This window comes from Lygodium microphyllum, chromosome 12, assembly GCF_053477565.2.
Source record: "Lygodium microphyllum isolate KBCC chromosome 12, Lygodium_microphyllum_v1.1.10, whole genome shotgun sequence".
NCBI classification, from domain to species: Eukaryota; Viridiplantae; Streptophyta; class Polypodiopsida; order Schizaeales; family Lygodiaceae; genus Lygodium; species Lygodium microphyllum.
Window position 1 is genome coordinate 143,427,521 of NC_141146.1, and position 139,399 is coordinate 143,566,919.

The 139,399-nt window shown below is 40.8% G+C and overlaps 1 protein-coding gene across 3 annotated transcripts; it reads right to left on the reverse strand.

The window, feature by feature from the left end:
* Positions 1-11,540: 11,540 nt before the first annotated feature.
* On the reverse strand, positions 11,541-69,856 carry LOC148028378 (P-loop containing nucleoside triphosphate hydrolases superfamily protein). Of its 3 annotated transcripts, none has more exons than XM_087690200.1 (8): positions 68,042-69,856; positions 30,180-30,320; positions 15,117-16,782; positions 14,682-14,854; positions 13,586-14,565; positions 12,467-13,380; positions 12,050-12,343; positions 11,542-11,920 (listed from the first exon to the last, which is right to left on the reverse strand). In XM_087690200.1, the coding sequence occupies exons 1-6, from the start codon at positions 69,602-69,604 to the stop codon at positions 12,582-12,584; spliced, it is 5,322 nt and encodes a 1,773-aa protein (XP_087546326.1). In that variant the 5' UTR covers positions 69,605-69,856; the 3' UTR covers positions 11,542-11,920; positions 12,050-12,343; positions 12,467-12,581. The 3 variants fall into 3 exon arrangements, with proteins under 3 accessions (XP_087546323.1, XP_087546326.1, XP_087546325.1); XM_087690199.1 differs by having other exon boundaries at positions 11,542-11,935; XM_087690197.1 differs by having other exon boundaries at positions 11,541-12,343.
* Between the last annotated feature and the right edge of the window lie 69,543 nt (positions 69,857-139,399).

The following is a 139,399-nucleotide window of genomic DNA, read 5'->3' on the forward strand; positions in this document are numbered from 1 at the left end:
TGATTTTGGTACTCTATGTGGATGATATAGATGTGTATTTATATACAAAGAAGGCCCATGATGGTAGCCTTATGATTTTGGTACTCTATGTGGATGATATGTTGATTGTTGGAAGTACTCATGTGATGAGATCGATACCTTAAAAGTTCAATTAAAGAAGAGCATTGCTAGAAGGTCCTTGAGCAATTTTATATGCAAGATGTTAAGCCTATTGGCTATCCTTTACATTCTCATATGAAGGTTAGTTACGTGAATTGTCCACATTCTAATGAGTAGAAGGCTGAGATGGCCAAGATCCCTTATACGTCCAAAGTGGGCAATTTGATGTGTGCCATGATAGCCACTCATCTTGACATAGCATTTGCAATGGGAATTGTGGGTGTGCTATATGGCTACACCTGGTAAACAGCATGGGATACCCTCAAGAGTGTCATTAGATACCTTAAGGTCACTACAAATATATCCATATGTTATGGTGGCAAGCATACAAGAGTCGTGAGGTACACTAACTTTGATTCTATAGGGCATGCAGACACTAGGAAGTTTGCCACTTTTGGCTGTGTCTTCACCTTTGTTGGAGGTGCTATTTTCTAGATGTCTAATGTGTAGAAATGCACTGCCCTTTCCACTGGAGAGGTAGAATATATTGCAACCACTAAGGCTTGCAACAAGGAGGCTCTTTGGTTAGGCCATCTGGTCATAGACCTTAGTTTTTTTTAATGTGGTCCCTACCCTATATTCAGATTCTATGAGTGCTATTTAGTTGGCCAAGAATTCAGTCTTCCATACAAAGACAAAGCACATTGAGGTGCTTTATCACTTTATTTGAGAGGTTTTTGGGGAAAGTCCATTAAGCTTATCAAGATCTCAACTGACCAAAATCCTACAAAACTTCTCACCAAAAGTCTCTCAATGAAGCATTTTGCCTTCCTTAGGAAGTTGATGGGCATTGGAAAAGATGACATATTTCTTCATCTTGTTTTATTTTATATATGTTTGTTCTCTCCTCGCTAGGGGCACATTCACATTTAAGTGGGAGGTTGTTGGCGATAAAGGTGCATGTACCTAGCTATCCATGTATCCATTACACTGACATTATTTATGCGTCTATATATTGCAAGTAAGCGAGTGTCCATCAGTGTCCCTTTATTCTTTATTCTTTCAGTGACATTTGAATAAGTGAAGGTCAATCACACATTTTGATCGTAGGAGCTCCCACATCCTATGTCTCTTGCTCTTACTCTCTTGCTCCTTCACTATAGCTCTTGCTTTTACTTATAGGCTTCCACTCAAGGCTTCATCCCTTCATATGCTTACCATAAAGACAATGATCACATGAATCAAAATGCGAGTAATCAAAAGACAAAAGATATTGCCAATGAGTAAGTACTTTCATTCCTTTCAAAGACATGTGCCCAAGGCAACGATGCCATAAAGATACATGTGGTAAATCTGTCACAACCAATACATGGCATACAAAATCAAATCAACCCACAAATGGAAGCATATAAAAGAGCATATACACAAATCAAGAGTCCCATTGTCTCAAAAAACAAAGCTATATCAAGTACAAGCATCTCCCACTGGAAGCAAATCTGGAATGCAAGGTTGAGCAAGAAAAGCTCAAAACATATACATCAAAGCATCTGAGAAGCCCAAATATATTACAAATAAATCTGGGAGCATAAGTGTCAAATTAAGCTTTAATACTTGTTAAGAACATGAGCTTTAGACTACTTACCAAAGCCCAATTACATCAAATGCAACTTAAATTTAAGTGCAAAATCATGTCATAACCATATATGGGCTCATACATCAATGCTAGAGATTATCATAAACATGTAGCTTATCCAAAATACCATATAGACACAATAGGCATTCAAAGCATAAAGCTCACTGTTGTAATTGTTGTATGATTTCTGCCCAAACTATTACTATAGCAATAAACGCTTCATTGACTGAGTTAATCAAGCTCCAGTCTTCCCAAAAGCCTTTTTGAGCATCAATGCATCATCCAGTATTGCAAAAACATTCCCCATTAGCATCAATAGAGCATAAAGCAATCAAACGTTTGTTATCCAAACCAAAAATTTTCCATTTTGTATAAAATAGAGAACTCAAATTGTACATAATCAGCTCTATAAGTGCTCAAATTAGTAGCTCTCATCATGCTCTTCATTTCTAGCTATAGAACACCTAAATCCAACATCATATATAAAAGTTATAGGCCAAAATATGAAAGTGCTATGAAGTTGTGATAGCTATCCCCACAACTTTTGTAGCACTCAACTCAAAAAGCACTCAACAAGTCTCATCTAAGCCTTGAGAAATTCCTTGACAAGCTAGAACAAGTTGGGATAAGGGAAGACTTGATGCATACCTCAGGAGAAAGAAACAATGGCTACCATGGAACCTTGAGCTAAAGCTTATTCACAAGATAAAGCAAAATGCTCATTGAAGCTCCTCGAGTCCAAGCTCTGATACTAGTTGAAAGGTAGAGCCCGAGTGGAAGTGCACAAGTGGAAGCAAGAGCAAGGCAAGAGCTACATTGAATGGATAAGAGAGAGAGAGAGAGAGAGAGAGAGAGAGAGAGAGAGAGAGTATGTGGGAATGCCAACAGTCACAATGTATGATCTACCTTCCCTTATCCAATAGTCACTAAAGGAATAAAGAATAAAGTGATAGTGATGGGCCCTTGCCACCTACAATGTAAGTGTGCAAGTAGAGTGTATGGTGAGTAAATGTGGGTAGTTAGGCATAGGTGCATTTAAACCCCCCCCCCCAATGTTTAGAAACAAATTTTAGAAAATCTAGGTTCTCGACCATTTAAGTGAAATGTTAAAATTTATTATGAGAAAAATTATAATAACATGTGAATGAGCGTAAGCTCCGTAGCCTAAACACGGTCGGTGCTAAATTATTAAATATAATAAAAAATACTAGAGAGATCGCATGCTTTGCAAGATCTAGGGAAGAATTATAACAAAACTATAAGTAGGGAACAAATTATAGAAAACAACATGTTGTTATTTCCACACATATGCTATCAAAATTTTCTAAAAAAATTTATCGATGTAAACTATGGAAATTTTGAATAAGTCAATATGTAATGTTGAAAAGGATGATGCTAGGCAAAGTCTCTTGAGAATGAAAGTAACGAGAAAAGGGTAGAGCACAGAAGTGAATCTAGCATCGCAAGTCATCATTAGATAGAAAGACCCCATAGAAAGAAAGAAATACTCATTGTTAGTGTATAGCAAGTGACAATTAGGTATTATGTGTAAGTCCCAAGTCAAAAGGGGACAGATTGAAAGTGTGAAACAAGTTGATTTCTCAATTAGTAGCTAGTGGCAATACAGTTGTAATCTAGACAAGAGACCAAACACTCTTAAGTGCACATAAAGTGATGGCTTATGAAAGATATGAATACCAAGATATTGGAGTGATTCATAAAGCAAAGAATAAGATACTTGTACAGTATCAAGTGCCTATATCAAAAGGATCCAAGGGCAATCATATACTAGACCAGTCAAAGAAAGAAGGCTTGCAATCAACAACAAGGATATACCAAGATGCTTCCATTGCAATGAACCCAACCACTTCAAAAGACAATGCCCAAAGTTAGGTCAATCAATTTGCCAAGGACAATTTCATGGCTAGAATCAAATAGTTTCAACCACAAAAGGGAAAATAGCTGGGTAACTTTTAAGGAAAGGGACAAAGGAATAGATGAAGGTGAAGACCCCACCTTAGGAATGAACATGGAAAGAGCAATGGTACATGTTTCTCTCAATAAGAAGGGATGCAATCACCAATTCTTAGTGATCCAAACTCCAACAACCTACCAAGGTAAAACCTTTAAGATTTTGATTGATTGTGAAAGCATCTACTCATTTATCTCATTGAACTGAGCAAAAAGACTAGGAATAAATACTAAACTTACATCTAATTTTTTAGTAGAATTGGCCAATGGGAAAGAGACAATTTTTGCTCACTCTCAACAACAAAGTAGAAGAGTAGAATTTAACTTAGGAAGAAATCTTTCCCGTATGGGGTTCAAAGTCTAGTAAAAGGAATTAGAAGACACAAGAATGTCTTGGGATCACACATTGTGCTTGCAATCAATGACTAAATGGGAATATTAGGGATCGTTAATGGTATCAAGTTGTAGACATGAGGAGAATTTTGGGATGGGTGGAAGTGTCTCAACAACCTTGGACTTGAGACTAGTTATCTTTATTGTTTCATAGCATTGAGAAATATTATCTTCCTGGTTCTTGTGTACATGACTTAAAGGCATTTAATGAGCATTGGGTAACAAGACAATTAATCAAGTTGTCTTTATATGCCTCATAGTGTGGTAGGATCTAATTAAATAATTAAGCATATCAAAGTGTGAGCATGGAAAGCTGGTGGATGAACGTCACGGCAACATTGTCCCATGAATGGGTGAACCTAGTTAGTGAATGTGCTTTCAAGCTGAGGAATTTAGGAATAGAACTGAATGATGACTTCCTAGGGTTGGTGTTGTAGATCCCAACTAAATGCCATTTTAGAGGGCCGGTGCTGAGATTATGCCTTATGGGCAGAGGGGTCAAGCCTAGCTCCCCCTCATCTCTCATTCTCTTTAAACCAACTATGGAAATTAGTTTTTTTTCATCCTTGACTGATTAACATGAACTTATTAGTTGTGCGCAAGAATGCTAATAGAGACTATTAGGTCTTAGGTTCCTTAGCTTGATCCTATTGGTTCAAGGTTGAACATGCTGCTACGTGCTAGCCTCAAAAATTGTTTGACTAGCTAGGTCCTTGAATCTTAAGGGGTCTAGGTGGTGCTTTTGAGGAAAAGGCATATGGTATATTGTACCAAAAGAAAAAATTACTATTGTAACATATTAGAAAGAACAAATACAATGTGACTAGTCAATTTTACAATTTTTTTGGAAAGAAGCACTACTTGAAGCAAGCAAAGGAATAGGTAATTTTCTTATTTTTCCTACTTCATAATATAAGTTGCAAGCAAGTGCATGATTCTTAGTGTTGAAAATTGCATGGATAGAATAGCTTAAGAAAAAACATATAGGAGGATTCTTCTTTGACTCATAAAACATCTCAACCACATATTATACAGCAACAAACACAGCAGTTCAATCCTAGAAGTTACATGAATAGCATACCTTAGGCATGAAACACAATCGCTTGCTTATTAATGCCAACGAATGATATGAACAATGTAGTGTAATGTACAAACTACACCAATTCATTTGCTAATAATGAAGGTGTGAAGTAAAGCTAACAATGCATGGATGGATATTGATTGGATTGTATGTTAGAGTAGATATCATAGCAATAAGAACAAGAATGGATTCATACTAGAATGGCAAATATGATTATGAATAGCATGACAACAGGTAAGAGGAAAAAAAGTGCTTTCAATATTAGTGACCATTGGAAGTCACAATCCTCTGTCTGTCTATGTGCGTGTGTGTGTGTGTGTGTGTGCGTGTGCGTGCGCGTGCGCGTGCGCGTGCGTGTGCGCGTGCGTGTGCGTGTGCGTGTGGGTGTGTGTGTGTGTGTGTGTGTGTGTGTGTGTGTGTGTGTGTGTGTGTGTGTGTGTGTGTGTGTGAAATATGTGTGTGTGTGTGTGTGTGTGTGTGTGTGTGTGTGTGTGTGTGTGTGTGTGTGTGTGTGTGTGAAATATATATAGAGAGAGAGTAGAAAGAGTTAGAAAAAGGAAGAGAAATATCAAACACAAAAAGAATTAAGACACTAATTGTGTGTCATGAAGGAGGCAATGCATATAAAAAGAGCCCATGCTTTGAAGAAAGTAAGAATAGAGACCCAAATCTAATATCACATATATGAGTCCACTTTTTGTATAAATACAATTTTTTAAATTAATTAAATGTTTGAAACATGATTTTCACAATTCTATGGATATCCAAGGTGGTTGTAGATCCAATCTCCTACATAAGACATCATACTCTAGAGTCAAATGCTAGTGTTAAAAAAAGTAATTTCAGACATTGTAGATACAAAGGATGAATACTACATATCATATCCAACATGAAAAACGTTTGTTCTTTCTTTATATTGCAAAGATTCACTTTAGCACTTGCACACCTTAGATATTCATGGAGATAGAATTCTAAAGCCAAGATCTTTATGTTGATCTAACAAAGGAGATTTCTATATGTCTCCACTTTTTTATTTACATTACTCACACATTATTGACATTCCTTATGTATTTTGTATATTGACGATTACTTGGTTACCATATTAATGATAATAGATTTCACCAAGCATGCACTTACGGAGTTCAAAATAATTTCAAGCATTACTTAGATTTTAGACGTGTTTTTGGTTTTTTTCATGTTAAGAAAAACTTCATTGTGCTCTACTAACTTCAACTTTATTATGATAGCATGCATGTACTTCTAAGGTTATAAAAAATAGGCAGTCACAATAATCAAAGCAAAAGAATATTGGACAATAACAAAAAAACCTTTCAAACTCTTTTCAATAAGAATACCCAATATCTTCTAAGTCCATTTCTATAGAATTTTAGCTTTAGAAAAAGTAAGCAATGGAAGCAAACATGCTTATAGAAAACTATAAACAAGATACCTTTAGACTACACATACAGATCATTGAATCGTAGAGTTTATGGATCTACCTAGCATACATGTATAAAGTGGGAAATCCATATGAATTGTTACAAGAAATTGCATCACACATGGTTGAACAATTACATAACTCAATTTGCCATATTCTCATACATTTGCATTTTATTAATTGATAATGATTGATTGAAGAGTAGTTCCAACAAATTGGAATTTATCTGCCACCATGTATAACCTTGTTACAAATTTATTTATTTATTGTAGCCATGTATTGCATGAATTGTGATGCAAACACCGAGTACTAGTAATTTAGAATCATGATCAACCAAGCAAGCAAGATAATCACTACGCACCACGTTAAGCTGTTGACTCGACGACAATGAGAAATACCCTTTCGATGCATCAAACAACCAAAGAAGAAGACATGAAGAGTGCCAAGCCAACTTATAGCGTGTTGAGGCAAAAAGTTGATGAATAAGAAATGATCTCTTGTTTTCCATATTCCCAGGTGAGAATTCTCTTATGGTCTTCTCCAAACTTCAAAGTCTTGACACTACCCAAGAGCTCAAAACATGGCTCAAGGTCAAATCTTTACAACAACTCTAGAATACCATTTGCAAATTCATTTGATCATTTATATAGTATATTTGATATTTGGGGAGAATAGCATGAACCCCTTTAGTACTTTCTATTGCAAGTGCCTCTATAAAAGAGATACATAAGGACTCTCCTTGGCCAAACATGGGGAAAGGTATACAATGATGGACAGAGATTATATGTTCAACGTCTTGATTTGAGTGGATGTACTTCAAGAGTGCCATTCCATCACCACAAGAACAAAGAACCATCCTCACTCCATGTGTACAAGCTTTCATGGAAAAATAAAGCTCCAATTGGCGTTGGCACGAATTGAGGCTAAACATAACTTCCTTTAGAAGGATTGGTAAACTTATGCAATGAAATTAACATTTTTACGAGAAATCTAGAAAGTGTACGAATATGAAAAGATGTCTAAAATATAACATTTGAAATGCATCATTGTCAATTGTATTCATTTTAGCATATGTCTAACAAAGAGCACATCAAGAGAATTCATAATGCATGTAATGAACCCACAGTTCACTCCTCATCCATTTATATAAGTAATGAAAGATGAAGCAATCCACATCTCAAAAAGACAAACTAGAAATTTTCATACAAACCGAAGGAGAAGCTTCTTTCTTGATAGCTTGCTTAGCACTTGGATATTCAATAGTATCAAAATAATCTCCCACTACCAAGTGCATTTGCATTACGCTAGGCATTTTAATTTTAGAGGATGCAACTAAATCTTAGAGAAATGTGCCTTAATAATCATAAGGTGATAAAGTCAAATGCTTGTACTAGCATAATATCCCAAAGTTGGCATGACATGTTACAAACACTTAACCAATATTATGGTACCCCTAATTTACGTGTGGCTCTAAGACTTGATTAAGGCTCGACATTATCCATCATAAGAAATCAAAAAAGTGAGCAAGATGTCATGTTCAATTTATCTAGAAAGATTGCATTGAAAAAGTAAGCATTTGTACCCATGTCACCATACTCAACCGAAACTTGCATGTGCAACTCATTTTGATGCAAGGATGTTGATAGGAAGTCAAAGGACAAGTTGGATGCATCATCATAAAATAACTTTGAGCACATCCTTCAAGGAGACATGCCAAGGCTTTCTACCAAAATTTCTAGAGGTAGTGTCACCATGTATTGTCCCTAACAAAATTGTCGCTTTGATTATGAAGTAGGACCAAAATACCCATGGTTTAGAGATTTAGAGACCAAAATAACCCATTTATTCTAGGCACATATGGATTGAGCTACTTGTGTTATAGGTCAGAAGGTTGCATCATGTCATACATCAAATTCTCTTCGGGTAGTATTAGACCCAAAGTCTTTAATATACTTTCAAAGTAAAGATAACCCTTCTTTTAGTGAGCAAGCAGGCTAAAAAACGTCACTCTATGTTCACATTACTTTTTAGGACTCCCACAAAGTCTGCTCTGAGCAAGGTGTAAGACAAATCTTAATCTTTTTGTTAAATAATGAGGAGTTACTTTATGAAAGATAAATATGAGGCATTAAGGAAGGCCAATAAAGGCAAAAAATACAAGTGCCAAAAAGGTTTAGGCATTAGACATGATTGCTAATAATAAGGAAAGAGGAATAAAATTCCCAACTTGCATGGGTAAATAAACTAAAGCTACAAGTACATGTTGTCAAGGTTCCTTGGCCATGCACAAGCTAGCATGTATTGGTAAGGGCATCAAATTAAGTCTATACAAGAGAGTTTTCCAAGAGACCCATGAGTTGGAGAGGGAAAGCACGTTGCATCTCTACACTCCTATCCACAAATGCCACATATCAAAGACCTTTGGAAGTTGGAGTAACCTCAAAAATTTCAACTCTAAAAAGTTACATAACTACCACCAATCATAAATGCAAGCCCTTAGTCTAGTTAAAATATATGGACATGCCTGTATAAACTTCTACTATGTGGCTTTGGACATGTCAACATACCTAGAAGCGTCACAGCTCTAAAAAATGAAGAGACTATGGAGAAGCAACTTGCAATAGTGCCAAGTATTGAATACACTTGAGAGTTTCGCAATTGTGTGCATGAATATGTAGATCTCTAAAAGAAACCTTGTTGCAATGTGCACATTTAGTTTTGTTGCTCCTACCAATGCCACTTCTAATTAACTTCAAGTTTTGCTAATGTATTTGTAAAAGTGGTTCTCTTTATGCTCTCAATCTACAACATATTCCGACCAAATATTTACCCTTAGTATAAGACAGCTATGGTGCTAGAGTTTGTTAACATTTGAGTTGGCTTTCATAGAGTGATCAACTCATCAATACCTACAAGATAGGCGTCAAACATCACCATTACTAATAGCAAACAATGGTTATGAAGTGCATAAGTCAAGTCCAACAAAGCTATTTTGTAACTTCTAGCCAAATTGCAATATAAAATCACAACATCACTACTATCAAAATGAAAATCTTTAGCTTTTCATATTTCAAGACCTTTACAAAAAGAGACAAATATGTACTATCCTTGGCCAAATTTTAGGAAAGGTGTATAATGATTAAAATAATAATTAAGAGGGAGCACATGTTGAATATTTTGATTTGTGCATATGCAGTTCAAGCATGCCTCTCCATAGCCACAAGAACAAAGTACCCTCCCCCTTTAAAGCTCCACTCAATGTGTACAACCTTTCATGAAAAAATGGAACTCCACTCTAGTGTGTTTATGGCGTACAAGAGGGATCAAAGCTTGGTCCTCCAATACATGGGAGATTGTTTTGGTGGGGGGGACAAAGAGCATACTTGTATGCAATATGGACCAACACTTTGTACTCTGAAACTTCCAAGGAAAACGTCCAAGTGCCCAAAAGCCCAATCCAACAACCATGGGGATAAAGGTTGAAATGTAGGCAAAGGGGAATGCTAAATTAAAACAAGTGTTATCTGAAGAACTGTAACCCCACCCCCCCATGATCTTGCTTAGGGTGGATATTTGATAGCATCAAAATATTATCCCACCACCAATGAGTCAAGTTAGCATTAGACGTATGGGCATTTAAAGTTCAGAGGATGCAACAAGCCAATCTTAGAGGATTGTGCCATATCAACCAAAATATGATAAAGCCAAATGCTTAAATTAGTGCATTACACTAAAGTTGGCATTCCACATTTCACATATTTGGCCAATACTATGGTACCTAGCATTTATTTGTGGCTTTGAGACATGATTAAGATCTTCCACATTATCCATCACAAGAAACTCAAAATAGAGCATGCAATCATGTTCTGGCTTGTCTAGAAAGACCACATTAACAATAATGTTCATCTTGTCTAGAAAGAATGCATTAACAAAATAAAGATTAGTACTTGTGTTACCAGTCAACCAAAACTTGCATGTGGCATTGTAAAATCAAGTTTGCAGCTCATTTTGATGCAAAGATGTTGATAGGACATCAAAGTACAAGTAAAATATACAGTCATAAAGTAAGGCCCATTGTGCCTTGATCAAAGCCTCCTAGTCTCCCTTCAAGGAGATGCCCAAGGCAAGGCTTCCTAACCTCACCAATTCTACCATCCTCTTGAAATAGTCAAACATCTTCGTGGATACTTCAAGGTGCATGTACATTGTACGATAATTTTTAGGATCACAGCAACAAGACCACATCAAAGAATGCAACAAAATTTTGCACAATGCAGGACACTCTTGCCTAGGTTTGAGCAAAGCCCCTCAACCAAGGTCCAGAATTGAGTGGTTCCTTCTCATTCCTGGCAACTTCGGATTGGGATCGCTTTGTATATGTTACGACCTTTGTGCATTTTAAGCATATATTCCAAGGTATCCTCAGTTAAACCTTCCACCAATGCAGAACATCAGTGGGTTTGCTAAAGCGTAAAACAAACATTATGGAGTTAGACCTAACCCACGAACTCTATGACCAGCTGCATTGCATGGGACAAATGGATGCAAGTATACTATCCTAACCCATTAATGCCTTGCATCCTCCATCATTAGTGAGATGCGATAAATCTACACACATCCCATGGACACATGGAACAACTGTGTACCCCTTAATGCCTTGCATCCTCCATCATCAGCAAGAAACTAAGCCCCCTGCAATGACTGTGTACGATTATCCAACAATGTTAACACCTTGCTTGGATCTTCAATCAGGAGACATCTGTAAAATCTCTGCTAAGATTATTACAAAGCTCGAAAGATAAAAAGTGGCTACTTGAGAATTTCTAGAACAATGCGAGATTTGTGTATAAGTTCAACATCTTGCATTCTCCATCATCAGTGAGAAACTATGAATCTACAGACACATCCCATGCACCCCCAATGACTCTGTACGATTATCCAACAATGTTAACATCTTGCTTGAATTTTCAATCAGGAGATATCTATAAAATCTCTGCTAAGATTATTACAAAGCCTGAAAAAAGATGCAAAATGGTTACTTGACAATTTCTAGAGCAATGCGAGATTCATGCATAAGTTCAACATCTTGCATTAGGAAATCTTACACTGTTTTCGACTGGTACATTGTGCAAGGCTCCCATAGCTCAAGAATGGTGATTGCTCTCATGGTTCATTTTGTGTCAAGAATGGTGATCGCTCTCATAGCTTATTTGAAATTGCATGCCCATGGCAGCATTTAAAAATCCCCCCATAGCAGAACTCCTAGGCATGGATATTCTCCCCATATATGAGCTAGTTCCACCCCCTGTAAAGGGCATCACTAGCACATACATTCAACAGTGATTAAATGAAATCAACAGTGACTAAATGAAAAAAATTCAGTCAAAATGCAGCAAGTGTCAGATATGAGGGTAAGAGAATTAAAATCGTACACCTTGTATAATTGAAAAAATGCATGGGCAAAATACACCCCCCGTTTACTTGGTAAATTCTACCAGCTCCTGGAGAACCTCTTTACACTGTACACGAGCAGTTTTGCCGCTCTAAGTTATGCCGCTTTGATAAATTTCACTTTTTGCTGAATGTATCTGTAAAATTGGTTGCTTTTGTTTTCAATCTACAACATATCCCAACCAAGGGTATGCCCTTATTCCAGGGAATCTATGGTGCTAGATTCTGCACGCATTTGAACTGGCAATATAATTTTTCAGAGGGCTGAAGTGAGAGCCTGCAAGACAGGAATCATAAGTCAGCACTATTACTAGCAAAGAGTGGTTATGAAGCAAACAGGTAAGTCAAACAAAGCTGCTCCACACATTTATAGTCAAAATGCAAGATAAGACCACCATACCACAGCTATCATTGACATTATTGAACCGATCTGCATTATAAATTCGCCAGTCAGACATTTGTTCTCCTTGGCTGCTTTGTGTGGATCTGCCGAGCCATCGCATGCCCATTCACCTTCAGGGTAAGCTGGAAACAGCTTGAAGAACAAGACAAAGGCATGTGAAATTCGGTGTGTCAGAATCCTTCATGTTTGAACTATTAGGCACCAAGTTACTGACAGGCTTCCACTCTTTGCTGGCAATGAACCTAGCCATAGAATTGGCAACATATGTGCCTACTTCATGCCTGCTTCTACATTCACAAGTGCTCTGATTTTGGAAGCCTGAACATGGAAAACTCCCCTCTGCTCTGCAATTTTCCAGAATATCATTAAAGACTACTGAAACTGCAGCTGAGCAAGCACCGATAACATCATCCACTACATTTAGTGAGTCAGGTGACCCCCTTTGTCTCCATGCTTTAGCATATAGCTTCTTCATGGCGATCTTAACAAGATGCAAACATTCAGGGCAATGTTTCCATGATGCAGAGCTGTTGACATTAGATGACTCAGCTTGGCTGTTAACAACAACCTCTTCTTGGGGAAGTTTTGCTTCCTGCACCTTATAATCACCAGAAACCTCTGCAGCCACTGAGTTGCAATGCAACTGATGTTGCTCATTTGAAACTGTTATCAATGGCTTAATCAGATCTTCACAGTTGTGTGGGACAGATGGATCAACTGCATCAACAGCTGGCCTGTCACATGTAGATTCAGTCAAGCTATCTGGAGGAGTATCCTGGAAGGGAAAATTTTGTGCTTCCACCAATGGTACAGTTGCATCAGCAGGTTCAACTTGATCATCTCCATTATTGTATCTGCTAGATGAATCATCTTTGCAAGTGCATTCAGACACATTTGAGATCCTCTCGAACCTGCAGCCCAGATAGTTCCAGTGTCACTTGCAGCAAATTTGAAACTTTTTGACATATACACAACGTGGAAAAACTCATGTTTGAAAGACAATGACAGATCATTGGACCAAAGCACAAACAGCACAACCATCACAAGAGCAAAAACAGAGACACGTGTGCACACACACCCACCCACAGCAGGGGGAAGAAGAGAAAGAGAGAGAACCTTTGCATCTCATGGGCCCAAGCAAACACTTTATCCTCTAAAGAAGCTGCCTGTTGCAGAAGACGAGAAAACTGCTCTGGATCCTTCCCTAGGTTAACTTTGGAATCAATACAGCTCATTAGGAGTTCCAAAACCTTACGCACCCCCTCAGCCACTTCCCTTGGTCTGACATACATCCCAGTGTATGCTAGTAGACCTATTGCAGCAAGTCCTTTTAAGGTTACTGATTCAACTTGATCAGTTTGGCTGGTGCTGGCATCTGTGGATCGACTTTTGCTAGATGGTTTTGCAAGAAAAGAAGGACCTGTCTTTAGTTTGGAGGTTGCATGGCGCAGTTCTCTGAGTTGTGGATGATACAACAACTGATATCCAAGCACAGATATTGCAGAAAGTAAGTACTTTTGCTCAGGGATCCATTGTTTACCAGAGCCTTGTTTAAGTAGAGTCAATAAGTTCTTCCTGTCCGCCAACTCGGATTCTAAGACTCGTGAAGTTTTGCTGGTCAAAGCATGTGATTCAATGTCATTACCATTTACATTGTGGGAAAAAACATTACCAGAAACCTTTTCTTCACAACCTTCTTGGCCATTGTTATCTTTTGACACATTGACTCCACGTGCCAACTGCTGCTGATCTTCAGAGGCTATCTCAATTACCAAACAACTGGATGTCTTGGACACTGAGAATTCTTCTTGGGAGTTGAGAAAATCCAATATTCGTTCAGCAAACCAGACGGCATAATGATCAGCTGCTCTGCTGAACATAACCTTCGGATCACAAACAAGTGACAAATCCACCCAAGAACCTGGCACTGATCTAGAGGATGAGAGCACCTGCTCTATATTCATTCGGGCATCAGCCAGAGCCTCTTGAACATGACAAGTTGATTTTGAGGCACATTTAGTTGGCTTTAGTGGAGCCCCGGCAAAAAAGCTGTTAATTTCAAGTGGGATCTCATCCTTGAGAAGCTCACAAGAAGCCTTCAGATGTACAAAAAACATAGGATCAAAATTTTCTCACATAGAAGAGCTCCAGAATGCAGCACAGCCTAGTTCTTTTAAACAAAGAAGGGACAAGTTCATCAGATGCAACCTACCACAAAAGCAATATGGAGATGTACTGGCATTGAGTTGATTTGCTGCATAAAAATGCTCCAACATTCAGAGACTCGAAACCGCTCTTCTAGCGGCAGCCCCTCCCTGCTTTCAAATGCCCAGGTCTCGATTTGGGGCATATAAATGACACATGGGCATTTACTTCGAACATTTCCTAAGACAACAAAACAACTAGCATGAGAACGATGGAGAAAATTTTGAAGCAAAATGGACGTCATCATGTGCAATGTGCTCTGCAGCACTTTGCCTTCTAGTAAACACTGTTGATTTTTCAACAGACGACATGATGAGTACATCTTTCAATAGGTTGCAAACAAATTACATATGAACGGGCATGCATAGACAAGTCATTTACTATGTGTCATCTGTGGATGCAACCTAGATTTCCTTTCTAATGTTGTAATGTAACTTCTTACCCAGAATTTGTACAAGACCCTGAACTGCATCTCCACCCCCCTCTTGCAACATTGTGGCTAAGCTGAGGTTGAACATTTCAAGAAATCCTTCAAAGCCATGTAATATCCAAGCTGCTAGCTGACACTGCCCATTCATTGGAGTCCCGGAGATCATTACACGGAACTTGCTGCCTTCGAATGGAAGCTGTGTCATATCCTGTTTTGCTTTATGCCCAGCCACCATACCAGCTACAGAGAGTATGTTTTCTATATCACCCTCCAATTGCTGATGCTGCTGTTCATAACCTGTGCAATTCCAGAATGTCCTAGGCAAAGGATGCCCTAAGTTGGATTCTAATGTAGCTTTCAAAGATACGGCCATCTGTTCCAACATTGGAGGTAACTTAACTCGAGCATCAGAATGGAGACTTAGAATGATTTTGACCATCGACCACAACAATGCTGGTAAAAGATGTGCAGAAACTGGCCAAGTGGTAACTCTATTCATCAAAGTCTTCCCTGATCTCCAGGAGCAAGGTGGAGACACTTGCACCAAAGCAGTAGCCCAATCAATAACGTTCACTCTCAGCTCAGGAAGAGGGGGAAGCACATCACTGGCTTGATTTTCCATTTTGATCAGCAAGCCATTGATCGGAATGGCTCTCTTGAGTGAATTCATCGCGGCTTGTGCACAAAGAGCCTGCAAATCTGCTCCTGCAAAACCTGTAGTGTGACCAGCTAGCATGGCTACAATGTCATTGCTTGGAGGGTTCTGCCATTTTTTTGTTAGAAGAGCTAGAATGGCAGCTCTATCTGTGATTGATGGTAAAGGAAAGTAAATTTCTCTATCAAAGCGCCCAGGTCGCCGAAGAGCAGGATCTAATGTATCAGGTCGATTAGTAGCCCCTATAACAATCACAGATCCCCTGGATTTTATGCCATCTATTAGAGCTAATAAAGTTGAGACCACAGACTTCTGAGTCTGATCTTGATGCTGGGAGCGGGCTGGTGCAAGGCCATCTATCTCATCAAAAAATATAATTGATGGTTGATGTTTTTCTGCAAGATAAAAGAGCAACCTAAGTTGCCTTTCAGCATCACCAACATACTTACCCAAGCAATCTGCACCTTTTCGGGCAAAATAAGCCACTTGTTTATGCCCTTTTGCACAGGCTCCAACAAGTGCCCGGACCGCAAGAGTCTTTCCAGTACCAGGATGACCGTGCAAAAGCACCCCACGTGGTGGTGACACACCAAGGCTTTTAAAGGCTTCAGGATAAAGTAGAGGTAACATCACCATTTCCTTTAGGCATTTCACAACATTCTCTAGACCTGCAATACTCTCCCAGCCTTCTTCATTTTGCTTTCCACTATCTCCACCAATCATGATAGGTGCGACTCGGGCAAGGTCCCTTTGCAGTCGTCTTCTTTCACGCTTTAGAAATTCTTCATCCACACCAGCCTTCTCTTGCCACTTCTCTTCTGCTTCTAAATCAAGCTGTGCAGCTCTCTGAGCCATCTTCTTCCACTCTCCGACCTTCCTCTTTAACCGTATCCGCTCCAGGTTTAGGCTGTTTCTTCGACGCCGATGTCCAGGTAGACGAGGAAGGAACAGATGCAAATGCTCATCACAAGCCATCAGGAACTTCTTGTGATCAAAAAAACACCCTTCAAAGCGAGCACAAGGCTGCAATCAAGATCAAGCCAGTCAAATGGAAGTCACTGAAATTTCCATGATTTGAACATTTCAAAAGTACATATTTCAAAAGCTAAAAAACATGTAGTGCTAATCAACAATCACCCTGATTATCAAAACCATTTGACATGCAGAATGGGTGGGTTTGGGAAGTTCCACGATATGCCTGAACAGTGTTATCCTTATACTGCACAAAGACTATATGATGCGCTTCCTTTAGTTGTGTACAAACCATAAATCAGATTTTTTGTTTCGTTTGAAATAATGCTATTCATTACCCATGAACTTTAAGACACACTAAAAACACTTAATTTATTACACCTTGGCAAATGTTAGTGCCTCACATCTTTTTCAATGTATGCCACTTTATTGAAGCAAGTTAATACCATAGCTATATACGTTACCCATGAACTTTAAGATACGCTGAAAAGCTTCTTGAGGCAAGTTAATGCCACAGCTATATATGATATACTCACACACGATAGAAGAAACTCAGGATGTGCACCATCTCAAAAGGACAGCACCTTTATTCTTAGAGAGAGGTAAAGTAGCTCTAAAGGTCAAAATGTGCATCGTCATTCTTTACATACAAGAAGGCATACAGCACACGGCCCACCCCATGCAAGCACACCCCATGTAATGCAGCCAGGAAAAATTGGCTTGTTGCTTGATGGCACATGCATCCATACGTCAAGGCATAGAAACTTGATATAGCCCATGCATGACACCATGTGCATTGGCTCAAGGCATCCACAAAACACAAGCAATCAGTATTTGGACCCCCGATATACAATACTATCTGCACAAAGAGCACGTAACGTGTCTAGCAGAGAAGAGAAAGACGCTGCTAAAGATGGACAATGATTAAATGATCAAGAAAATCTTGGAAACCAATATGCAGCAATCAGTCTGCCAGTAAGGAAAGTACGGAAACTAGGGAGCCCTCCAGAGAAGTAATACACAAGACCCTTGGTTGAAATTGTAAATAAAAGGCTCAGCCTGACTGGTAGCAGCTAAGTCAGGACCTCCCTGAACACTAAAACATCTCAAATAATAACTATTAACAGCACACATGAAACATAGTTGCTAGGAATTAACTCATAACCTCCCTGAGCTCCTTGACATGTGCAACGAAGGGCAGACAAACCACAATTTCTAGACACTAAACTTCATATTATAAACAAAGGCCCGTTATTTAAGCCACTCTCTATAAAGAGCTTTGGCCAAGCAATCATCAACAGTCTTACATCATGATAATCCTACATAGACATACTTATTTAGAGTCTTCTGAGTCTTCTTTCAAACAAGGCAATCTGCAGTGTCCAAGCTTGAATATTTCTGACCATTCCCACAGTCCTCCTATTAAAGAACTTAAGGTTAACAACAAAGTTCTTGATGGAGCATCCATTAGAAATCTGTTTGTCAAGACTTAACCAATCCTTAGAACAAAGGTAAACACTCAAAGTCATATAATGTGCCAGTGAGTTCCAAAGTTAAGAATTCCTTATCCCTGATCACGCATTTATCATCATCAAACATGACTTGCATTCCACATTTTGCTAAAGTAGAAATGGACATCAAATTCTTCTTTATCCCTACATCTTGCAACCGAAGTGTAGAACCATCAATGGCTTTCAAAACAATCTCTTCAACACATCTAACAAGATAAGATGCATTGTTGGCACATTGCACTAATTTACTAATAGGAGCTGCAACAATAAAGGTAAACAAATCCTTGCCGAATGTAATGTGCTTAGAGGCACCACTCTCAAAGAACCAAGTGCCAACATCCTCTATAGAGTTGAATGCTCTATCTAACCAAGAAAAATCATAACTGCAAGTATAAAAACAATAGTCACGATCAATGACGAACAACGCGAACTCTGTAGCAGTAATAGTAAGAGGTGCATCTAAAACTCATATCCCAAACTCCTTTTTCTCCTTGGCAATACATTTCTTGCATTTTCTAGTATAACGACCTAGCTTTTTATAGTAATGGCACTTGCCCCTTCTTGGCTTGTGTGCCCCTTGCTTCTTGTTGTTTTGTAAAGTTCCAAAACTTCCAGAACTCTGCGAAGCATTCCTGGACTAATTTCCCTTGCCCTTCTGTCTTGCCATAAAAGCCTATTCAGAAGCTACAACACCCACTCCAATATTCTTCCTTGTTTGCTCTTCTTCTAGCAATAAGCTAACCAACTAAGGAAAAGTGGTTGCGTAGAAATCCGCATTGTAAAATTTAATGTCGAATGAAAGGCCAAATAAGAAGATGGCAAAGAGTTCAAAGTCATAGAAATCATCTGAGTATCAAAATAATACTCATCTGCATTCATCAACCGCTCACACAAGCCTTGAATTTTATAAGGTGATCTTGCATAGCATCACCTTCTTCCATCTTCACATTTTCAAGCTCTTTTTTTTTTTAAATGCGAGTATCATTTTTTCTAGCAAACATATGCTCAAGCGTAAGCCATGCTACTCACGAAGTAGCAGCAGACCGAATATGCGGGATTATAGACCGCTGAACTGCAAATGTAATAAGTGACAATGCTTGGGCATCCGTAGTGTCCCAAGTCTTCTATGCAGTTGTTCTTTGGGGTGGTGGTTGAACGGGAGTTTACCTTTGATCATGAGTTGCAGGAGCCATATCAATGGGATGGACTTCTTCCCCACTAACATAATCCCAAAGATTTTTTGCAACAAGCACATTCTTCATCATGAAGGACCACAAAGAATAGTCGTTGCCATGCAATCTATCCTCTTTTGATAAATAAGTGAAGACATTACCCTATCCCTGATTTTCCATGATATTAATTTGCTTCAATGAGTTCAAGGCATCAGTAACCCTGCTAGCAATCAACATGTCTTCAACATACAAAACCAAGATAATCAAGCTACCATCTATTGCCTTCTTGGTGTACAAGCAGTGATCCACTTGACTTCTATGAAAGCCTTGAGACTGCATGAATGTATCAAACTTATGATACCATTCTCTTGGTACTTGTTTCAGCCCATACAAACTCCTTTGATTTTTTCTTTCCCTTTTTCAACAAACCATTCAAGTTGCTGCATATATATGTCTTCATGCAGATCACCATGTAAAAATGCAGTATTTACATCCATCTGTATGAGTTCCATATCCTCAACTGCAACCAAGCCCAAAAAGGTTCTCAATGTAGTCATCTTGACTATAGAAAAGAAAATCTCATCAAAGTCAATTCATTGCTCCTGCTTGTATCCCTTTGCAACCAATCTTGCTTTGTACTTTGGTGAGGAACCAGAAGTGACCACCATCTTGTAAACCTATTTGCATGGAAGTATTTTCTGCCTTTTAGGCAACTGCACCAAGTCCCAAGTGCCATTTTTCTCAAGAGATTCCATCTCTGACAACATGGCCTTATACCATTTCTTGTTGTCCTATCTGTCCATTGCTTCCTTGAAGCAAGACGGTTCACCACAGTCTGTCAACATGACATAATCAGCCACATAATTTACACCAAGAACAAATCTGTTAGGTTGTCTAGTAGCCCTAGACAATCTGTCACCACAGTCTGTCAACATGACATAATCAGCCACATAATTTACACCAATAACAAATCTGTTAGGTTATCTAGTAGCCCTAGACAATCTCCTAACCCAATGATCATTGTTTGCTAGCTGTTCTTGCAAATTTCCATTTTCAGCATGTTGTCCTAGCATTTCAGCCTGCAAATCAGTATTAACAGCTTGTTGTCCTTGCTATTCTTGCACATGTAGTGGCTCATTATCATGGGCAATAGCTGGCTGATCATTTCCAGCATCATTTTCTGCATTTATAGGTTCATTTACAGCAAGTATTTGCTGCTGTACAGTGGGCACATTTTACTGTCCAAAAGGTATTTCTTCCCTGAATACAACCCTACAGACCTCAGTCTTTTCGGGCTGTTTATGCATGCGATCTTCCTGGAAGATAACATCATTGCTGCGTACTACTTTCCTTTTCTCGAGATCCCATAATCTATATCCCATTTCACCCTCGTCACTATATCACAAGAAAATGCATTTACAGGACTTTAGCTCAAGTTTGCTACGTTTTTCTTTACGAATGAGCACAAAAGCCTCACAACCAAACACTTTCAGGTGAGCATATGAAGGTGGCTTGCTCAACCACACTTCTTGGGAAACTCCCCTCCCGAAAGACCTGTTTGGTGACCGATTAATTAAGTGGACGGCTGTCATAACAGCCTCTACCCAAAAACCATGGGATAATGCAATATGAGACAGCATCGTACGGACCTTATCCTGTATGGTCCAATTCATACGCTCTGCAACTCCATTTTGGGGTGGATTATGAGGGACAGTGAGCTCCCTCTTTATCCCTTTACTGTCACAAAATGCCTGAAAGGCCTTGGACACATATTTCCCACCATTGTCAAAGCGAAGACACTTGAGTGTCTTATCTGTCTGATTTTCAACCAATGCCAAGAATTTTTTAAACTTGTCAAGCACTTCATCCTTGCTACGAATAGGATAGATCCATACCTTTCATGTAGCATCATCGACAAAGTGAGCTCCCTCTTTATCCCTTTACTGTCACAAAATGCCTGAAAGGCCTTGGACACATATTTCCCACCATTGTCAAAGCGAAGACACTTCAGTGTCTTATCTGTCTGATTTTCAACCAATGCCAAGAATTTTTTAAACTTGTCAAGCACTTCATCCTTGCTACAAATAGGATAGACCCATACCTTTCATGTAGCATCATCGACAAAGGTGACAATATTTCTTTCCCCCTAAAGATAATCCTGGCATCTGACATACATCTGAGTGTACTAACTCTAGAGAAGAAGATTGAAACAAAAGAGACTTTTTATGAGATATCTGTGCATGTTTGCTATAAATACAATGATCACAATGCTCAAAATCAGCATAACGAAGACAAGGCAAGTAACCCAAATGAAAAAGTACTTATTCCTGTTTGACTCATGTGTCCCAACCGGCCATGCCACAAAGAAACACTTGGCTACTCGGTCACGGCAACCACATGGTCACGCACACTAGATACATGAAGTAGATACAAAGTATCACTCTTGCAACCTCTGTCAATAAACTCACATCCCTAATAACAGATCTTCCATTTTCCATCGCCAAAGGTGGTATGAAAACCATCATCATCTAGCTGCCCTGTCCTAATCAAGCTCTTCTTGAGCTGAGATACATGCCGTACATATTGAAGGGTGAAGATAGAGCCATGCTGAAATAGGAATTGCACACTGCCAATACCTGCAATGTTACATGCATAGTTGTCCCCAAGATGGACAACACCACGTCGACCCCCTGTATAGTCGGAGAATCACTCATGATCAGGGGTGACATGAAAGGAAGCACCTGAATCGAGAATCCAGGTATGCATGTCATCATCTGTATCTGCGAGTAAAGCATGTGCACCAAAGTGTCAAGAGACAAAGTGTACGTTACTCCCACTATTACTGTCATGAGTGACTACATTCACCTCTTTGGCACTGCTTTTCTTAGGCTGACTGTCTTTCTTCTCTTCCTTGCTATCATCTGTCTTCTTGTCCTTTCCTTTCTCTTTCTTCCATTTGTAGCAATCACGTTTAAAGTGACCCTTCTTACCACAATGGTGGCATTCAACATCTTTGCCACGTGATTTACTGCGTCCCTTGCTATCAGATTTGCCTTTCTGTTATGATCTGCCCCTAGTATGCAAAGCACTGGAAGACTTACTAGATGCATTGCTCTGCTCATTCATTTCTTCCATGAGTAGAGCACTCTCTACATCAGCATACAAAAGGATCACATTAGAATTGCTCATAGCAGTCCTGAATATATCCCAGCTCTCTTGAGGAGTGCAAAGCAAAAACATAGCCTTAAATTCTTCATCGATCAAGAACTTCAAGGCAACCAGCTAGCTGAAAATAGAGTTAAACTCACTCAAGTGAGTAGACATTCCTGTACCCTCTTTCATATGCAAATCCATAAGCTTTTTCAGCCAATACACTTTGCTTGCAGTACTTTTCTGTGCATACAATTCTTCCAGTCGAGTCCATATAGCATATGTAGAATCCAAACCTTCAATGTTGAACAACAAGGCATCAGAAATCGATAGCTCGATGGTTAAGTGTGCAAGCTCATTTAATTCATCCCAATCTTCATGTTCCATGTCCGCGGGCTTTGCCCCTTTGGTTTTAATCGGCTTTGCCTGCTTCTTTTGTAACAGGATATTGTAGCACTGTTTTTGCCAAACTGCAAAGTTATGTGCTCCTTCAAGCTTCTTTATGTGTATCAGATTACTGCTGTCATTGCTGCCAGCCATGATTTTCAGCCGAAATGTGACCAAAAAAACAGCAAATGCAGGCCCAAAACTGTCACCCAAGTGACCAAGGTACAAACAAGTACCAACCAGCAATAAATAACCACGTAGAAGCACAGATTTCAGATCTGTAATTAAATTTTCAGAAGCACCAAACCATGTGCTACAGCATTCAAACTGATTACAATTGTTCCAAGGGCATATGCATCACATTACATGAGAAATCCCAAAATTTTAGCTGCAATTTCCGTTGTACATGTACCCACGGGCATAAAATTTGACACACACAATCAAAAGCCCCAAAATTTTTGTGCTCAAAGCATCAACCACACATCTGCATTTTCTCTGTCATGCATAGAACATGCCAGTTTTGCCAAAATAGAGCAATTTCAGCAAAACCCCCAAATTTTACCAAGTGATGATGTCCAAATTGTGTGGAATTCAACCTGCATGTACATAAAATGACCAAATGCTGCACAGATTTTGCCCAAACTACAAAAACCCCAAATTGCACGGGGTCCAATGTGCATCAATGTCGAGAAATTGGGTAAATTTCATACAACCCTTAGACTTTAGGGTTATGTAAGTGGCTTAAAGTGCATTCACACACAAATGTGTGTAATGTATAGTAAGTAACCAAACTATGTAACAAAAATATACAAATAAAGAATAATATGAGTGGGGGAAAAAACCTCTCTTATGGAGAGTAAAAAGTCCCCCAGTGTCCAACGTGCAGATCACTAACACTCCTCTATGAGAGTAGACGTGAGTAAAACCCAACATCAATGGCTTTGGTCCCTTTGATGAAGGACTAGTGACCCCTCTCCATCATTTTATATTTCACTAATACCTACCATGGGTGAGTCTCTCCCATCAAACTTGCAAATTTGAGGCTTTACATCAACATAGGCCATGATAGGAAGGTCTTACCAATTGCACAGGGCAATGGCAATGTCTAATTCTTTACAAGGCAGTCAATAGACACGGAAGCAAATGAAATGACATTTTAAACCAAGTAAATAGCAGGCTGAAAGTAATTGATGTGTAGTCAAATAAATAAGATTAGATGAAGAGATAAAAATGGTCTATGTGTTTATATCTGACACATAGCCTTGCAATAGTCAAGTAAGATGATTATAGTTTAATCACTTAATGAATATGCTTAGGGTCTCAAAACCTTCAGATTGCTGAGATTAACCAACAAGCAACGATCAGTATTTTGATTGGTAGCGTTAAAAAACACTAGTATCCAAGCTTAGTGAAGTGCTTATGTTGGAGTCCACTTGAAAGTCGGCTTGAGAGTTACCTTCGAGGCAAGAAGCTCTAAGTTTTGACCTTCCATATTTGCAATGAACTTGAATCTTGCTCAATCAGTGATTAGAATCATTGTTCATGACTTGAGTAAGAAGAAAACTGAAGAATGCCAAGCTTCAAGTTTAATGGCTATAGGTGCTAGACAGGATAATAGTTCGGGTTTTGCTCTGTGTGAGTAGCAACAAAAAGGGAATTAGTCCAAAATCTTTTAGGGTTAGATAGCCCACTTGGGGGGCTTTCAAAGCCTCATGGAGCCTGCCAACATTGCACCATCCACAACACACACCACCACGCTGGATGTTACACTGCCAAAATTGTGTTTGTTTCTGCGATTTCTTCAATGCTGGCCTCCTAGCTGCCCAATGTCGTCGGGCTCTAAAGCACCAATATGTTGTGCCCTAAGCTAAAGAAGAAGTCTCTAGAAGAGCTTGTGGGCTGAAATGACCTCCTTTGCCCTCACTAGGTCCTTCATTGAGTGTTGGTCCAGTTTTGGCTATGGAGGTTGAAAGGTTCAACTAAGAAACCACACACTCATGTGCGCTTAGCCTCAAGATGGAGTTAGAGGAAGCTCAGTGGATCAGAGATGGCTCTAATACCATGTTGAAATATCAAAGTGGGAGCATGAAAATGTGTGCACAAGAGGGTAAAGAGAGCTCAAGTACAAGAACAAGATCTTGCTTATTAAGTTGCTCAAGTACAACTAAGGTACACTCTCATCTACTGAGAGTGAACTTTGGCCATGTTTATATAGCCTCACTCTAGGCTAGGGTTAGGGTTTCCCTTGCCCTTTAGTCCATTCACACCTCACCTTCCTTCATGCACCCTTGTTTACATAGGGTTCCCATGCTATGCTCCTAGCATGGCCTCTGACTCCATTGAAGTTTCGCCTAGGAAGGGGATCATGCTCCTTAGCTAGCATTCTTGACCATCAAACTTCATCAGTTGTGGCACTCTTCTTGCCATGCTCAAATCCATTTTCTCTCTTTAGCCTCCCATAGTATCCAAGCTCTTTGAGAGGGTGTTAGCACATGTGTGCTTTGTATGGTCATCCACTACTTGTGAGCCTCAATTTGAGTCAAACGAGGACATTAGGAGCTCTAAAACAACCTTTGTCAGTTTCTCTTTCTAAGGCACTTAGGTGAAGGTCCTTACATATGCCAATGGGCAACCCGATTTCCTTTGTTCTAGGCACGCGGCATTCCCATGTGGTGGGAAAGACATTATCCCATATGTGGGCAGCATTTGCAAGAACATTTCTGGCCAGGCGACTGTTCACACTAGTCTGAATTGTATTAAATGCAGGTCGGTCCGCCGACTAGGTTGGCCAATTTCTCAACTTGGGGCTGTTAATTGCTGACTCCCCACTACAATGTCAGTACGATCAAATCATCACCAGCCCTCCTCATCATTCTCATGCCTCCATCTAGCCCCCTCACCAACACTTCATGCTACATGTAGGGGCTGACAATTGCAGCCTTGTATCATTCAATTTCTGTCAAATTTGTTCCTTCAGTTGCATTGTGTTCATCTTGCCTCCATCTTCCCTTCTCACTCCATGTTATTGTACTTTTTGATTGCACACTCACTCCAAGCCCTAAGATGCCAAGAAATGCCACATCAAAATTGACCAAATAGCAAAGTTAGACCCATGAAACAAGTCTTATCACTAAAAGCATTCTTGGCCAATGCAGATGTATGGAAGGTTTTGTGAGGAGTCGGATAAGTGGGTGGAAAAAACTAGTGGGTAACTAGGTACCACATCGGCACCAAAGCGCAATTGAGCCACTAATTTTAGGATTTGCACTTCATCCTAATTATCGTGCATTAACCTTAATTTAGTTTCCTTAAAACAGCCACAACAAGCCATTAATGCTCTTTAATTATTGAATGGCTTATTTTTGGTAATAGGTCAAGTGCACCCAAATCCTCTATAAATAGGAGTCCATGTAAATGTATTCCCCAATTCCATTTATTCATGCCAGCTATAATTCAGATCTCTCATCGCCCACTAGTTGTCACACCCCTTCCCAAAAGACGTCTCAGCTCATAGAGCTTCTTCAAGTGCTGCCCTCTAGTGTCCACACACCCATTGTGGGAGGACATCTCAGCTCATGTAGCTTCTTTGAGTGCTGCCCCTACTGTCCATGCAGTGTTCGCAGCCAAGTGTCCTGATTTTGAGACCTTCATCAGAATCGACATCATTGTTACCATCTCACTGACTGCCTGGCGAGCCACCCTATTGGTCAACCATCCTCTGCAGAGAGGAGAGATGCATTCAAGGGTTGGTGGGCATACATTAGAGCTTATCCTAGGATCACTCCTATTCCTTCAGCATCCCATCTAGATTATCCCATATCCAATCCAGGTGAAGGTGCACAAAAATCATGATGCTGACAAGGAACCAAAACTCTTGGCGGGGGAGGATACAATGGCTTGGGATACCTACCGTATTCAGTTCCTCCATACCCATCAGAATCAATGAAAGGTAAACAAGTCCTATTCTCTCTGGTCCTTTACTTACTTCAGTTTATGTGCAGGATATGGATACGAGTATTAATAATAACCTTCACCCATCCTAATATGTGAATGTTAATGGAGGTGGCTCAAGAAGAAAAAGATCAAATAACAGCTCTCATTCATTTGCAGATTCAGGATATATTTGTTTTGGTGCATCACAGACATTCCATCCCATTGTGCAATGTTGTAGTAAAGTTGGGCTTCACTCTGGGGGGAAAAAGAAACCTCACATTTTTTTATGAATTCAATTCCAGAACAATGTCCAAGAGCCTTGGGCCTGCCAGCACATCCAACGGATGGGGGACCATACAATACTCAAGGCTGAGGTCATACCACCATTTGTTTCTCGTATCCAATGCAATCCTCTTAGACGAACGGTGCAAATCAGCAAAATGCAACTTAGCTACATATCTAACCTGCAAAATTTAGGATTAAAATATAATTGCATAAGTGTATACTCTACACACAAAACCCAAATAGTCGAAGCCGCAACAAACAGATCCAGGTCTATGCATCATTCATGATTAGAATTTTTCTTGGTTATCTCTGGAAATCGTAAGCAAGAAAAGTCCGTCCAATGCAAGTATCTCCAACATAGCCTATGATGTCAAGCATGTGTGATATGATTGCATATGCATGAATTCAGAATATCTCAGCATTATAGTTATACATCCAATACAAGTCCCTAGACATAACTTTACTGAAGGCATATTTCCTTAAATACCTGATCCCCTCCTATTCTAATATGTCATTCCAGCCCATTCCCTAAACCAATCTAAAGATTTTACCCTAATCCCCTAGGTCATATCAAGGTCCATCCATGCTTTGACAAGCAAGCACATGGCCTTTTCACATACCATCAAAGCCCTAACAAAGATGTATCCAAGTCCAAAGATAATGCATGAATGTCAGGTGGCAATGTCAAAAATCCCATGCACTTGGTTCCTCTCGCAAAGTTCATCTGATTCTTGATATGCATTAGATGCTTGCCAGTTGTTGTGTTATGATGACCAAGAATCATGCACACCAGTTTCTCAACTATGATGCTCGGTGTCAGATGATGGATGGAATACATGTAGCTCATAGGTTTCCCCAAAAGCCTGCCTCTGGAGGCTGGATCACCCTCTCCAAAGAGGGGCACTAGGAGATGAAGGGGGGAAGTATACTGTACATCTAATGCAGTAGCACGTTACTTACACTCGTAATAATCTGATTGGCCCAGTCATTTCATTTTTCAGTCCCTGCCAAACTTCAGGCTTGTACTTCAATTCTCACATTCAGCACAATGAATCTGAGCAAAGGAGAAAATCCTGTCAGGAATGGACTAAGCATAGAAGAACAGGATTTGTGTCGTCCAAGACCTCCGGTAAACTAAGAGAGAGAACTGTTGTTCAAAACACATATCTGACTGTCCCAATGGATCAAATGCAAAACTCAATCTCAATGAAGAAGAAATCCTTTACACTGATGGCAATGCTGCAACTTGGATGAACAGCAGTACAGCCACCTCCTCTAAAGCTGAAAATGCAGCTGTGGGAGAGACTTACACAGTCAGAATTACTGTTGCACTGTAGCAGTGCAGAACTCCATATTTCATAAAGTTACAACTTCGAGTATGGCAACAATGTCCCTAATGATTGGGAGCAGTTTGGAGGCTGTCACACACTATAAATGGGCTGGAAACTGGCAAAGCAAAGCAGAAAAAAGCAGAATACATAGTGGATAGGCGTGTGGCAGCCACGGCAATCAATGACATCACAACAGAACAGCAAACAACATAATGAATGAATGCAGGTGATCTGGAAGTATATGAGATTGAAGATAAGTGAATGTGAAATGATGCTGTATATACTAAATTAACTAATTAGGATAACTGCAGCAGGTCCACTGACATGGTTGCAAACTTTTCATCTTCTAGCCCATGTGGCTATTCCTCTGAACAAACCCATGTTCCCAAGTCTTCTTTTCACTGGGATGCAAAGGTAGATTTAGCATTCCGTCAGCTCCAGCCAATGTTGTCTAAAGCACGAATCTTGATACCCCCAGGGCCCAGACTGGACCAAGGAATTCCACGTGTTTGTGGATGCTTCAGATAGTGCAGTTGGGAGTGTCCTGATGCAGGAGGATGCTAAGAGCTGGTTCCGCCTCATTTATTATGCTAGTCAGCAGTTGTCTCCAGCTAAGAAGAATTATTACGTAACTGGACAGAAGTGTTTAAGCATGGTGTACTCCTGGAAGAAATTTCAGTACTACCTTTTGTGTTTGGTGTTGATCATTCCACTTTGGTGCATTTGGTCAAGCCACAAAATGTGACAAGCCACCTAGCACGCTGGATCTTTCTGTTGCAAGAGTTTGAGTTCTGGGTGGTTTACAGGCCTGGAGTTTAATGTGGTAGCTGATTTCCTTTCTCGGCTAGGGAATACTGGAAAACTCCTAAAATAGCATCTATCACTTGCCAGTGATCATCAGGGTGTGCATTGTAGTAGAATGGGCAAGTGGTATTGATTTCTTGTGTGTGTAAAGGAAGAGCGAGATCAGTATTGTGCAAGGTTTTTGATGTTTTCCAACTGATATTCATTGCTTTTTTCATGGGGTATTCAAGATGCATCATGAGCTATGTGATGGACTATAACTAATACACTAGATAGCTGGAAAAGGTAGTTATCGCTTGCATCAGTTGGAGCAGTGTGTGGAGTGAATCATCAGTGAAAAATTTGTTGAAAATCATTATTAAGTTGCAGGTTTTGCTCAGAAATGTTCAGAACACATGAAGGTGCACCAAAATTTAGGCACAGAATTGAAACAAACTAGTACATAGCGGGAAGCAAATGGCCCATGACCAAAAGACCTGCCCAAAAAAATTATTCTTTTTAAAAACCAGCTCCTAGCTTCCCACACTGACTCGATGATGGGGTTCACAAGAAGAAGATCACTGCTAGCAGAAAAACATGGAAGTATTATCAAAAACAGGCTTCAACATCCACACCATCACCTATTCTGCACCAGACCCCTTCTAAATCCTCCTGCACATCCAAAAAAGCAAAGGAAAGCTAATGTTGTATGTTTCATTAGCTTCTGAATGCCTACATGTAATCTCCTGCCTTAGCCACTTCACTAATTCACAGTTTAAAAGAAGTAACAAACAGATTTGTATAACAGACGTAAAGGTGTTTTGCAAACAGAAAACAAAAGTCGTGTCATGAGTATTTATTTGATGTACAATTAGGTACAAAAGAGAAGTAAGAACCAGATGATAGGTGCGCGGACACCGTTCTATTCGACAACCAATGGTAGCACCAGGCTTTGAACACCGGCTGCACTTCAATAGCCTTCCTCTACGAAGAGCTGCTCTCAAATTCTTGATATGACCAATACCAGCAAAATACACCTGCTTGTATCCAAAACCAGTTAGAAAAGGACCAGCTATTTCAGTATTCAGTTTACCCTATGCTACTAAAGTTCATGCTTATATTCACGATCAGTAAGAGAACCACCAGCTTTTTCAGTTTATTTATCCATGCTACTAAATCCATACCGCCTAAAGCCTTCTTTACAGTGCAAACAGCCCAATCTAACTTAGAAGTGCTAAACAGGATTTGCAAGCTTCTATTTGGAGCAAGCAAATTCAGATGCCAGCACATACGTGGAAAGAGAGATTCATATTTTGAAGAAAGATCTGGAGATGATCAAGAAAGATGAAAAGAGGGAGGACATATGAGACCACAAGGATTTCTTTATACAAACATAAGTAGGACATCACATAAGAGGACCCAAAATGAAAGTGGGCCAGGGACTTAAGGATGGGGAACCAATCCATTGAACTAAGAAAGGCTATGTTGGACCCTCAACTTGCCCACCATGATCATATCCGTCAATGGAGGGCTCATAATGCTACAGCCAATATCGCATTCATGCAAAGTTACTTCCAAAGTTCCAATCATAGCTTCAATACTTTCCCTAGCATCCGATCATTGGGGTCATCTTATCGGCCAATATATGCCAAGAGACTAAACCCAACATGTTAATCTCAATCATGAGCTAAAGAGTTCTTCATTATGAAAGGGGTAATCTAAAAGTCATTTGTTCATGCCTATTTAGGCATCCTTGCTAATGGGAGCTTATAAGACCTGCCAAAACAAGATTTTGCTATATTTTTGTAGTTTTGTGCATATATGTGAGTTACAAATTGGATTATGTGTCTTATCCTTATTACGAATTGCAATCATGATTTACAACTTACAACTGTATCATATGCCATATTCCCTTAATAAACACATGGTTAATCTTGTGAGAAGAAGACAGGATCGAAGCTCAGCATAGAAAACAGTAGACAGTCTAAGACTGAAGCACGACACCCAATGCAATAGACTGGTGTAGGATACAAGTAAAAGTACAACCCTTAAACCTTGGGGTTGTAGGGGGTGTTCACACCCAAACACGGTAAGTGCCCATAAGTCTATGTCGTAAGCACATACGAAATAATACCATTAGTCTGGGAGGAAAAACCTCTCTTACTGAGAGTAAAAAGTGCCTCGGTGTCCTACTGATCACCGACACTCCTATGTGAGCATAGGCGCGAGGCATGACTGAAATACCCAACAAATCCCCCTGGAGTGAAAAGTGATCAAGAGTACAAGGATCATCCGCCACCAAAGCACATCAAATTTAAAGCATCGCGAAATGCTTTAAATTTGTCACGAGGAAGAGCTTTGGTGAAGATGTCTACCACATTACTAGTGGTAGGACAATAGACAAGGCTAATATCACCTGCATGTAGCCTCTCTCTAACAAAGTGATAATGTATCTCAATGTGTTTCATGTGTGCATGAAACAATGGGTTCCGTGCCACTGCAATGGCACTCTGACTCTCAATGAACAAAGGAGTAGGCTACGTAACAAATACATCCAGATCACCTAGCAAGCGTCTTATCCATACGCATTCAACTGTGGTAGTAAAGGCTGCCTTGTATTCAGCTTCACATGACGATGTGGCAACAGTGGATTGTTTCTTACTAAGCCAAGATATGCAACACGAGCCAAGAATGAAACAATTGCCTATAGTGGACTGACGTGAATCATAATCACCAACCTAATCAGAATCACTCTTAAGCATGTACATGCAATGGTCCCCCCTTGGCATAAAGACAACCAAGACATCTAGTACCCTACAAGAAACAGAAGACACACTTAGCAGCTTGCCAATGTGATATGCCTGGCTGATGCATATATCTGCTCAGGGCTGAAACTGCAAACTGTATGTCCGGCCTAGTGTTGCATAGGTAAATAAGACATCCAACTGCTGGAGCATATGTGTGTATATCAAAAAAATCATTGTCATCATGTAATGACAAATTTAGTCCAGGTTCCATTGGTGTACAGACTGGCTTGCAATCCTATAAGTCAAACTTCTCAAGAAGTTTATCAATGTATCTTGACTGTGATAACCCAATACCTCTAGCATCATGTGTGAGTTGAATGCCCAAGTAATAATGCAAAGACCCCAAGTCTGACATGTCAAAAGTTTGCTGCAAATTTTCTTTAAATGTTGAAATCTAATTAGCATGTGTCCCTGTAAGCAAGAGATCATCAACATAAAGACAAATGATCAGCATGGATCCCCCCTCTTTACATACGTAAAGGGTAGACTCGGATGAGCTGTTTATGAACCCTTGGCTAAGCAAGAAAGCATCTATCTTTGCATATCAAGCTCTAGGAGCTTGTTTCAAACCTTATAAAGCTTTTTTCAGCTTGCAAACCAGGTGTTCCAAGCCCTCAACTGCAAAACCAATGGGCTGCTGTACATATACTTCCTCATGAAGTTCACCATGTAAAAATGTAGTTTTTAATATCCAACTTACGCACAGTCCATCCATAATGAGCAGCCAAAGCAACCATAGACCTGACGATCGTCATGCGGGAAGTAGGAGCAAATGTCTCCTCATAGTCAATGCCTTTCTTCTGTGCATAGCCTTTAGCTACAAGCCTTACCTTGTATTTCTCAATGGATCCATCTGCATTCCGTTTCAGCTTCTAGACCCATTTTGTTCCAATGGTTTTCTTCCCAAATGGCAAAGACACTAAATCCCATGTTTGATTCTTAGTGATAGAATCCAATTCAGCTTTCATTGCTGCCATCCAATGGACACTTTGTTGTGCATCCTCAAAACATTCAAGCTCCTGATCATCAAGTGTGCTTGTTGCCATAGCGAACTCCATGGTATGTGCAGTATCATCCATACGAGCTTGCGTTGTAGTACGACCAGCCATGGGTGCATCCAGATGACTTTCATAGTCAATAAATACCATCTAGGCATTTGTCTTACCTCCTGACTGTGCATAAGCTCTTGCTGAATTTCAATTTCAGCACTTTGCTGAATATTCAGATCAGCCAATGGCTCATTTTCAGCATTTTCCAATGGAGCAGCTAGCTGAACATTGAGTTCACTTGCTGAAGGGCAGCAACCCTTCAAATACATCATGGGCAGCCTGATATGTATCTAAACTAGCAAGGGACAATTTTGATTTTCCATCAAATAATACATCCCTACTAACAAACACCTTTTTAGAGACAGGATCATAGAGTCTGTAGCCTTTGATCTCAGTACTATATCCCACAAAAATGCATTTGACAGCCTTGACATCCACCTTTTTTCTGAGTACCTTTGGAATATGTGCATATGCAAGGCACCCAAAGGTATGAAAGTGTCCAACAGAAGGTTTCCGGCTGTTCCAAGCCTCAAAAGGTGTAATTTTCTTCAATGCTTTGGTGGGGCATCTAATCAGAACATGGCAAGCACACATGACGACTTCCATCCAAAAACAATGTGGCAAGCTCTTTGCTTTCAGCATGTATCTCGCCATCTCCATGAGTGACCAATTCTTCGTCTCTGCAACCCCATCCTGTTGTGGAGTATAAGCGGTAGTGTACTAATGGACAATGCCCTTCAACTTTAAAAAAGAATTCAGCATAGAGGACATATATTCCCCTCCTCGGTCCGAACGGAGAGTCTTTATTTTACAACCAAATTGGTTCTTAACAAGTGCAACAAAAGCCAAGAATGCATTATACACTTTTAGGTCTTGACCAAAGAGTAGACCCAACAAAATCGAGTAAAGTCATTAATAAAAGTCACAAATAGTAACATCCTCCCAACGACTTTGTCTGCATAGACCCACATACATCTGAATACACTAACTGCAACCTCGCTATTGCTCTAAAAGCAACATCACGAAGAAACGAAAAACGATGCATTTTTCCCAAAATACATCATTCGCACAAGTGCTCAAGAGGTATCTCCAGTAGAGGTAATCCATCTAGCATCTGCGTACGATGCAAGAGCATAAAGCTACCAAAGTTCATATGCCCCATCCTAGCATGCCATAACTCTGCCTGTATCATAGCAAGAGTAAGAGTGGATGCCAAGTACGATGACTGATCAACTGAAAGAGCATCCAACTCGTATAACCCATGACATAAAGTGCCTGTCAAGACCAAAGTCATGTGTTCCTTGTCTCTCACCATGCATTTGTCATCATCAAGTGTGACCTGCAATCCACAACGTGCCAAAGAAGAAATAGAGAGCAGATTCTTCTTTATGTCTGGCACGAACAAAGCATCTTATAGGCAGAGAATAGAGCCATCAATGGCTGTGAGCACAATCTCCCTACTAGCTCTAAGAGGGTATGATGCATTGTTGGCACACTGTACAGACTTGCCAACTAAAGCTGCACCAACAGAAGCAAATAAATCTCTGGGAGATGTAATATGCCTCGAAGCACCACTATCAAAAAACCAAGTGCCTACATCCTCAGTAGAGCTAAATGCTCGATCAGCCCAAGAAGTGTCATAACTGCATGTGTAAAAGCAATAGTCCGTGTCTGCAACAAAGGACATAAACTCAGTAGCAGTGAAAGGAGTATCAATAACAGACATTCATGACTCCTCCTCCTTGGCAATGCGCTTTCTGCACTCAGTAATGTAGTGGCCTGGCTTCTTGCAATAATGGCATTTGCCCTTTTTGGCTTGCATGTCCCCTTGTTTTCTACTTGCATGTGATGTGCCAGAAGTCCCAGAACTCTACAGAGCATTCTTCACTTGGCTGCCTTTGCCCCTCTGTCTCGCCATAAAGCCTGCTCAGAGGTTATGGCATCCACATCACTATTTCTTCTTGTTTGCTCTTGTTCCAGAAGCAAATTGACTAATTGAAGAAAAGTAATCGACTGTGCGACAATCCTCATGGTGAGGTTTAAGACCGTATGAAAAGCCAAGTATGAAGGAGGTAATGAGTTCAATGTAGTAAATATGATCTGTGCATCTGAATAGTACTCATCAACATTCATGAGTTGCTCACGCAAGTCCTGAATTTTGTTTAAGTGTGCACATCCTCCTGGAGGAGGAGTAGCTAGAGCCACAACTCCAAGCCTAACTTCTTCTCCACTGACATAATCCCAAAGATTTTTTGCTACAAGCACATTCTTCATTATGAAGGACCAAAGTGAGTAGTTGTTTCCATCCAATCTATCCTCCTTGGATACATAGATAAAGACATCTCCTCCCTGATTTGCCATGATAATCAATTACCAAAAGAAGCAAAAGAGCAATGTCCAAGCGGAACCAAACTGAAAATCTCAAAATTTCCAAAAATTACAGCAGATAACTTGCAGCAACTAGTACACTCAAGTGCACTTTGTCAAAATTGTCTTTAATGCACGCAGTCCAAGGTGCATTCAGTGTTCAGCAACAATGTATGGGCAAAATCACCAAAATTTCTTGCCCCAAATTTGTCCCAAACAGTCTATCAGTGACTGAGATTGCAATACATGTGCCAATGTCTTCAAAAAACACAAATGCCCCAAAATTTCTGATAAATTTGCCCAGAAATTTGCATCAACCGTGTTTGGGATACGTATTCACAGTTCTGTGTCTGCCCAAGCTGAAGCCCCTTTATCCAGAAATGAATTTTGGAATAAAAATGTAAAATTTTATATTTTAAAAATACCTCAAAAACATGTCGAGCTGGTGGCAGCAGGTTCAGGCCGCAGGAACTCAGATGGGGGTGAAGGAGAGCAGCACTGGCGGCGTGGACCAGGGGCGTCGCAGGCAAAAGCTGTGCTGAAGACAGGAGTGTCGCAGGCAGGTACATGCAGGCTGGATGTCGCACGCAATGTCAGAGGCATCTCCATCTTCTTCTGGGCCTCAGCCCATCTCAACATGATCTTGGCCCTTGTGGCCTTTCGAGAAAAAGTTGAGGCAGCATGTTCGCTGGTCACGGGCGGCGCAGCAGTAGATGAACCAGGATCAGGCGCAGGCGGCGCTGGAGGGGCTGAAGGCAGCGCACCCAAGGCGTGGTGGCTCACGCACAGGCTGCAGGGCATCGCAGCTCCAAGTGTCGCAGCTAGCAGAGCTGTCGTTGCAGATGGCAGAGCTGCACAAAGCGCTAACAAGGGGTACTGTGCAGGGCACTGGGGCAAGGCGTCTCCTGCTGGAGTGGCAGCTTCTGATGCACCTGTCGGCTGGTATTGCTAACGAGCAGCTAACAGGTTCAGGCCTGAGCACAGTGAGAAGTCTGAGCTGAACACAGAGAGCAGACTGAGCGGGAACTCCCGAAGGTTGAGCAGAGCTGAACTAAGCAGAGCCTCAGCTCTGATACCAAATGTGAGATGGAGACAGGATCGAATCTCAACACAGAAATCAGTAGACAGTGTGAGAGTGAAGCACGACACCCAATGCAATAGATTGAAAGAGTATAAACTAAAAGTACAAGGTACAGCCCTTAAACCTTAGGGTTGTAGAGGGTGTTCACACCCGAACACGATAAGTGCCCATAAATGTGTGACATAAGCACATACGAAATAAGACCATAAGTCTAGGGGGAAAAACCTCTCATATTGAGAGTAAAACGAGCCCCAGTGTCCTACTGATCACCGACACTCCTATGTGAGCGTAGGCGTAAGTGAGGCGTAAGTGAAATACCCAACATAGACAATCTCTGATATCACCACTAACATTGGTGGGCAATAAATTAATTGAGACCCAAATCCGACACTAGGAACTTCTAGTTCCTATCAAGCATAACTTATTGCAACTTCTACATTTGGCATCAATTGATATCTCAAGGTCTTGGGTTCCACACTGTGAAATAATTAACTTGCACCTCACATGTGTAAGTTGCATTAGCACATTTGATTAACTTTTAATCAAATGCTAAGCAAAGCAATAAAATTTCGTGCCCTCAAGATAACCTATCTAAGCATCAAAGAGAATGAGATGGAACCCATGGGAGAAGTTAATATGGCATGCAAAGGCCATGAATGTTTGTTATGTTGCTCGTTGGGAAGCTTCGCTTACACATTCAGAGATATGTGGACAACGAAGAGTTTTCTATTGTGCCGCTTAAGGGTTGTGATGTCTTGCTTGGTATACCTTGGTCTCATCGTGTATATGCAAAGATTGATATGCTAAAGTGATAGCTATTCAGTGTAAGGGCAAGGCCCATACCTTGGATGTCAAATTGAAAGGGGCATTTGTCCCTCTTATATCAGCTACTACTATTTGTAAAGTAATGAAAAATCACCTTTCAACATACTTGGTTTTCACTAAGAATAAGATTGATAATGAAAATACAAGAAACATACCTAAGTTAAAAAACATTCGCATGTCATTTTTAAAAATGCATGATACCAAAAGATCATGCATAGATCTTATCCCTTGGAGTAGCCCTCCTAATAAGCCATCCTATAGGGTAAGTGCACCTAGCTCATCTCCCTTTTGTCCTCTAATGCTTTTGGTTCAAAAAAGGATAGATCATGGTATATGTGCATTGACTATCATGCTTTGAATAAAATCATGATAAAGAGTCGGTTTCGAATCCCTTGGATCGATGATGTTATGGAAAGATTATAAGGAACAACCAGATTTAGCTGTATTGATTTAAAAAGCAGGTGTCATCAAATTCACATTATACCAAAAGACATGCATAAAATAGCTTTCGCGACATCTTCTGGGTTGTATGAGTTTCTTGTCGTGCATTTGGACTTACGAATGCTCCTACCGCATTTTATTAAATAATGGATGACATTTTCGAGCCATATAGGAGATTCATTGGTACCTTCTTTAATGACATGATTGTCTATTCAAAGAATAAGGCAAAGCATACACAACATGAAACCAACATTCCTCCTCGAAGAGAATGGTAAATAACCTAATTTAACACTAATTACAACAAGTATAAAATTCACATAAACTGAAAGTGTACACTTTATGTAAGCGCGGGGAAAAAATGTGAGAATAACAATACTTTGAACCTAACCAACTCGATCAATTATCACCATGAAAATTAGGAGAAAGAGAGAAAGAGAGAGAGAAAGGAGTCAATACCACGCTGAGAGGGGGACCAATCTCTCCCCCTTTACAAGAATTTATTAAAACAAAACCACGGGCACCAAGTGTCTGACCTATATACAAAAGACTGATTTGCTACAATTCTGAAAAGTAGGGATTTGAAACCCTAATTTCTATAAACTCGAGCAACAAGTTGATTTTCTTCTTTTAGTACTTGGATTAGATCAAACTAAGTAAAAAGTACTTCTTGGATGAGAGATAGATAGCAGAGGACAATGCATATGGCTGATATTTCAGCATGAGACGTTATTCCAAATGAAGAAAGAGATCTCTAATATATAGATGCAAGTCTTGGGTGCTCAAAAGTGAAAAGTAGATGCTATAAATGACAAGTGATTTGTTACAATTTTGAAAATTAGAGATTTGAAACCCTAATTTTTGCAAATTTGAACAACAAGCTGATTTTCTTCTTTAGTGATTGGATCAGATCAAACTAAGTAAAAAGTGCTTCTTGGATGAGAGATAGATAGGAAAGTACAAGGCATATGGTTGAAATTTCAGTATGCAAGATTATTCCAAATGAATAGAGAGATCTCCAATATATAGATGTGGAGCTTGGATGTAATGTGAAAAGTAGAGATTATAAATGACAAGTGTTTCTTAAAAATGACGAGTATAAAAACACTTATCTCTTTAAAATGACACATGTCTCCTTTTAAATACCACAAGTTAATTTTCTAGAGAAAAAAGCTTCCAAACCTTTTACTCCAAAAATTTCTGAAATGGTTAAGAATTTAAGTATTCCTTGCGAAATTCGAGAGCCTTTGACGCAAACAAAATTTCCATTTGAGCAACTTTCAAAAATAATAACCTCCTAAATTTTAGAAGTCGCCCAATTTAGCTTCTAGAAAACTTCATTATATAGGTTCACCGGTTCATGGTTTGTTTCTTTGATCATAAGCATTTAGTTTCACTTTTTAAAACCGCTCATTATATCATATTCTAGTCAATGTGACTATCTAAGTATAAAAGTCTTAGTCATCTAAGCTTTGTGGTCAATCTAACCGCTCAACTAAACTTTTAATTTCTCTTAGGCATCTTGTCAATGATGATCCGAATATAATTATAGAATGTTTTTGCCACCCTTAAATAAAAAAATGAACATTTAATCATATTTTGAAACACTTAAATAATACAAATCGTCTTTCAAAATACATGAGCATCAAATTAATTTGAAATCATTAAGCCAATATGTCTTAGAAACAATTCATATACAAAAGGTTTGTTACACTTTACCTCCCTCTTGAAATCTGTCTTGATCTCAAAACGTTGCTAGAAGTATTTCTGATTCTACACATTCTCCATAAGCTACTAGTATTTTTTAATAGTCTTTAAAATACTCTTCTAGCATCCATTAGAATCTAAATGTGTGTAATTTTTAAATTTTACATCCTCTATTATTTGTTCCAATGGTGGAGACACTTCATAAAGCTTCAAAAGATGGATATAAAAAGCATTGTGAATTCTCCAATGCTCTAAACATCATTAATCTTTTCAATGACTTGAAATGGCCCATAATTTCTTGCTAGGAGCTTAATGACTTGGGATAAAGATGTATTAGATCTTCTTAGACGAGCTTTGTCAAATTTCAACCACACTCAATCACCTTCTTATAAACTCAATTGTCTTCAATGCTTATTTATTGATTTCTTTTGTTTTTCTTAAGATCTTTGGATAACTCGTCTAACTTGAACGAAAGTTGTATCCATATCACATATGAACTCATCGGCATGAAATATCTCCTCCTCGGTTTTGAGAATAGGTAATAAGAGTGGTTTTTCATATATAATCTCAAATGGTGCTTTATCTATAGAGGTATAAATTGTATTGTTATAGGTATATTTTACCAAACATAAATACTTTTTCCATTGTTGGTTGGATTTATGACAATAGCACTTCAACATATTCAATATTGTGAGATTGACTATCTCACTTTAATCTGTTTTAGGATGATAAGAAGAAGAAAATGTAAGCTTTACATCCAAATTTTCAAAAAGAGCTCACCAAAAGAGACTAGCGGTTCATGGATCTCTATCACCCACGATGGATTGTAATGACCCATTATACTTAAAGATTTGTTGAATAAATATTCTAGCCATATATTGAGACTTGAGAATCTTCTTGACTAGAATAAAATGAGCATATTTGCTAAGCTTGTCAATAATAGTCCATATGCAATAATTACTAATTACTAATTTTAGCAAGCCAAAAATAAAATCCATAGCAATACTTTTCTAAGATTGACTCCTTTGGCGATCAAACTTAATCTTTTAACACACAGGACATTCTTTGATAAATTGTTCAATGTCTCATTGAAGACTCAGCCAAAAGAAATACATTTCAAGTGCCTTGGTTACGACCAAAATACCACGATGAGCCATGTAAGGAGCCACAAGACATTCTTCCATTACTTTAGACCTGAAATCTTTAGTAAAAATATAACTTATTCTCCATTAAAAGCAATCCATCTTTGATAACATAAAAGTTTACCCTTTTACCAAGTTGTAAACTCTCCCAGATGATTTTAAAATCTTCATCAGAAGCATACTGTCAGAAGTGGAGCAGCAGTGGAAGCATAAACATGTGCTGAAATAAACTGCTGAAACACAAGACAAAAAGAGAAAAGAAAAGAACACGATACAGATGAGAACTCAGATGTATGCACGGAAAATGGAATCCATATATCTGAACACGAGACAGTCGCATACAACAGTGAGTCACTGGCTGCGTGGGCACTGGCACTGGCTCCTCTCTCCACAGAGTCTGCAGATGGTGAAGATGAAGTGACTGACTGAGGAGGAGCCACTGAGTATAAATAGGCTGAAAAAGTGGGGAGCAATAATGCTGGTCGGACAGCATTTAATGTTGGCCGACTGGTGCATAAAATGCTCCACTGGCATAAAATGCCACACCAAAAAAATACCTAAAATACCTAATAAAAATGCCCAGCCTAGATCAAGCTCAGACTCACACATGAGCTGACAAATACTCTGCTAACACCCTCTCTCAGATCATGAGTGATCTGATACAATACAATAGTACAATGAATAGGGATCAGAAACTATATAACATAGAACCACCAAGTAGAACCATGGATACCCAAGCAATGGGTGATCAAGCCACCACCAAGGTGCCTCGGAGAGAACCTAATGTCGATGTCGATCGTACCAAACACCTGAAAATAGAGAAGATCATAGCATGTCTCTGTGTCCATCACCAATGTCTCGCAGGAGCATACAAGACCATCCTGTCAAAAATGCCTCTGAACATAGGTGACCATGAATTCCCGCCTTTGGCCAGACCGCCAAAGTGTCCCCTCATGTGAGCTCCAGACGAAAGCCTCCCGCTCTCTGTCAGATAACCAGCTCATCATGAACCTGGATGTCAATCCCAGCTCCAGGATTTGATTCCGCCAGACTGAAGTCGATGCGTCAGGGACGTCCCTCTCTGGAACCTGTGCACCTGTATAAAAATATAGATGAGGCGCGGCTGCCCCATCTGAACACCCGCTCACACTCCCTCTCTGGCACGAGAGTCGTGAGGGATGACCTCATCACCATCACTAGAAAGCAACCGAGGAAGGGGCCACCAAGCCCTTCCCGCGATCCGAAGAAGAGGAGCCCTTCCGCACCTTGGACTTCACCTTGGTCGGAGGAGCGGAGTCGGAGTCTGATGAAGGAGAGGACTCATCGGTAGAGTCAGCATCCCGCTTCGTCTTCTGCTCCTTCCTGGAAGCCGCTAACTTCTTGCAGTCCTTCCGCAAATGTCCCTTCTTGCCACAATGGTAACACTGGGCCTTCGACTTCTTCTTCCCGTCACCCCTCTCTGAAGCTACATAAGCCTCACCTCCATAATGTGCCGGAAGCCGCTCCTGTAATCTCAAGGATGTCTCATGCAACTTATCATCAGGGGAAGTGCACGGAGGAGCCATATGGAGAGGAGAAGAAGAGAAGTAGAGAAGAGATGGAATTTAGAGAGGAAACACAGCCAAAACACAAGCACAGACTACAGAAAAAGAGAGTTCACATGCAATATAACCCAAAAGCTGATCAATAGAAGACAAAATCTGCTGCAGAAAGTCAAAAAATCAGTCAAAAACTGCCAAAAACAGCAAAAACGGCCTGAAGGAACAGTCACCCAGCCACGAGAGATGCTGAATCAGCAAAATGCAGGCTGTAAACTGGAGAAAAACAGGTGGAAAACTGTCGCCAGCAGTTGCAGATGAAAAACGCAGGCAGCAGAGGGTGCGTAGGCAGCAGAGGGTGCGGAGGCAGCAGGCGATGGCAAAACTGCAAAAAACGCAGGCTGAAAACAGCCCCAAAACAGGTCGCCTGGCTGCGACAGCAGTCGTCTGATCAGCAGGGGTACAAACCAGTCCTGAAATCAGCAAGAAAACACAGCAGAAACACAAATCCTGAAAACTGATACCATGTCAGAAGTGGAGCAGCAGTGGAAGCATAAACATGTGCTGAAATAAACTGCTGAAACACAAGACAAAAAGAGAAAAGAAAAGAACACGATACAGATGAGAACTCAGATGTATGCACGGGAAATGGAATCCATATATCTGAACACGAGACAGTCGCATACAACAGTGAGTCACTGGCTGCGTGGGCACTGGCACTGGCTCCTCTCTCCACAGAGTCTGCAGATGGTGAAGATGAAGTGACTGACTGAGGAGGAGCCACTGAGTATAAATAGGCTGAAAAAGTGGGGAGCAATAATGCTGGTCGGACAGCATTTAATGTTGGCCGACTGGTGCATAAAATGCTCCACTGGCATAAAATGCCACACCAAAAAAATACCTAAAATACCTAATAAAAATGCCCAGCCCAGATCAAGCTCAGACTCACACATGAGCTGACAAATACTCTGCTAACACATACATGTCCCTCATACTAATGAAAATTGTGAGATAAATCATGGACACTAGATGAATCTAAGGTCTTCTTGACAGAACATCAAACTACCTTGTTTTGCTTTCCATGAATATGCAGTACTTGAAAGTAAAATTTAGCAAATATGCTTTTCAAAAATCTTTGGTTAATTGAGAAAATGACTCAAACTGTCACGGTCTGTCTTGATGAGAAATTCTCCACCTAAAAGATAGTGTCTCCAATCATTTAAAGCTTAAATAATGGCCCATTGACTCCATTTCATAAACAATAATACTTTTTTTACATTTTGCAATTTTCTACTTGTATAAGCAATTACATGTCCTTCCTAATTTAAGACTACACTAATGCAGACTCTTGAAGCAGCACATTCCATAGAGAAAGATTTTTTATAAATTAGATATAATCAAAAAAAGTCATTTGCTGATATAGAACTCTAGAGCTTCAAAAGCCTCCTTCTCTAATTTGGTCCATCAGAATGCCCCTCCTTTCTTGGTTAAATCATGCAACAGTCCAACAACCATTGCAAATCATTTAATGAGTCCTCTATAATAAAAGCATAATCCCAAGAAACTTCAAACTTCATGAACACTAGTCAATTCTGGCCATTCTACAATAGCCTTGACTTTTTTTTATCCATTCAAATCCCATCTTTAGATACAATATGGACAAAGCGATGAATCTCTTCTAGGAAAAATTCACTCTTTTTCCCATTCACATAAAGTGTACAGAGTTCTTAAAACACTATTTTCAAGTGTTGCTCATGCTCATCTTCGTCTTTTGAATGAATCAAAATATCATCAAAGAAAGTACATGTAAACTTTCGATATACTCTAAAGATTTTTTCCATCTTTCTATTAAAGATTGTAAGAGCATTCATGATACCGAATTGTAAAACAAAAACTCATGCAAACCAAAAGTTATCATGAATGTTGTTTTATAAATATCTTAAGAAGCAATATTTATCTGATGATAGCCACTCTTCAAGTCAATCCGGCTGAATACTTTGGATCCATCCAAGATATCATCAATTCTTGAAATAAGAAACCAATTCCAAATTGTAATTTTGTTAAGGACCCTGTAGTCAATACACATGCATCAGATCCATCTTTCTTCTACACTAAGAGGACTGGAGAGCAAAAAGATGAGAAATTGGGTCTTATTGGACCCTTCACCAAGAGCTCATTCACTTGCTTCATAATCTCCTCTTATTGTATTGGACTCACAAAATACGATGGCCTAGTTGGAGATGAGCCCCCAAAAATGAGATCAATGTGATGATCTTCTAGCCTCACTGGTAGTAACTCATCAAGTAAAGTGTCTGCAAAAAAATATTTATACTCCTTTAAGAAACTCATTCCGTCCTCCTTCATATCTGAGATGGACTCTTCAATTCTAGACTCTTTGTTAGAATCTTTAACGAAAATCAAGTATGAGAAAATAGACTTTTTCATTGATTTATAAATATGTACATGGGATAAGATGGGACTAGAGTTTTCTTCCACTCCCACATGAAAAGATATATTTTTACCCTTGAAAGGGAATCTAAACTTATTTTGATTCCAATCAATGGCTGGATCTACTTTTTTATACCAAGGTATTTTCTAATACAACATCACAATGACCAAGCTCCCCCATGATAAAACTCTCATAATTTACATAATCTCCTATCTCAATTCTAAATCTATCCTTTGATAGATGTAGAGCTTCAACAATCCAAGGATAGATATAATGATATGTAGCCATTCAACATTGTCTCCATGGCTTTGCTTGAGCTCATCTCATTCTTCTTGCACATCGGGTTCAAAGGATGAAGACAAAAACTTCTTATTGAACATCTCCTTAAACTCTTTTCAAGACTTGGGTTGCTTTTCGTCTTGAACAACTTTGAGCCACCAATTTAAAGTAGCATCCTTCAAATGCATTTTAACCATCCTAATTTTTTTTTATGTATAATCTTCACCACCAAAGGCAAAATGAAATTATCTGATAAAAGACACAACTTTCTGAGAATCTCTCTTATCATAGAAAACGTCAAACTTAACGCTCTTCTCTCCAAGCTTCAAGTATCTTTTAACATCGTTTTCCTTTGCTAAAAGCATATTTGGAGATTCAGCTACCAAGGAAATAGCTGGCTCTTTGACTTTCTTCTTATCCTTCTCCATGGAGGGATTCTTGGAACAAGAAGAGACAACTTCTGTATGATGAGACTTTGAAGTCACTGCTTGGATGGATTCTCAAATGATAGGTCATATATTACCTTTCATAGACTTAGTTGCATTAATAACATTGATACATTTCACGCTGAGATAGGCCTTCACGACCGTAATACCATCTATCTCAAGAACCTTCTCGAAAAGAAAATCTTCAAAGACCTTTGCTTCAACCCGTGCTTTAGCCCCTCTCTCCATCAAAGCTTGAATTTCTAAATCGGCTTCCAACTCCTTGTATATTTATATCTTCTCATAATCAGAGAAGTATACAAATACAGAGTGTCAGGAGTCTTTTGATTATCCATCAAAATTCTCCTTTTAACCTCTTAACATGGCGAGAAAGTTGGGTCCAAAGATCTTGTCACCTAGAAAAGTTCTTGCAAAAAAAAAAGTCCTTGCTCTCATACCAATATAAATACGCAAAAAAAAAAACGTGAGAATGACAATACTTTGAACTTAGCCAACTCAATTACATATCATAATGAAAATTAGAGGAAAGAGAGAGAGAGAAAGAGAGAGAGAGAGAGAGAGAGAGAAGAGTCAACACCATGTTGAGAGGAAAACTGACCCCTCCCTCTTTACAGGAGTTTATTGAAACAAAACCGCACGCACCAAGTACTTTAACCATATATAGAAGTCTAATTTGCTGCAATTCTAAAAATTAGGATTTAAGAACCCTAATTTTTGCAAACTTAGGCAGCAAGTTGATTTTCTTCTATAGTGCTTGGATAACTGCTTCTTGGATGAGAGACAGATAAGAGAATACAATGCATGTGGCTGAAATTTCAGCATAATAGCTTATTCCAAATAAAAAGAGAGATCTTCAATATATAGGTATAGGGCTTGGGTGCTCAAAAATGAAAAGTAAAGGCTACAAATGATAAGTATTTGCTAAAAATAACAAGTGTAGGAACATTTGTCTCTTCAAAATGGCACATGTCCTCTTCTAGATTATGCATGTCAATTTTCTAAAGAAAGAAGCTTCCAAACCTTCTACTCTAAAAATCTCTCAAATGGTTAAGAATTTAAGATAGTTGCTGAACACAAAATTATTGCTTGCGAAATTTGAGAGCCTTTAACGCGAACCAAATTTTCCATTTGAGCAACATTCAAAAATAGTGATCTCCTAAATTTTAGAAGTCATCAAATTTAGCTTTTGAATAGCTTTATTATATAGATTCACGAATCCATGGTTTGTTTCTTCAATCATAAGCATCTAGTTTCACTTTCTAAAACTACTCATTATATAAGCTTCTAGTCAATGTAACTGTCTGAGTATAAAAGTCCTAGTCATTTGAGCTTTTTGGTCAATCTCACCGCTTGACTAAACTTTTAATTTCTCTTCAGCATCTCGTAAACAATGACCCAAATATAATTATAAGATGTTCTCACCATTGGCCACTCTTAAATAGAAAGATGAACATTTAATCATATTTTAAAAAACTTAAATAATACAATTGCCTTTCAAAGTACATGAGCATCAAATTAATTTGAAATCATTGAGTCAATATATCTTGATAACAATTGATATACAAGAGGTTTGTTACACTTTACCCCTTTAATCTTGGACTATGAACAACCTTTTCCCAAATCTGACAATCTTTGCTGAATTTCTTTAGCTTTTATTGCAAAATTAAATGGAGTACAACTGAGATTCTCTAATCTCACCCACTAATCCAAGTGTCTCTTGCTATCAAAATTGACTAGTAAGCCTTCAAACCAATTCACGCCTTGGTTTGCTTGGAGATTGACCTTCACCCTGCTCCTTGAAAGACAAACTAAGCCCCAAATCTAATATGGACTAGCCAATCTCTTAAATCTCCTTGAAATTCTTTAATTTCAGCTACTAGAATTCAAGTCCTAAGCTCTCAATGCCGAGCATGCATCCTGAGGTAGCTGTCAAACCCTAATTTCTACTATAAATTAGGATTTACATCAAAGATTTTCCGATATCTCCACCTCTTAGGACTCAAATGGCTAGATTTTACTCAGATAACTTGAGAGATGGCTATAGGATGAGAGAGAATTGTGAAATAATTAATTTGCATCTCACACGTGCAAGTCACATTAGCATATTTGATTAACCTTTAATCAAATGCTAAACAAAGCAATAAAATTTCATATCCTCAACATAGAGCACCCCCTTGAAATCCTTAAAATCATCCTTAATTGCACTGTAATGTGCCAAAGTATCCGATGCCACTACTGGAAATACACGCTGGCACTATAGTCAAACAACATGTACACCTATTGCTTAACCATGCTCATGCTCTCTACATATGAAATTCAAATCACTTAAACCGGTTAAAATCCACACACATGAAATATAACCACTGTCAAAACCACAAGGAATGCATCTACATACCAAAATCCAACATTGTTATAATTACTAAGGCATTGTGATGTATAAACCAAGTATAAATTACACCTCATAGCAATGATGTATCACACAATAGTCATGTAAAGCATACATTGGCTGTAAACCACATATAGCTTACGCAATTGTATTTCTTTTGCATGACCTAGAAATGTATACATTCCATGTATTCCATACATGTCTTACAAATGTACATCACTTTCAAATGTATACTCAATATACTCTATACATACTAGCAACCTTATAAATGTATAGTTTCAAAGCCCATCTGCAAACCATGCATATCTACATATCAACTCACAGTGACTAGTGTATTGAATAGTAATCCTAGTAGAGCAAAAATAATGTTAATATACAGTACCCTAGATACAAACCAAGTACATTCCAGATCCACTACATAGCCAAGCTATCAATCATTCGAGGAGTGTAGATGCAACCTTCTTCTTGAGCATTAAGCAATACTCTGATTTTCTATACTCTACTAAGCCTAAAAATACCCAATCCAAAGTCGGCTCTAACTAAAGCGCATCAAGGTAAAGTGTATCACTAAGAGTGATGTGCCAAGTCACCCTCCTCCATTCAATTACATTCTTTCATAGGTGAAACAATATTGAAGCTTTACCAAGAAGCACATGAAAATTTTACCTCTAACTTTATGTGCCTCAAAACATCGACTAGGTTTTAGGCCTTTGTCCCTTTGGAGTGCAAAGATCCTTACAACTTTCCCATTGCTACAATTCTATATTAACCAACATGAAACCTCACATCCAGTTAACTAGCCCCTCATGTATACCTGACATGCTAGAAGCACCAAATGCATTAGGAAACATTTTTGTTTATATACCTTGGACTGTTGCAATGTGAATGTGCATGGAAATTTGCATACTACCAACCATACCAATATACTTTTTTCCATACATTGCATGCATTATTAGCTGCACTTCTCTTATGCACGCAATACTAGTTGCATTTTTCCTCATGACCAATACTATATGGAGCAATTGCATAACCACCATTAATACCACAAGTCTCAAACACAGTGATCTACATATATCCAATGCCAAACTTGTCACTTTGTGCCCTAGCATCGTGCCAACATTACTACACATGGGGTTGTACTTATCACCAACCATACCCAAATCATTGGGCTTTGCACACCCCCATGCATTGGTTGTTGATTCCATAAGGAGTTGTGCCATACATCCTTATATATAATCCTTAACCCACCATAATATGGAGACTAGTGCCACCATCAAAGTACCTTAGCTACTCCATAATTGTATGCATGCCTAACTATCCAAAAAGCATTGGATTGGCGCTTCCAAGTTGGCCTTGCATTTACATCAATTACCCCACTAGCATCTTTTGCTTATGCTCACTATCTACATTTGAAACATCATGCCACTATATTGGCTCTTTCTTTAGTATATCTTGCTATTCCGAAGCTCTTAAAGACAATTTCCTCTTCTTGCCTTTGTTGCCCTCCTTCAAGGGGTTCAAAAAGCGCATGAATTGAGGATCATTTGCCAATTGCAAAAACATTTCAGCTGCCGTCCTCAGCTGATCTTTAAACTGGTCATCAATTTCCTCTTTCTCTTGCAAAACATCAACTTCTAAAGGCCTAGAAGGATCCACATTTTGGTCTAAACCGACATTATTAACTTGTTGTCCATGTTGTATGCCTCGTCCAAGATTAAGCATTGTATTTCTCCCAAAACACTGTGAATTCTTCAAATTGAGAGGCATTGTTCCTACTTGATTCCATCTCACTATCTCAATATATTCTTGTTGTAATGCTTAGCTAAATACAATTTCAGTACTAGAGGAAAGCTTCTGACCTTCGATCAGGTGTCTTGGGTCCACTAAGTCGAGGGATTTGATAGTATCCCAGCAATGGAACCATAAAACCAACCTTTCTCCTCAGAGAGAGTGATAAATAACTTGATTTAACACTAATTACAGCAAGCATAAAGTTCACATAAACTGAAAATGCACTTTACTATTTTAATCTTAGACTATGGACAGTAGTGCCCCTTGCAGTATTTTTTTAGCTTTTATTACAAATGAATGGAGTTACAAGTACAAGTAAGATTCTCTAATCTCCCTCGCTAATCCAAGTGTCTCTTGCTATCAAAACTAAGCAGCAAGCCTTCAAACCAATTTACCCCTTGGTTTATTTGGGGATTGGCCTTTCCTCTTGCTCCTCGAATGACAAATTAAGCCCCAAATCTGATATGGGCTAGCTGGCCTTTTGAATCTCCCTAAATTTTTTTAATTTCGGCTGTTATAATTAAATTCCTAGGCCCTCACTTTTGAGCACGTATCCTGAGATAGCTACTAAACCCTAATTTCTACTCTAAATTGGGATTTACAGCAGAGATTTTTCAATATCTCTACCTCTCGTGAATCTAATGACTGAATTTTGTTGACATAACTTCAAAGATGGCTGTGGCATGAGAGGGAATGTTGTAGAGAGAGAAATTTCGAAGTTTCATCATAAGAAAGGTTGAACAACTGCTTCTTCCCTACTCAAATAGCCATGGAAGTTATCACCTACAGCTTTCGACCACTAGAAAGGTTGTTGGCCCCTCTTGTATAATATCATCTACACCAAAAGAACCTTGGGTTGTTGTAATCTACACCTGAAGAGCTCCAAACTACTATGACCTACTGTAGAACTAGTCCTTGGTAGCTGTAAATCATATGAGCAACATCTCCTCTCTAACAGCCTCATTCTCTCTCACAATGGTTGGAATAGACTTCCACCATCCCTTAAAAATGTTTTTTCCATTTGCATAGGTAAGTTTTGCCAAGTGGTAGCCTTTTAATCCCATTTTTCTAACATTATCAAACTTATTATATTAATTTTAAATATTAATATAACAATTATTTTAGTGTCTAGAAAAATAATTCCACGAGCCAATAATTAGATTGGCTATGCCAATTTATCTTCCAAGTATTCTTGAGCAAATATTATCCCTTGAACCAGTATTAATTAATTAATTAATGCCTAGTCTTTAATGTCACCATGAACATTCGTGACCAATAAATTAGTCTAGGCCAAAATCTAACACTAAGCTTATCAAGCATAACGTATTACAACTTTTGCATTTGACACCAACAAATATTTTGGGATCCTAGGTTCCACACTATGAAATAATTAACTTGCACCTCACATGTACAAGTCACATTAGCACATTTGATTAAGTTTTAATCAAATGTTAAGCAAAGCAATAAAATTTCACATCCTCATGACATAGCATTTCAATATTTCATTCAATGAGTTACATAAGCACATGCTAATTATAAATGACAAAAAGAGTGAGTTTTTATTGCATGAGATCCACTCTTTGGGCATATTGTATCAGCTGATGACATTTGCATGGATCCTACAAAGGTTGAGACAATACGCTCATGGCCACCTTTGAAAACCATGTGCAAGATCCACAATTTCTTCGATCTTTATTCCTATTATAAAAAGTATGTGTGTAGCTTTGTTGAAATTGCATCTCCAACACATACTTTGCAAAAGAAGGGTATACCTTTTAAGTAGGTAACGGTGGAAATTTCAGCATTTGAGAAGTTGAAGGAAAATATGACTTCAAATCTTATAGTGTTGCCTTATCTAAGGAAGTTATTTGTAGTTTAGAGTGATGCAAGTGGAAATAACATACTACATAGGGACTGTTTTAATGGAGGATGGTTGAGTTGTGGCTTAAGAGAGTTGTGTTCTCCACGGTGCAAAAGAAAATTTGCAAGTTTATGAGAAAGAGTTGCTTGCTATAATTCATGCACTTTCAACATGAAAACAATCTCTCTTAGGGACTAGTTTCACAATGCAAATGGGACATTAGACATTGCGCTACTTTTTGACTCAGTCTAAGTTGTCTAATATGCACATGAGATGGACCAACTCCTTATCTATGTTTCACTTTCACTTGTGATAGCTGATGCATTGTCACGTAAGTCTCAAATTTTGATTGTCATTATGATATATCACACTGAAATTGGATGCCATGAAAGATCAATATGTTGTGGATTCGTATTTTGCGAATGTATATGATTAGCTTTGTGATGACTAGAGACATGAGCACTACATGCTTAGAGATGGTTTTCTAATGATGCATAGATTATTGTGTGTCACAAAGCACTTGAGGCCTAAGGTGATCGCTGAGAGTCGTGCTCCTATTTATGCAAGGCATAGAGGTATTGATGCCACAATTTAAAAAATGGAGCATTTTTTTTAATTGGCCTTCTTTGAGACATGATGCTTGTTAGGACAAGCATCATATATCAAAAAGTAAAGTATGATAGGCAAAAGATGTCGGGTTTATTACAACACTTATGGATCAATATTTGTAGGTTCAGTAATAAGCAAGCCCATTTCATTCAAGTAAGAAAGAAGATAAAGGTTAATCATATCGCCTACTTAGTTTTACAGCATGTATTTAACTATCATGGTATGCCAAAGTTGATCATAAGTGATTGAGACCCTCGGATGACCAGTTTGTTCTGGAAGGGGTTGTTTGAAAATACGAATACCACACTAAAATTTTCTTCGTCTTTCCATCCTCAAACAAACGGTCAAACAAAATATGCAAATTCTACATTGATTGCTCTCTTGAGATGCTATGTTTCTAAGTATAAGTCACAATGGCAGCAATATTTGCCTTTGTTAAGAGTTTGCACACAATAACACTGTGCATAGTTCTGCTCGCAAAGCTCCACTTGAGGTTGTGAAAGACGACAGGAAAGTGGCCCCTCTTTTCCACACAAAAGATGAGATCTTTGAGACCGATCAAGATGTGGAAAACATGGATGTAGCCTATCCACAGGTTAAGTGTGCTCTTCAAAGGTCTCCAGAGAAGCAAAGAAGGCAATTGATCGCCATAGACGTGCTTCGTAGTTTGTAGAGGGTGATTACGTGGTGCCGTGTTTTGAAAAGGCGAGACTAAAAAAGATGAAAGGTAAATAGAGGTTGTATCCAAAGCTGAGTATGAGAGATTACGGGCCATTCCAGGTGTTGGAGAGGATTAGCAATGTTGCTTATAGGCTGAAATTGCTGCCACACAAGCAGATACACAATGCCTTTCATGTAAGCTTGTTGTGGCATGGTGTTGTACTTGAGGATGTATTGTCAGCAATGTGGAAGCAAATGACCAAGACAGAGTGAACAAAGAGAGAGAGAGAGAGAGAGAGAGAGAGAGAGAGAGATTTACGAAAAAAAACAAGAGAGAGACAGTGAAACACAAAAAATCTGCAATGAAGAATGCTATATAAGGATGCAAAAATATACACGTAACACGGGTGCAAAGAGAACGTCTATGTATGTCTCCGCCTCCAAGATCTTAGTCTCCATCAGCCCCAAGGGCAATCTCCGCGGTCCACAGCCTAAAAACTGGGAGCATAACTAAGGGAGACTGCAAAAACTGGGGCCAATAAATAGGCCAGTAGGAAAATGTCACAAATACTAGGTCTGTGCATTAAATGTAGCTGACTGGACAGCAAATTTGGCCGACCAGCTGTCCGCCTGCAATCTGCCATTTGCCAGACACATTAGCTGCCACATGGCACTCCTGCTGCACCTGTCACTTGTTGTACCTGCTGCTCCTGCCTGTCCAAGGAATGACCAGCTCTAACATGTATCTGCTGAACTTATGAAAGCAAGCATCCCTCCAAGAAAAAACCCATGCATTTGTTGAGAAACCACTTCCTCTGTGTATCCATCTCAGTTAGAGTTCAACAGTAAAAACCCCAAAAAGGGCTGGCGCCCTCATTCTAGGCACTTTATCAATGGTGCGCCACTCTAGACAGTTGAGGCCTATAAATAGGCCACCTCTCCACTCATTTACACATCACCATACATACTCTTCGCAATTCTTCTTCCATCATCAAACAGCCTTCCTTCCTCTCTTCGAACCTTCCATTGCCCTCACACGCCTTTTGACGGACATTGCAATTCATGGCTCATGGCTCTTCTTCATCACCATCTTCTCCCTCAACTTCAAGTGCCATCACCCTTTGCGTTTGGATCATCTTCCACCTGGCGTCACCATCCTTGTACTTGCCACCTTCACCTATGTTTTTCAGTTTGGAGGGCTTCCCCCTACCTAGTGTCATCATCCCCAGTTTGGCATCAGCATTCTCCACCTTGGCACTAGCCTTCTAGCACTTGGAGTCAAGTTTGCAACCCCTGTCACTTGCGTTTTGCAGTCAGGAGGCTCCTCCACCTTGCGTTTGCAACTCCCACGCCTCTGGCATCCGAGGATTGCGCTTCACTCCCTTGATAGTTGGTGATCATCTTCTTCCTCCCTGATGGCGTCTGAGAATTCTAGTTCGCACCCTTGATAGCTATCCTTCATCTTCAAGTTACTTCGATAGCCCACTACTCGAATAACTACGTTTTGCTTCCTTTACTATGCAAATTCCCCAGAAGTACTACCACCTAATTCAGACAGGACAGCGCAGTCATCTTCTAAGCTTTGGCTCTGCTATATCAACTTTTCTTCACATAGCATGATTCAATGCTTCATCATCTTGTTCTCGTGTTTCTAAGTTTCTCTCCTCCCTCAATGTTTGCTGTACACTATGTTTCTCCTCACAAATCCAACTCTCTCTCTAGTTCATCGCATATTCTGACATGATATTAGGACATACCTATTATTCTGACATGGTATCAAAGCACAAGAGCTCAAAGAGCTAAAGATCTTGTTCACCAAATAACAAGTTGTAGGTTCGATATCATCTACTAGTTTTTCCATAGTTACCAGGAACAGGGAACTGGAATGCAAGGAACGGCATCTCTCTCTCTCTCTCTCTCTCTCTCTCTCTCTCTCTCTCTCTCTCTCTCTCTCTCTCTCCATATATATATATAGGGAGGGGGAGTCGGGCCAAGCAAGCAGGAGCAAGCGAGAGCAGTAGGCGAGACAGGCGGGAGGGGCGAGAGTCAAGCAAGAGAATGCGTGTCGTCGGGCCAACGAATCGCGAACCTAAACGGGCGCAAGCAAACGATTTTTTTTTTTAGTTGTCCGTTGCTGGAATGGTTGTTCCAAATAGCGAACGGCCCTCGAACAACCAGGGAACGGCCCGGAACAGGAGGAAACAAGACATGGAATGGGCTGGAACGTTCCACCAGCATTTCCCGGGCTTGAACCTCCCAGAACGCATTAACCCATTCCTATGTGCCGGAACGGGCGTTCCCTATCTCTATGAATTTTTCCTTCATTTTTGTTGCATCACCGGGAAACAAAGATACCCTTCTCTTCTTCTCCCTCCCATCCTCCCTTTTACACGTTGATACTCCAATGCTATGATTTCTCCATACGCAAATGGACGGACCACTGGGTGCTTTCTTCTATCATCATCAAACGCCCCACCGATACTTGCCGACATGGACCTTTGCTCCGTAAATTGCTGAAGTAAATGTGTCTACCCCTAGGCACTCATTCTGCCACCTCCCCCTTCTAGGCCACAAGTTTATTATGCACCAACTTTCAAATTTTTATGCTCCAGGCAATAAGATGCTTCCGATGAATACTTAGACCTTTTGAATCAAAGGAGCATAATTCGGTACCTCGACCTCCTTGAGACCACTGCAACGCGCTATAGAGGTTGTTTCTACTTCTTTTAAGGTTTCAAGATGCCACCTCAACAACCCGCGGTTTCACGGCCCGCCGATCCACCGAGAGACATTAATTGTTGGCTACAGTCCACTCCTTCAAGAGACAATGGCTATTTAACTCCTTCCATCACTTTGGCTCCGCAATCCACTCCATTGAGAGACACCAACTATAGCCCCACCCTTGGCTCAGCACAAGCCCATTCCCCACCCTGGACTCCTTAGGTCCAAGATACCATCGTCCCCTCAATAGTCCACTCCTTCAAGAGACAATGGCTATTAACTCCTTCCATTACTTTGGCTCCGCAATCCACTCCATTGAGAGACACCGACTATAGCACCCTTGGCTCAACACGAGCCCATTTCCCACCCTCGACTCCTTAGGTCCAAGAGGCCACCTTTGGGAGTTCTTCACCATCTTTGACACCCCAAATACCTTCTTTGGCGTGACTAGTAGCACTTCCTTCGTCATTAGATGATTCAAAGTCTATGATTCATGAGTTTTTATATTCTCCCTCTCTCACACGTGGGGATTCAAAGGGGGATGTCCTTTGGCCTCCTGGAGGGCTCCTACTTCTTCAGCTTCAAAAGGGGCCCCTGCATCTCCACCCTCAGAGGGGACGCCTCCTTCAAGTACCACCTAGATCTGGGCCTTGGAGATTCAACCACGTCTTGGTAGCAAGGCCTTCGAATTCTTTCCAACATGGAGTTACAGAGTTAGTGGCTTCTCTCCCAAGTTGGAGTTCGGTTCTACAATTCATCCTATCTACTATTCCTTACTACAAGTTACCATTCAAATGGAAATCTTGGATCTCAAGGATCCTCTAAATCTTCTCTTTACCTCTCTTCACTCCTCTTTCTTCATCCCTTTTTGGGCCTGATAGGGAATATTGAGAAACTACTTCTTCCGTGTATACACCTCAGTTAGGGTTCCACACTAACAGCCCCAAAAAGGGCTAGCACCCTCATTCTAGGCACTTTATCAATGGGCTTCACCTAGCATCACCATCCTTTGCTTGGTATTAGCATCCCTTTCCTTTGAGCTCCACCTTCACCTACGATTTTCAATCTCGAGGGCTTCCCCCTCCACATTTGGGCACACATTACTTCGAGAATACTTGTGTGTAGGTCAACTTCAATGTGGATGTAGAATCTCTATCTAAACTGCTATAAATACTTTATTTACAGCAGCCCCTATGATCTTTGTGCTTCTATTTAATGGGCATGCACTTCAAGGTGGCTGATAGATCCTATTTTCTATTGTAAATTAAAGTTTTGACAACATAAACATTGCTGTCCACCTTCAAATAGCTGAGCAAAACTCAGAATGCCTTGAGATTCTCAAAGAACTAAAACAAGGGAATGGAACAAGGAGGGCAGGGAAACCAACACGAATGGAGCATGAAGCCTGAAAATGGCCATTCCCTATCATTATGCCATAAACCGTATTCTACGACAATAAATCATTTTAATCTCCAAACCCTGTGACACCAAAAGTCATTTTTAAGGAAAAATTCAATGTCCTTGACCCGAAGGTGTATCCTAGATACCCCACTGGGCCACTGGCACTTGTCCACAACTTTTGCTACTAATGTTCCCCACTGCCAAAGCTAGGATAATTTATCTTTTTTTTGCTACACTTTTGGCTCATTTAAACAGCCCCAAAAAGGCATTCTAACCATGTTTACAACACTCTAGACAATTGTACCACACCCTAGACTTCTTTTGGCTCCATCTAGCTCTATGAAAGGAACTCAGTGTGTGCACACCATTCTTCATCCCTTTACCGTCTCAGTTGTCACCATCATTTTCTAACCCCATCCACACCATCTGGAGGTGCTAACTTTCCTGCAGCCAACCAGCTACAAACAGCATTTGGCTGCTGTCAACCTATTCACGAACACTCTCCTTGTTGTTGCCACCAACTTGAGCGGCCTTCATCTGCTACATGTGACTACTACTAGGTTCCACAACTTGCACCCCACAAGATTCAATGATTGTTGGACATCTCTACTCCTTGAACATCTCATCAACATCATCTTTTTTGCTCATTCATCCATCAAATTTTACTCTTCTCTCCTTTTAGTATTTTTATATTTTCATTTAAGCTATTGCATTCTAGTTGTGCTCGTGCATTCAATATTTTCTCTATGGAAACCCTAGTGTACCTTTACATAGACCTTTTGGATGACCCTGTTAGCCTGCTCTTATTTAGTCTCAGTCTGTCATCTCCTGGTTGTGAGCTCCTGTCAGAGTCTGACAGGAGACAGAGGAGCTCTGTCAGTGTGTTTTCAGGCTGCTCTAGTCAGCATGCAGCCCTGGGCATTTTACAGCCCAGATCTGGGCTGTTTTTTGGGGTGACTGCCCATTATTTTGGGCAGTCGGACCAGTTCTGGCCAGTCGGACCAGAACTGGCCAGTCGGACCAGATCTGGCCATAGTCGGCCAGATCTGGCCAGGTCGGCCAGTTTAGCTGGTCGGCCAGTTTTCTGGCTGGGGGCTATTTATAGCTGCCCCCCCAGTCAGTCCAGATTTCATTCATGCTCTGCAGGTTCAGCACTGCTCCCTCCGTCTCCGTCTCCGGCATTGGTGCTGCCTCTGCTTCCAGTCTGTCCTGGTTCCCTCACTGACGCTCCGGGCTGCGTGCAGGGACTGTTCTGTCCATTCCAGTGTATTCAGCATTCATCTCAGTCAGTGCAGATTTTCTTCCTTCATTCTCTGCTTCCTCTCTCCTCTCCTCTGTGTTCGTGTTCTTCTTTCGCTGCGCACTCTCACATGGTATCATCGCCTGATTGAGAGCACGGAGGACGAGAGAAATACCTTACTGCTGCTGTCCACAGTTCCACAACAGCCAGGCGATTCCTTCAGGAGGCTGCCAACAGGTCTATTCCAGCCAGGCGACTGCATCAGAAGGCTGTACAGCCTGCGTTTGCTGTACACAGGGGCTGCCACGTCATCCAGTGACGCAGCAACCCTGCGTTTGCTGCCAGGCAACCTCCTCTGCTGCAGGGCGACCCTCCTACAGCTTGCGTTTTGCTGTTTTGCAGGTCGCTTCTACCCTGGCTGCTTCTATCCTGCAGGCGACCTCTGTCTGGGCAAGTTCCCGGTGCTGGTGGTCTCGATTCTGGTGTTCGCCATCAGATCTATTTGCGTTTTGCAGATCCAGGTGGCTGTAGGCACTCTCTGCCTGCATCTTGGTGGTTGGTGACCACACTCTTGGTCCTATTTCGTCAGCGGCACAACTTTCTTTGGTATTTTGCAGATTGGAAGATGTCTTACCAGTTTTCAGGCTTTGAAGACTCAGAGGATGAGCTTCTTTCTCATCATTCCTCTGAGCGGAGGCGGGACTATCGTGAAGTTCGACAACGGGATGACCCTCCTCGCACTCGTCCTTCTTCAGTCCATGCATCTCAGAGGGTTCCATCTACTGCGAAGGTTTCTTCAGTGAAGACTGCATCAACTGTGCGGATGCCTTCCTTGATTCCCTCTATCCAGGTGCCGATTCTCCCTTCCTTTCCGAAGGAAGACAAGTTGGATGGTTCCAACTATTCCCTATGGTCATGCAAGGTGGCTTGCATCCTTGATACCTTTGATCTATGGGATCTTGTTTCTTCGCCCATCGACCGACCCCCCGTGGATTCGTCCGATGGCACCTCTATGGACCGTGCAGCCTTATGGGATAGGCTCAACTCTCGAGCCCGTTCCTTTCTTTTTATGAGTCTTCATGATTCTGTTCTTGTACATGTTCACAGGTTAAAGACCGCGGCGGAAGTATGGACAAAGCTTGCGTCTTTGTATCAGCACAAGACATTTGCCCACAAGATTTCCCTGGAGAAGAAGTTGCGGATGCTCAGTCTTGATGGTTCTTCTTCCATGAAGGAGCACATCACGAAGATGGAGGATATGCGAGGCGAGCTAGCCTCTCTTGGTCGTCTGATATCGTCTGAGGATATGGCGATGATTCTGTTGACTCAGCTGCCATCACCCCGATATGATGTCTTCTACACCAGCCTCATCACTATGAGAACCTGTGAGACTCTCCTATGGGAGGAGCTTTCCCCGCTTGTCTTGGAGCATGACGAGCGACTCAAAGAGGTGGGAGCCAGTGGCTCCACCAAGGCATTTACGGCTGCCACAGGTGGTGGCAAGAAGAAGAAACAAAAGAAGGAGAAGTCCAAGGACAAGAAGGAGGAAGATAAGAAGGATGCGAAGGAGAAGAAGCCCAAGTGTCCCCATTGTGGGAAGGGCACTCATCCCGAGGAGAAGTGTTGGCAGAAGTATCCCCATTTGAAGCCTAAGGAGAAGGACTCGAAGGCGGCCCCAGCCACAACAGAATCTGCGTTTGTGCATCTCTTTGTTGAGGAAGACACTGCCCTAGCTTCTACCACTCAGGAGAAGCCTTGGCTCGTCGACAGTGGAGCATCTTCACATATGACCTTCCGTCAGGATTGGCTTCAGGATCTTCGTTCCAGAGGGGGTACAGTCACCATTGGTGACAATTCTACAGTTCCTGTTCATGGAGTGGGGACTTTACCTATGTTTTCTGACAGGCGGTCTTCCTCCGCCAAAGTTCTCTATGTGCCTGATTTGGGTTTTAACCTATTATCTGTGCATGGTCTTACTCAGTTAGGTACCCGCGTCATTTTTACTCAGGATGCAGTCACAGTGGAGGATACTTCTACAGGTGATGCCCTTTGGACAGGTACACAGGAGGGTGGGCTTTATACGCTCACAGCCTTGGCTGCGCGGACTTCCCATGAGCTTGGGCTGCTCTGGCATGCTCGGTATGGTCATTTGAACCTTGATTCTCTTCGCCGGACTTCTAGGAGGAAGATGGTGGAGGGACTTCCTGATTTCCCTCCTCTTCACACTTTGTGCCCTAGCTGCTTGAGGGGCAAGCAGCACAGGCAGCCTCACCCGCAGATTGCTTCTAGGAGGGCTACTTCACCGCTTGAGTTGGTTCATACCGACCTTTGCGGACCTATGGGCATGGCCTCCCTTGGGAAGGCCAAGTATTTGATGCTGATTGTGGACGACTTTAGTCGTTATGTGTGGCCTTATTTCTTGGAGTACAAGAGCGAGGCGTACTCCCGTTTCTGTGAGTGGCAGGTGTTTGTGGAGACCCAAACAACTTCCAAAGTCCGTGGTGTTCGAGCTGATCACGGTGGAGAGTTCACTTCTCACCTTTTCTCTCAGTTTTGCAGGGATCATGGTATTCGGGTGGAGTATTCCCATCCGAACACACCATCAGAGAATGGTGTGGTGGAGCGTGCGAATCGGACCATGATTGAGATGGCCCGATCTATGCTGGAGCATAGGAGTCTTCCTCACTTCCTTTGGTGTGAGGCGGTGGCTACAGCGGTGCATATCCGCAACCGCTCTCCGACTTCGGCCTTACAGGACATGACTCCATATGAGGCTTTCTTTGGAAAGAAGCCTTCCGTGTCCCATTTTCGCATCTTTGGGTGCGATGCTTTTGTCCATGTGGACAAGAAGAAGAGGAAGACGAAGTTCGACTCTAAGTCGAGCAAGCTTATCTTCGTTGGTTATAGTACGACCACGAAGGGATATCGGCTCTACGACCCGACGACGCGGCAGGTTGAGGTGAGCAGGGATGTGATCTTTGATGAGGCTTCGGCCTCTGAGGATCCGATTGATGGTTCTATTTCCGATGTTTCTTCATCATCGACGGACCCCCCCCCCACCTTCTCTCCCTTCCCTTCCTTCCAGGATCACCCTTAGCACCCCACCTATTCTTCCTCCTCCTTCGGCTTCCCTTTCCCCTTTGGTGGATGTGCCTTCGTCTTCTACGAGCTCTTCTACCGCCTCTTCGGGATCTTCACGGGATATACAGTCTTTTTCAGATGCGGAGGATTTACCTTCACTCGGTGAGGGGGAGTCCCTCTCCGATTCGCGTGCTTTACAGGTTCCGGAGACCCCCCGGTCTCCCTCACAGAAGGAGTCTCTCAGGATTCCTTTATGGTATCGCCGGCTCATGCAGGATTCAAGTGTTATTCACTTTCCTGCTTCTTCTACAGGTCCTCGTCGATCAGCCCGTTTACAAGCCCAGCGGGACAGTTCACTCTGTGTGAACTATGCTCTTATGTCAGATTCTTCAGGATTCCGAGCCTTCCACTGTGGAGGAGGCTCTTGCACAGGATATTTGGAGACAGGCTATGCAGGCCGAGCTCGACTCCATCGAGCGAAACCATACGTGGGAGCTTGTACCGCGTCCCGCGAAACGGAAGGTGATTGGTGTGAAATGGGTCTTTAAGACCAAATATCTTGCGGATGGCTCCTTGGACAAGCATAAAGCTAGGCTTGTTGCCAAGGGTTTTGCCCAGCGTGCAGGGTTGGATTACTTTGAGACTTTTGCTCCTACAGCTAGGATGTCCACCATTCGAGTGCTTTTGGCTCTTGCTGCTCACCACCGTTGGCCTGTCTATCAGATGGACGTCAAGTCTGCTTTTCTGAATGGCGTTCTTGAGGAGGAGATTTATGTTTCACAGCCTCCTGGTTTTCTTGTGCAGGGGAAGGAGGATCATGTCTACAGGCTGCGGAAGGCTCTTTATGGCCTAAAGCAGGCTCCTCGTGCTTGGTACCAGCGGATTGACCGCTTCTTTCTACAGAGTGGCTTTGCGCGCTCCGCTTATGATCCCAACCTCTACTTACGGGTTGTGGATTCTCTTTCGGTGTTCCTCATCTTGTATGTGGATGATCTTATTATTACAGGGAGCGACACTCAGCAGGTGGAGCATACACGGTCCATTCTACAGCAGGAGTTTGACATGACGGATCTAGGGATCCTTCACTTCTTTCTCGGTCTGGAGATCTATCAGATGGCACAGGGCATTTTTATCTCGCAGCACCGGTACATCTCCGAGCTTCTTTCAGAGTTTGATATGGCTGAGTGCCGGCCTATCTCATGCCCTATGGACCCTGAGTCCAAGCTTTTGACAGCTGGAGTTCCTCTTACCGATCCCACCCGTTACAGGTGCCTTGTCGGCTCTATTATCTGGCTGCTTCACACTCGGCCGGATATCTCCTTTGTGGTGGCTTTATTGTCTTCCTTTATGCAGACTCCTACCCAGGATCACTGGCAGGCGGCCTTGCGGGTTCTTCGCTATTTGTAGGGGACTCGTTCCTTTGGGATCATGTATGGAGATGGGATTACCCTTTCTGGATGGAGTGATTCTGATTGGGCAGGTGATGTGGATTCGCAACGATCCACTACAGGTTATGCTTTCACCCCTGGATCTGGTGCTGTCTCTTGGAGCAGCAAGAAGCAGCCTACTGTGGCACTTTCTTCTACAGAGGCTGAGTATCGGGCCCTATGTTCGACCGCTATGGAGGCAGTTTGGCTCCGTCGCTTACTCGCGGAGATTGGCTTTTCCCAGACCGGACCTACGGAGCTGCGCGTGGATAACCAGAGTGCTCTTGCTCTGGCCAAGAACCCGGTGTTTCATGCTCGTACGAAGCACATTGAGGTTCAGTATCACTATGTTCGAGAGCGGATCGTGGATTCGGAGCTGGTGGTGGTCTATTGTCCTACGGCGGCCAATGCAGCTGATCTCTTTACGAAGCCTTTGCCTCAGGCTTCTTTGCTTCATCACATGCGGTTCTTGGGTCTTCAGACTCTCCCAGGAGTTGAGAGGGGGTGTTAGCCTGCTCTTATTTAGTCTCAGTCTGTCATCTCCTGGTTGTGAGCTCCTGTCAGAGTCTGACAGGAGACAGAGGAGCTCTGTCAGTGTGTTTTCAGGCTGCTAGTCAACATGCAGCCCTGGGCATTTTACAGCCCAGATCTGGGCTGTTTTTTGGGGTGACTGCCCATTATTTTGGGCAGTCGGACCAGTTCTGGCCAGTCGGACCAGAACTGGCCAGTCGGACCAGATCTGGCCATAGTCGGCCAGATCTGGCCAGGTCGGCCAGTTTAGCTGGTCGGCCAGTTTTCTGGCTGGGGGCTATTTATAGCTGCCCCCCCAGTCAGTCCAGATTTCATTCATGCTCTGCAGGTTCAGCACTGCTCCCTCCGTCTCCGTCTCCGGCATTGGTGCTGCCTCTGCTTCCAGTCTGTCCTGGTTCCCTCACTGACGCTCCGGGCTGCGTGCAGGGACTGTTCTGTCCATTCCAGTGTATTCAGCATTCATCTCAGTCAGTGCAGATTTTCTTCCTTCATTCTCTGCTTCCTCTCTCCTCTCCTCTGTGTTCGTGTTCTTCTTTCGCTGCGCACTCTCACAGACCCAAGAGAAGATATCCACTACCTTGCAATCCTAAGCTCCCAAGTAGCTCATATCAACACTAGTCCAATGCTTTGGTCTTTCCAAAGGAATGTATTTTTGCTCAACCAAGTCCTTTAGGAAAGAGCTCAGTTACAATCAAGCAGAGAATGAGGAGAGGTAGTTCTCACTCTCACAAAATCATGTAAAAATATACATGCACACATGCATCACTTACTATGCAATAAAAACAACCGATTTCTTCACAAGATGAAAATAGTAAGAGAGAAGTTCAACCTTTCTCCATTGATGAACAGCAATATATTGATATGGCTTGCTTCTTGATCTTGAAATGAAAGAAGAGCTCAAGAAGTAGGAGCTATAACAAATTTACAAGTCTATTGTTCTATATAACAACAACGAAAGAAGAGGAAATATGAAGGTATTCAATGATGAAAGAGTCAAGAATGATAATGTGGATAGATAGGGCCAACTTTACAGGTCTATTGTTCTATACAACAACAACAAAAGAAGAGGAAATATGGAGGTAATCAATGATGGAGGAGTCAAGAATGATGATGCGGATGGATAGGGCCAACTTTAAAGGAGAGAGCTATGCAAAAACGGAAAGCCGAGTAGCACAAAATAAGTGTCTAACAACATGCAATGAGGTGTGACAAGTGGTAGGACACTTGGAAGCTTGTGTAACAAGTATCTTAACTCTTGTCCCTTCTCTAAGACCTTCCTTTTTGGGTTAAGCACTACCAAGAATAGAAACAACCAAATAGTAAGCACTATTAGAATACATAGCTTACTAAATGTCATCCCTATTTTGTAGAACTAGCAATTTTAGACCAATTTGAGGTTTCTAAAATTTAAAAACCTCCTGAAATCTTAAGATCCCCTAAAATTTAAGAACCCCTCTCCAATATAGGTGTCATGTGGAAGCTTTTTATAAGTAGATTACAAAAACAATGTTCAAATCTTCATATGATTTTTTTTTACAAATATATGTACATAAAAGCTTTCAACCTACACGTGCATATTGTACAAACATTTCATAATCATGCCATCTTACTAATTGTATTTGTTTGTTTTGGCGGATCTAGCCCACACTTCAAGGCATTAATCCTTTCTGTGTGCAAGCTTAATCCTAATATGCTTGAGTTCCCATCTTAGGCACCTAATCAACTCATGTAGGTGGAAGTGTATTAAACCACTACATGGGTTCATTGTAACCTATGATCACTCATCAACGACCAACTCTAATACACTTTTTTTTATATCTAGTGAGTACAAAGAAAACAAATTTAATAAGCAATTAAATCAACAAAATAATAGAAATGATTCAAATTCTGTTTTTGTTGTGTTACGATAACTATTGTCATCCTAAATCATACTTTAACACACTAGCATGCCTTCAACCTTTACCATCGTCTCATCGATATCATTAGTGTTTGATGTCAATCTTATCAAAACTAGCCCTTTAATGTCATCATTACTACCTAGAAACTTGTGAGTATACTGACAATCATCTACTTGGTAGTGACATCATTTCCTACTACCTAGAGATCTCACCCTTGAAATGTTTAGTTCAAAGGTTGTGTTTTACCAGCTGCCTTGTTTACAGCAGCATCCAAAAAGGTCACAACTACCTTCTACCTGTGTAATCAACCTTTTAAATATTGATTGTTACCAAGATATATTCGCCTAATGGCCCATAGATACACACATATATATGCATGTGCTTCACACACACATGCGTACACACACACACACACACAAAAGAAAGGCTTAGATTATTGTTTAATATGATTGAACAACAACCTAAGGTTAGATTAGGTTGAACAAACTATTCAATTAAATTGTAACTAAGTAATACAATCAAAAGTTACTAATACATTTATCTAATAGAGCATACTAATAATAGTGCATGTACTAAACAATGAACTATCTTTAGAGAGAGAAAGGGAGGGGGAGGGGGAGAGGGGAGGGAGGAGATAAGCACCATTGCTTTAAAGGTGCCTTGATGACCCGCAGTTGCGTGAATTCCTTCACGCTAGGATAATGAATACCCGCGCTTACGCTAGTACTAGCACTGAGCACTAGTCCCTTACTATCTTCAAGTAAAAGTTTTTGGAGGCCCCCAGGCAAGAGGGGGACGGCCGGGGGGGGAAACGTGGCGGCTTCATGTTCCCCCTACGAGAAGCCTCCAACCGCCACATGTCCCCCAAGCACGCTGCCTTCCCTCCTGATTTAGCTCGCAAAATGGTTGCCGGCCCTGCATGCATCCATAGTATCCCACCTAGCATACTCAATTGGTTCATTGAATTCATTTCCAGCATTCATTCACCCTTTCTTCATTTGTGCCTTTCTGAGTTCATTTGTTGGTTGTGATCATACATTGTGTTTTCTCAAATCTCTACAAACTCTAGTGTATCCTCACAACTAGTGTCAACATGAAAGCCCAAGGCAATGCATGTGCACCCAGCACAGTAGCATGTTGCTCTACAACAGCAGCCAGTCCACCAAACTAATCTACTCCAACGTTAAATGGCCCAAGAAAACAATAAGACCCACTGTAAACTGCAGCTTGTCTATTGCTTCAACCTGACAGCCAGTCATATAGAAATCTGCCAAAAACAGGCACCAATAATCAAAATGTCACTTTGATCTGTTCCAGTGGAACCATCAGCTACCCCTTTCCCCTCAAAATGTTCACTTATATGAACGCGTTTTTGTGTTAATATTTAAAACAAAAAATTACACAGTCAAGTTTACAGCCAAATGAAACATCTTGTTCTTTCCAGCCATGAAGTTTTTATTAGCAAATTTCCATCAGGATAGAACATCCCCACTTTCACTTATGCCTTCCAACCTATCCACCATGTACATCCCAGTTCCACTCACATCTTCCACACTATCCACTATGTACAAAACACACTTACCTACCACCCTTATACATTAGGGTTAGACCTAGTACATAAGGGTTACACCCTAATACGTTAGGGCTAGGGTGTAAATACACATTGAGTGACCGTTCGCCAAAACTACCTCTTCCAAGAGTGTTGCACAATAAGGTTCAAACAGTCACACTCCATGTGTGCTTTGCATTGTTGCAACATGACTATGTGTACCACTTTATACAAGGACTAAAGAAGCAAACCAGACCTCTCATCTAGTGTTTCCACCTCATGACATTCTACTAGGCAATGTGGCTGGCTCTTCTTGCTGCAATTTGCTATAAATGATGCACATGCCAAACTGAACCAAGAACGGACACATCACTCCAGACCATGAATGCTGCATAAAACTTGTTGACTATTGATAATTGTCCTTTTAATTGATGAAAACTACTCCTGCAAGGCTTTTGCTGCGACAAAGGAAGGCATGCATATACATAGCCTGCAAAAAACTGGTTTAGACAGCCCCAATGGTCAAAAGTCTAAATACACAAATGATTATTTGAGACTTGAAAAGGTAAAGCTGCCACAGATACACTAATGTTAGTATGTCACTGACCTAAATATGGTCAAAGTCAAATCTGCACAGTCAAAACTTGATGAACACAGGACCAGCCAATTGACACCTGTGTCCTGGTCAGTTCATATCCGTGACAGGTTGAAAATTGACCAGCACCGGGCAAAAGGCTAAATCTTGTCCAGATTCATGCAGAATTAGTCCAAGATGGTGTGGCCAGGTTTAGACAGAAAAATGCATCCAAATGCGAATCTGTAGGTGCATAAGCTTTTAATGCATAAAGCTTTGCCCAGAAACCCTCAAACTATGGATGCGTAATAAAAGACCTGATGCTCTGATACCTATGATGCACATCCTTACAGTCAGGATGAGCTGTACATTTTAGAATGAAACACATTAAGACACTACCAGAAGTCCTGATCCTTCAGCATCTCTTTTTAAACTTAATTCTGAAAATTGATATCTTGGATTTATATCTGTCACTCTGGGACTCTGTGTGACTGATTTACATAATGATTCAATGGGTTATCTGTGCTCAGTCAGAAGTTCAAAGGCAACCAAAATTGGGGTGTCACACGTGGCATTTAAAGCTAAAGCCACTCATACCATACCTTTCTCAACCAAAAGCCTCAGCAATCATTGGGTTAAGAAACTAAGCTCTGGCATGCGTGCCTTCCTCCAATGACCTAAGCCTCAGCAAACAGTAGATAGAAGCCTATAAACCACTAACACATTAAATTAGGTGTGTTGGGTTTCCCTTGAATAGTGAAAAGAAAGAACAAGTAATCGTACAAAGAATGAGTGTATACACATACATGACTCCTCTGAACAGATAATCCTCATAATTGAATACCTCATTTTCCCTCTTTAAACAAGCCTATGTGTAACATTACAGGTAAAAGAAGTTAACCTCAGGACTCCAGATTGCACATTCCTGGTGAACCCAAACTCCTGCAATGCCAAACCGATCATTCAAAGGACCAAGCAACTGACCTAACCAACCAGGCTCGTTTCCAAAAGCATCCCACTCACTATATCCGGGATATGGTCTGTCAGAACCACTTACTCCTTGACCACCCTGTTTAGCAGTTTCTGGCAACAGACTTTCAGGAGGCTCACCATCACTGCCACCCCCACACAACCCACACTTTCTTCCTTCAGCTAGTTTCAGCTGGACTTCAATGGCATCTAGGCTGGCATCGACCTCCAGCTTCCAGTCTTCCATATTAGAACTACCCAGCTTGCCATTAGCTTTGAGAACATTACCAGGCTCCATCTCCTTGTCTTTTCCAAGTACCTTTGTCCCCTTATCTTTTTCAAGACCAGCTGGTGCTTCAATATCAGGAAACAACTTGCTCATGCCAGAACTTTCAGCAACAGATTGGTGGGCAGTAGTACAATTAGCACCTTTGCTATTTACATCAACCAGTGGAACACAGTGTGTGGCCTCGATGGCCTGCCTCTCATCAAGCACTTGTTTAACTGGTTGTTGACCTGCAAAATCACACTGGACCAAAAGTATATCAGCATCTCCAAGTTGAGGTTGAGAATTTGTTGATATGTCCATCCTTGAAGAAGCACTATTCTGTGATATGTCTTTTTTGGGAACACTATCCTGCTTGAAAACATCTAGCGACCTTTGAGTCTCTTCTTGAGGAACTGTGGCATCATCCATGTATTCAGCAGTGCTTGTTCTAACTCTTGTCCTTCTTTTAGACTTCCCGCTCCATGCCAAACAAGGGGGTGCTGCAGTGACATGTAGCTCCTCCAGACTCCTCCTCTTCTCAACTTTGCGAGGCTCATGCAAATGTTCCTGGGTCCAATCATGTAAATGTTCTTGGCAATCAACTAATTTGGGCTTCTTTCGAGATCGCTCAACAGGAAGGCACACAGCTCCAGCATCTTTTCCATCTGCACCTAACTCATCATCACAATGTCCATCTCTATCTTGATCTTCCTGTGAAGTGTCCACTTGTCTTCTCTCCAAACTGCTTCCTCCACTGACAATACCATCTCTATCAAAGCTGTCCAGCCTCCGGAACCTTCGTCCAACCATTTCCTTGCTCCGCCTATTGTTCTTAGTCTGTCCTTCGCATGCATGGTCACTGTCAAGGTTGAACGGTTTGGGCCTCTCAAGGCCCCGTTCTTCAAAACCGAAGTTACTACAACGCCTCTTGTGCCTGCCAGTGGCTGGATGGTCACTATCAGCTAGCAAATGGCTGACAGGCACACAGCTGCGCCGTGTTTGAAGCGGCAGCCGATGTCTGCACCTATGGAACTCGACTTCAGCAACTGTCAACCTCACTTCCCGCATCTCCGTGCATCGGGATGCATCATCTAGCGGCAGGCCGGCATGGCACACGGCCTGGCGAGGAGGAGATGACGTCCTGCGCGATCTTCTGCAGCCGTAGGGTTTCCCGGGGGAGGCGGAGGCAGGATAACGGTGCCAGGAGCTTCTTTCCGGGAGAAGCATGGCAGTCTGTCTCTCTGCTTGGCGAAGCCTGGAGGCGGGCGAGTCGTGTACAAGGGAGGCACGCAAATGCTGATCTCTGCAAGCAAGCTCGATCTGAGATCAGGTGACGGTGATGGAAGGCCTGGCCTGTCTGTTCAGCTACCTCACGCTCGTTCCTCTCCCTGGCCCGAAGAGGCCAAGATGATCGAACGTGCCTGTGCAGTTGGAGTCGTGCTGGTTGCGTCGTGACGGCCAATGGAGCCCGAGAACGAAATGCTACAAGACGAGGAAGACTAAAAACTTATAGACATTAGGCTAGGGATCATTTTTACGCCAGCTCGGGTTTTGCATGGACTCGTGGTGCCTAACACCTTTGGAAATCTGACCCAAAATTGGCCCATTTGCTCAATTATAGGAGGTGTTGGAGGCCCATATAGATTGACAAATACCTCGCCCTTGCCTAGAGTGTCGATGTGTACTTTTTGAATGTGAGTGTAGACATGGATACCATATGTTTACTGACCAAAAGGATATACTTTGTAAAAAATGTCAAAATTTAATCAACATATTATTTCTTTGATTGGTTGCACATGTAAAATAGTGCAACCTTGTCCATTATTTTGTCAAGTGGCAAGGAAGACTTCCTGTCCAAAAGTGGGTGGGAAATCTATCGAGTTAGCAAGTACTCAACTAATCAACATCTCTCTAGAGTATGTAAACGAGAGTAGACACCCAACCTCTAAATATACATTTTGATTTATGAACAACTACAAAGTGGGTGTCTATCGCTTTGTGTGTAACGAGCCTAAGTCATCAAAATGGGTATCCATCACTCGATGTGTAACCAGCCCAAGTCATCAAAATGGGTGTCCCTGGCTTGGCCTAAGACATCAAAATATTGTGGCCTATCATCATTAGAAGCTTACCTACAAGTCAAGTTGGCCCTATACCACAACGTCTACCTTTTACCACTACATGAATATCGGGGGGCTTGGCTCTTTTTTGGGGTAATAGCAATGTGTGGCTTAAGTAACGTGTCATGCTTTGTTGATTGTATCTATCATGTGGCAAGACTCAACCGCTTCTGCATATGTGGAGGAAAGTGGTGGATTGCCCCATATCTAAAGTGCAAACTCTTGGATAATATCCTTGACTTTAGTTATGCCTCAATTGTATTAATATTTAGGATTACTTGTGCAAGAAGGACACCTATGCCATTCAAGGTTAATATATCTTTTCTACTTGATGAAAATCATCTGCAGTTGGAGCAAGCATTCAATATGCCACTACATGCCATGTAATTGATCGGGAGAATAACATGATGAAGACAACATGATCATGTTTCACAACTTAGGAATCATTTTCCCAATGCTCTTCTTCTATCTCATATCTTCATTGCCTCTTGTAGTTCTTCTCCTTGCTCAAATCCAAACATAATAAGGTGCTTTATTGAAGATGCAAATGGAAGGATGAAATAATGTTACTAACAATATCGTTTTTCCTTATTGATCCTTTGTTGGGGAAGATTATCAACATAAGTTACATATATATGTGTGAGGTTTCTACAAGGAGCTACCTTGCAACACCATCCATTCAAGAAAGGGGAGTTGGATTTTTTCTTGAGAAATATGAAAAAAAGATGGCATTATATTTTTTTAACAACATAATAAGAGGAGTTCTCATACAGTACTAAGGAAGAGGTGCTTATGAACTATCAAAAGTTGCCTTCAATTTCCAAAACCTCATTTACATGACCTTCACCATTCTATAAATGATGCCAATATTCAAATTGGAGAAAATTGTCACTTAAGTGTCAAAATGACCATCCCTAAAAGCATCGTTTAAGTGACAATGCATCTATTGTCACTTATGCAAAACTATTAGCAACTAAGTTTACATTCCTTAAGTGGTGCCCCTTGTCATTCAAGTCAAGATCACTATGGAAATACAATTTATTATTGTTTGTGTGTGTGTGTGTGTGTGTGTGTGTGTGTGTGTGTGTGTGTGTGTGTGTGTGTGTGTGTGTGTGTGTGTGTGTGTGTGTGTGTGTGTGTGTGTGTGTGTGTGTGTGTGTGTGTGTGTGTGTGTGTGTGTGTGTGTGTGTGTGTGTGTGTGTGTGTGTGTGTGTGTGTGTGTGTGTGTGTGTGTGTGTGTGTGTGTGTGTGTGTGTGTGTGTGTGTGTGTGTGTGTGTGAGTGAGATTGGGGGTAGAGACTTATTGAGAGATTTTTCTTTTGGGGAGAGAGAGAGAGAGAGAGAGAGAGAGAGAGAGAGAGAGAGAGAGAGATTGTTCAGATATCCCATGCTACTCCCTCTCCTAGTTTGAAGAGGCCAAGATGATCAAATGTACCTATACAGTTAGAGTCATGTTGTTGCATCGTGGTGGCCAAATGCTTCAAAATGAGGAAGACAAAAAACTTATAGACATTATAATTTTTATGCAAGCTCTGGTTTTACATGGACTTGGTGATTCCTATCACCTTGGAGAACAGCTAGTCACCTCCTCTCTAGACTATGTAAAAGAAAATGGATGCCCATTTCCTAAACATTCATCAGAATAGGTGTAAAATTTTATCACTTAGTGTGCAACCGACCTAAGTCATCAAACTGTCATGGCCTATCATCATTTGAAGCTTGCCTACTAGTCAAGTTGGGCCACCTTTGGCTTTGAAGACTACATGAATGTTGTGGGTGGCTTGGCTCATTTTTTGGGTAATGGCAATGTGTGGCTCCAGTAACATTTCATATTGTGTTGATTGTATCAATAAGACTCAACCACTTCTGCATGTGTGGATGAAAGTGGTGAATTGCCCCTATATCTGAAGTGCAAAATCTTGGATGATGTCATTGATAGTTATGCCTCAATTCTAAAAATATTTAATATTCGTATGCAAGAAGAACTCACAAAGGACCTATGCCATTCAAGGTCAATAGATCTTTTCTACCCAATGAAAGGCATCTAAAGTTGGAGCAAGCATTCAATTTCCCACTACATGCCATGTAGTTGAATGGAAGAATCACATGCTAAAAGAAGATAGAGCACAATCACATTTCACAAATTAAGAATCATTTTCCTAATGCTTTTCTTCTCTCTTGCATCTTCTTGCCTCTTGTAGTTTGTCTCCTTGCTCAAAGCTAAACATAATAAGGTGCTTACCAATGATAGATCATTAGGAATAAGCAATTTCAAGTAGCAGATTATTTGACATAGGCTGCAGATTAATTTGCTTTTCAGAATGGATCTACCTTTACTCTTTGAAATGTATGACATGTATCCAAGCTTACAAAGAGCTTGATATCTATTGGTCAGGTGGTTGACATGGAATACTCTACTCTACTTTTGGGAGTCAATTAAGGAAAGTCTACAAGGAATCATTTATTGTTGCTAAAGGATCCAAATGTGGCACTTTCTATCCCCTTCATGTATCTTTTGTCGGAAATCATGTAATTGAAGCAACCGAGCAACCAAATGTATATTTGTAGCATCATCAATTGGGACATATGTCCAAGATAGGAATGGAAATGTTATCTCATTTGGGTTTCTTACATTCTCTTAAATTTTCTAACCTTTTTATTTGTGAGCATTGTATATATACTAAGCATGCACATTTGGCCCATAAGAAAAACTTAAATAGGAAAAGGAGTGAGCGGATTGACTTAGTGCACATCGATATATGTGGATCTATGCCTATAAGGACTATGTGGAAGGGGGCGCGGGGGGGGGGCGCGGCGGAGCGGATAAAAAGAAAATCATTGCACATGGTAATTCTACTCAAAATGGTGTTGCAAAGCATACGAATAGACTGATAAATGAAAGGATGCTAAGTATGCTATCTAATATTGGTCTTACTCGATGATTTTGGGTTGAGGCTATGGCAATTACTATACATTTGATAATAGGTCACTGATACTACTTTGGATGGTGGCATTCTTGAAGAGGCATGGTTGGGCAAGAAGCCCTCTTATTATCACTTAAGAGTACTTGGTTATGAAGCTCATGTGCATGTACCAAAGGAAAGGAGTAGCAAGTTAGAGCCAAAATCCATTAAATGCATCTTATTGGGCTATGGACAGAGTGGTGAGATGGGCTATCACCTTTGGGATCCAAAAGGTAGAAAGATTTTTTGTAGTAACAATGCAATCTTCAATGAGAAGAAGCTGCATAAGCAGTCTCTTAAGGAAGAAAAAATAGGAAAGACTACTTTCTAGGATGCAATGGCACCTATTATTTTGCTATGTAGAGCAAGGACTAGCGCACCAATTATACTGAAAGAGAGCACAAGCGATGCTTCAACCAGTGAGGAGGAAGCACAGAGATTTATTGAGCAACAAATTGAGACCCCTATGATGCCTTTATGAAGAAAGAGTAGAGGCTGAAATTCCCACTCCAAGTCAACCCATTGTGCTAAGCAAATCTACTTGTATCTCTTATTCCCCTAAGAGATTTCAGCTTGGGGTTGACTATTTGATGTTAATATATTATGGGGATCCATCTTGTTATAAAGAGGCCATGATTCGTGATGATAAGATTAAGTGGGATCTAGTTATGCAGTCTAAAATGGATTCCATTATGAAGATTCAGACTTGGCAGTTGCTTGACTACTCTTCGCATTGTGCTTGCCTTGGTGGCTAAGGACGACATGGACCTTCTACAATTGGATGTCAAGCTAGCATTTTTTGCATGGTGACCTACATGATGAGATCTACATGAAGCAGCCAGAGGGTTTTGTGAAGCGCATCTAAGAAAAGCTTGTCTGCAAGCTAAAAAAAGAGTCTTTATGGATTAAAGCAAGCACTACAAGAATGGTACAATAAGTTTGATGCCTTTATGAAGTCTCATGGTTACAAGAGAAGTGAGACAAACCACTACTTATACATTAGAAAGGCTAAAGATGACAACTCAATAGTGTTGATCCTTTATGTGGAGGGTATGTTGATAACTTGAAAAAACAATGTAAGATTAATACCTTTAAGAAAAGGTTAACGAAAGCCTTTGAAATGAAGGATTTGGCACATAGAAATCACATTCTTAGCATGCACATAATCAAGGATAGAACAAAGTGATTGCTCTATTTGTCCCAAAAGGACTATACTAGCAAAGTATTACAACATTTCAATATAGATGAGGGGGAGGCAATTAGTACACCATTGCCTCCATATGTGAAACTCAATGCTAATGATTGTCCCAAATCTAATAAAGAGAGGGTTGAAATGGCCAAGGTTCCATATTCATCATGTGTGGGTAGTCTTGTGCATGCCATGCTTGAATATATTTTTTGTAGTGGGAGTAGTAAGTAGGTACATGTCAAATCTTGGTAAGAAGCATTGGGAAGGAATGAAATAAATCTTGAGGTACTTGAGTGGTACAAGAGGTATGTGTATATGCTTTGGGAGGATTAGTAGTGGTGTACTTGGATACATAGATATGGACTACACATGAAATGTTGGCAATAGAAGGTCAACCACATTATATTTTTTACCTTATATGCTAAACAATTTTATGGATGTCTCCTTTGTATAAGCGCATGCCATTATCTACCATTGAAGATAGGTACATTACATCCACTAAGGTGCCTAAAGAAGCCGCATGGCTCAATAGTCTAGTGAAAGACTTGGGCCTTGGTGAAGACATGCCATTATGTTGGCAAATAATCATGTGTTTCATGCAAAAATCAAGCACATAGAAGTGAGATACCACTTCATTTGTCAAGTGCTTGAGGATGAGTGAGTTGTTCTTGTCAAAGTTTATACTAATGATAACCTTGCAATCAAATAGCACAACCACTTCTTAAGCAAAAATTTGCAAAATGATGCCCAAGGATACATGCTGAATCTCCAAAATCACTGCCATAAAGCAACAATGGACTCTTAAAAAATTTTCAATCTTTATGACTAGGTTTCAATCTTTAAGGTGCCTAGCCTCCAATCCTATGGACTACCATATGACTACTTTTTCGACACTTGCTGCCAAGGTTATTCTCTTTGCTGAGTCCCTTATGCGTCATTAATTCCACAATCCTATCATAGTCATGGAGAGTGAAATCTATATTGTAAAGCATTGTAACATAACAAGAAAAGAAAAAGAGAAATAAAAATATGTACATATGAACACAATGTCACACCTAGGGGTCCTCAAATTAGGTACGCGTAATGGCTTTAGTTGGCTAGCTCTGCCCCTAACCCTGTTTCCTAGTCCCCCAACATAAACTTAGGGCACATCAAGGGTAGGACACACCCAGGGAGTCTCAACTCCCCTATTGTTAGACATCTCTCTAAGACACTAGTACAATTCCCTTCATTCCTTTGCGAATCTCTCTCCACCATGGCAATCAATATCAAAAGGAAAACAACTAGCAAGTCAATCAAAAATTGCCTAATGTTGTAGTCTCATTGAGGCATTAGAAAGAACCTCATAGACTACATCCATGACCATGATCATAAAGAACCTCATAGACTACTTCTCAGTCACCTTAGTGCATCATAGCAGCAACAAAAGCAAGGTGGAAGGGCACTTGAGAAGAAACCAATTTCTCAAATTGTCATATGTAGTTGTGACCCCTAAAGATCTTGTCCTTCAAAATCACTCACCTTGGATACACCACCTTGCCCAATCTACTAAAAGGAATCTTCTTATGAATATTTTCCGATAACCCTTTTTCTCAATACATACAATCCTTCCCATCTTCAACTACCAAGCTCCTTTGGTTTATCAATTATGTAACTATGAAGAATTGATGGAGTTGTCTTCTAACTGAGTAATACCTAAGTATGCATGTGCACTCACATAGTAATTGCACAATAATCAATGCATAGTTTGGGCCCTCAAGTGTGGGACAATACTCCAATTGACCCAGCTTCCAAACCAACAATTTATGGCTTATGCATGAAAAAGAAGACTAGCACTTTCTCTTAGAGAGAGAATGCATGAGAGGTTTCTCATTGCAATTATACATTATACAGGATTGCAAATATCTTTTGCTCCATCACCACTTCTTTAGCAATGACTCTTCCATCCTCTACAATATTCAACCAAATCCCAATGGCAAATCAAACTAATTCAACCAATGAATTTTAATGTAGCATAATTAGAAACAATAAGCTCTTCAATACTTTCATCACCAACCACCGCTTTGAAACATCAACATTAAATACCAAACAACATTCTTCATAGCAAATACTTGAATTCCTCCTCCGAGGACAACACTTTTAACACCCCAAGTATTCCATGTCTTCAGTGTAAGCTAAAGCATGCTAGCAACAATACAATGAGTGTGAAGCTCTTCTTTCTCTTCTCCTCTCTATAATACATATGAAGTTGGTAGCAAGTACATCGATTGATCCAAGGAGCTAATTGTGGATTTTGAAGCATATGATGAGCCTTGGAGCCAGACTACAACAAAGAGGTAAGTTGTTGCTCACTACAACTCAATATTGGTCTAAACTTTTTGCTTTCTTATATAGGAATGATAGATATGCAATAAATTTAGAGTAGAGCATAAGTATGGTTATGTGAGAGGTAGCCAACTAATAGACATGTTTGAGACACTTGAAACAATAAGAATTCATCCTTAAGTCCCACATATTGTGTGCATGAAGCACAACATTAGTGTGAGCAAGTATAAGGCTATGTCGAGTAGTACAACATTAATTACGAGGAGACTTTTAAAATGGCTACCATTCACGCAATGGTTGCATTAATTATAGCCAAGAGGTGGAAGATGCATCAAATGGATGTGAAAAATGCATTCTTGAATGGAGAGTTGATTGAAGAAGTCCATGTGTAGCAACCACTGGGATATGGAGATTAGAGATACCCACATAGGGTATGGAGTTTATGTAAGGAAATGTATTTGCTAAAATAAAAATTAAGATCATTGTATGGTTGCATTCCAAGCTATTTACAATAGTTGGGATCTCATGCATATCCATCAAACCCTTCCTTGTTTGCATTAGTCAAGGGGAGTGGTAATGTCTTCATCATTTTATATGTTATAATGACCTCATTCTTACATGCAATAATGAGAAGCTTATTGCTTAGGTGTGCAATCATCCTTGAAACTACATCTAGATGTAGTAAGTAGGATCATGCACTATGTGAAGTCTATAGTGGATTATGGATAGCACTAGCAAGGTAGGCATTGAGCCCAAGCTTGATACCTACATAGATGTAGATTAGGCAAGTAGTGTAGATGATTGGAGATCAATGTCAAAATATCTATTTGGTTTATCAAGTACAATAGTTTCATGGATGTCAAAGAGGCAAATCATCATTGCTCTATCTTCTACAAAGGTTGAGTACAAAGGGGTAGCTATTGTGACATGCGAGGATGTATGGTTATGCAACTCACTAAAGGAGATTGGTTATGATGTAATGGATATACATATTTATTGTGATAACCTTAGTAGCATTGTGCTAACTAATAACCTGTCATTTTATGCTCGCATGAGGCCCATTACCACTTTATTTGTGAGAATATTCTTAGTGGGCATGTAGCCCTATAATATGTGTCTACCAAGTAGTAGGTTGTAGATATCTTCACCAAATCATTGCCTTGAGAGAAGATAGAGTATTTTTGCCATGCAATGGGAGCACATGGCTTGAGTGATGCAAGCTCAAGCACTCACTCTCCTCATGACTTAAGCTTAAGGGGGAGTCTTGATAGATATGCCAAACTTTCTTTGCTACCTACATGATGAATAAGTGGAGCATGTTGCACTATGCTACCTCACACAATCAATTGCTGTGTTTAGGTGTGTGTGTGCATATCTCACTCCTCTTTTCCCCCTCTATTTCTAATTTTTTTATTTACACACACACACACACACACTCTCTCTCTCTCTCTCTCTCTCTCTCTCTCCCAAATTCCCTATGTCTATTTTTTCTCTCTCTCTCTTTCTTTGCCATCTATTTTAGTTTATTTTTTCTCCACTCCTGGTTCTCTCTTTCTTCCTCTCTCTCCTTTTTTTCTCTCCTTGCTTTTCTTCTCTTCATTCTCTTTTTAAAATTTTTATTTTCTCTCCCTCTCTCTCTTCTCTTTTCATTCTCTCTTTCTCCTCTTTTTTATTCTCTTTTTTTTAAAATTTTATATTTCCTCTCTCTATAATTCTCTCTACATGTTCCCTCCCTCTCTCTCTCTCTCTCTCTCTCTCCTTTTTCTTCTTTCACTTTTTTTTTCCCCTCAGTCTCTCTTAAAGCATGTAAATTTTATATTTTTCCTATATATAATTCTCTCTCTTCTTCTCCTCTCTCTCTCTCTCTCCGCCCCCTTTTCTTTTCTCCCTCCCTCTCTTTTAAATTTTATATTTTTCTTCTCTCTCTCTCTCTCTTCCCCCCTCTCCCTTCGTCTCTCTCAAAAAATATTTAAATTTAAAAAGGCTTTTCTTTTTTTCTCTTTTTTCCCATCTCTCTTCCTCTTTTCCTCGTTCTTCTTCTTCTTCTTCTCTCTCTCTCTCTTTTCCTTCTCTCCCCTCTTTTTTCCTATTTTTCCTTCTTCTCTCTTTAAATTTTTTCTTTTCTATTTTTTAATTTTATATTTTCTCTCTCTATAATTCTCTCTCTGTATTCAAATTCTCTCTTCTTCTTTTCTCTCTCTCCTTTTATTCTCTGTCTCTCTCTCCCTTTTCTTCTCTCATCTTCTTTGTTTTTTGTATATTTCTATTGGTTTCTCTGTCTCTTTCTATGTCTCTCTCTCTCTCTCTCTCTCTCTCTCCTTATTTTTCTATTTCTCTCTCTTTCTCTTTCAAGTTTTTTTCTCTTGCTCTCTTTTCAGTCTATATATATTTCTTCTCTCTCTATTTTTCTATTTTCCTTTCTCTCCCCCTATTTTTTCTCTATTTCAAATTATATATTTCCTCTCTGTCTTTCTCTCTAAGTCAAAACTATATTAAAAATGGTTTAATTTAAAAAAGACTATTCACTTTTCTCTTTCCCTTCTCTCTCTATCTTCTTCTTCTTCTTTATTTTATCATTCTCCTTTTTCTTCTTCTTCTTCTATCTCTCTCTCAAAGTGTGTGAAAAACTATGTCAAAAAAACCTTAAATTAAAAAAATACAAATGTTTAATTAAAAAGTTTAATCTAATATAGAGAGAGAGAGAGAGAGAGAGAGAGAGAGAGAGAGAGAGAGAGAGAGTGAGAGAACCTAGGCCCTACACATGAGAGAGAGGGGGTAGGGGGAGAAGAAAAATGTTTAATTTAGAAAAGACTATTCTCTTTCCTCTTTCCCCCCTCCTCTCTCAATCTTCTTCTTATTCTTCTTCTTTTCTCTCTCTCTCTCTCTCTCTCTCTCAAAGTGTGTGAAAATTTATGTTAAAAAAACTTTAAATTAAAAAAGTTTTTAAAATGTTGAATTAAAAGAAAAGTTTAAATAAAAAAGTTTAATCTAACAGAGAGAGAGAGAGAGAGAGAGAGAGAGAGAGAGAACCTAGGCCCTACACATGAGAGAGAGAGAGAGGAGGGAGAAATTATGTTCAAAAAATTTAAAATTTATTTTTTTAAAAAATATTTAATTAACAAAGTTTAAATTAAAAAGTTTAATCTAATTGTGTGTGTGAGAGAGAGAGAGAGAGAGAGAGAGAGAGAGAGAGAGAGAGAGAGAGAGAACCCAAGCCCTACACATGAGAGAGAAGGAGGGAGGGGGAGAATAAAAATGTTTAATTTAAAAAAGACTGTTCTATTTCCTCTTCCCCTCCCCCTCTCTCCGTCTTCTTCTTTTTATCCTTCTTCTTCTTATTCTCTCTCTCTCTCAAAGTGTGTGAAAAACTATGTTCTAAAAACTTTAAATTAAAAAATGTTTTTAAAAAGATTCAATTAAAAGAAAAGTTTAAATTAAAAATTTTAATCTATCTTCTTCTCAAAGTGTGTGAAAAACTATGTTCGAAAAAGTTTAAATCAAAAAAGTTTTTAAAAATATTTAGTTAAAAGAAAAGTTTAAATTAAAAAGTTTAATCTATGAGAGAGAGAGAGAGAGAGAGAGAGAGAGAGGAGTGGGGAGGAATTTAATTAAAAAAGGAGAGGGAGAAAAGAAAGAGAGAGATTATAAGTGAGAGAGAGGAGAGGGGGTTTTAATTTAAAAAGAGAGGGGGAGGGGGTGAGGGGCACTTTAATGAAAAAAGGAAGGGGGGAGAGAAAAGGAAAGATTACATATGAGAAAGAGGGGAGGGGAGGGGGTTTTGATTGAAAAAGGGAAGTTTGAAAAAGGAGGTAGGTTCGGGAAGCCCTCTGGAAGTTCAAGGCTTTTCTAACTTACAACGAAAATAATATAGTAGTCATCTTTCTCTCTCCTCTTTTCCCTCTCTGTTTCTAAATTTTTTATTTACACATACACACACACTCTCTTTCTCTCTCTCCCCCCGCAAATTCCCTATGTCTAATTTTCTCTCTCTTTCTCCGCCATCTATTTTAGTTTATTTTTTCTCCTCTCCTGGTTCTCTCTCTCTCTCTCTCTCCTTTTATTCTCCCCCCTAATTCCTTTCTTTTCCTTCTCTCTCCCTCTCCTCTTTTTTCCTTTTTTTTCTTCTTTCTCTCTCTTCATTCTCTTTTTAAATATTTTCTTATCTCCCTCTCTCTCTCTCCTTTTTTTCTCTCTACACTTTTCTTCTCTCTCTCTCTCTCTCTTCTATTTTTTATTCTCTCTCTCTCTCTCTTTCTTTAAATTTTATATTTACTCTCTCTATAACTCTCTCTACATGTTCCCTCCCCCCTCTCTCGCTCTCTCTCTCTCTCTCTCTCTCTCTCTCTCTTTTCTTCTTCTTCTTTATCTTCTTTCACTTTCTTTCTTCCCCCCCTCAGTCTCTCTTAAAGTATGTAAAAGTTATTTTTTTCCTAGATATAATTCTCTCTCTTTTTCTCCTCTCTCTCTCTCTCTCCTTTTATTCTCTCTCTCTCTCTCTCTCTGTGCCCCCTTTTCTTCTCTCTCTCTCTTTTAAATTTTATATTTTTCTTCGCTCCCTCTCCCTCTCTCTTTTAAATTTTAAATTCTCTCTCTCTCTCTCTCTCTCTCTCTCTCTCTCTCTTTCCCCTGCCCCCCTCCCTCTCTCTCAAAAAATATTTAAATTTTAAAAAGACTTTTCATTTTTTCTCTTTTTTTCCATCTCTTTTCCTCTTTCTTCTTCTTATTCTTTTTTCTCTCTCTCTCTCTCTCTCTCTCTCTCTTTGTGTCCCCGCTTTTCTTCTCTCTCACTCTTCTCTCTTTTCCTTCTCTCTCATATTTTTTTCTTTTTTTCTTCTTCTTCTCTCTTTAAATTTTTTCTTTCTCTTTCTTTTAAATTTTATATTTCCTCTCTCTATAATTCTCTCTCTGTGTTTAAATTCTCTCTTCTTCTTCTTCTTCTTCTTTTCTCTCTCCTTTTCTTCTCTTTGTCTCTCTCCTCCCTTTTCTTTTCTTCTCTTCTTTCTTTTTTCTCTTTATATATTTCTATTGGTTTCTTTGTCTCACACACACACACACTCTCTCCTTATTTTTCTTTTTTTCTCTCTTTCTCTTTCATGTTTTTTTCTCTGGCTCTCTTTTCTGTTTATATATTTTTAATTCTCTCTCTATTTTTCTCTTTTTTCTCTTTTCCTTTCTCTCCCCCTATTTTCTCTCTATTTTAAATTATATATTTCCTCTCTGTCTTTCTCTCAAAGTCAAAAACTATATTTAAAAGGGTTGAATTTAAAAACTATATTCTCTTTTCTTCTCCTTTTATCATTCTCTTTTTTAAATTCAACCCTTTTAAATATAGTTTTTATCATTCTCCTTTTATTTTTCTCCTTTTATCCTTCTCTTTTCTTTTATCCTTCTCCTTTTTCTTCTTCTTCTATCTCCCTCTCAAAGTGTGTGAAAATTTGTTCAAAACACTTTAAATTAAAAAAGCTTTTAAAAATATTTAATTAAATAAGTTTAATCTAACTGAGAGAGAGAGAGAGAGAGAGAGAGAGAGAGAACCTAGGCCCTACACATGAGAGAGAGGGGGTAGAAAAATGTTTATTTAAAAAAAATATTCTCTTTCCTCTTTCCCCCTCCTATCTCCGTCTTCTTCTTCTTCTTCTTCTCTCTCTCTCAAAGTGTGTGAAAAGTTGTGTTAAAAAACTTTAAATTTAAAAAATAAAATATTTAATTAAAATAAAAGTTTAAATTAAAAAATTTAATCTAACAAAGAGAGAAACTTTTGATTTTAAAAAAAGTTTGATTTAATTGAGAGAGAGAGAGAGAGAGAGAGAGAGAGAGAGAGAGAGAACCTAAGCCCCACACATAAGAGAGTGAGGGGGGAGGAATTATGTTAAAAAAACTTTAAATTTAAAAAATATTTAATTTAAAAAGTTTAATCTAATTTAGAGAGAGAGAGAGAGAGAGAGAGAGAGAGAGAGAGAGAGAGAGAGAAAACCTAGGCCCTACACATGAGTGATGGGGGGAAGGGGGAGAATAAAAATGTTTAATTTAAAAAAGACTATTCTATTTCCTCTTTCCCCCCTTCTCTCTCTGTATTCTTCTTCTTCTTATTCTTCTCTCTCTCTCTCTCTCTCTCAAAGTGTGTGAAAAACTATGTTAAAAAAACTTTAAATTTAAAAAATTAAAAATATTTAATTAAAAGAAAAGTTTAAATTAAATTTTTTTCTTCTATCTCTCTCTTAAAGTGTGTGAAAAACTATGTTTTAAAAAACTTTAAATTAATTTTTTTAAAAATGTTTAATTAAAAGAAAAGTTTAAATTAAAAAGTTTAATCTATGAGAGAGAGAGAGAGAGAGAGAGAGAGAGAGAGAGAGAGAGAGAGAGAGAGAAGGGGGGGAGGAATTTAATTAAAAAAGGGGAGGGAGAAAAGAAAGATAGGGATTATAAGTGAGAGAGAGGGGACGGGGTTTTAATTTAAAAAGGGAGGGGGGACACTTTAATGAAAAAAGGAAGGGAGAATAGAAAAGGAAAGATTGCATGTGAGAGAGAGGGGAGGGGAGGGAGGGGGCTTTGATTGAAAAAGGGAGGTTTGGAAAAGGGGATAGGTTCGAAAAGCCCTCTGGAGATTCGTGGCTTTCCGAACTTATAGCTAAAATAATATAGTAGTAAGATGTATAATAGTTCTTACAAGTAAGGTTTGAATAGACATGTTAAAATACTAAGATTCAAATTAATTCTAGAGAAACCTAATAAATCAATAATCCATCATCCATCCTTGCTTCTCAATATTGGAGGAAGTAAAGATAAACTAGTAAAAAAAAAAAGAAAAGACCTTAAGCGACTAGAAGTGAAGGTGTACTTGTATTCTTTGTTTTTTAAGATTTGAGCTTGAAAATTCCCCTTGCTATATCTTTCTTTGAAACTTTTTTTTACATAGTCTATGAATGACATTGGTGATTTAGGATATATGCCTACACTAGTTAAGCTATTGATGAAGCTTGAAGTACCTTGTAGTGTCAACTTATGAGTAGTGAGTTCCTTTACAAACATGATCTTACATTTGCCAAATTTGTCACTAAGATTTTATGATTGGGGCTTAACTATAAAGTATCATTTATGAACCAAAATAATAAAAAGTATGAGCCTTGCTATGCTTGTTAGACACATGTGTCCTTCTTAAAGGTTGATCCTTTCGCTAATAAATCAATATGAATGTATACAATTTTGTACTGAAAATGACACTTGTCACATGAAGAAAATTATTTGCATGTAGTTAAGTTGGAAGTTTTTGATAACATTTTGCTAAATGCATTAAACTTGTAAATATAATTTCTCTCATTTGTAACTTGATTTTTGCTTGGTAGACTTAGTGGAGGTTTAGATGTTGATGCATTCAAGCTCAATGGATGGAAGAAGGCTTATGTAAAGGAAATTATTGTTATTTCATGTACAAGGTCTAAGGGAGTTTGCAAATGAATTGTTTATTTGTTTTTTATATAACAACTTGTGCTTTCATCATTTACTACACTATCTCCTTTAGTCTACTTGGGCTTTGAAGGCATTGATCCTCTACTCTAAAGCACTCCAAGACATGGCAGAGATTGAGGCCTACTATGAGGAGAGAGTCCCATGTTGGTATGCTAGATGTTGACGTGCGCACCATCAAGCACAGTGACAATATTATAGTAGCCACGATATCTCTTTCAAGCTATATGCTCACAACACCAACACTAAAGCATTGCCATCATCCTGAGGTCATTGTTGTATCTTTCTCTTGTTTTACAACATTTTGATCATGATTTATGTCCATCTAATAATGTCTCTATAGGTAAGCTCCACATTGTTGGGCGACTTGATTATACATCCAATGATGTATACTCATTGTCTCCTCATTAATATGGTGATAATGACATTAGTCCTTTGTCACACAAATAGGAAGCAATATACTAGTTTCAGTTCTTCCGTCCATTAGGTTCCCAACCTCGATCAAATTAATTATGAAAAATACACGATTTTCTACTTGGCATTCCTCCTTGGATTAGGGTATAGTGTAAGTTTGAAAGGTTCTCAAGAGTCGTCATCATAGTTTAAAGGACTCTCAAGAATTGTCACCATAGCTCTCCAAAATCCTATATTTGAGGATTGGCAAGCAGTCTAGTAAATTATCCTAAATACCATGACTCGGGCATAAGCATGCTCAATATCCTATAAGACAATAATTCATCCATTAGGATGAGAGTAGGCAAATATATCTTTATTTGTTAGGGGAAAGTGCATGAGTTTAACAATGTATCTCATTAAGTTCATTCATTACAAAGGTAGGAGGCCTAATCTTAGTCTTCGAGAATTGATAAAAATTCAAAAGATTAGGATAGTTAGAGAGTTGGTAGTTCTTGGACTTGGTTTGCCTTACGAGAGCAATTCTATCAAGAGAGATAATTGTGGTATATTGATCATAAATCCTCTTTTTGCCCATCACAATGTTTTTCTAAATCTACTAAATCTTATCCTTTGAAGGTCATCATGCTTATAAATTCTGACTAGCTTAAGCTCTTTGAGTCACTTCAATAGCTTGAGATGGGCCTTGAGAAGGCTCATATCTAAGTAGAATGTAGGGATTAGACCTTCCCAAGTCATGCTCTAGCCACAACCTATCTGTAGATTAAGGAAGGTCCAAAGGTACATCTTGTAGGATACTCATAGCATTTTCTCGAGATTCTAGTATAGGCGATCAATAAGCCATCACGTATGTGATTGTGAAGATCAACCGCATGTGATGGGCCTTGTTAGTTTCATGTCGAAATAACCCAGTCATTTAGCATAGACACATCTCACAAGGTTTCATGAGAATAGTAATGGTGCCCTTTACTAATGCAATAATGGTTTACAAAATCATCAACTCAAGGTAGAGCTACAAGTCGTCTAGGTTATCATCTCATAAATATTTACTTGGTAGAATTGGTCAAGTTCCATGTACTCATGAGGCAATGGCTTCTTCTTCTAGGTATGCTAATTTGCACATTTCTTGGGCACTTTTTAGGGTACCCCAGCATCTAGTTCTGAATATAAGGTTGCATAGAACAATGGCAACCCTTTTCTTTGGTACTATTTACACCACCTCTACTGAGGACACCAACTTACTAAGAAGATTGAAAAGGGTTGGAACTTTGTTAGGAACTACTTTGATTGCCATATTAGCATCTTCATTGGGATTTAAAGCAAAAATGAAACTCTTAAAAACTTACTAGCTACACATTATAGACCCTCTCTTTCTATACCATGATTTAAAGAAGAAATAAATCTCTTGAAAACTCACAAGCTATATATTGTAGATACTCTCTTTCTATAGCATGACCACTATAGAAGTCTTAATTATCTACTTGGCAAAGATACAAAACATATTAAATTCTCAACCATCCACTTAACACAATACGATTGTGGCTACATATATACAGGTGCCATAGGTTACTACTTATGGGAATTAATTAAAATAAAAATATATAATGTAAATTAAATAATAAAAGGATATTTAAAGCACAAATCTCACTATTGTATGCTTGCTACCCAAATTGTTATTATAGTACTACACACTTCAATGACTGAGGTAATTAAGCTCTGATTATACCAAAAGCCTTTCCAAAGCATCAATGCATTGTTTGGGCATTACAAACATTTCCCATAAGTATCGGTATAACATAAACCAATCAAATGCTTGCTATCCAAACCAGAATTGTTATGTTCTATGTAAAACAAAGAATTGAAAACTACACAAACTCAACTCTATGAGTGCTCAAATCTGTAGCTCTCGTCACACTCTTTATTTTCTAGCCATAGAGTACATAAATCTGATATTGTATGCAAAAGTTATAGCCAAAAGGCGAAAGTGTTGTCAAGCTACCATAATTATCCACAATTTTTGTAGAATGCTATGTATGTATCCACTCAAAATGGATAGAGTGGCTACTTCTCAACTCAGTAAGTAGTCAACAAGGCTTAGCTAAGCCTTAGGAAGCTCATCAATAAGCTAGAGCAAACTTGAACAAGTTAGGAGAAGGGAAGACTCAATGCATACCTTGAGAGGAAGAAACAATGGCTATCGTGAAACCTCAAGCTAAAGCGTCTTCATGGGCTAAAGAAAAAGATTAAGGAAGCTCCTCAAGTCTAAGCTCAAATACTAGTTGAAAGGTAGAGCATGAGTGGAAGCACACAAGTGAAAGTAAGAGAAAAGCAAGAGCTATGGTATATAGAGCAAGAGAGGAAGAGAGAGATACACCATACGTGAGAACTCCAACAATTACAATGTATGATTGGCCTTCCCCTTATTCAATAATCATTGAAAGAACATTGAAAGAATAAAGAACAAAGTGACAGTGATGAGCATTGGCCACCTACAGTGTACAAGCGTGTGGGTACAATGTACAATAAGTAAATGTAGGCAGCTAGGCACAATTGCCCCAACAAGTTAGTCCTAGTCTCAATGAATTTCCACTACATTGATTCTAGGACTTAATCCTAGACTCAATCAAGTCCTAGAATCAAAGGACTTCATTGAGTCTTAGACTCAATATAGGGCATTAATGCAAGGCATTGAGTTTAGAACTTGGTCTTAAACTCAATGACTTTGTCATAGACTTGGTTTGTAAATTCATTTGCATCTCAATTAATGCATTGAGTCTATGTTTATTAGGTACATGACTTGGTCCTAGACCAAATGCAATGCATTTAGATGCAAAGGATTCTAGGACTTATTGTAGTGCATTGAGCCTAGGACCAAGTCCTGGGCTTGATCCTATACTCAATGCAAAGACTCCATGTGATGGCATTAGGTTTAGAACCTAGTTCAAGACATTGGTGGACGCAATGTCCTATATGTTTTTCTTGGTGATTGAGATGAGTAACTCTTATGTACATGATTTAGTGATAAATTTTAATCAAAGGCAAATATTTAGTATCCTAGATTGAAAGGTCATTGTTACTCATTTACTTAATATTGTTTAGATTGCATATAGTGTTGGTTTTTTGTTGATGTGTATTAGACCTTAAAATGAAAATGATATTTGATTAAGTTTTCTCATCAACCATGGCTATTGCAGTTATGCCATCTACTAATCAAGTAAAGTCATTGAGCTTGAAACAAAGAAAGGTGGTCATGGAGTGGATGGGAACAATGGGGTCTCCACACTTTTAGGCCTTGTTAGAAAAGTGACGCCTTGTTCAATGCATTCAAGGTTCTACATGACCAATATGAGAAAATGAAAGGCCAAGTGAAGTCTAAGCCAACTATGAGGCCAACTAAGAAGGGCAAGGAGAAGGGAATTGTAACTTTTGGAGGGGAAGTAGATGATATGCAAATTTAGATTGGCATGACAAAGGCTAAGCATGAAATGTGTAGTGGGAGCTCACGCTTAATCACCAAGATCCATAAACCGCATATTGCTTCAAGCATTTCAAGCGAGCACAAATGACTATCTCTCACCTAGCCGATGTGCCTTCGATCCTATGGGGGTGTAGTGAGCTTACCTTGATGCCCAAACGAGTAGCCTCCTCCCTCAAGCAACCCGGTAGCTCCACAATTTGAGATGCAAGCATAAGCAACCTCAAGCCTCCAGCTTCAAGCTCCATCCTCCATAGCTGCACACAAGACAAGAGAAGAGAAAAGAATAGAAGAAGGGAGTTTAGGCAAATGCACCAAATCCTAAGTGCAATTTTTCATGAGAGATTCCATCTCTGACAACATAGCTTTATGCCATTTGTTGCTGTCTTTTCTGTCCATTGCTTCCTTGAAGCATGATGGCTCACCACAATCAATCAATATGATATAATCAGCCACATAATTTACACTAGGAACAAACCTATTTGGCTGTCTTTGCATCTTGGTTGACCTACAGACCCAATGATCAAGATTTGCTGGTTGTTTAGCCTGCAGATCTGCATTAATAGCAAAATCAGAATGAAAGACAACACAAAACCAAGGGATAGGCTACTTAGGCTCTATACTAATTTCATTAGATTACAAGCTAGGCCCCCTACATAAATGGCAAGGGGTGTCCTACAAATATGTCCTTGAATGAGCTTATGTGTCCATGAAAGGATAGAAAGATGGTCAATTGCAACTTGACTCATCATCCATACTAACCATCGGTAGCCATAATAAGGTCTTCCAAACAGATGATAGGATGTGGTTCCACAAACATTTTTCTTTTGTTTCCATAATTACCAAAAGCTGACAATGGTTGCCTGGATTATATCAACTCACTCTAGAGTAGCATCCAACTACTACTCAAGAGCTTGACAATGTTCCATGAGCAAAAGCCACTAAAAAACCAAATAAGTCTTGGGCAGGGTGGTTTTGCAATGCTTCATCATCACTGAGGGGGATGGGCTCCTCTTTGAGTGCCTTCTTTCCTTTACCAAATGATGCTAGCATCATAGTTGTTCTGTCTTGTGCCTTGGGAGTTCACAAGGCAATTCTCCTTGATCCCTCACCCTCACACACACACTCCCTCACACTCCCTCTCTCAAGCACACACAAGCAAGCAAGAAGGAGAGAAGAAGAGATCACTTTTGCCACACACCAAAGAATGAGCCTTTCATTCACTTTTTTAGTTTATATACAAAACTCTAGATCCCTTGGGCATCCATCCCCTTTTTTACATGATCGGGCATCTTGCCAAGGTCCTCTTTCTCTATTCCCTTCTAGTTTCCTTATCCCTTCACTTATGTCCGTTTAGACTTTACAACTTGCACAGGAGGGAGCCTGGTGCTCTTATAAAATGAATTACATTGTACCCCACACTTTCCTTACGAAAACGCTTGGAGGTTCTCCCTCATCCTTGAGAGAGCCTTGCTAGAATATTCAGTGCTTTCCCATGTTCTTTCTAAGCTTACCTTCTCCTCCACTTTTCCTACCTGGGTAGTAGAATGAGCTTCTTCATTCATTTTTTGACTTGGGCTTCCTTGGTCTTTCTTTGCTTCCTTTTGGCTGCGCGATCCTTGTTCGTGACATGTCTTGTATCGTTAACATTACCCCCTCCTAGACAAGTGCTGGTCCCATGGCACTTGCCGGTTTAAATTGAGGGAGATTGATAGGTGGTCGTGTGCGTCAATGATGAGATGGGGCCTTCGAAGTCGGTGGCGTGCATGGTGTGGAGTTACTTGTAAAGAAAAGAAGATGCACTGCCTGGGGGTGTGTCTATCTGATTGCGTGGTGCCTTGTGCTTGTGCGAGTGGAGCTGGGAGTTGGGTCGAGAACCATAGGAAAGCCTAGGTATTGTCCCACACTTGAGGACCCAATTCGTGCATAAGGGTGGTGCGGTGAATGTGGCTTAGGGAGACGAGTCTAATTATAGGCGAGGGTGACCCCCTAAGTATGCCCTGCCCTTGATGTGCCCTAAGCATGATGTGGAGAATCAAAATAGGCTAGGGGGTTAGGGACAGAGCCGACCTAGTGAAGTCACTGAATGTTTCTAACTTGAGGACCCCTAAGTGCAGTGATTGTGACCTACGTGCAGTGCATTTCCCTTGTGATTTCTTTGAGTGAGATCTTAATCTTTTCTTTGCCTTTGTTCTTCTTTTCTTTTCTCTTCTTCTTCTTCTTCTGGATATATATAAATATAAAACTAGCTGAAGACCCTAGTCCTCGTCATTAGAGATAGGAGAGGGAGAGCTCGGGGGCTTAAGAAATTTGCTAAGGAATCTTCAACTTTGCATGTAACCTTTGAGGTTCATTCATGCCTAGAGAGGAGTGGTGGAAATGAATGGATGATTGCAGAGTGAAGCGGTTATCATTCATATCTTCCAGAGAGGGCTAAGCAAAAAGAGGGGAGGAGTGTGGCTTGTATCATTAATCTACTCATCGTGTAGCCATCTATGCCATTGGGATCAAAAAAGAGTGGTGGTAGGTGGTACTCTTGTGATGTAGGCTCTTGTTTTAATAGTACTCTAAGTAATCTAAGGTAATTACATGTGGTTAGGAAGGCGGGGTCTAGGCATGAGGTGAATTTGTCTAGGAAGTGAGTTATGGAGTCATGTAGATCTCGTAGTATAAAGGAGGTGAGGGCTTCTTCACAATTTGTGGCGTTGACATTGTATATTTTGGAGAAGTCGTATCGGCTGTAGTTGTTGGGGTCATAATCCACTCGTACCCTTCTTGGATACAGCATGAAAGTGGGGTTATTTCTTTTGAAGGGCATAGTGTTGCAAAATGACATCCAAGCATCAACGTTACCCTCCTAGATGCGTCTCCTCCACTTCGATTGGCATTCATAGCCCTTTACTGTTCTTGGCACGTCATAAACTTTATTTTCCCAATAGTCTAGAGTCTTTGTTCCCCATCGGGTAGTATTTCTCTCTCTTTCAGAGGTCCATCTATCTCATAGCCTCCTTTTGACTTTGATCACCTCTTCCACTACCTTGAGTGATAGTACCCTGCTTAATGCAGTAGGGAATCAAAAATTGAAGTTGAAAGGCTTGCGATTGTTCTCCCTCTACTCCCAGATTATGAGTTTAGCATTATAGCTCATTGGGAAGTAGTCTTCTCTCGGCGAAATGGGCATTGCTGGCATTATTGGTGGTTGTGTGTTCAGCCTTCTTGGGGCAAGCTCAAGCATTTGACTTCTCTTCGTTTTGAGCATTGCCTTCCTGGCAGTAGGGGTGTCTATTTGTGGTTGCTCCTCTGGCCGAGGAGAAGAAGGTTGTGGGGTTAGCTCCTCCTCTTGTTGTTCCCCTTCCAAGCTTGGTCATGCCTCTTCTGTTAGCCTTTGCCTTTTTGGTCTTTTGTGCTCCTGTGGCCCTGCTTCCTCAGTGCTTGTTGCTATGCTTAGTTGTTCAATCCTAGCCTCAGGGCCCTACGAGCAGTTTCCAGTTTTTTCCTTAATGTTTCAATGGCCTCCTCCCCTTCAGATTGCGTGGTGTCTAGGAGAGTGTTGAGGAAGGCACATTTTTGGGCTTCCAAAGTGATCTGTGCGGTCTTTGCCTTGCTTTCTACTAACACTCTATTTCCCTCTACAAGGGCGAGGTGGCTTGCTAGGTCTTTCACTCTTTTCTCACTCTTTGTTACCCATTCAGTGGCCCTTTGTTGTATCTCCTCTAGGCTCTCATTCTACCTTCACGCCAGGGCCACTAGTGTTGGTTCTTGTGCTTCCACTTTCCTCTTCCATTTCTATCATCAACCTACCATCAATTCATCCATTTGTTTTTTATGCTCATTCCCTTCTAGGACTTTTGTTGCTTCTATTGCTGCGAGTTGATCCATGGCTTGTTGGATCCTATCCATTTGCCTTGTTAATTCTGCATTCTGCACTATGAGGAGTTTGTATTGCCTTTGCAGGCCTATTAGCTCTTGATGTTCTTCTCAAGCCCCTTCCGCCACTTATCCTCTTGTCCTTCCTTAGCCTTGAGTTCTGCTTTCAACTCACATATTTCTTTCTAGTAGCTTGCCATTTGGCGTTTTTTCTCTAGTTGGAAGGTTGCCATGGCCTCTTTTTCAGCCTCCAGCTCTGCAATGACGATTTTCTTTTCTTCTTTCGCTCTCTCTAGCTATGTCAGGAGCTCCTGAACATATTTATCATAGTGTGCAGATGACACCAGAGTGATGGGTTGTAGATGCTTCTATTTTTGGCCTTTTGGGGTCCTATCTGGACTCTACATTCGTAGTTGCTGGTCTTTTTGCTCCGGTCACAGGGGTTCCTCCACTCCCTCCTTGAACTAATTATTTGTTAATTGAAAAATGCACCCATGCCTCAAGATCTGGCATCCACAGTGGTAGAAGAGCCTTGGGTGGGCGCAGAGACTGGGGTGGTGGGTACTATGTCACACGATGCAGATCTAGAGCATGCTAGATGCTATGACAGGTGGAAGAGGAAGACCAAACTCATGATGACATAGACAAGTAGAGACAAACTGTTACACAAGTGAATTAGGTTCCAAGATGGCAGCATGGACTCATAAACAAAATCTTGTGTAGGACTGACAAAGACAAGATACTTAACTAAAAATACAAAGCATCATGACTTTGTATTCATTCCATATGAAAGTGATAGTCAAGTACAATGCTTTATAGAAGTTGGGTTGTTCCACTCTCCTCACTGTGCATATGGGATTCAGGACAACTCTTCTTGGAGCATACATCATTTGTCGTTTCTCAACAACCCTCCAAATTATGAGTCTCTACACTTGCTAGCTTTTGCCCCCCTATAGATAACATGGCCCGGGACACTAGTTCATAGTCAGCCTAGTCAAGTTAAAGCTGAGACTTTACATCTTTGGCAAGGGTTTTTACAAAGCAAATCCACTACGGGAACAATTTTCCTTAGAACAATCTATCAGAGTTGTTAATGGTAGTGGAAGCATCTTCTTCATTCATGAATTGACCTTGGTGGTGGTCATTCTGCATTTGCTGTGCTCTTTTCTTGTGAAAACATTCATTGGCAATATGGCTAGTCTTACCATAATAATGACATGTCATCCAACTTTTGTTGTCGGTGTTGAATCCTCAACCTCTTCCCTTGGGTCAAGTAGCTCCTTTGGTGTATAAGAGATTTTCCCTTGAGTTGGTCTCTTTTATATCTTTGGTTTTAAATTTGCTTTCTCCATCAAGCAGTGAGTGCTCAATATCTTTGAGTGAGAGATTGGGAACATTACTTGGTGTTGAAACAAGGTTCTCATATGGTTCATGATTAACACTGGCAAGTAGCATTGCTATTGCCTCATCCTCATCAATGTTCTTTTTAAGAGTTGCTAGCTGAGTTTTAAGGCTCTTGAACTTATTGATGTGTACAGTCATAGATGAACTATCTTTTACATCCAACTCATAAAACTGCATAAGTAATTTTACCTTTGAGTTCTTTGCTTGTGTACCAAAGATTTTGTCAAGTTCTTCCCATGCCTTCTTTGCATCTTTGATGCTAGAGATGTGATGTAATACATCATCTGATAGACCCTAGGCAATAATACCTAGAGCTTTGTTGTTCATCTTCTTCCATGCCTTTGTTTTAGGCTAGTCTTTTGCAATATCTTCTTTCTTGTCATCTACATATTCTTCCTCATCTTCAAACAAGTCCCATAAGTCTTTTTGCATAAGGTGGTACATGGCCTTCTCCTTCCAGGCATGAAAGCATTCACCATTAAGCTTTGCTATCTGTTCCACTTCAGTCATCTTAGTAGGAGGTCTTACCAGGAGAACTCTCGGGCAGTGTCTATCCTTTTACAAGAAGATTGAGATTTACATGGGATTTTATCAATGTGACTTTAAATCATCACACAAATTGAGAATAATTTTTGAAGCATGAATCAGAAGGTGAGTCACTTCTTGAATGTGCTAACAAGCACAAGTGATGGGGCAGTGTCAAATCCCACTATGTAGTATCAAAAGATAAGATGGTTTTGAAGATGATGATTCTTGTTGCTTGATGGTTGATGTTACCCCTTCAGCTTGAAAATCCTCCTTGATGGTAAATCAATTAAATATTTGTTGGAAGACTTAGTGTTGTAGTAGATCTTGAATGGTAGGAACTCTACTTGACTGAAAAGATTGAGAAATTGAAGAGCTTGAGACTTGTAGTACCAATGATGTTGTCCTATTGAGCTTTGAATTCTCCAAATCTTCCAAAGATTGATGATTGGTTGATGAAATATTTGCTAAACACTGAGTAATTACTCAATTCAGAGTGGTAGGAGCTTGAATGTGCTAAGAGGAGTGAGAAAATGAAGAAAATTGAAGCTTTAAGTAATCTTGGCTATGGCTTCCTTTTGTTAGGGTTTGACAGGGGCTTGATAAAATGACTGTAGCAGCTCATATACTAAACCATTTGCCATAAAATTTCATGGGGAGGAAGCTTAGGTCATGATCTTGAAAAGCCCTAGGATTGCAATATGAAATTCATCACGAAATGATGGCATTGCTGTACAACCTACTGTTGTAAGGAAAATGCGCCTGATTTTGATACAGTCACAATACCGAGCTTATTCTGCATTAATCAGGTCAATTTTTGTGCCACGTTGAAGTGTCTTGGGCATAGAAACAACTGTGTGGAAGAAAGCATGAAGAGTTATGCCCTCTATTGCAAGATCTAGCTCCTCAAAGCTAGCACGGTCTGGCTACGACAAACACACACAGGGTAGAAGTTGTAAGAGTTGACAATGCTGAGCTCTGTGATGAGCAATCTCCTACTGAAACATAACAGAGAGAGGTGTCTTGAGTCACAAAAGATATGCCTAGAAGAAGGTATCAAAAAATATTGACTGTGGAGAGAGATATGAAAGCTCCAAGTTGCTTGGCTATGGCTGCCAAGTAGGTAAAGTGAGGAGAAGAAGTGGGAGATGAGGTCCTGAGCTGGGGATTAAGCTCAAGCGCCAAGCTACATGACAACGAAAGAGAGTTGAAGAAGCAGTGCCATGCCCAATTGGGCTCTGATACCATGTCACACGACACGGATCTAGAGCATGGCAGATGCTATGGCAGGTGGAAGATGAAGACCAAGCTCATGATGACATAAACAAGTAGAGATAAATTGTTACACAAGTGAATTAGGTTCCAAGATGGTAGCTTGGACTCATAAACACAATCTTATGTTTCCAAGATGGTAGCTTGGACTCATAAACACAATCTTATGTAGGACTGACAAAGACAAGATACTTAACTGAAAGTACAAAGCATCATGACATTGTATTTATTCCATATGAAAGTGATAGTCAAGTACAATGCTTTATAGAAGTTGGGTTGTTCCACTCTCCTAATTGTGCATATGGGATTCATGAAAACTCTTCCTAGAGCATACATCATTTGTCATTTCTCAACATACTAGGGTAGGTGGGATGGGGTCAATTAAACCCTTGCCTTTGCCCTCGACTACTGGGGGTGGCATATTCTTGGATGCTTGGGAGCTTGTACTAGGCATTCCTTTGTGTGGGGGCTCATGGCTCCTAGCTCTTCTTCCCTTGAAGGCTGCTCCACTGAGAGGCGGATGGTGAGGGCTATGTCTTCTTCTTCCTTTCTCCTTAGCTCCTCGACCTCTCATTCTGCTCTCCTCCTCCTTTCCTCTTCTGCCTTCCTAGATTCCTCTTCTATTCTTTTTGTCTCCTCCTTTTTTCTTTTCTTTCTCCTTTCTTTGGCACTCTTGGACTCACTTTGTGCTCTTAGTTGATCCACTTCCTCTTTCTTCTTGCTCTCTTCCTTGGCTTTCTTTTGTCAGGTCCTTTTCTTCGACCTCTTGGGGCTACTTCCCAGCTAGAGGGTGCTTGTCGCTCTCCTTTTTCATCACTCACCGTTCTTTCGCTAGATGCTCTTGTTCTTGGTGCAGGGGTGACCTATCTGGCATCTCGTCGACTTCCTCATCTTCTCGTGCTTCCCCCAAGGCTTCTCTAATGATAGTTGTCATCCAAAGGAATTCTGTGTGCACTTCTCGTAGTCATTGACAACTTGGTCCACCTTCTCCACATACTTCTATAGCTTACACTGCTTCACGAGTTGCTTGATGGCTAGCTCTTCCATTACTATGTCTTCCAAATTTAGGATATGCATGAATTTGAATTGACTAAAGGCCTTTGTTTCCAATGAGAGGCCATACTTCACCTACTCCTTCTCAGAGAATGGCAACTTGCCAGCAATTTTCTCTTGTCCCGCCATTATAGGTGCTTGTCATGAAGCCATAGCCCACCATTAGTATTCTTCATATAAATTTTGGGTTGGAAATGGAAAAAATGCTTACGAAAGCTAAAATGCTTAAAGAAAGATAATTTTTTCTTAAACAGTTTATGCTTTTCACAAAAAATTCTACCACTTTTCCTTAGATATGCATTGCTTTTGTTCATTCCTTTATGTTTTTGTACATTGATTGAGGTTTTAGGGGTTTTTTTATATATTCCACATTTTCCTTTTATGTTCCCTTATGCTTCGTACCATTCACACCCTCCTCCCCCCTTAGAGATGAGAAGAATCCTTCCTAGGATTAGATGTTGAAGGGTGGAGAGCATTCAGCGCTGCATGCTCACCATGTTTCACCATCACATGAGCCAAGCATAGAAGTTCGGGTTGTACTCCATTTGAGCATAATGGTCCATGTCGACAGGTGCAATGCTTACGTGGATGAGGTAAGTGAGGACATCCGTGAGGAAATCACCGGAGTCCATGCGGCTGGCAATGTGTAGCTCCTCCTCGATCAACACGCGATCCAAGTAGGGGTGCATCATGATTTGTTCTTCGAGGGGCCGGTTGCAGATGGTGGTCAACACCCTATAGGAGGTTGGGGCTATGTAAGTTGGGTCATATTCTGAGGTCTTAATTGCACGTCTCTGCTCGGTGTTGGTCATGATTTGGTAACCCTCTTGCTCCCATTGAATTTAGAGAGTATTGCCAACTTGGCCCAACTTGACTCAGAAAAGCTGACATTTGGCCTGGCCGAATTCACCATTCGGACCAACTTTGCATTTTGCCCACCTGACTCTACCCACCTAACTCTGCCCTTGGCCGTTCGTTTCGAACCCATTTGGACAGAACCACTTGGCCGATCGATTCGACCCACTATCATTTGACCATTCGGCCCTCAAACAACCACATTCAAACTGGTTGAATTTAACATTCAGACCAGTTGCATTTGGCCCTTGGCTATTCGGATGGGCCGAGACGAACATTCGGCCCCTGTAATTCGGACCTATTGGAGCTGAATTTGATTTTTTCAAATTTCTAATCTATAGACATTGACTAACCTAGACCACTATAGCATGAACCCTCGAAGGCCATAAAGATGCTTAAAACACCTTTCTGGTGTGAGAAACAAGAAAATCAACGAAACATGGACTTAGAAGCGACTCTAGTTGACTAGCTGGCAGCCCAAGCCGCTAGTAGCACCAGACTGAGTCATAGATCCCCAAACAGATATCGATCAAACTGAACAATGCATCATAAACCCTAGGACCAGTGAGAATGACTAGAAATCGAACTTATAGCCTATCAGGCCAAATCTATAAACGAGAGTGCGAGAGCCGCATACTCACTTTATCTTCACACTCGTACTATTTTCTAGCACTTGAAGTACACCTAAGAAAAGTTGAAAGCCTGATTTGCGCACAATGCACAGAAGATAGTACACACACACACACACACACACACACACACACACACACACACACACACACACACACACACACACACACACACACACACACACACAAGTGATTGTAAATTGAGGATTGTTTGTAATTAACAAGGAATGCACTCAGACATACCATAGAACGAACCCACTAATAGGAGAAGACCCTGAGACATAATCGGATGATCGAAACCCCATGCGTAGGACCAAGTGGAAGATGCAACAGAGAAGCCAGATGCAGCAAGGACATACACCATTGGAGGAGTGGATCTACTCGATCTAATCAATCTCATTGACAACTTGGTGGAGAGAGGGATTGTTGATATGGCAGAGACAAGCACTAACCATAGACGGGATGAAGAGTTCACGATCTAGGTGGTTTCCCGATAAAAATCCATTGGCTAGTCGCCAATTATGATCTACAAACTTGGATAGACCACCACAATAGGACGTCCAAGGATATCATAATAGACCTTGAAGAGGAGAGGAGACTAGCGCGGGAAGCTTTGCAGGGTATAGTGAACTACAGTCAGGAGCAAGAAGCCAGGATGTTGCGGCAGAGCATAAAAATGTGCAAGATTCAATGAGTGCTAGCCCTAGCAAGCAGAACCCTGACGCAGAGAGGGAAAGAGTGCTAGAAGGAAATCTTACGTTGAGTGAGCTTCTCATGAAGTGACTGCTAGACAACACTTCCACCAAGTGAAGTGCCACTGCAATGGCAACCTCATTGCTTGCAAGATTAGGCATCAACCAAGGCTCTAAGAGCCAATCAAGAATCCCTACCATGGCTAAGCAGCTAGACAAGTACTAGCTGAATAATAACCCATATAGATTTGTAGAGCAGTTCGAGTAGGTTTGCGAGGCCAATGGCCTCACTGATCTTACTCTATGCTCAGAAGCTTTCGGTCCATGCTTAGGAGATAAGGGTTGGACTTGGTACATGAGTCTGGACACTATTGAGCGAACTAACTTTAACAACCTCAAGGGCCTTTTCATCAAGAGATTCTCTAAGCTTGGGTACTCTGATAGCCTTCTAGTGTGGCTGATGAACGTTAAGCAGAAAGACAAGGAAGACATAAGAGACTATGTCATCTACATGTGGAGTCTCTTCAAGAGGATCCGAAGTCAACCACCCTAAGCCAGCATTGAATGCCCTCGACCCCTCAAATCTTAATGCTATAAAGGATTCTGGGGCAAGGTGGAATCAAACATTAAATAGGTAAGGTGAATGAAATGCACGAATGAAACCTCCATTAGTGACCAAGAGTAGAAGAGAGTGGATAAAAATCAACTTGTAACTGATGAAAAGTCGTAAAATATTTGGAATGAATAGACAGCTTAAAAGAAAATTCTCTTTTTGAACTTAAGCATTTTAGTCTTTCTTAATTCCTGCTTGTTTCTGCAAGAAATTACCTTGAGGACACTAATGGTAAAATGTGGCATTATGACAAGTACCCACTATGGTAGGTCAAGACAAAAGTAGCAAACTTCCATTCTTGGAGGAGGAGCAAGAAAAATACGAGCTCTTGTTGGAGATGAGTGCTTATAATCAACTCAACTTTAGGTATATCCTAAATCTAGAAGACATAAACGAGGAGGAACCAACCATCTAATTGGTGAAGCAATGCAGGCTTTGTAGAAGTATATGGAAAAGGTGGGCCATGCCATCAACAATGAGAAGTGCACCGAGTTCCTTTAGACCTTCAATAGAAAGTGGGGCATCGTCATGGTGCACCTAGAGAATGAAGCCCACCAAGTAGAAATTGAGCTGAGCCCTTAGCTAGTACAAAAAGCACTGGGCTTACCAAATGAAGTGGAAAAATGGCCAAAGTGAGATGTGTATGACATGCTGGGGATGGACAAAGTGATAGTCCACATAAACGATGGCATCAACCTAGCAGACATCCCCAACCTCGAGGTGTAAATCCAGGCTAAAATGGTGCATGCTTTGTTCTCTAGTCAGCGATATAATGCATTGATGAGTAGAATCAATGTACCAATGTTGGAGAGTATTGCTGCTCGGTCCTTTGACGAGGTAAACCTCAATGGCTTTGTGAGGAAGATGATAGAGATGTCGGCAAAAGCCTTAGCCACCACTGGTGGAAGATCCATAGGGGGGGAATCCCCGATCTCCAAAGCTAGAAAATCATCATCCTCAAAGGCCTCCGCCATTGGCTTCGAAGGAATCTTGACAGCCATCATAAGAGAAGCACTAGGAAAAGAATAAGAAGGTGAGGTAGTTGGTAAAATGCAAGACATGTCCCTTCTGCACCAAGGACATGAGTCCAGTTGAAATAGGGAGAGGATCAAAAGGACCATGTGTCCAATGCTTCTTTCGAATGATTCTGACAAGGGGTACATTTGCTAAATATGAGTTGACTTTCATAGGAGGAGAAGACTACTACGGAAGTGGAATAGGATCAGGTAGAAGACTGCCACTTGGAGGAGGTGCAAATTGAATGATCTCCTGTAGGAAAACCCCATAGGAAACGATACTGAGTTGACCTTTCGTGACACATTGAAAATGTTGATCCTCTTTAACCAACAAAAAGGTTGTCCAATTAAGCTTAACCCCCTCCAAGTTATTGAGAGATGCTGTGAAGAGTTCTCGGGGCAAACACTTTGATACAGACTTGCCTGGCATAAAGTGGTCCTGGAGGAATTGGCATAACTGCTTCCATAGGGAGAGGAAATATGTGCCACTGATACTCCTAAACTAGTGATAACCTTAGTTGCTACCAAGTAGAGGTCTCCTTTTGCAACAAGGAAAGGATCTCTACAGTGGATAATAAATGATTACTACTAGGCATAGGGAAAGCTGCAGAAGGCTCTTACAAGGCCTCATTGATGGTGGTAGGGGATAAACAAACCAACAGCCATAAACCGAGCCCAAAAGATTCTTGTAAGTCTCCAGAAAAGAGTAACAGAGCATTGCATCCACTAGAGGGAACTTCAAGGCCACAAAAAGATGAAGGCCAGCCTTGCGAATACAGTCAACATCCAAAAGAAGAGAATAATCATGGATTGGTAATGGTACATGGTGGATCATAAGTGGAGGTGTGGAACAAGATGCCATTTAGACCACACTAGATTACCCAAACACACAAAAAACTAGGAAAAGGAGGAAGTATTTCTACAAAACCCATACATACCACCATTGAGATAGATAGCAAGGAAACAAAAATAACAATACAAAATTGACAAGGCTAGACCAACTGGGCTAGACTAGACCTCCCCAAGTATTCCACATCCTACAAAAAATTTGACATGCCCTATGCACATACGCGATCGAAAGCTTCATGCTATGCATACACACAGGCACTTGAAAACCCCGTAAAATTAAACATTCAAAAGAAAAGAAAATGCCATGCATATCGTATCCCAAATGCAATACAGAAATCAGGACTAAACCATAGATTGGGACCATCACAATAAATATAGACGAACAAGATCTTTGTCTCTAACCAATAAAAACCCCAATCCCCATAAGCATATGGTGTATACCTATGGTGTGGTGAAGTGGTGGGGTAAAAACTATACGACTCATTTTTATGAGATGACTAATTAATCATAGTTCATTATTAAATTTCCCATTAATGCATGGTGACTCATATGCGTAGTCCAACCCCTTCTTAGAATGACTTGACCAGACTGGACTAGGGGTCTCTACAAATGCAATTTATTTTTGAAAATTAGATGATCTGTGGCACAAAGCGCATGCATGAGTGACTTCGAGGGGGAGGGGGGTTCATTATTCTTTACAAATTAAATGTGTATAGCGTATGTGTGCATGCATTGTGAATGGATTTTAAATAAGCAAATTAAGTGGGTTATGGTACTATGTGCTTGTGCAATGGCGGGGTTCCTTTTATAAATTAACAGTTGGTTCTTTTTAGTTAAAAGTTTATGAGGTGCATTCTATTTATTTTGTGGGTGCAACGGTTGATTTATTTTAAATTACAATTATATGTGTGTTACGATGCATGTGAAGGAGGGAAAAATAAAAAGAACCTGGTGGTGTGTGGACACCCAGAAGATCTAATGCACAAAATCCCACTTCCAAATAAGCTGAAGAATAGAAAAATCCTCGTACAAAAACAACAGGTCGACTAAGTGGTAGTTGGCCTCCTCTATAAGGTATGAAAAGCCAAATACTAATACCAAAATAAAAAGAATAGGGATTAGGAAGGGTTTGTAACTTCGATGATTAAGTGTTGGGGTTTTGTTTTTTTTCTTTTTCGTATATTTGTGTTTATGTGGTTTAAGTTGGGCTTTATTTTTTTCTTTTTGTTTTGATTTTTTTCTTTTAAATAAATAAATAAACATGAGTAACCAAATGGCAACACAAATATTGGGAATATTAAAAAAGAATTTTGTAAACATTTTTATACATTTAAACAACCATTTTTTAAATATGTTTCCACTCATTGTTTAAGTTTTTTTCAAATAAATAATTTCCAACATGTTTTTTAATTTTAATGTATTTTTGACTGGTCATAATCATGATGAAAATTTGTTTGAAACTTTTTACTATTTTTTATTTTATTTTATTTTACTAATTTTATATTTTTAAAAATTTTTATTGACTTTTTATTGTATATTGAATTTTTATAAATTTTTATTTTTATTAAAAATTTTTAATTGACAAGAAAGTATTATATTTTTTGTAATTTATTATTTTATAGGATTTTTTAATGATTTTAGATATTTTAATATTTTTATGGTTTTTTCAAAAATGTAAAAATTGTTGGGAATAGGGTAATTGGTCACAGAGTTTTGCTGCGTGTGAACAGTTGCAAGCTCTCCACTGTATAGAAAAAACTCCACAAGCATCCTCGGGCATGAACAACCGCTATATCACAATAACCATGCTTACACAAGCAAGAAAAACCCGTACACAAACAAGACCTTGTGGAGGTAGTAGGTGAACATGGCATATTGGGATAGGACGGTCACATGGCACAGGAGGAGGATTTAAAAGAAAAACATGGGGGAAGGGTAAAAGGAAAGGAACGGGGGCAGGGTGATTTTTTTTTTTTGGTTTTAAGGGTCATTTTTTTTGTTTTGGGGGGGGGGGGGGGGGGCTAAAGTGGTGTGGGAGGGCTAAGGTGGTATGGGGGATATATATATGTATATATATATAAGGGGTGGGGGGATAGGGGAATTACTAAGGGTGGGGGTAGTTAGTGAATTTGGGGGGGGGGGGGATTGCATTGGGGAGGAGGTGGAATAAGTGGGCGGGGAGGAGTGCGATGGGAGGGACGAGTGGGAGACCTTAGGTGGGTGGGTGGGTAGGGGTGGGGGACCTTAGGTGGATGGGCAGGTAGGGGTGGGAGGAGGGGAACCATTAGAGGGCGGGCAACCTTTAGAGGGGACGGTGGAGTCGGGGAGGACGATGCGGTAGGCATGGGTTGCGGGTGACTCCAGCACCAGTTTGTCAACAACGGGAGACGCTGTGAGGGGCGTGGTGGCATCAGTAGCTAGCACCACAAGAGACGATGGCAATAAGCGATAGGCGATGATGGGATGGCAGTAGAAGAGACGACCCCAAGCGATGGACACGAAAGTGCAATGGCAACGATTGGCTATGGGTGGTAGGGCCGTCACTACGGTGGCACCAGCAAGAGGGAGGCGGCAAGCGGTGGGCTACAGGTGTGACGGTGTCTTCGTCAGAGAGGGAGGGAGGAGGGAGAGAGGAGGAGGATGGGAGGAAAAAGAAAGAAGGAGGGAAAGAGATGGAGGAGAGGGAGGGCGATGGAGGAGAAGAACTAGTGGAGAAGGAGGAGGAAGAAGACGTGAGAGAAGGAGAAGGGGAGGGAGGGGAGGAGATAGGGGAGAAGGAAGGAAATGGAGGACGGGAAGAGATGAAGGAGAAAACGTAGGGGAGAGAGAGAGAGAGAGAGAGAGAGAGAGAGAGAGAGAGAGAGAGAGAGAGAGAGAGAGAGAGAGAGAGAGAGAGAGAGAGAGAGAGAGAGAGAGAGAGAGAGAGAGATGGGTAGGGATGGTTGGGAAGGGGGAGGATTATTTCGAGGGGGAGAGAGAGAGAGAGAGAGAGAGGGGGGGGGGGGGGGGGAAGGCATGGGTAGGGATGGTTGGGAAGGGGGAGGATTATGTCTTTTTTTTCAAATTTGGTTTTTTTTTGGTTTTTTGTTTTTGTTTTTAAAAATGAGGATCCCCCCACATCCCGCACATGAATGCGGCCGGGGGGGGGGGGGGGATTTGCAATGTTGGGAACGATCGAATGTAACTAAGAATCTAGACAACTGAATGCAACACCAGGAAGGTTGGACACGGGTGTCAAAGTGAATATCAGTCGTGATGCGACCCGTGGGGGGCACAAAGTCAAAATTAAACAGAAAAATTAATTTGGAGAGATTCGAGTTTCGGATGAAGACTCCATAAAAAGCAAAACTAGGCAGGGTGATGGGAGAAATGATATGGACAATATTTCCGACACATTTGTCAACAAAAAGGAGGGTTCACATGGAAAAATATAAAAAATTGACTATGAAAACTCACACGAAAATTAATTTCACAAAATCCATCAATTGGAACGAATTGCAGAAAGAAGAAAAATCATCCAGAATGAAGAGACAGACAAGCTTGTCACATCAATTGGTAGTTTTGACAAGAATAGGACCCATTTATATGAGAAATAGTAAAACAAAACCTAAAAATTTGATCAAACATTAATTTCAAACGATTCGTAAGCTGGAATAAGGAGAAACAAAAAGGAAAAATGTCATAGGAATGGAGATCGACAAGGTTATCAAATCAAAATGCAATTTTGATGTAAGAAATGTACACTCACATGACAAAAGGGCAAAAATCACACACGAGAATACCTGAAAACAAAGAAGAATGAATAACGGACAAATCGTGCATTGCAATGACAAGCAATAAAAAGAAAAAAGGTGAAGGGAAAGGTGGAGGTGGGGCTATCACATCAAATCATTGTTCTGAAGCAAAAAAGGCATGTTTGCATGAAAACACATTAAATTTACCAAAAATTCTTCAAAAATTAATAGCTCATAAATCGTGGCTCAAAACTAAGGGTCATAAAAAGGAAAAGTGACTAGTTCAAAGGGGCAAACAGGATTGTAGAATCAAATTTTAATTTTCGTGAGCGTAGGATATGTTCATATGAAAAAATGGCAAAACAAAGGATAAAGACAAATGGACAAGGAACGGCCCCAGGGCAGGGTGAAAATAAGATAGAGATGTTTCCATGAGGGTATGCTGAATAGATGCGTAGGGACGCATCCCCACACTTAAAACCTTACTAGATCAGATATTGACTAATCATCAGCAGGGACTAACACTTGACGACAATCCATACCAGTACATCCCCACACTTAAAACATGACATACGCTTGTAAACAAAAGAGGTAGGATTAGAAAAACTTGGCCCGATTTGTAGATGGTCGAGGTGAACCACACTAACACATGAAAGATCATAATTGTTGGTAGGAGGTGCCACGACACGCCATGTCACACACATCTAACATGGCAGGGACCATGCAGCAAGACCCAGGAGGTAGCATTCTTGATAAAGAGTTGGTTAAATTATGGATGGTGAAGAATACATCACTCAATCTCAACATTCACTCATGTTGGAATGATAGATCAATCGCTCACCCCATGACTCACATCACTTGAGAGAGAATAATTAAAACCCATATTTCACACCCTTGTTTAGAAATCGACAAGAGGGATGGTTTAGAGGGAGTATGCCAGTGTGCATAGTTGATGGTGTATCGATGCATCCCAATCTATCTGGCATAGGTGCAAGAAGGAAGGCCAGGGAGCTTTGTCATGCAATGCACCAAAGAGAGTGAGTTGTGTGTAGCGATGGTGGAGGCACATCCCATGTGTGCATAGAGAAACGAGAATGTACTTGACTCTAAGTGTCGTAATGTCCCTCCATTCTCACTTCTTAGTTGATGAAAGGGAAATCAATCACTCTCAATGCTCCCTCTATCTCATGCTCTGTTGATAATTTCAGAGAACAACCCATACTCACATCCCCATCCGGTTAGGATAAAATCTCTTATCACTCAAGAATTGTTGATGACGATCACTTCGTCTAGCTGATTATGTCAAATTATATCGGTTGATGAAGAGGTGTACCCAAGGATTTAGCCAACAAGTCTGGCATTTGGATTACATATTGAAAATGTCAATTGTTGTAGGAGTCAGGAGCATTGAGAGGAGGTTGCAAGAGACAATGTACCAAGCTTCCTGAGAGTGTTTCCACCTTTTCTCGAAGAATAGATTGGCATGACACGGACCAAAGTCCTTTTCTCCCTTGGTCGATATATATTGATATTTTTTTCTTTCCAAAGAGGAGAATGGCAAGAGTACCATGTATCAAAACCATCCTCATCACCTCTGCTGGATCAGGTGGGAAGTGAATAAAGGAGGGGTGAGGGGCTAGGAGAACAAGGCCACCTCATCAGGATAAGCAGGAGGGCTATCAGGAGCAATAGGCAAAGCCTTGCCAATCGATGCGCAAGAAATGAAGGGACTATCAACGATGATTGTCAAAATCCCCATGGAGGGTAATACTTCTTGAGGCGGTAGCCATTAATTGCTTGATGAAGCTATCATGATAGGCCTTTCTTTGAGCTTGTGTGGCTTCCATACACTGTAGGGCCACCTTGCAAGTCTCGTCTGGACATTCCAAGTGCAAGAGATGGTGCTGTAGGGATTCATTATCTCCCAAGCACTCTTTGATAGCTACGCATAGAGAAGGTAGCTCTAACTCAATAGGGAACATGACTTTTGTACCATACACCAACTAGAAAGATGTGTGTCCTGTAGTAGCCTTATAGGAGGTTCTATATGCCTAGAGAGGGCATGTGAAAGTCAATCATCCCAATCACGGAGATGTGCAGCAATCGTCCTTGTCAAGATCGAGTAGAGGATGCGATTGGTAACTTTGACTTGGCCATTGGCTCTGGGGTAGTAGGGTGTGGACTTGCGATGGTGGATCTTGTATAGCTCTATCAATTCTTCCATAATCTTGTTGAGGAAGTGAGTACCTTTGTCATTTACCAGCTCTAGGGGATTGCCAAAATGGGTGATGATGTTCTTCTCTATGTAATTTGAAGTATTTTCAGCTCAAAATAGCCTCAAAATATCTCTGACATGTATTGTAACCTTAGGGGTTCAATCTCGGGGAAGTTACTATATATATATGCTCTACATCACCTACATTCAATGCCTATTACAAATATCCTTATCTGTGAATTTTTTAAAAATAAAACATAACCCTTTTCTATTCAATCTGTTGATAACCCCTTTATGTTATTCTCTTTTATATGTAAAAAATGTATAAAAATTATATTTTAAAAATGCCTTATTTTGAACACAGTGATGCACACATATATTGATGAGTAACTTACCCGAGGTTTCAATGTAGGTACATGCAAGCATCAACACTGGTGTATGTGACCAGTAACAATGCATGCTAGACAAGCTTCTTACAGGTTGTAAATAGACATCCCACTGTATAATTAGCAATAAAATCGGTCTAAATTTGGAGTATTTACAACCCATAACATCTCACAAGACATCCACATCCCATGTGGCAAAGTTTAGGCATGGCGGCTACCAAGCAATCATCACATTGCTTCAACTATCAATCATAATCTTACATACATTCACATATAGATTTCAGCCTACTCTTCCCTTCATGATCTGAGTTTTAAACTCTTCAAGGCCATCTCCAAAAGTATGAGAGTAAAGGCATATACATTGCCAAGCATTAGTGAACAACAATGGAGTTCAATATAGCTCCCAATGAGCTACAACCAAGTAGATATATGATGTCCTCTTCTTGTCTATCTAGAAATAGGTGCAATATGTAATGCCCACGTTTTTTATGTTGCTGCACTTGTCGAGGTCAATGATCATTGTCGAGAGCTCCAATGCTTGCCAATAACCCTTGCAAACAAGCCTCAATAGGATTTGATCATTGTTTGGTGGGTAGACCATAGAAACATACCTAGATCTTGAGCTATGGCTGCCAACATTCCAGGACAGTGGCCTAAATCAAATATCTTGGCATAAGTAGTGAATATTGTATCAATTTGGAGTAGGCATTTTGTTTTAGAGGAATGTAATTTATTAGCCAAATGAGTAGCCATGGTACTTAATGGCTGACATAAGCAACAATTAGAGGCCAAAAGGAGGATCAAGTTTAGTAGGACCGATTTTGAGGTGAGTATGAGCAACCTCCTCTGGAGGGCTTGGTGATTCACCTAGCTCAACTAGGTTCTAACTAGTAGTGCAGATTAGTAGGTATATCATTGGCATTGGGCTCAAGAGTTGAAGTTTTCAGCATATTGCTTTTAGCTACTGTGTCAATGTTAGTAGAAGTTTTATGTGCATCACTCGGTTTCCCATAATTGGATGAAGATTTGTTTTGTGTGGTACTAGAAGCAGAGGAAATATGAGGTTTTATGACACGGCCTTGGAGTAAACCACTCATAGAAATTAGGATTGTACTATAATGAATCATGGCCATCGAGAAGTTGTGGGTCATGTGTGAGATAGAAAATATATCTAATGACATCAATGATCATGTTGCTCTATCCCATTCGACTTGCAATGTGTAGCTCTTCCTCTAAAAGGATTTTGTCACACAAGGGAACTTTTTCAACAAGTTTAGAAATGTTGACATTTTAGATAATTGCAAGCACACTTAGAGATGTAGGGGCTACATATGTTGAATCATGTAGTGAATTCTTGAATACCTTTCTTTGCTCAGTTATAGTCATGAGATAGTTGTCATACCTTCAGCAAAACCTCGGCTAGAATACCATTTCTTTTCAAATTGACTTTGACATTTTTCTTTTTCAGCTAATGCTACAACTGCCTCTTTGTTGCTTGACACTACCTAGGGTGGAACATTGGAATCAAGTGATGCTTCTCTTCCTTCGCCTTGGTCATTTTCTTCATGACTTCTCCCACAACTATTATATAACACCAACAATTTTTTTATTAATCTAACCATTTTAAAGGCCTTCTAAGAGCTTTCCATCCTTAGCAATCTAAATTCCAATAACATGAACATGTGCACAAAGTGAGAAAAGTCAATAGTGTTTCATCTAGTGCCCTAGAACTTGTAACATTGGATTGATCCTTTTGTTGCTCCATATTTTCTAAAGCCTCCATGAGAAATCTCTTAACTAGCTTTAAATCCATTAGAGCTTTTGACCGAGAAGAAAAAGACTTGTGAATCATTGGACTCATTGTGCTCTTTGGACTAGAGTTAGTATTCTATTGTGAGGCTAAAGCACTAGAGGCTTGTTCCATAGCTAAAGTGACAAGTTTTGGTCACAGCTAAAGGTTAGGGTTGTGTAGGTTCCACCTTAACATTGGACGTAGGAACTTCTGATGTAATGGATTAATCAATCTTATTAGTGAAAAATGAGTATGCACTAGGATACTTGGATTGATGAAAAGTAGACTTGGTATGAGGATTTCCAGCTATGTTCTTGACAACACTCTCAAAGGGAGGTTGTTGATCCTTTGACATATTCTTAGCTATCCCTTATGGATCCATTTTTTGGGATTGAGCAACTGTACTAGCTTGCTATTGCTACATTTTCAATTTGAGCTTGGGTGACAAAGATTCTTTGTTTCTAGGAGACTCTGGTTGTTTTGAAGGACCAACAACAACTAGGGTTGTTGCTTGTCAATACTTAAGGACTCTATGTTCTCCTTCTTTGGACTAGCTAGTCCAACATGAGTGCTATTACTAGGAAGTAGCCACTTTTTTTCTTGCACATGACTCAATGACTTCCCAGACAGTACTAGTTCCTCATGTAAATTAACAACTACCTCAAGTGGTTGCTCTTTCAAAATTGTGGATGCTAGTGTCACAAGAATTGGCTTTTTGATAATCACTAGCTTCCCTATTTTTGGCTCCTCAAGCACCTTAATCCTTGACCTATAACGTTTGGGTCTCTTTCTCTTTTGCTTGGATTTTTATGGGACTTGGGTTATGGTCAATAGAGGTGGCTTTGCGGGTGGTTTCGACAACCAAATCTAACAATTTCTTACATAAGACCCTTGAGCATGTTAGCAATGCTTTGGAAATGCAGCATTATGCTAGCTCTCTATCAACGCTTTGTTTGATTATATACCCTAGGTCTCCTCTACCTTATAGATGAAATTCTCCTCCCAATAGCACCTAAAGGAGTTGGTATAGTGGTCCCAAGTTCAGTTGTTCCTTGGATTCTAGGAGGATTCTTACTCAGTAGTGTCAAGAAGTGCGTGGTGGGGGACTTGCTTGAGCTGTTGTGCCAAACACACATTGTACACACAAGAGGAAGATTACTTAAGAATACAAGAAGAGAGATGGCAGCCAAAACGTTTTCTTGATGGTTTTTGTCTTCTCCTTCCATACATTACACAATATACACAAAGTATATATAAGATACAACATAAAGGAAAGTGGTTTAGTAAGTCAAACTGTGCATAACTAACTATATTAATCGACTAGCACTATAACTATGCCAATTGTAGGTAGGTGCCTAGCACTATAACTATGCCAATTGTAGGTAGGTGCAACAAACTAAATATAATAAGTGATAAGTTAGTGGCCATGTGAAACTGTGCATAAAGGAAAGTGGTTTAGTAAGTCAAACTGTGCATAACTAACTATATTAATCGATTAGCACTATAACTATGCCAATTGTAGGTAGGTGCAACAAACTAAATATAATAAGTGATAAGTTAGTGGCCATGTGAAAATCATAATGACCACCAATGTGCTAAGTATAGATGTGCAGATGCATCTTGTTAGGCAGTCCATCATCAATGTTCTCACATGTTGAGCTTGCCATCTCAACAAGTGGCTCTTTCTGGTTAGAGTGTACCTTGAGCAGTTTCTTTAGAACTCTCTGGCTATCCTCACTAAGGTTTTGTGTAATATTTCCACATAATTAAAAATTAGTTGGTTAGTTTGAGAATTAGTTAGTCAATAAATAAGGTAGTAAGATTACTACCTAAAGACTAACTAAAGTAAAAACTAACTAATGTTAATAATTAATGATTTTTATTTAATTAAAAATATATATTAAAAAAAGTGAGAGTTGTAAATATGATATTTTTCTCGGATTGACAAGGACCGTAGCCACCCTTCATGGAAGTTACAACGTGAACGAGAGTTATGAGCCATATTAATCACTAGTGTTAATGTGTATAGTATGGACGGTCCAAAGATATTAGATTTTTGGGCAAAACTAGCATATTTTAGATATTATTTTGTAAATACCCTAAAAAGATATGAAAATTTCTAGAACACGATGTCATGAAAAAAAGTAAGCAATTTTTAAGATAGTTTCGGAGATTTAATTAAAAAAAAGAGGGATTTACGAAATCGCACGCACCACAATTGCAATTTGGAAGCAGTAAATGACACGTCAATTAGGGAGAGAAAGAAGGAGTGATCTGAAAGATTTTTGAGCAAGTGTCCTGGAGTTTCACCCCCCCTTTTGAAGCCAATGGAACCATCAGATTTATGATTTGAGTATCAGATCACTGATTTTGCCAAGATCCCCTCCATAAAGAGCTCTTTTTCTCAGTCATAGCCCCTCTTCTCTAATTCACTATAAATATGAGGCATGAGGAGGCACAAGGAAGCACAAGCAGACCCCGAGAGGCTGCGAGTAAGAGGTAGAAGGATACCCCTCCAAGAGATTGTGAGAAGGGGCTTGAGAGAGAGAGAGAGAGAGAGAGAGAGAGAGAGAGAGAGAGGCTGCAAGGGTGAGAGTTAGCTCAATTCCCCCTATCTTGGTCTCCGACTGAGCCACCTTCTCTTACGCTCCTCCATCTCAAAATTCATTCCTTATTTTGATCTCTCGAATCTATTTGCGGATGATGGCCCCTAAGTAAAGGATGCCGCTTGCAGATGATGTCAATCCTACAACCAACAATGAGGCTTTGAGCGAAGGCATCACTGTCAATCCAACTGCAATACCAGTTTTAAGTAATGTATCTCCAAATTGATAGATGCTTGCTTTGATTCTTGCATGAGATACGTTAGGCTCCATACTTTGCTATGCTAGAATAGGTCATTGAAAAGGATAAATTGCATCTCAAATATTCAATGATGAAGTTGCGTAGTGCTTGTATCAAGGGAAGTTAATTGCACCTAGTTGCTATGCGACGAATCCATGCATAGCATAAGCATCATATGGGACTCTAAAGCATTAAACATTGATGAGTCTTTGATTAATCTTTACCTAGGACAATACTATTTAAGGTTCGCAGATGCACATAGATGGTACATAAATGGGAGAGATTATGTGAACTTTACATCAAAGACACGCGACTCCTTGCCTTAGGAGAAAGGAAGATAAAGTCAAGATAAAATGCTACATAGTAGGGAAAGGCTAAAAGATAAATGTCACTTAGAGAAGAGGCATAAATGCTCTTGCTAGATTGATTAACTCGCATAGAAATGATAGGACTTACGTCGTGTACAATATTTGAACCCTTAGCATATGCCTTAGCCGAAAGAAGGGAATGTTATGTAAATTTTACCCTTTGGTCCCAAGGGGGAGAGCAAATGTGCAATGGAAATGTTATCGCATCTATTCTTGCAATGCTTGAAAAAGAATACCATCGTTTTGTTGGTTAATCAAACAACATGCTAAATGCTTTTACAATCAGCTGATTGTTGGGTTGTGGTTTGGATGATTATTCAAAGTGCTTGTGTTTGATGGTAAATGCATGGTAGGGGTCTATAATGACAAGTTGCCATGGGAATAAAGGAATGTTTTCCTGGAAGATGATATTAGGACCGATTACCTTGATTATTCTTGATTCTTAATTGGATTATTTAAGGAAGGATATTTTACACAGGTGGATCATCTCCAAGATCACATCGCGGATTACCCCAAGAGGGCACTGCTCGATTCACGGGCCGAAGGTCGAGTGGTGAAAAGGCCAACCACGGAAGTTGGGTCTCACTCCTTGGTCATTGGGGGTCAGTGGAGCTCTAGACACCCCTTGCCTAGATTGGAATGGAGTTGTAGGACTGCTGTGGGCCCAATGTCTAAGGTGTTGGAAGATCATATTCTAGATAAAGGATGCAAATTATGGTGCCATGTGAATTGGACCGGGTACATTTGTTTGACAGAAGGAATACATAATTTCTCCTGTATGTGCAGGAGGCAAAGATTAACGTGAAGATAAGTTAAGAAATTTGCTTGAACTTGTTTGTCAAATGATTACTTGCTTTGTATTCGTGTCTGTGCTATAAATTACGCAAACGAACCTCGTTCCCTAAAAGGCCTAATTAAAGAAGCTAATTTTGATTGTCACACAGAAATGTGATAGGACCTAATTAGAAAACTAAAGCTATCAAGGGAAGTGGGTGGGTGGAACCCTCGATGGATCTGTCCTATGACAGGGTAGTCCTAGAGAACTGGGAGGCTTTCCACAAAGTTTCACCATCGTTCGACATTAGGCATTGCTATGTTAGAACCTGATTCATGCCGTTTTAGGGGACCGGAATGGGACTATGGCCTACGGACAGAGAGGTTGAGTGGTGCATCCCTCTTGTTTCCCATTCTATTTGAACCGAGTGTGATATGGATCTGCTTTAGATTGGGTATCTCTGCATAAAGTATGATGTCCAAAACTCGATGCTAGAATGCTATGAGGAGACCTTGACAACTAGGAACCCATATTTCAAGTTGATCCTAGTGGGTTCGGCTGCAAACATTCCTTGTGAGGGGGACTCTAGAAACCCTAGGCGAGAAACCCAGAAACATTCCATGGGAATGCTGGGCGACAAAGCTTAGATTTTTTTTTCAATGGACCGCTTAAACATGCTTGGACAGCCGATAGGCGGCCATGTTACAGCTGGTATTAGAGCGAAACTTCATAGTGATATGAGATTGATTAATGTATGGTTCATAGGCATATCCTTAATAGAATAACCTAAATGGTATGGCTTGATTGTCAGGCACCTTCTGCACCCAGGAATGTTGACATGCAAGAGAAGAAATTTCTTCTCAAGCAAATTAAGGCACCCAATTTTGATGGAGAAGGGATAGATGTCGCAGCAGAGGCGAAGATATGGATTGAGTTAATGGATGATTATTTCTCTACTTCAAGAACAACTTTCTTCAATCAAGCACTAATAGGAAAACTGAAGTTAGTTGACCAGAGGCTCGGATATGGTGGAAGCAATGGTGCAAAGATCAAGGTATTTCTGAAGCTGCTATCACTTGGGCTCAGCTAGAAGATGTTGTACGCAGACGATACCTTTCACTGATCTACCAGACTTAGAAGATGAATGAATTCTTCAAGCTCAAGCAACTAGAATTGACCTTGGAAGCCTACTATTCAAAGTTTGTAACCCTACTAAAATACGCACCACCTATGGATATTGTGTAGCAAGTATCCAGGTTTTGCCATGGCTTGAACACTCCTCTGAACCATCGTCTTGAAGCAATGCGTCCAACATACTTGCAAGATGCATTACTTCAAGCAAAGCCAATCGTTCAAGAACTTAAACTAGGCCATTGTGACAAAGATGATCCTTGAGATCAAGGCAAGAGATGCCACACGTGCGGAGAGATAGGGCACATCTGTAGGAGATGTCCCTACCATCAATGCTACCATTGCACTGAGCTAGGGTACATCCAAGCAGACTCTGCCCTTTAGAAGATATGGAGCTTCCAAGGAAATGAAGCTACACAAGTGTAGTCTTCAGATATATAGAGGAATAAGATGAAGATGAAGACCTAGAACCTACAACACCTCTTCAGGATGATTAGAAATCCTAGAAATTTTATCGATATGAAATACAACTTGTATTGGAATAAACTTTACTCTTATAACTACAATTCACTTGAGTAATATGAGTTGCATCTATTTTGAGCCTAGAACTTGCAATGAATTTCTATTAAGTAGTTTCTTTTCAACTAATATAGATTAGGTCTTACAAGAATGTCAAAGCTTGAAAGTATTCTTTAGTATTACAAGCAAAGCCGATTGTCCATGGAGCTCAGTCCTGAGCTAAGGAAAGGACAATCTGGGAACAAAGTTTCCAAAATAAAGGACCACTTCGATCCGTTAAAAGGATCCCAAGGCAATTTGGTCTAATGAAGAAAATTTTGCCAAGGACGATGAGGAATCTTGTGACCGCAAGTGATAAAGCTCCGCGCTATTTTTATTGCAGGGAGTTAGGTCATTTCAAAAGGGAATATCCAAAGCACCCTAAAGCACCGATGCTCCAAGTGTCACAACATTGGAGATACTCACGTCAATTTTCCCAATAGGACTCGAAGAGAACTTGAACTTACAAATATGAAATTGTACAAGCTCCAGTGATCCAGAATATACTAGATACTTAGGAAAAACCTAGAAGATATTCATGAGATGTAACTACAATAAACTTTTCTCTTGTAATCTAGACTCGGATATATCAAATACAATAAGTTGTTTTAAAAGACTGCATGCTTATGAGTGGTCAGAGTGTCACAACGAATGCGTGATGGGTCTTACCCCACAGGTTCCAGAATAAAACCCCCAGCTTCTCTCGAGATGAGGACATCTTGATTTCTCTAAGGGGAGGAGGATGTAATATTTCCACACAATTAAAAATTAGTTAGTTAGTTTGAAAGTTAGTTAGTCAATTAATAAGTTAGTAAGATTATTAACTAAAGACTAACTAAAGTAAACCTAACTAATGTTAATAATTAATAATTTTTATAAAGAGAGATTTGCAAAATTGCGCACGCCACGATCACAGTTTGCAGGTAGCAAACAACATTTCAAACACGAAGAGAAAGGAGTGATCTAAAATATTTCTAAGCAAGTGTCTTGGAGTTTTAATCCCCTTTTGGAGCCAATGGAACCATCAGATTTATGATTTGAGTATCAGATAACTAAATTTTCCAAGATCCCCTCCACAAAGAGCTCTTTTTCTCAGCCACAGCCCCTCTTCTCTAATTCACTATAAATATGAGGCATGGCAAGGCACAAAGAAGCACAAGTAGACCTTGAGAGGCAAAGAGAGAGAGAGAGAGAGAGAGAGAGAGAGAGAGAGAGAGAGAGAGAGAGAGAGAGAGAGAGAGAGAGAGAGAGAGAGAGAGAGAGAGAGAGAGAGGAGTTATTCTGAGAGGCTACATGGGAGAGAGTTAACTCAATTCCCCTTATCTTGGTCTTTGACTGAGCCACCTTCTCTTATGCTCTTCCATCTCAAAATCCATTTCTCATTCTTATCTCTCGAATCTATTTGTGGACGATGGCCCCCAAGCAAAGAATGCTGTGTGCGGATGGCAATCCTACAACTAGCAATGAAGCTTCGAAAAAGGCATCATTGTCAATCCAACTGCGATACCGGTTGTAAGTAATGTATCTCCAAATTGATAGATGCTTGCTTTGATTCTGGCATGAGATACGTTAGGCTTTATACGTTGCCATGCTAGAATAGGTCATTGAAAATGATAAATCGCATCTCAAATATTCAACGATGAAGTTGCGAAGTGCTTGTATCAAGGGAAGTTTATTGCACCTAGTTGCTATGCGACGAATCCATGCATATCATAAGCAGCATATGGGACTCTAAAGTATTAAACATCGATGTGTCCTTGATTAATCTTTACCTAGGATAGTATTGTTTAAGGTTCGCAGATGCACATAGACGGTACATACATGGGAGAGGTTTTGTGAACTTTACATCAATGACACGTGACTCCTTGCCTTAGGAGAAAGGAAGATAAAGTCAAGATAAAATGCTGCATAGTAGGGCAAGGCTAAAAGATAAATGTCACTTAGAGAAGAGACATAAATGCTCTTGCTAGATTGATTAACTCGCATAGAAATGATAGGACAGATTTTGAACCCTTAGCATATGCCTTAGCTGAAAGAAGGGAATGTTAAAGTAAATTTTACCCTTTGGTCCCAATGAGAAGAGTAAATGTGCAATGGAAATGTTATCGCATATATTCTTGCAATGCTTGAAAAAGAATACCACTGTTTTGTTGGTTAATCGAACAACATGCTAAATGCTATTACAATCAATTGATTGTTGGATTGTGATTTGGATGATTATTCCAAGTGCTTGTGTTTGATGATAAATGCATGGCAGGGGTCTGTAATGACAAGTTGCCATGGGAATAAATGAATGTTTTCTTGGAAGATGATATTAGGTATGATTGCCTTGATTATGCTTGATTCTTAATTGGATTAATTAAGGAAGGATATTTTGCACGGGTGGATCATCTCCAAGATTGTACTGTGGATTACCCCGAGAGGGCATTGCTCGATTCACAGGCCAAAGGTTGAGTGGTGAAAAGGCCAACCATGGAAGTTGTGTCTCACTCCTAGGTCATTGGGGGTTAGTGGAGCTCTGGACACCCCTTGCCTAGATCGGAACGGAGTTGTAGACTGTCATGAGCCCAATGTCTAGGGCATTGGAAGATCCTATTCTATATAAAGGATGGAAATTATGGTGCCATGTCAATTGGACCGGGTACTTCTGTTGGGCAGAAGGAATATATACTTTGTGCTGTATGGGTAGGAGGTAAAGATTAACATGAAGATAAGTTAAGAAATTTGCTTGAACTTGTTTGTTAAAGGATTGCTTGCTTTGTATTCGTGTCTGTGCCATAAATTATGCAAACAAATCCCGTTCCATAAAAGGCCTAATTAAAGAAGCTGATTTTGATTGTGACACATAAATGTGATAGGACCTAATTAGAAAACTAAAGCTATCAAGGGAAGTGGGTGGGCGGAACCCTCAATGGGTCTATCCTATTGCAGGGTGGTTCCAGAGAACTGGGAGGCTTCTCACAAGGTTTTACCATTGTTTGACCTTAGGCATTGCTAGGTTAGAACCTGATTCATGCTGTTTTAGGGGACCAGAATGGGACTATGGCCTACGTGAAGAGAGGTTGAGCGGCGCATCTCTCTCGTTTCCCATTCTCTTTGAACCAAGTGCGGTATGGATTTGCTTCGGATTGGGTATCTTTGCGTAAAGTAGGATGTCCAAAAACCCATGACATTAAAATGCTATCAGGAGACCTTGACCACTAGGAACCCAGATTTCAGGTCGGTGCTAGTGGGTTTGGCCGCGAACGCTCTGTTGCGAGGAGGACTCGGGAAACTCTAGGCGACAAACCCTGAAACGTTCCATGGAAATGCTAGGTAGTGATGCCTAGATTTGTTTCTCGATGGATTACTAAAATGTGCTTAGAGAGGTGATAGGTGGGCACGTTACATTTTGGTCCAACTCTAAGACATGCTTCTTGCCTGTCTTAGGATAACAGATAATATTACATTTACTAAAAGTAATGACAATTTGGATATCTAGTAAGCTCAAGCGTATTCTGTGTGCTTCATAGTTCACATCACATTTGGTTGCACACTTGAAGGTCTTCCAAGCACAGGACGTCCTTGCCCATATCATCTCAGTTTGGAAACACGTAGAAAATGGTGGGCTATAGTGAGAAGAATCTTGCATCGTCCTAGTAGGGGATAACATGATCCTCCATAAGACTCAATGATTGCATTAATCGAGACTAGTTTAGGTTGACCAATCTCAATCCATACATCATGAGTCAAGATGTTGTAATCAGAACCCTCGTCGATGAGATGTCAATGATGAGTTCTCACTTGACAATTAGTTTGACCCTAAGATATGCAAGAGGTGTTAGCTCTTGATCTTCCATGTCAATGCTGGTGGCTTTGATCTTATAGATGCTAGATGTAATAGACCTAGATAGGGTGCTAATAGACACCTTACATGTCAAACAATCATGATACATGTGAGTGATGCCACACTCAATGCATCTTAGGTCAGCCTTTGTGAATGTGTCTATCCCCATTCAGTTTGCTAGCTATGGCCTAGGCTCTTGAGCTACTAGCTTAGTAATATTTCAATGGATAGATGGATGGGAGGATTTCTCTTTATTGTTGATTCCTAAGATTTTAGGACTTGTAGACCTATGGCCTAGTCTGCTATGAGGCCTGTGAATTGAGTATTAAGCTCTTAAAAGCCAAATGAAAAACTTATCACCTCTTCTTGAAAATTCAAGTTCTTATGTGTGTTTCTACTCATTTGAATCTCTAGAATGAATTGAATTTAGCTTGCTACTCTCGATAGCTTGGCCAATAACTTCTCTCTCAATGGGCCCTTGTTGTAGTGATTGGACTTTAGCTCTTGGTAGTAGCTTGGATGATTTCCCCCCCTTTGACTTGTACTGGGCCCTATGGCTAGATATAGAGTTAGCCTAATGTGTGTGTGGCTTAGGTGAGCAATGTGTGCCAAGCTCTAGCAAATGTGACTAAGTGCTTCCTTAGTTTAACAAGCTCCTTGTTAAGTTTTTATAAGATTATGGTACTTACTTCAAATGCTTGATTTCAAAACATACAAGTTCTCATGCCACTATGCAACACTTCCAAAATCCAAAAGAGTGAGTTGTGCAAAATAAGGCTTTCCTTCTATACAAAAGCAAGGTGCATTGGTGCAAGCAATATCACATGTATCACAGCCAACAAGATATCAATGTGACAAGACTAGTCATACACAATGTAAGGAAAATATGTCTAGATGCAATTAGATGCCATTGATGTTGTGCGATGGGCAAAACCATGCATGGAATTAGGTGTGTGTGGAGATTGTATGTGTGTGTGGAGGTGATGTAGTGTGAAAATAAGTCCAAATGCTTGGGTAGAATTACAAGGCTAAAGTAGAATTCCAAGGTGAGTGTAGAAGGCCTAGGCTAGGGTAGAAATCCAAGGATAGTGTAGAAGTGAGTAGGGTGTAGAAGAAGGTGGATAGAGGTGGGTGAGTAGATGTTTACTGCAAAGCAAATGAAGTGAAAAAAGAGGTATCAAGAGGAAAAGTGCGAGGCAGAAAAAAGAAAAAGGCGCCCTACAAGAGAGTGGGCCCAAAAAAAATCTAAAAGCATGGGAACAAACACTAGGAGTCCAAGACGTAACCATGAAAGTTGCAAGAAGCCAAAAGCAAGAAGGCGCACCTTTAAATATAAAGGCACAGCTAAAACCTCTGTAAAAGAGCGCCAGGCTCCCTTGTGTGAAATTTGTAACCATGAATGAGTGGTAGGACTAAGTAGGAAGTAGGACAAAGGGAAAAAAGGGCCTAGCGGCCATGTAAAAAGGGGATGGATGCCCATGGGATTTTAGGGCATGTATATAAAGTTTAAAAAGTCAATGAGAGCTCATTCCTTGGTGTGTGGCAAAGTAGACTCTTCTTCTTGTCTTCTTCTCCTCTCTTTACTTGCTTGTGTGTGTGCTTGAGAGGGGGAATGTGAGAGTGTGAGGGTGAAGGGATCAAGGAGATGAAGCTCTTCCCCATCTCCTCTCTTCTTCTTCTCTTCTCTTCTCTTGTCTCAGGGACGGCTATGGAGGATGGAGCATGGAGGTGGAGGCTTGAGGATGCTTGAGCTTGCATCAAGAATCGTGGAGCTATCGGTGTGCTTGGGGGAGGAGGCAAGTCATTTGGGCATCAAGGTAAGCTCACTACACTTGTAGAGAGGGATAGTGCATCGGCTATGTGAAAGGTAGCCATTAGTGCTCATTTGAAACACTTGAACAATAAGTGGCTTGTGGGTCTTGGCGGTTGAGCTTGAGCTCACCTTTACATTTTGGTTCCATTGCCGAGAACAATGGATTCGAGCTTGAGTGTTTGCGCGCTTCAAATTGAGCATCAAATTAAGGGTTTCATCGTCGAACCGGAGCTTGAGATAAATAGGAGGTTTTGGGTTTTTAATCCATGCTACAAGTAAGTATTTTTGGTTTTTGATGATTGGTTGAGTAGGAAAATCATTTGAGTACTTTGCTATTGATGTTTGTTGCATTTAGAGTAGGATGGGAGGGAGAAATCGGAGTGAAAAGTTTAGGGTTCGCTATTGTAAAACAGGCTTGAACAGGGTACTAACAAGGAAAAAATGGGGAGAAAAGAGTGCTTAGATGTGTCGAAGTCACAAGGAGAGTGATTGGGAAGGCTAAAGTGGTACTCATCAAGGGTTTAAGGTCATGGGTGACCAAAAAAATGGGAAAAAAAGAGTCCTTAGATGTGTCAGAGTCGCAAGGGGAGTGATCGATCATGAAGGCTAAGGTGGTACTTAGCAAGGGTTTAAGGTCATGTGTGACTAGGGAAAGCCTCATTTGCAGTCCTGGCTTTGTGTGTATGTGTGAGAGAGAGCTTGCAGGTCACGAGTCCACATCGGATCAATTGGAGCGTGTTGGAGCTTTCTACAAGATTCAGGTATAGGATGCCCTTGGCCTACACCCTTGCTTGATTTCTGGAAGTTCTTGTACCTGGTGGCGTCATTAGAGTGGAGATTTTTATCAAATCGCAATAGAAGCGCATTTTCGCTCGACTGAATTAGACGCTCTTCCTAGTGTTCGATTCCCAGAATTGGATGTCCGATTCTACAAAATCAGATGCTTGGGCCAAAGGCCTTGTCCGATTCCGAGAATCGAATACGTAGAATCAGAGACACCAGTTCCATTTGATTCCGAGAATAGGACAAGAAGAAATTGGACACACCACTTCATTCCTGAATTGCAACAATCAGACCACAGAATCGGACCTAGTGACCTTTCTAATCAGACATACATTTGAATCGGACCAAGGACCCCTGTTCGATTTTGAGAATCGGACGTATCCTAATCAAACCAACCCACATCGTCTGATTGGACATACCTTGTCCGATTGTGACAATCGTACCTGACCCTGTCCAATTCCTAGAATCAGATACTAGTAAATTGGATGTCTGATTTTCAAAATTGGACTTTGGTAAATCAGACACAGCATAAGAAAGAAAATATAGAAATTTGACAAACCCTGGCCAATGAGGAGCGTGACGTACGCCCGCCAGAAGAACCCATCGAACGCCTCATAGGTAGTTACAAACTTAGAAATAGTGGCCGAACAATTTGGAATCATGCAGTAGTGTGTTTCCACAAGCTTGACGTGTCTGGTGTTGTGGGCTGGTTGTAAGACCCCAACTTGACCCTTAACGGGCTAAATAGAATAGCACGGCGAAAAACCCTATAAGCTCGCGAGGATAGCTAGAAATCAAACATATAACCATATCAAGGCAACCCATAAACAAGAGCACTAGAGCTACGTAAACACTTTGTTTTCTTCTCACTCACTCGAATTTCCAGCACCCGAAACACACTTAAAGAGAGCGAAGAGCTTGGTTGCTCACAGTGCACTGAAAAGAATACACACGCACACACATACACACACACACACAGAGTGAGGGTAAGTTGAGGATTGGTTGCAATTAAAAAGAAACTCACTCAGACATAAAACCTTGAAGGAACCCACCAGTAAGAGAAGATCCCAAGACAGAGAAGGGTGATCGAATCCCCAAAAGTAGGACCAAGTGAAGAACATAGCTTAAAAGCCAGACACAACAGGACAAAAACTATCGTGGAAGTGGATCTACCCTGGCTCATTAACCTGATTGAAAACTTGGCAGAACAAGAAGTCTTAGACATGGAAGAGGGCAACTCAGGCCAAAGAAGCAACAAAGAACTTGACTTAGGAGATTTTCCTGAGGCTGTCCAGTAGTTAGTGAATGAATACGATGCTCAAACCAAGCTAGAACATCGCAGTAGACTTGTAGAGGACATCATAGCAAATCTTGAGGAGGAGAGGAAGCTAGTATGCAGGGCTCTGTAAGGCCTAGCCACATACAACCGGGATCAAGAAACTAGGAGCTTGTGCCAGAGCATGGAAATGCGAGAGATCCAGAGAGTGCTAGCCCTAGCATGTAGAAATCGGTTGGAGAGCGAGAGAGTGCTAGAAGGAGACCTCACACTGAGCGAGCTTCTGATGAAGCGGCTACTAGATAACACCACAGTAGAACAGAGCGCTATAGCGTTGGCAACATCGCTACTGGCAGGGTTGGGGGTCAACTAAGGCTCTAAAAGCCAATCGAAAATCCCCGTAGTAGCAAAGCAGCTGGGACAAATACCAAGCAATCAATGACCCATACAACTTTGTGGAGTAGTTTGAGAAAGTCTGTGAGGCCAACAGCCTCGCAAATCCTACTCAACGCTCCCAAGCTTTCAGACTATGCTTAGGGGACAAGGGCTGCAGACTTGGTACACAAGTCTAGATCTTGCATAGGGAGCCAATTTCAACTGCTTGAAAATATCTTTATTAAGAGGTTTTCCAAACCTCAGTACTCTGATAACCTACTAATACGACTCATGAATGTCAAGCAGAGAGAGAAAGAGGACATCTGGGATTACGTGACCCATGAGAGGAGCCTCTTTAAGAGAATCCCTATGGGCAAGAGACTAATTGAAAGAGTGGTGCCTATAGTATTTATTAACAGAATACAAAGTGAAGAGCTCTACGAAGCCTTGGCTGGCAACTCGAGCTTGTAGCGAGACGTGCTGGAGAGGGTTTTTGACGAGGCTATTAGAGTGGATGACCAGCTCAAGGAGAGAAGCTTTAGAAACTCGACAACACTAGGAATTCCAAGAGGGCTTCAACATCGAGTGAGAGATCAAGCCCAAGCGCTCAGGGTAAAGGAAAGGGCACCGTGACTCAGGACAAGAGCTAGCAGAGATGAGATGGAAATAGCTAAACTACAGGGAACCACCTGCCAGCCGAGTGTCAAGACCCTAGGTCATGATCTTGCGCTAATTGCGGTAGGTTAGGCCATGACGCCATGCATTGTCGACTACCTCGGAGACTCCCATACTCGCAGCCCTATGGCTAACCCTACCTTGCGAACAGGCCACCGAACATCTTGGGAAGGGGAGCCCCATTGGCTCTCTAGGCATCTAATGACGCTAAGCCATCCATCCCTAGAATGGAGATAAATCCTAGAGGTATCCCTAGACCACCTAGACCCTACGTGACCCATCCACCGAGTGATACTCAAGTCCACTATGTGGACAAACCTAGCAGTGACGAGCCTTCTGTAGATCCATACATATTATATGATGAAGAAGGCAACACAGTGCTTATAAACTACTGGCTAGTGCCGGTGATGGCATTAGGTAGAGGGAGAGATAGAGGCTTAGGAGAGCAGACCCAAGAGCCAATTATGTGTTGGACTTACGGTCACCCAGGACACGTTTCTTTGCACTGCCATGAGAGGGAGCAAGCTAATAGAGACAAGACAGACCTAGGATGCATTGAGTGTGGAACCACTCACCTCTTTGTCGATTGCCCTAGACAGAAACCATCCTCTAGTTCGGCAAAAGAGCCATTAGTTCCATTGGGGTTGGTCAGTGTTGAGGCACTCCATGGGGAGGCCACGCCTATTCCATTGCATGTCATGACCCATGCACAGACAAAGCAAGCTAGTATATCATTGCCAGGTCCTAGCAACCTTGACGCAACCTCAGTTGGAAAGAAGAGTCAGAGACGGAGGAAGAAAAGGTTGGACGCTAAGATCACTCTCAAAATCTAAAGTGCCAAAACCCTACCTATTGGAAGGAAAGTCATTGATGCAGAGGAAGAAATGTCGGCTCCACGGACGATTGAAAAGGGAAGTGCTAAGTTAGGAGTATCCCAACCCGAAGCGTCAACTCGAAGCCATCAAGAAGGTGAAAGAGTGGGTGAAGGAGGCCCAAGAGCACCTAAAAGACGCTAAGCCCATACTAGAAGATGAGATCAATGATCTCTCGGGTATAAGTACACCAGTCTCTCTCCCATGGCCAAAATCAAGGGAGGCAACGGCACCACAAGCAGGGCCGCCTAGACAAAGTCTAAATGCTTCGCGCCAGCAAACCAGTCACGGCCATTGGCCAAGAACCGCAGTGTTAGGAGAGAGGCAAGTGATTAGCAACCTCCTTAATACACTAATGACAACCCCTTTGACTCTAAGCTTAGGTAACATGCTTAGGCAGCATCCAACGCTATGGCAAGAGTTGAAACAGTGGGTTGAAGAACAAAATGAGCCAGTTGCCACAGACTTGCTTGATCTTGATGCATAAACTCAAATACCGAGTCTAACGCTGCATCCCATGCCTAAATCCTTGAACATCAATGCTTTTTGGGAAGGCACAGAAATGCATGCAGACTTGCTTGGGGCATGTCACTAGAAAGGGGATTGTAGACATGGGGGAAGGAGTGAGTGTGCTAAGCCATGCGGTACTCCAAACTTGGGGTAACCCATCGGTAGAGACTGCTAGGTTCAATGTCATGCTGGCTAACGGAATGAAGGCGAGACCATTCGGAGTGTTGAAAAATTGGCCACTGAAGATTGCAGGATTCCAATTCTCTGTTGACTTTATAGTCATGAAGGGAGTGGACTATGACATCCTACTAGGCCGCCGACCCTGGATGCATAACACCAGAGTTGTCGAGGACTGGGGTAACGATTTAATCTTCTTGGGTAATTGACCGGAGGCTGTAAGAGTAGAGATGGATACATGGAAGACGATGCTAGTCGATCTAGATGCCATCTCCACCATACTGAAGGGTGATGGACAGATTAGGGGATCCTATGGGGCCCTTACCAGTATATCCCATGCCTTGAGGACGAGAGAGATAGGATGCATGTTCTTGCTACCATCGGCCTGCTATTCTCAGACACTAAGGGGTACGAAGAAGTCATCAAGACAATTGGCAAACCGAAGGACACACCCTTAGTGCCAGTCTATATGATGATTTCAAGCCTATGCGGAAGACCCAACCCCATCACATTCTGAGTGCCAACAATAGACTAGAGCTCCTGGAGATCCTAGGAAATCTGATATAGGTAAGTTGGATGGAAATCCAGTAACGAATCTCAAGCCACTCCAAGATCTCTTAGACGAGCATGAATGGCGATGGTCCAAAGGTGTACAATTTAAAATTGAGGTACAATTGGGCTTTGATCCTCGACCAGCAAGAAGAGACATATCAAAACTTGGAGAATGACGAGCAATCGAGCAAATACAACTCTGACGATGAATACGAGGACTGGTGTTCCTTCAATGATGAGAGCAAAAGGAAAATCGATACTATAGATTATGACACTAGGGGATGTGTAATCGAACAAATATGAGTAGACTCCAGACCACGCAAGCAGAGCTCCCTTAAAGTAGAGAAAGGAGTCAGGCACAAGGACTACGACTGGAGCACAAGGTGCAATCGACTATGAGAAGGCAAGCCTAACCCAACTGAGTGATGCACCATTGCTGAGAATGGACTCACCTTCTGAGCTATGACCACCAAGAGAGAGCCCCTCTTCTAAAGAAGATGGAGAGTTTGATTCTGAGTTAGAAGTCAGTTCAAATAGTGATCCCGAAATACCTTGACCTCCCAAGACTAGACGCACCAAGAGGGACCTGCCCGTCCACCTAAGACATCGAGGAATGACAGAAGCTGCCTAAAGAAACACAGACATAAGAGCAACGAAAACCGCAAGACCTACCAAAGCGATTCATGAAGTTCAAAAAGGAAGATAGGGTGGTGATCTTGCTGGGAGCCAAACAACAGGGGCTAGCAAGTGAACCAATTGAGGGACCCACCAAGGTCAAAGAGGTCAATTTATCCAGGGAAGGGGAGACCCCATGGCCTGTCTTTATAGTCAATGACTTGGCTGAGCAAGATGAAGCAAGTCTCATTACTCTCTTCCGAGAGTATATAAACGTCTTTGCTTGGTCCCTAGAAGAACTCAAAGGGGTAGACCAAAGTGTGGAGATTCACAACATACCCATGACACCTGACACAACACCTGTAAAGCAATGACTGTATCCCATGAATCCAAAGCATATCCATGCTGTTAAGGAAGAAATTGACAAACTAATGAGAGCAGGATTCATCTATGAAATTGAACACACGGACTCGGTTTTGCCTATAGTCATCGTGTTAAAGAAGAATGGAAAGATTAGAGTGTGTGCCAATTATAAGAAGGTAAACGCGGCAACAAAGAGAGAGAACTATCCATTGCCATACACCGAGCACATGCTCAAGAGAGTAGCTGACAAAGAGGCCTACAGTTTCTTGGATGGATTCTTTGGATACAATCACGTGCAAGTGCATCCTAACAATAGGCATAAGACCACGTTTGCCACAACCGAATGGGGCAACTTTGCCTACATAGTCATGCCTTTTTGGTTGACTAACGCGGCGGCTACCTTTCAACGACTTATGTGCAGTACATTCAAGGACATGCTTAGGAAGGAGCTAGAGGTCTTTGTCGATGACTTGTGTGTTCAATCTACTTGGAGGGAACACTTAGACAGACTTCGAGCGGTCTTTGAACGATGTCGACTGTATCGCCTCTCGTTGAATCCCTTGAAGTGCTAGTTGTGGGTGAAGCATGGATGCATCCTAGGACATGTGGTATCAAAGAATGGCATTGCCATAGATTTCTCAAAGGTTAGCGTTATTGTTGACCTTCCACCCCCAACTGATTACAAGGGTGTTCAGTGCTTCTTAGGACATACAGGGTATTATCGATAGTTCTTGTTGAACTATGCATTGATTGCTAGACCTCTATACAAGCTGTTGATCATATTTGAATGAACTAAGGAATGCCAATGCACATACGAGGAACTGAAAAAGGCTCTAACCATGGCACCATTCTACGAGCTCCAGATTGGACACACGTTTCATGTGCACATCAAGGCTTCAAAATTCACCGTAGGAGCTATGTTGTGCCAACTTGGTGAACACAACCTGAATTACCCAATGAGCTTTGCTAGTAGACAACTCATTGAAATCGAAATAAATTACTCAACAACTGAGAGAGAGGGCTTGGCCATGGTATTTGCTATAAAGAAATTTTGGCATTATCTTTTGGCTATACCTTTTAACTTCTTTGTTGACCACCAAGCCTTGTTGTATGTTGTTAGCAAACCATGCACTATAGGATGCATCACTAGATGGCTATTTCTGCTTTTAGAGTTTGACTTCTCCGTGGTGTTTCGTAAAGGAAAGTAGCATTACATGGTTGACCACCTGTCTCATATCCCCATGAGAGAAGCTGTTGGACAAGGCATTGTGGATGAACTACCACATGCACAACTATTCTGCTTATCCAACGAAAAGGATTTGTTTAGAGCCGACATGATGCCATATTGGGCAGATGACATAGTTCAAGTGCTTGAGCATGGATTGTCGGAACGATCGATAGAAAAGGCCCGACTTGGACGGCTCATCTTGAAGATCCAACCCTATCAATTGATAGTAGGCCAAATTTACAGATTGGGGCAAGATGAGTTACTGTATATATGTGTGTGTGAGCATGAGATGCATGACGTATTGATAGAGACACATGACGAAATCACAGGAGAACATTTCAACAAAGACGCAACAGCCCGTAAAGTGCTGCAGTTCAATTGTGGTGGCCTACTCTCTTCTGAGATGTAGCATGATTTGTGAAACATTGTGACGAGTGCCAATGAACTAAAGTCCCTATTCGTAAAGATCACATGGAGCCAACCCCAATTATCTCACGACAACCTTTCGAGAAATGGGGGATTGACTTCATCAGACCCATTAGTCCCACACATAGTATTCACAAGCCAAATACGTCATTGTGGCCACCGACTATCTAACAAAATGGGCAGAAGCATGAGCTATAAGAAAAAATGACTCTAGGATGACTGCCAAGTTCCTATGGGAGTCGGCGATCTCACGATTTGGCTACCCCATCGAACTATTCAGTGACCAAGGCACACATTTCATTAACGAAGTGATAGCTCACCTCCTGTCCTCCTTTCTAATCATCCATCGGAAATATTTTCCTTATTATCCTTAGGCAAATGGTCAAGTTGAATCCAAAAATAAAATCTTAGTAACCATCCTTACCAAAGTCATCTTTGCCTCACGCAGTGATTGGGATAATAAGTTGATGGCGGCCTTGTGGGCCTACCACATGGCTTGTAAACGGCTGTAGGACAGACCCCCTTTAGGTTGACCTATGGTACAGAGGCAATTCTACCCTTGGAGTTCTTTGTACCTAGCCTCAGGATAGCCCTTCAAGAGAGATGGGATGGGAAGGAGGCATAGACAAAACACTTAATTGAGCTCAAATGCTTATCGAAAACCCGGCTTCTAGCCACTCATGTGCTAATATGCAAGAAGGAAAGATGCAAATGTTAGTTTGACAAGCATGTCAAGTAGCACAACTTCAAACAGGGTGACTTAGTACTACTATTCTCAGTCAAAGGACATAAGCAAAAACTGAAGTTTTGAGGGCTAGGTCCTTCTAGGGTTCAAACCATCAGCCAAACTGGCAACGTAGAAGTCAAAACCCTAGAAAGTGAGGGCATAGGCTTCTTCAATGGTAGCCATATAAAGAAGTACTTCCCTCCCACACACCCATTGCATGAGCCTCCAATGCTAGCACCCCTTGTCCAAATACGAGTAGCCACTATCATTGAGATGGACGATGAGGATGAGGAAGCTATAGAACCATCTTACCCAGGCATAACGATCACTGCCAAGCACACATGCACCATCAATGCATTGATCGATGAGGGAGCCACCTTTAATGTCTTAACCCATGACCATTGGACCCCAATTGGCAAATCACAGTTACAACCTACTAATACTAAGCTCAACCCTTATGGAAGCTGACCCTACACACTTTTGGAAAAGTGCAAGGTTGCAGTTTCTATCGAGTTTGGAAGCATGCTGATGATCTTCTATGTGTTACCCAACACTAAAGATGCAGGCAGAGAATCGCTGTTAGGATGAGCCTTTAAGAAGCGAGCTCGTTGTACTGTTGACTATGAGTTGCAACGTATCCACCTAGCCATAGGCAACGTCCGAATAGTTACATCTTTCAGCAAGGGCAATGTGAATCCTTCCAAGTTTGCAAAGCCACCAGTAGAGGACCCCACCATCAAGTCTAAGGAGGGAGTCATGACTCGTCACAACCCGCCAAACCTCAATGCCAACAACTCGTTGAACCCAACACTCAAGTCCAAGAAACCCCAGTTCAAATGGATAGCTAGACGTCAAGGACTGCCACCTCGAAGCAGACATCCATACCCTCATGGAGGTAAGGGCCCACACTCGAAACTTAGGAGGCCAAAACGAAACTGTAAACATCAATGCACAGTCAAACCGTGATGGGTCCCCAAAACCTTATTGCAAGCACAAGGCTACTATGAGGGTAACCCTTGGATTTAGCTACCTAAAGCCAAAACAACCAAAAGTCCTACTCAAACACCATCCTCGAGCTTAGCCATACGAAATAGTGAGTTAGAGACACTCATGCCACAAGAGAATTGGGCCATCAAGTCCATACAACCACCAAAACCTAGCTCAATAGCACCTAAACCAATCTATCACCCAAAATCGTAGCCTGGTACTAACAAAATGCCCAAATCTAGAGCTGGTGGTACCCCTCAAATCTCAGAAGCATCTAGTAGCATGACAACCGCAACCACAACTAAACTTATCGAACATGAAGCTAAGCTACAACCTAAGGAGCAAACCAAGCTGGGACCATTAGTTTTGTTGAACTCTCTAATTCTGTCAAACCTCAACCACCTACCGATCTTAGACCCTCTTAAGCAGTGATCAATGCTAACTCTGGCCACAGACTTAGCTGAAAATACAGGGGATGACTTGGTTGCTTGCCTTAGACACTTGGATGCGACTTTCATGTCACTTGCTAAAAGCTATGACCGCTTAGACTTGCGACTCTCGGACGAACTTGTGGTGACGGAAATACAGACACTCCCTTGTTCTTGGGAAGAATCAAAATTCATGTTTGTCAAAGCTTCCAAAGTAGTTGCAGAGCTGGTTGCCACCGAGGTTTCCCGCGAACAAGCGAAGTGACAATGCCTCATCACTTCATATAACAAACGCACAACTTGTGCCAATGATCAAGAGATAGAAGACTTGAAATAGCTTGCATCCTCAACTCCCCTTTCTTGAAAAAATGGTACACTCTTCACCTCCAATGAAAGCTCGAGGGATATCAAGTCATGTCAAATGTCGAGCAAGGATGCGCAATGAAAACATTGGAATACGACCCAACTTATGTTGCTCCAACCTCTTATAGGGTATTAATGACCATTCGTGACCGACCCATGGAAGGACATATTCAGGGACATCCCTACTTAGATTGCATCCTTACCGAGGAAGAGTTGTGCATTGCTAGTCGCATGGACTCCGGTGACTTTTTGCTTGATGTCCTTACTTACATCACCCAGCTCATCTTCTGACCTTTTGACATGGACCGGTATGCTCACATGGAATATAATCCAAACTTCTATGCTTGGCTCATGTGGAAGTATAACACTATACCCATACGTAGTGTGTCCTTACACTCTAGCCTTCAATCCTAGGAAGGATTCTTCTCAATTCCAAGGGGAAGGGGGTAAGGGTAAGGCAAAGGTAAGGGTAAGGTAAATCAAACCAAACACACAAGGAAAAAAATAAAGGAAAGTCACACATTGGTAGGATGGAACAACTTGTGAGTGCAGAAAAGGTTAATAAAATTTAAAACCAACAGACTAATTGGAAGAAAAGTCGATTTCTATACTCGAGCAATTCAGTTCAACAAATATATAATTGTTCCCTTTTGTTTGTGATTATTTTGAATAACACTAATGGCGAATATGGTTTCATGATAGGCACCCATCATGGCTATTGAGAAATGTTAATCACATCCACCAAAGCCTCTTTGTTTGGAACAAAGAAGGCAAAGAAACATATTACTGCAAATAAAGCCTTAGACTAGGTCATGTATGCATGGTTTATTAAAACCATGGTTGGTGATTACCATGGTCCCTTTCCACTTTTCTCCACCTACCAATACCACCTATTGTAAGCCTATAAAAGGCACTCATCCCCACACTCATTCCATCAGTCATTCTCATCAGTTGTACTTGCATTATGCTTGGATAATATCAGTTGTTCTTCTTTGTCAATGCTTATGCTTCATTATGATTGTCTATCTACTCTTCAGTAATCCTCCATACCATGCATTCTCAATATTTTAACATGGTATCAGAGCTGGTTTTAAGTTAGTAAGTCATCAGGCCACTAATTGAGTCATTCCAGTTTGAATTTCTGGCTCCCTCCACTTACCCACCTTCAGTGGAGGACATGAATCTCTCTTCCCAGGCCATTTCAACTCATGCTTCCTTCTGGGAAAACCTTTCTTGACTCTAGGCGCTCCTCCCTATCACTTCAAAGCCCAACATTGTTGACTCCATGCTCTAGCATTGTGCATTTACTCGGTCGCTGTCGTTTTCTGCACCCTCTACTGTTCGTACGGTTCATTCCACCTGCACACGTCGCCATGCTGATGAGTATCATAGGGCTTTGATAGCCTACCTCTTAAGCTTCATTTCTATAAAGAAAGTTTTGGAAATGATCAAGTATTCAGTTCACAGGAGCTGAAAAACCAGGCTACCCCTAGAAACCCTAATGCAGACTCCATAGCCATCAACTTCAAAGCTCAATTTTTTCTTCATTTTCCTATTTCCTTTGGCTCAGTAATGTCATTGACCCTCTGATCTACTAGAACACTGATTTCCCAACTAAGTTACCACTTCGAATTAGCAAGAAGAAGATTCAACATCAAGTGCCAACTACATTGTATCTCTTAATACTAGTGTTGATTAACACTGATCCTCTTGTGTCATTTGACACACTCAAATTCAGCACTTCTGCTAGACTATTCTCAATTTTTTTTTCAACTCTAGAATCAAATCAAGGAGGGGAAGACTCAGACTTGCAAGGGCACTTGTGCTCAACTGAAATTTGAATTTTGTGGAGCTGATTTGCAAGGGCACACTACAGCCTCTACACACTTAGTGAGGCTTTGTAACAGCCTCTAGCTTTGTATGGTTGTCTTTGTTTCTTCCATGTCTACACTTTGCAAGGTTCTACTCACAACAGCCTCTGTATACTCACTCTATATACTTAATGTCTTTTCCGGTTGTGATTGAGGAGGGGTGTTGAGAAATGTCAATCACATCCACCAAAGCCTCTGTGTTTGGAAAAAACAAGGCAAACAAACATACTGCAAATAAAGCCTTAGACTAGGTCATGTATGTATGGTTTATTAAAACCACGGTTGGCGATTACCGTGGTCCCTTTCCACTTTTCTCCACCTACCAATACCACCTATTGTAAGCCTATAAAAGGCACTCATCCCCACACTCATTCCATCAGTCATTCTCATCAATTGTGCTTGCATTATGCTTGGATAATATCAATTGTTCTTCTTTGTCAATGCTCATGCTTCATTATGATTGTCTATCTGCTCTTCAGTGATCCTTTATAGCATGCATTCTCAATATTTTAACAATGGCAGGCTAAGAAAAGGCTGAAAATTTTCCTTTTTCAGAAGAAGAACGAGCAAAGTACGATCTTTCAGTGGATACACGAGCCTTCAACCAATTTAATTTTTGACATATCTTTAACCTAGAAGACGTGGCCATTGAAGAATGGGCTATGAGGTAGATCATTGAGCAATGCAATCTGTAGAAATATGTGGCAGGAGTAGGCCAGAGGGGTAGACTACATCCACAGTGTAGAGTTTTTGAGGACTTTCCACAGGAACCACGACACCGTAACTGTGCATGAGGGAGAGGAAACTCGTCGGGTGTAGATTGAATTGACCCCGGAGTTGGTGGAAAAGGCATTGGGCTCGATGAACAAAATGTATATGCCTTGCTAGGAATGGACAAGGTAAAGGTCCACACCAACGACGACATTAGCTTGGCAAATATTCCAGATCTCGAAGTCCAACTCCAAGCCCAGATGGTGCATGCGTTGTTTTCTAGTCAGAGGTACAATACCATCATGAGCCGCATTAATGTCCCCTTGCTAGAGAGCATCGCAACACGATCGCTAGATGAGGTGAACCTCAACAGTTTTGTGAGGAAGACCATTGAGACCTCAGCAAAAGCTCTGGCGATGAGAGGACAGCCCACCGAGGGGGGAGGGGGGAATCCCCTACCACCAAGGCTAAAAAAAAAGCTTCATCTTCAAAGGCCTCAACCATTGGATTCGGTGGGGTCCTCACCACTATCATTAGCCTAATCAGAGATGAAGGACCAAGCTCAAGTGTCCATGTGCCAGAGTTCGTACCACCTGTAGTGCGAGAAGGCAAGGGCAAGGCCCCAATCACCCCCTTTCCCACACTCCTGACGCCTGCCACCACCACCGCCATGTCCACACCCAGCTCTACGACCCAGGTGGACACCAGCAACTTAATGGCTTGGGTCCAATACTTCATGAATAAAGAAATGGGCCAAGAAGTAGGAGAAGGAACCCCCCTGGTAGGAACCAAAAGGCCGGCTATGATAGTTGCTGAGTCGAGAGGCAAGACCCAAAGAGCCAAAAGGTGGTAGGCTCCACAACTTTTGTCCCTGCAACAGAGAGGCCACCCAAAGAATATGACGAGTATGTCAAGGAGCTCCTCTCTCAATTAGAGAAAGACAAGGAGGAGAAAAAAATTGTGGTAGCAGAGCTAGAAGCCAAAAAAGAGGCCATGGCTGCATCCTAGTTAGAGAAAACATACCAAATAGCCATAGTCCAAAGGGAAGTTCATGAGCTGAAGGAGCAACTACAAGCTAAGGAAGAGACAGAAGTGGAACGGCATGTGCAACTAAACGAAGAAAATGAGGCTATACGACGCCTATGACAGCACAATGAAGAGATTGTGGGACTCTACGAAGATCTGCAAGCTGAAATGGAGAAAATCATTAAAGCCACAGAAGAACTGGAGGAGATGAGGGAGGAAAGAGCTCGCAGATACAAAAGAGAGGTGGAAAAGCTAACCCAAGAAATTGCCTCAGCATAGAAAGAGCAGAAGCAGAAGCTAAGGATAGAAATGGAAGATCAAGAGCGAAGGTTGATAGTGCTAGCTCAGAGGCAGGGGGAAAGCCTCGAAGTCATGGAAAGGAGAGCAAAAGAATGGGATAACCAGAATGAACAAAGAGTTAAAGCCTTGGCACGCCGTCTCGCTCAAGTAGAAAAAAAAAAACTACTTGCTGAAAGCAGAGTGGTTGCCCAAGTGAGCTTCCAAACGCAGTAGCGTGCCTTCCGGGATACTTTATTGGACGTCACCCAGGCAGAGGAGGGAGAGTCCATAGAGGCCATGAAAAGGAAACTTAGAATGGCTCGTAGAACACTGAAAGCAGGGCTGCAGATGCTACCACAACCTAGCGGAGTTGGCCTAAGCCTGGAAGAGCAATGCCACTATCTCCTATTGGCAGACCTAACCTCGCAGGGAGTGGACCCACTTGGGTTCATCGAAGAAAAGCAATAGGAGCCAAGCCACGAGAGGGAGGTGGATGTGAACTTTGGAATGGGATCACACGAAGAAGAGCTTGTCCCACCGCCTCCTTCCCCACGGCCTGAAGAGCAGCAACACGTAGACACCTTCACAGAAAGAAAGGCGGCATTGAGGGAAAGAAGAAAACAAATGGTGGAGGAGACAAGGAGAAAATGGAATGCCAAGGGAGTGAGGGCACCCTAGGCACCTATTCGACCATGCGAGGATGATGCCCCAACAAGCTTCCATGTTGATCTTATAATCTGGGAGAGGCAAGAAACATCCAAGAGCTCCTTTGAATTTAACTTCCAATTCCCCACCACCTTGCGTAGGGTTTTGCCCATCAAGGTAGCGAAGGAGGTGATTAACATCGGAAGCAGGATCAAACATAAATGGTTGGAGGAGAGAGAGTAGAACCCCACATTATGGGCCATTGAAGATGTCGAATTTTGGCAGAATAAGGTTTTTGAAGTGCCAAGGTCTGTGCCTGGCTATGAATGTCAACCTAAATGAAGAAGAAGGGTCTGCGACACGAACCTAGACACTTGGATAGCCTTTTGCAACACTCAACCGTTCGAGCAGAATGACCCAACCTTTATGCCCTACCCTTGAAGGGTAGGAGTTGGATTTTGACTCCAGTGTCCACGGCCGCTATGATTTTCCTATAATTTATAATCCTCATTTTACTACATATGAAGATGCCCTCGTCTTCACATTAGAGAACTTGTATGATACCCTAATCCACTTCACCAACGAATTCTCTTCATGTCTTGACCCTATCTTTATTACTACTTGTAATTACCTTAGACTGCTTAGGGACCTCCTTAAGCAAGACCCCACCCCATGGGAGCGTGGCCTCCTAGTACTCCATTTTGATTTTAATGCTATAGATAGTTGCACGATGGCTCGACTAATGATGTGAGCTGCTCTATTACCTTCATTTTGCTTAGCTCTTGTGGTGGATATGAATGATAGCCGCTTCACTCGTTGCAATCATCCATTCCTCTCCACCACCACCCTTCATGTCCACCTAAACCTCAAGGGGTACCTCCAAAGCTACCAATTCCTTAACAAATCTATTAAGCCCCCTTCTCTACCTCACTCCAATGATGAAGACTAACTTCTGTCACGACTATGTAACTTGGACAAAAAGAAAGAGAAAAAGAATAGAAAAGAAAAAGAAAAAGAGAAAGAAAAGAAGAAGAAGAAAAAGAAAGACAAGGAGGTGCAAAGCAAAAAGGCAATCATAGAACATGGAAACGAAAAGAGATATCTCAAGTAGCCATAGCAGGATGCACAGGGGTAGCAGTCACTATACCTAAGGGTTCTCAAGTTAGGTGCATCCAGTGGCCTCGGCCGGTTGGCTCCGTGTCTAACCCCCTAGCCCTTTTGAAACCCCATGACACATGCTCAAGGCAAATCAAGGGCATGTTCCAAAGGCATAAATCCCTCCAACACACCCTCAACCAAGGCTTGTATACAAACTCAAAAAGCCACCTAGCTACCCCAGCAACACCATCCAACTCATCACCTAGCAATGCCATGGGACTGGCACTTAACTAGAAGGGGGTAATGTTTATTGCAAAGCGAAGGAAGCGAAAAAAGAGGCATCAAGAGGAAAAGCGCAAGGTGGAAAAAAAGAAAAGGCGCTCTATAAGAGAGTGGGCCCGAAAAAAATCTAAAAGCATGGGAACAACTACCAACAGTCCAAGATGCAACCATGGAAGCTGCAAGAAGCCAAAAGCAAGAAGACACACCTTTAAATATAAAGGCGCAACTAAAACCTCTATAAAAGAGGCCAGGCTCCCTCCTATGCAATTTGTAGCAATGAATGGGCAGTAGGACTAAGCTAGGAAGTAGGGAAAAGGGAAAAAAGGGACTAGGCCACGGTCGGCCATGTAAAAAGGGGATGCATGTCCATGGGATTTTAGGGCATGTATATAAACTTCAAAAAGTGAATGAGAGCTCATTCTTTGGTGTGTGGCAAAGTGGACTCTTCTTCTTCTCTTCTCTTTGCTTGCTTGTGTGTGTGCTTGAGAGAGGAAGTGTGAGAGTGTGAGGGAGTGAGTGTGTGAGGGTGAAGGGATCAAGGATGTGAAGCTCTCTGCCATCTTCTCTCTTCTTCTTCTCTTCTCTTCTCTTATCTTGTCTCGTGCGCAACTATGGAGGATGGAGCATGGAGGTGGAGGCTTGAGATTGCATTAAGAATCATGGAGCTACTGGTGTGCTTGGGGGAGGAGATAACTCATTCGGGCATCAAGGTAAGCTCACTACACTTGTAGAGAGGGATAGCACGTCGGCTATGTGAGAGGTAGCCATTAGTGCTCGCTTGAAACGCTTGAACAATAAGTGGTCAGTGGGTCTTGGTAGTTAAGCTTGCCTTTACAGTAGAAGTAAGTGGTTAGAAGTAGGTGAGTAGAAGTGAGTGTGTGAGTACTAGTGAATGAGGTGTGGCAAAAGTGACCTAGTTAAAGTGAAATTTCGAGTGGAAGTGAATGTTTGGGTACCTTGGTGGAAGTGAAAATGATCTTAGTGTAACTGAGCTTGTGGTGGAAGTGAATTGTTTGGTGGAAATGATCATGGTATAAGTGATCTCATGGTGAAAGTGAATTCCTTGGTGGAAGTGAATGTGGTGAAAGTGATTGTGGTAAAAGTGAACTTGTGATGGAAGTGAATCAAAAGGTGGAAGTGAATCTAGTGGTGAAAGTAAATTGAGTGGTTGCATTTTTGTGTTATTTTCACTTCAATGCACGCACAAGCAAACAAGCATGATAAGCATGGTGCATCATCAATCCACAATAGTGTCACATAGAATGTTCAAGTAGATAAGTTTGAGTTTTGTGTTTTACTCACACTTCTTCCTTCAATGTTCACACTATCAATCCTCCATAATAAGAATGTTGCATCTACAATATTGATATACGAATTGTTCAAGTGAGAAGAGTTGAGTTTTGAGTTTTGCATTGTGCATTGCGTATTTTTGTATTATTTTTGCTTCAGTGAACAAACAACCCAACAAGAATAACAAGCATGATGTATCTTCAATTCACAATAATGTCACATGGTTTATTTAAGTAAAACAAGTTTGAGTTTTGAGTCTCGTGTTTTGTGTTCTTGTGTTTTTGTGTTGTTTTTTGAGTTTTATTATGTTTTTTAGTTTGAGTTTTGTGTTTTCATCTAGTCTAACAAATCCAATCTCAATCTAACGAATTAGTTCCTCTCGATTCAGCTTTCCTAAACTAGCCGCATGTGTTTCAGAGTATGCAAGTCACAAGTGTATACGATTGATTCCCCATCAATCCCATCCACTCAAATAGACAATCCTCCTATTTTGCCACATGGTAGGAATGTGAGAACCTCAGCGGTTGCACCATCCTTTGTCTAGACAATAGAACCAAAATGTTGTGCTAAACGCACAACAATCAAGACATTGCATGGACTTCTATTCTTTTAGAAGCTACAACTCGAATTGGCAACAATCTCTCACCTTGTCTCTCGATACCTTGCACTAACTAACCGTGCATCCCTCTCTCTATCTCAATAAATTAAGAACACAGAACTGGCTACCAAGTGTAGTGAACTCATCTATCTTACCTTCCAGCATTATAGTCCAAAAGCTTGAAGGCTTGAAGATGGTTCCACGAACAAAAAAACACGATCCAATGTCATTTCTCCTTTGCATCCACCACCGAGCACACCAAAGAGTCAAGTAGCTAATAGAGAGAACAAGAAGAAGAAGAAAGGAACATGATATAGAGGATTTTTCATCATGACACTTCATTATTTATAGAAAATGCACTCAGATACAAACTTAGGAATGTCATGCTTCAAATTAGGCCAATAAAAATACTATTGACATACAATTATCATTGATTGAATGCCTCTAGATTCCATACATATAGGTGCATGCATTTTGTTCATTGCTATACTTCTAAATGGTGCAATTATAGATTATTTCTTGTGATAATAGAAAGATCCATTTTGCATGTGTAATGATTTATAAAAAGTTGTTTTCATGTTTTGAAATCTACTCCATACATTAAGAAAGTATGATCCAAACCACACGTAGGAAGCATTGAATCAAATATTTGGATTTCAACTATAGAAATGTGATTCAAATATACATGTTTAATTCCA

Coding starts and splice junctions, on each gene's coding strand:
- LOC148028378 (XM_087690197.1), bottom strand. CDS start 69,604: ATGCTTCTCCCGGAAAGAAGCTCCTGGCACCGTTATCCTGCCTCCGCC. Junction 30,321..68,041: donor GTGCAATCTGGAGTCCTGAG/GTTAACTTCTTT, acceptor GGATACAAGCAG/GTGTATTTTGCTGGTATTGG. Junction 14,566..14,681: donor ATCTCCATATTGCTTTTGTG/GTAGGTTGCATC, acceptor GTACATCTGAAG/GCTTCTTGTGAGCTTCTCAA.